Raw genomic sequence first — 103,715 nt, 5'->3', positions numbered from 1 at the left:
GCAAAACAGTATTCAACAAACTAAAAAGTTGTCTCTGGAAAGGTTGATAAACAGATTTCTAGCAAGACTGATCAAGAAAAAATAGGATAATACTGTGCACATTGTTCCAATAAGTTACATAAAATGGGTCAATTCCCTGAAAGAAGCATATTACAAAAGCTTACTCAGAAGAAAGATATAGCCTGAACTTTAGTGCTATTAAAGAAATTGTGTTTGTAATTAAAACATTCTAATGAAGAACATCCAGGCTCAGGTGCTTTTGTTGGAGAATTAAAATCTTTAAGGAATAAAGAATACAAATTCTATTCAGTCTTCTAGAAACAGAAAAGGAGAGACCATTTTACAGCTAAATTTGTGAGGCAAACGTTGTATTGAAACCAAAACCAGATGAAGCTATTTTTTAAAGAATACTGGAAATGAATATCCCTCATGATCACAGACACAAAAATCTTAAGCAAAATATTATTAAGTAGAACTTAGCAAATTTACAATTTTACTTTAAAAAATATATGCTGACCAAGTAGAGTTTATCTTCAGAATGTAAAGCACATTCAAAATTAAAAAGTCAATAATTTAATTCACCATATTGTAAGATTTAAGAAGAAAAAATCCCATAGAATTATCTCAATAGAGACAGAAAAAGTCTTTGACAAAATTTATCATTCATTCGTGATAGTAATCCTAGAAATAGGAGGGGATTTCTTGAACCTGATGAAGAGCATCTTAAAAATGGCATCTTTAAAAATCTAAAGTAATGTATTTAATGGTGAAAGACCAAATGCTTTACCTCTAAGACTAGAAACAGACAACGATGTCATCTATCATCGTTTCTATCCAACATACTGGAAATCCTAGGCTGTGCAATAAGGCAAGAGAAAGGAAGTCGTATAATTGGAAAGCAAAAGTAAAACTGTCTCTTTTGGCAGATAATGTGATTGTCCATGTAGAAAATCCCAAGGAAACTGTAAACAGCAGATCTTGAGACAATTATTAAAATGCTGACACTTGATCTAGTAGGTACAAACCTTTCTCAGGATGGGGAGGAGAAAAGGAAGAAAGGCAAGGAAAAATGTGAAGAATTGTAGTGTGTGATCCATTAATGTACTGGTTGTTGCTTCACAACAAGCTGCAAAGAGAAATAGTAAGTCATTCCACTTATAAGTGAGTTTGGCACAGAGAATTTATTTAGAGGGTTTGCAAGGGGAAACTGCACCGCAGAGTGATCCACAGGAGGGAGAAAGGAGAGGGAACTTTTCTGTCCAGAGTCCTCCTATCTTCTGTTTTCCATTGAAATTTCACCCGCATGATGCTCTCTTCCTCAAACTATAGAGCATGTTGTTTGGCCCCTCAGCACTTGAAGTTAGATTCTATGTCTGATTCTCGACATTTCATCCAAGTCTGTAAGTTGAACTTAAAATAGTTTGACTGAACTCAGAATAGTTTGGCTTAGTACAAAGCCTTTCAGAAAGTTGAGGGAAGTCTACGGCCATACCACCCTGAACGCGCCCGATCTCGTCTGATCTCGGAAGCTAAGAAGGGTCGGGCCTGGTTAGTACTTGGATGGGAGAAAGTTGAGGGAAGAGCTTCCAGGCAGGAGGAAAGCAAAGGCAAAAGCTCTGAGATGACAGAATTTTGTGAATTTGAGAACTGAAAGAAAGCCAAGATGGCAGATGTTTTGGAAATCAAAGAAAGCAAGTGACACTGGTTGAGGTTGCCGATTACATCTAGGAGCAAGACCAGAGAAGCATCTAGGCTGTTTTTCATTTTTCTAATTTTAATAGCACATTTTTGAAATGATTTAAGCAGGAAAGTGATCAGGTTTAACTTAAACATTAAGAGAAATGTTCTGGTGAGGGTAAGAAATGGATTGGAAAGAGATAAGAGAAGCAGGGGTGTCCATAGAGCAGAGAGAATGAATCATAAAAGTAGTGTTCATGCAAAAGTTAAGGAACCTAATGGGCTTAATCCCTGGTCCTGGAAGATTCCAGGGCAACGCCGCCCATGGACCACAACTACTGAGCCTGTACTCTAGGCCTGTTCTCCACGACAAGAGGAGCCCCCACAATGAGAAGCCTGCGCTCCACAACAAAGAATAGCCACCACTCGCTGCAACTAGAGAAAGCCTGTGCATGCAGTGAAGACCCAGCACAGCCAAAAATAAATAAACAAAGCTTTAAAAGAAAAGGGAGAGAGACAATGAGATCTACTGCATAGTATTATTTATCTATATAACCATTTGTTGTTGTTGTTTAGTTACTAAGTTGTGTCTGATTCTTTTGAGACCCTATGGATTGTAGCCCACCAGGCTCATTTGTCCATGGGATTCTCCAGGCAAGAATACTGGAGTGGGTTGCCATTTCCTTCTCCAGGGGATCTTTCCGACCCAGGGATCAAACCCACGTCTCCTGTGTTGTCAGGCTGATTCTTTACCATTGAGCCACCAGGGAAGCCCAGTGTATAAACATACAGACATACAACATACAGACGTATAAAACATGTGTTCTTTGAGGATGTATGCATCCTTGAATGTGGGGGAAGAGGAAGGGAGTAGAAATTGGAGGTAATGAAAGACAGTAAAGCCAGAGAGATGCTTTCTGAGGACTGGTGGGGATAATATTCATAAACCAAGGCATATGATTTACTCAACTGTGCACCCACAGAAACAAAAATCAAAACAACCGCAGCCACCCACTTCCCGACCCACTCGCCTCGTAGTGACCCATGTCTAGGAGGGGAAAGAGCAGAGATGGGGCCTCACTTTGCTTCGGAGGGTAATGATAACTTGCTGTTCTGAGGGCTTCCGGGATCAGGTTCTCCGAGAGACCTTTGAAATAACCCAAATTTTTACTCACTAAGTGGGCTGAATGTGACTGCAGAGATCTTCCCTAGTAATTAATTCAGCATCTAAGTCAGGGAACCTGAAGCCTAGAGGAAGCAGAACCTCCCTGGAGCCTCATTAGTTAGGAAACAGTTGGGAGTATCAAGGCAGTCTCATAACTGATTCTGCTGGGATGCGCTATCAAGGCAGTCTCATAACTGATTTTGCTGGGATGCGCCCGATTCAACGTTTCAGCCTAATTTCTCATTTCCCTGGGGAGCTTCATGGAGCCAGGTCCTGTCTCTGGGCTCTGAGAGCATCCAGGCTGAGAGTTCTCGCTATTTCTCCTTTGCATAAGTTCATGCCTTGATCCCAGGAAAGCTAGATACCAAACTTTTACCATGTCCGATACAGCTCTGTGCCCTCTGCTCCCAGGGCAGGGGTGAACACTTATTAGGTATCAATAAATGTCTATGGACTAACAGTGATTAACAGTGATTGACAGCAAGAACCTTGAGACTGTCCTTAATATTTTTTTGAATTGCTCAGAGAAGCATGTGTCATATTCTGCAAATGCACTTGAACAATTAATGTTCATAGAGTTTGGTGAGGTGACTCTTGTTTCTCTGTCTAGCCTCTAGAGGCTTTTAAAGTCCTGGTGGTCAGAAAGTATGTTTCAGGATCTGTGTATGTCAAATTTATCCAAAGGTATAATGCTCTGAGGAGCTCCAGTGCCACCTTCTCAGACACCGTTAAGGAAACTCCAAAATCCTAAATTTACTCACTGAGCAAGCTGTTGGGGCCATTGTTGTTGGTTTTGTTATTGCTCATTTGTCCAGTGATGTCTGACTCTTTGCTACCCCATGAACTGCAGCACGCCAGTCATATCTTTTTGGCCGTTTATACAGTTCATGAGGCTTGCCATTCCTTCCTCCCGTGGATCACCCGGGAGGTGATCCGCCCGTCCATCTTGGGTGACCCTACACAGCATGGCTCATAGCTTCATTGAGTTACACACGCCCCTTCACCAAGACAAGGCAGAGATCCATGAAGGGGTTTTGGGGCCATCGTAGTTTCTTAATGATTAACATCTGAGCTGAGGAGCATGGAGGAAGCCAAATCTTGAAAAGTGAAAGTGTTAGTCGCTCAGTTATGTCTGCCTCTTTGTGACCCTGTGGACTATTGCTCTTCAGGCTCCTCTGTCCCTGGAATTCTCCAGGCAAGAATATTCAGGGAATCTTCTGACTCAGGGATCAAACTTGTATCTTCTGCCTTTCAGCAGATTCTTTACCGTCAGAGCCATCAGGGAAGCCAAACCTTACTGGAGCCTTAAATAAATAATCTTCTAATTGTTGTTACTGTTTATTTGCTAAGTCATGTCCAACTCTTTGCAACCCCATGGACTGTAGCACACCAGACTTTCCTGTCCTTCATTATCTCCTGGAGTTTGCTCAAATTCATTTTGAGTCGGTGATGCCATCTAACCACTTCATCCTCTGTTGTCCCCTTTTCCTCCTGCCTTTAATCTTTCCCAGCATCAGGGTCTTTTCCAATGAGTCAGCTTTTCACATGAGGTGGCCAAAGGGTTGGAGCTTTAGTTTCAGCATCAGCCTTTCCAATGAGTATTCAGGGTTAATTTCCTTTAGGACTGACTCATTTGATCTCCTTGCAGCCCAAGGGACTCTCAAGAATCTCCTAGTAAGCAAACATTGCTAATGTCTTCGAGGCATGTCTAGATGTGCTAAAGTCTTGGACTGGGCCCTGGGGACATTGAGAGGAGTGTGTGGTGCTAACCAGGTGGAGCTCTAGAATCTCAGTCCAGTGGGAAACAGGGAAACAGACAAAAATCACCTTCAATCCCTGTCACCCATAGACACTTGCATGCAACATATTGGTATATTTACATCTAATATTTTTCTGTTTTCCCTCTTGTTGTCATTATAAGAAATTTCCCATGCCATAAGCACAATGTAAGCACAACAACATAAGCAAATAAAAGCCAATAAACAAAAACATAAGCACAATATTCCACCTGTTATAGGTACTATCATATTTCCTAATTGATAGGCATTTAGGCTCTTTGGATTTCATTAATATTTTTTAAATTAAAAAATTTTGTGATAAAAAACCACATGGCATAAAATTTACACTCTTGATCATTTATGTTTTGTTTTAATTATTTTTTTTATTGAAGGATATATTGTTCATGTATAATGTTTTGTAAGTTACAAGTGTATGACATAGTGATTCACAATTTTTAAAGGTTATAGTCCATTTATAGTTACTATAAAATATTGGCTATATCCCCTAGGTTGTATAGGCTCCTTTTATTTAAAAAAATTATAAATAATATCATGACAAGTATTTTTTTAATAAAGCTGATTCCATTTTGGATGGTTTATTAGGATGTAAATCTTTAGAAGTGGAATTATAGGATCAAATTATATGAACAATAAGATTGTTTAATCTTATTTTTAATTAGTTATTTTTAGTTTTGACTGCCTTGGGTCTTCGTTGTGGTGCGTTGGTTTTCTCTAGTTGTGGTGAGCTACTCTTCATTACCGTGCTTGGGTTTCTCATTGCAGTGGCTTCTCTTGATGCCAAGCATAGGATCTAGGACGTGTGGGCTCAGTAGTCATGGAGCATGGGCTTAGTCACCTCAAGGCATGTGGAATCTTCCCAGACTAGGGATCAAACCCATGCCCCCTGCATTAACAGGTGAATTCTTAACCACTGGACCACCAGCGAAGTCCTAATATCTTATTTTTAAAATAATACTTATAAAATTAATAATGTATTGAATAAAATTAAGGCCTGATGATAATGATTTGATACATACACCTACAGGATTCTCTGATACTATACAAACCTCTTGCATTTGGCAGAGCATCAAAGACAAGGAGGGAAGTGGTAAAACTTAATAGTGAAAAAAAAGGGGGATAGTTTTAGGTGTGCCCTGGACTGGAGGTTGGTGGCAGAGGAGAGATGGGAGTAAGCTTATTTTTTTCCTGTTTCCATATAGTGCTATCCAGAATCTCCCAATATTATGTTCAACAGTGGTGGTGTGAGTAAGCATTTTCTCAGTCCTGTTCTCAGAGAGGAGAAGATGACAGAGAGGACTTCATATTCCCATCTTAAATCCACAAAAATGTCCTTCCTGTTGTGACGGCAAATGGCCCTGGTTTTCCTCCCTCTTCTCTGGCCACTCTGCATTTCCTCTGCCGATAGATTCTTCCTCTTACACTGGACTGCCATCTTGGTACTTCTGGCCTTCCTTTGGCCTTGATCATCGTTCCTTCCTCTCTCCCTATTCTATAGGTGATCTCCTCTGTCTCCACAGCTCTAGATATTTTATATGTGCTGATGTCTTCCAAAGTTAAACCACCATCCACTACCGTTTATATATCCACATACCCTCTTGTCATTCAACTCCCCTGCTCATCTCTCAGGAGTTCAGACTCTCCCCCATATTAATCCATTATGCACCCTTCCCCAGTTCCCCAAGTCAGAAATGGAGGGTCATCCTTGATTTTATTCTTTCTTGTATTTCCAGGATCCAGTCCATCATGGAGGCTTCATGACTTCACCACCAAAAGTAGCTAGATCATTTCTTTTCCTATGTTTCCTGGTTTCATCCTAGCTCGGGTCATGTTCCCCACATGCCTGGGCCACTACTTCATTTGCTTCTGCTTCTGTCTGTCTTCAACCCATTGTCCTCATGGCAACCAGAGTGATCCATTCAACCTAAATTAAATCATCCCACTCCACTTGCATAAAATACTCAAATGACTTCTCATTGAACTTATAATTTTAAGAAAAAGCAGAGGAAGCCAGACTTACTGGCTTCATCTGCACATACGTAGCTCCTAGCCTCAACTTGTGTCCCTCACAGCGTAACACCAGCACTGACTCTCTGTCAGTCCTTGAATATACACTTTTGTGCCTTTGAAGATGCTGTGTCTTCTCTCTGGAAAGCTCTTTTATCAACTCCCTGAGTAGCTGAAACCCTCTCAGCCATCTGGTCTCAGCTTACATGTCTTTCAGAGAGACCCTGTGACCAACCAAACTAAGTGTTGGATTGGCCGAAAAGTTCACTCAAGTTTTTTTGTAAGACGGCGTGAAAAAGCCCAAGTGAATTTTTTTTTTCTTTTGGCAAATCCAGTAGTTGCCTGCTCATCCTTCATTATTCTCTATTTCAGATTATAGCTTCCTTGGGGCATGTGTCAGTTTGTGATTATTTTCCTTATCTCTTTGCTGATCTCCAGGCTCCATGAAAGGAGGCAATCGTGTCCATTTTGTTTATGGTGGTTTCCCAGCATCTAGCTCAATGCCTGCATCAATAAATAATACAACATAAATCAAGAAGAGAAGTAAGGAAGATAGATTCCCAAGCACAAAAAGCATAAATGAGGTTGGTTTTTGTTGAGAGGCTTTGGGAGCTTGCGCTGTTCCCAGAAAGGGGTTCGGGTTATAATGACCAAATGACCTCAGGTTGTAAGGACCTCAGCAGCAGGACAAATGCCAACTATACAAACTGACTCCATGGGATGGCTGGGTGGTGGCGCTAAAACAACTGTGACCACCTCATAATTTGGCAAGTGGAAGGTTTGTTATTGTTAGATTTGAAAAGTAGGAGGTGGTAGGAGGGGGGTAGTTAGAGCAATTCAGTAAATCAATCATGGCCTGTCTAGTAGTGGAACATGCCTGAAATCATTCATATTCTCCTCCAACAGTGTGTCTTTGGCATAGCTCTACTCTAAATGATGACTCCAAACTGAGATGCTGTTTTGTAACTACTAGCTGTGGTGCAGTCGTAAAGAAATGCCTGCTGATGCAGGAGATGCTGGAGACGCGGGTTCTATCCCTGGGTTGGGACAATCCCCTGGAGGAAAAAATGGCAACCCATTCCAATATTGTTGCCTCGAAAATTCCATGAATAGAGGAGGGAGCCTGGCAGGTTGCAGAATATGAGGTCACAAAGAGTCAGACACAACTATGCACATGTACGTTTTAGACTGGAGACCTTTTACTTGAAATCTGTTTGAAGATAGCTCCCTGTCAAAGTGGAGATGCAAAGACAGGACAAGGTATTGTCTGGACAGAGATGTTAAAAATCCAGTTCCTCTATGGAGAGGGTATAGAGGCAATAACTAGGCTTGTTTGAATCTAAAAACCCTTTCTGTTCTGAGTCAGTGGTGCTGAGTTTGGTCAGATAAGAGATAGGCTGAGGGATCTACAGTTTGTGAGATCCAAACTCATCTTATCACCTAAAATAGGGAGAATGAAGGAGGAAGGAAGAATATATGGGGAGGAGACAAAGTGAGATACGAGAGAGAAAAAGTCTAGCTTATTCCTTGTAAAGAAGGCTCATTTCCCAAGACCCTGGCTCATTGGGAAAACTACTCATGCTCATCTGAAGAAATTGTTTTGGGATTGCTTCCTTGGAGGCTCCCCCAAACTGACAATAGACCTGACATAACCTGACTTAGGCCCTTCCTTCCTAATGCTCAGGCATCAGCCCTCAGTTTCCCCAGCCTCATCAGAGCACCTACAGCCTTATATTCTGTCTCCTGTATTAGAGGACCAAAGTTCCAGGTACGAGTTCCCTTGCTTTTCACTTTACCCTGTTCCAGCCTGGAGTACTACAATTTTACTTAAGATCCTTTATGTCCTGACTGTGAGTTTTCATAGAAGAAAAGTATAGGCAGCAGAACCGGTGAACTCTGAGACCAGCACAGAGCCAGGGATAAGGATGTCCCCCCTCTTTCTCTCACTCTCTCCCTATTTCTCTCCTGTTTTAAAATCTTTTTTCTTCTCCATTTTCTGTCTCTTACAAGCATAGATACTTTGGAAAGTCTTCATATACTCTAATCCATTCATGTTTGTTGATAGCTTAGTCACTAAGTCATGTCCAAATCTTTTGTGACACTATGGACTGTAGCCTGTCAGGCTCCTCTGTCCAGGAGATTTCCCAGGCAAGAATACTGGCGTGAGTTGCCATTTCTTTCTCCAGGGGATCTTCCTGCCCCAGGGATCAAACATGTGTCTTCTGCATTAGCAGGCAGATTCTTTACCACTGGGCCACCTGGGAAGCCTTTAATCCCTTCATATTTAAAAGTAATTAAAATCCTTCTGATCTAATGCTCCGTAGTTTTCAACATTCTGTCTCATGCTTTGTTGCATGTCATTCTTCAATCTGCAAGAAAGGGTTTATGAGTGATATGAAAAGGCTCCGAGAGGTTGTGTGCTCTCCTCTAGGTTACTAGCTGGGGAACAACACAAGAGGTACTAATGGCCAGGTTTTCAAATCATGCCCTTTTGGATCTCTTTTCCAAATCACACCTACATTCTTTCTGCTGAGTCACACTGCAGAGGGATTTGTATGTTTAAGGCCATCTCAGTTCTGTTCAGTTCAGTCGCTCAGTTGTGTTCAACTCTTTGTGACCCCATGGATTGCAGCACGCCAGGCTTTACAGTCCATCACCAACTCCTGGAGCTTGCTCAAACTCATGTCCATTGAGTCAGTGATGCCATCCAACCATCTTACCCTCTGTCGTCCCTTTCTCCTCCCACCTTTAATCTTTCCCAGCATCAGGGTCTTACCCAATGAGTCAGTTCTTCTCATCAGGTGGCCACAGTATTGAAGCTTCAGCTTCAACATCAGCACTTCCAATGAATATTCAGGACTGATTTCCTTTAGGATGGACTGATTTGATCTCCTTGCAGTCCAAGGGGCTCTCAAGCATCTTCTCCAACACCACAGTTCAAAAGCATCAATTCTTTGGCACTCAGTTTTCTTTATGGTCCAACTCTCACATCCATACATGACTACTGGAAAAATCATATTTTTTACTATACAGATCTTTGTTGGTAAAGTCATGTCTCTCCTTTTTAGTATGCTGTCTAGCTTGGTCATAGCTTTTCTTTCAAGGAGCAAGTGTATTTTAATTTCACGGCTGCAGTCACCATCTGCAGTGATTTTGGAGCCCAAGAAAATAAAGTCTGTCATGTTTCCGTTGTCTCCCCATCTATTTACCATGAAATGATGGGACCGGCTGCTGTGATCTTAGTTTTTTGAATTTTGAGTTTTAAGCCAACTTTTTCACTCTTCCTCTTTCACTTTCATCAAGAGGCTCTTCAGTTCCTCTTCGCTTCCATCTGGCCACTGACTTTTACAGACTCAAAGTGGTTTTTTCCAAAATGCAGAATCAAAATCACAGGGTGATTGCTAAAAAGAACTTGGTTCTCAGAACAGACCTACTGAATCATCTCAAGAAAGGGCATGTGAACTTCCTTTGTAATTTATGTTTTAAAATTTTTGATCACACTGTGGAGGCCTGTGGGATCTTAGTTCCCCAACCAGGGATGGAACCGACGCCCCCTCTATTAGAAGCACGAAGTCTTTAACCCCTGGACTGCCAGGGAAGTCCTTGAACTTCTTTTGTTGTTTTTTTAAATGAGTATTGCAGGTGATTCTGATGCATGTCAAACTGAGGGGGACACTTGCCTTGAGGACAAGAAAGTAGATGAGCCAGTGTCCTGGAGTGTCCTCTGGCTTTTCCCGGCCCATTACCTATCTCCCACCCATTCTTCTGTCAGGGAAGCTCTGAAAGCCAGGACCCAGCTGGTTAGGGAAGGGCTTCAGCCAGTGCTGAGCACTTGATTTATTTCCTTGTCTCTCTTCCTCATAACAGCAACACTGAGCAGGTATCGCTAGTGTCAGGTAGAGGTAAACTGAACACACGATAAAATTTTCTATTTTATTGTGTAAGAGTAAACTGAAATTTTATCAGTTGTTACAAATTTCCCATATATAAATGAAAAAATTTAAACATCATTACTGATGATAGATTCAGAGTTTTCCACTGATTTAATGGATTATATACTTTTAAAAATAACTTTATTGAGATATAAACCAGTACCCCTAAAATTCACCCATTTATTTACCATATGTAAAATAGACAGCAAGTGGGAATTTGCTATGTGACACAGAGAACTCAGCCTAGTGCTCTGTGACAACCTAGAGGGGTGAGATGGGGTGGGAGATGGGAGGGGAGTTCAAGTGGCCGGGGGGACATATGTATGCCTGTGGCTGATCAATGTTGATGATGTATTTTTAAATTTTTTTTTTATTGTGGTAAAACTCACGTAGTATAAAACATACTATATGAATCATATTTAACTGTACAGTTCAGTGGCATTAAGTACATTGACATTGCTGTGCAACATAACCCGAATTTTTCACCTTCCTAACCTGAAACACTGTCCCCTGTAAGCATTCACTTCCCGTTCCCAATCTCCACCTCCCCATCCCCCCAGCCCCTGGCATCTACCAGTGCACTTTCTGACACTATGAATTTGACTTTTCTAAGTGTCTTATGTAAGTAGAATCAAACAGTATTTGTCTGCACTTAATGTATGTTGGAAAGCATAAAATTCACCCATTTAAAGCACACAATTGAATGGTTTTAATATATTTAAAGAATTGTACAACTGTCATCATAATCTAAGTTTAGAACATTTTCATCACTCCCCATACCCATTCAGTCACTCCTGTTTCTCCCTTTTTGGAAACCACAAGTCTCTTTCTGTTCCTTTGTTCTTAGTCCGTTAGTCGTGTCCTATTCTTTGTGACCCCATGGACTGTAGACCACCAGGCTCCTCTGTTCATGAAATTTTCCAGGCAAGAATACTGGAGTGGGTTGCCATTTCCTAGGTATTCTGTAATTTTTAAGGAAAATCTCTAATATTGAATGTTTATGTTGTTTCTACATTTTTACTCTTGTTAACAAGGCTCCGATGAACATCTAAGATAATACAGTTTTTTACATTTTGTCTGATTATATTCTTAAGATGAATTTCTAGAACTAGAATTTTCTTAATAAAAAGCATGTCCTTTCTGTTTATTTCCAGAGTTATAAAATGACAGAGTTGAGCATGTATTTTTCTCTTGTTTGGTATGCATGAAAAAATAGTTATATGGAGAAAATATTTTTCAAGAACAACAGTGTGTGTGTGAATACAGATTTTTATAGCCTATGTCTATGATCTTCAAGAAGTACAAAATTAAATTTATAAAAAACTGGAAGACCAAGTACAAGCAGTCTGACATTTGCTTCAACGTTCAGCACTATTATAATAATTTCTAGCATAAAAATAAGTTCTTGGATCTCAAGTATCTTCAATAACTGTCAGTATAATTTATGACTATTATCCTTGCTTCCCTGAGATCTCTCTTGACTGTTTCTAAAGTTCTGTCTAGCTCCACTGATCTGTTCACTCCAGCACCAGTACCACACTGCTTTTGTGTTTGACAGAAAAAATGTTCCCTTTCTAGCGCTCTTCTCGACATTGTCCAAATTTATTTTTAAAATATTTTTATTTATTTCTTTGGCTGCGCTGGGACTTAGTTGTGTCATGTGGGATCTAGTTTCCTGAACAGGGATCCAACTGCACTGGGAGCTCAGAGTCTTAGGTTCAGCTTGGAGCTGGACCACCAGGGAAGTCCTTCATGTTTATTTTTGGATGAAACTTCAAATAGTCATTGTTTCCAGGAAGTCCTGTTATGATTTTGACTTGGATAGGTTAAATAATCTTAGATTAATTCAGGAGAATACACATATGTGCAATATTTCATCTTTATATCTAGAAATTAGTGAATTTATCCATTTATTATTTAAATATAGAAATGGAGAATTGGAAAGTGAAAGTCGTGTTTGACTCTTTTTGACCCCATGGACTGCCTATAGAACTCTCCAGGCAAGAATGCTGGAGTGGGTTGCCATTCCCTTCTTCAGGGGGAGAACTGGAAGGTCTTGCTCAATTCTTATTAATATTTTAAAGCTTAGATTAATTTGCTGACAATGTCATTGTTCACATTGTATTTTCACCAGATAATTGTTTACCTATATATAATATTTATAACAGTAATAGGCAATATTTATTGTCTGTCCACTACATGCTAATACTTTGTTCAACACTTTATTCCTTAATTTTACACTTACCACAACTCATTGTTTACAGGGGAAATGCTGGTGTTAAAGAGCTCAGGTTAAGTGCCCTGAGGTTTCATAGTGAGTGACAGAGCTCAGATAATGAGTTCCAGCTTCTGAAATTCTTAATATTAATTTAAATAATCTGAAATTCTTTTTTTTTCCTTTCTTTTTTTTTTCCATTTATTTTTATTAGTTGGAGGCTAATTACTTTACAGTATTGTAGTGGTTTTTGTCATACATTGACATGAATCAACCATGGATTTACATGTATTCCCTATCCCGATCTCCCCTCCCACCTCCTTCTCCACCCGATTCCTCTGGGTCTTCCCAGTGCACCAGGCCCGAGTACTTGTCTCATGCATCCTCTGGGCTGGTGATCTGTTTCACCCTAGATAATATACATGTTTCAATGCTGTTCTCTCGAAACATCCCACCCTCGCCTTCTCCCACAGAGTCCAAAATTCTGTTCTGTACATCTGTGTCTCTTTTTCTGTTTTGCATATAGGGTTATCATTACCATTTTTCTAAATTCCATATATATGCATTAGTATACTATATTGGTCGTTATCTTTCTGGCTTACTTCACTCTGTATGATGGGGTCCAGTTTCATCCATCTCATTAGAACTGATTCAAATGAATTCTTTTTAGTGGCTGAGTAATATTCCATGGTGTATATGTACCACAGCTTCCTTATCAATTCATTGGCTGATGGGCATCTAGGTTGCTTCCATGTCCTGGCTATTATAAACAGTGCTGCGATGAACATTGGGGTGCACGTGTCTCTTTCAGATCTGGTTTCCTCGGTGTGTATGCCCAGAAGTGGGATTGCTAGGTCATATGGCAGTTCTAATTTCAGTTTTTTAAGAAATCTCCACACTGTTCTCCATAGCGGTTGTACTAGTTTGCATTCCTACCAACAGTGTAAGAGGGTTCCCTTTTCTCCACACCCTCTCCAGCATTTACAATACCATTCACCATTGCAACAAAAAGAGTAAAATACTTAGGAGTATATCTACCTAAAGAAACAAAAGACCTGTAAATAAAAAACTATAAAACACTGATGAAAGAAATCAAAGAGGACACAACAGATGGAGAAATATAGTGTGCGCATGGATTGGAATAATCAATATTGTCAAAATGGATATACCACCCAAAACAATCTATAGATTCAATGCAATCCCTATCAAGCTACCAACGGTATTTTTCACAGATCTAGAACAAATAATTTCACAATTTGTATGGAAATACAAAAAACCTCAAATAGCCAAAGTAATCTTGAGAAAGAAGAATGGAACTGGAGGAATCAACCTGCCTGACTTCAGACTCTACTACAAAGCCACAGTCATCAAGACAGTATGGTACTGGCACAAAGACAGAAATATAGATCAATGGAACAGAATAGAAAGCCCAGAGATAAATCCACGAACCTATGGACAACTTATCTTCGACAAAGGAGGCAAGAATATACGATGGAAGAAAGACAACCTCTTTAACAAGTGGTGCTGGGAAAACTGGTCAACCACTTGTAAAAGAATGAAACTAGAACACTTTCTAACACCATACACAAAAATAAACTCAAAATGAAATTCTTAATTCTTAATCACTGCACTGTAGGTGGACTTACTGGACCAACTGTTAGTTTTGAGGTCTATTCATTCATTGTATGATTGGCCACTTTACTGACGCTGATTTTTATTTCCAATGGCATTTCAGTTGATCGTCTTAGATTTCCCCAATAAATCGTCCTATCAATGAAAATGATAATTTTCCCTTCTCCTTTCCAATATTTTTACTCTCTCCCTTTGTCCAGTTGTATAATAATCATTTCTTATAGTGCATAAGAAAGAAAGAAAGTGAAGTCACTCAGTCGTGTTTGACTCTTTGCAAACCCATGAACTGTAGCCTACCAGGTTCCTCTGTCCATGGGATTTTCCAGGCAAGAATACTGGAGTGGGTTGCCATTTCCTTCTCCAGGGGATCTTCCCAACCCAGGGATTGAACCCAGGTCTCCCGCATTGCAGGCAGAGGCTTTACTGTCTGAGCCACCAAGGAAGCCCTTTTTATAGTACATAACCTATTTTAACTATTATTTAAAAATCTGTTTGTCTTTGCACAGTGGCAGTATCATTGCCAATGAGGTTTATTTGAGGCGCAATTATTGCTAACTAAACATCTACTCAATATCATGATGGTACTAATCTGTAAGCACTTCAACAATATGGTAAGATGGTAGAATTTAAAATAAGACATAGATTTTATTTCTGTAATATTGAGTATGGCAGATAAGAAGTATAGCAGACCGTTCACTTCAGTTCAGTCACTTAGTTGTGTCTGACTCTTTGCGACCCCATGAATCGCAGCATGCCAGGCCTCCCTGTCCATCACCAGTTTGAGTAAACTCATGCCCATCGAGTCGGTGATGCCATCCAGCCATCTCATCCTCTGCTGTCCCCTTCTCCTCTTGCCCCCAATCCCTTGCAGCATCACGGTCTTCTCCAATAAGTCAACTCTTCACATGAGGTCGCCAAAGTACTGGAGTTTCAGCTTCAGCATCAATCCTTCCAATGAACACCCAGGACTGATCTTCTTTAGGATGGACTGGTTGGATCTCCTTGCAGTCCAAGGGACTCTCAGGAGTCTTCTCCAACACCACAGTTCATAATCATCAATTTTTCGGCGCTCAGCTTTCTTCACAGTCCAACTCTCACATTCATACATGACCACTGGAAAATCCATAGCCCTGACCAGACGGACCTTTGTTGGCAAAGTAATGTCTCTGCTTTTTATTATGCTATCTAGGTTGGTCATAACTTTCCTTCCAAGGAGTAAGCATCTTTTAATTTCATGGCTGCAGTCACCATCTGCAGTGATTTTGGAGCCCCCCAAAATAAAGTCTGACACTGTTTCCACCGTCTCCCCATCTATTTCCCATGAGGTGATGGGACCAGATGCCATGATCTTAGTTTTCTGAATGTTTTAAGCCAACTTTTTCACTCTCCTCTTTCACTCTCATCAAGAGGCTTTTTAGTTCCTCATCACTCTCTACCATAAGGGTGGTGTCATCTGCATATCTGAGGTTATTGATATTTCTCCCGGCAATCTTGATTCCAGCTTGTGCTTCCTCCAGCCCTGCGTTTCTCATGATGTACTCTGCATAGAAGTTAAATAAGCAGGGTGACAATATACAGCCTTGACATATTCCTTTTCCTATTTGGAACAGTCTGTTGTTCCATGTCCAGTTCTAACTGTTGCTTCCTGACCTGCATATAGGTTTCTCAAGAGGCAGGTCAGGTGGTCTGGTATTCCCATGTCTTTCAGAATTTTCCACAGTTTATTGTGATCCACCCAGTTGAAGGCTTTGATGTAGTCAATAAAGCAGAAATAGATGTTTTTCTGGAACTCTCTTGCTTTTTCGATGATCCAGCGGATATTGGCAATTTGATCTCTGGTTCCTCTGCCTTTTCTAAAACCAGCTTGAACATCTGGAAGTTCATGGTTCACGTATTGCTGAAGCCTGGGCAGATCATACGACCCAGCAATCCTACTGCTGGGCCTATACCCCAAGGAAAGCAGAATTGAATGAGACGTGTGTACCTCAATGTTCATCGCAGCACTGTTTACAATAGCCAGGACATGGAAGCAACCTAGATGCCCATTGACAGATGAATGGATAAGAAAGCTGTGGTACATATACACAATGGATTATTACTCAGCTATTAAAAAGAATGCATTTGAATCAGTTCTGATGAAGTGGATGAAACTGGAGCCTATTATACAGAATGAAGTAAGTCAGAAAGAAAAACACCAATTCAGTATATTAATGCATATATATGGAATTTAGGAAGATGGTAATGATGACTCTGTATGTGAAATAGCAAAAGAGACACAGAGATAAAGAACAGACTCTCGGACTCTGTGGGAGAAGATGAGGATGGGATGATTTGAGAGAATAGCATTGAAACATGTATATTACCATTTATGAAATAGTTCGCCACTCCAGGTTCGATGCATGAGACAGAGCATCCCAGTGTACTGGGACGACCCTGAGGGATGAAATGGGGAGGGACGTGGGAGGGGGATTCAGGATGCGGAACACATGTACACCCATGGCTGATTTATGTCAATGTATGGCAGAAACCGCTCCAATATTTTAAGTAATTAGCCTCCAATTAAAGTAAATAAATAAATTAAAAAAAAAGAAGTATGGCAGGGAAGAAGTCAATCCTAAAGGAAATCAGTCCTGAATATTCACTGGAAGGACTGATGCTGAAGCTGAAGCTCCAATACGTTGGCCACCTCATTTGAAGAACTGACTCATTGGAAAAGACCCTGATGCTGGGAAAGATTGAAGGTGGGAGGAGAAGGGGACAACAGAGGATGAGATGGTTGGATGGCATCACCAACTCGATGGACATGGGTCTGAGTAAGCTCCGGGAGTTGGTGATGGACAGGGAAGCCTGGCGTGCTGCAGTCCATGGGGTTGCAAGGAGTCGGACATGACTGAGTGACTGAACTGAACTGAACTGAGAAGAAGTTGCTGGAATGACTAGAAGTTGCACATTGTCCATGTTATATGTTTATGCCTGTTTTTATTTTGTTGATAATCTGTATTAAAGTATTATAAAATTTGTCCAAGATATTTTAATGCCAAGAAAACAGTTGATTTTGTGTATATGAATGTCCTTGTTTAATAGAAGTAACTTAGTAAGCAAATGTTTGTTGGTGATGCTGTTGCAGACAGTTGGAGAAATGCATGGAGGCAACCAGAGTGGACTCTCAGAGTTCTTCCTCCTGGAGATCTCAGAGAGTCCTGAGCAGCAGCGGGTCCTGTTTCAGATGTTCTTGTCCGTGTACCTAGTCACAGTGGTAGGAAATGTGCTCATCATTCTGGCCATTGGCTCTGACTCCTTCCTGCACACTCCCGTGTACTTCTTCCTGGCCAACCTCTCCTTCACAGACCTCTTCTGTGAAGAGGGTTATGTTGTCACCAACACAATCCCCAAGATGCTGGTAAACCTTCAGTTTCAGAACAAAGCCATCTCATATGCGGGGTTTCTGACTCAGCTCTACTTCTTGGTCTCCTTCGTGACTCTGGACAACCTCATCCTGGCCATGATGGCATATGACGACTATGTGGCCATCTGCTGTCCCCTCTATTACAACACGGCCATGAGCCCTTGGCTCTGCATTTCACTCCTCACCTTGTGTTGGGCACTCTTTGTCCTCTCTGTCCTCATCCACACGCTCCTCATGACCAAGGTGACTTTCTTTGGGCCCCGGAAGATCCGCTACGTCGTCTGTGAGATGTACATCCTACTAAGGCTCACCTGTTCCGACATTCACATCAGTCACACAGTGTTGATTGTCATAGGCTGCTTCATCTTCTTCACCCCTTTGGGTTCGTGATCACCTCCTATGTCTGGATTGTCAGAGCCATCCTTCAAATACCTTCAGTGTCTGGGAAACACAAAGTTTTCTCCACCCATGCCTCCCACTTGGCTCTGGTCTCCCTCCTCTGTGGGACACTTGGTATGGTGTATCTATAGCCCCTCAAAACTTACTCCATGAAGGACTCAGTAGCCACAGTGATGTATGCTGTGGTGACCCCCATGGTGAACCCTTTCACCTACAGCCTGAGAACAAGGCCGTACATGGGGCTCTGGGAAGACGCCTCTTAGGGAAAGCCTTTCAGAGGTTGACATGAGGTAATCTGGGCATTGAAGTGGAGATTGCTTTAATTCATGTACAAGGCATTATCCTATGGAGGATACAGGAGTGATGAGGACACACTTGTTTAGTCATTAAGTCATGTCTGACCCTTTTACGACCCCATGGACTGTAGCCTACCAGGCTCCTCTGTCCATGGGATTTGCCAGGCAAGAATACTGGAGCAGGTTGCTGTTTCCTTCTCCAGGAAATCTTCCCGACCCAGGGACTGAACCGGAGTCTCCTGCACTGGCAGGTGGATTCTTTATCACTGAGCCACCTGGGAAGCCCTATGAGAGCATAGATCCAGCTCAAAATGAGCTCATACCTCTGTGATTAAGAAAATACACCTATGTGTAACCAGTGTCCCCAGACCTCATCAACCTTGACAATAAATAAGGTAATGCTAACACTAATACTAAAATTTTGCAGGATCAAAGTCTTCAACTTATCTGACCATAGGACCACAGCACCGCCATCCCAGTCTTTCATAATATACCCAGCTGTGGCCTGGTGAGGGGGCTCTCTAGCACATTCTTGGCCTTGAGCTCTGAGATGCTCTAGGGGACCTGCTGCCTGTGAGCCATTTGCAGACACCTGCATTACTCCCACTGCGGGTGCCCTGGGTGAGGCTACCCATTCCCTGGGCTCTGCGTTTCACTCCTCATCTTGTGTTGGGCGCTCTCTGTTCTCTATGGCCTCATCCACACCCTCCTCATCCACGTGAGTGTTGCTCTTTCAGACCTCAAAGCAATACTGACTGTGGCTTTCTCCTGTTTTCCTTTTCCTTGTGGAAAGACCTCATCCCTGAGCAGCCCACCCTATCTTGGGTTATGCTAGCTCCTCACTCCATGGTCCCACCTCTCCTGCTTGCAAACACTCTACCCTGCACTCAAAGCAAAATGTTCAAGCATAATCAACACATGCTTATGGACAGGAGCAGTGGTGGAAGCAGAACTGGAGGAAGTAATTGTGAGAACCTATCCCTACTTAGGTTCCACCAGCCTAGTGTCAAGTGCAACGGATAAAAAAGGAGAGGTTACTGATGAGAAGATGAGTCCCTGGGCTCCAGCAGTGTGAAAGAGGGAGCAGTCCTTTACAGATGAATCAGCAGAGCCAGCACTGACCTAGACTTTGAGAGACAGGGAGAGTTGAATTGATCTGAAGTTCAGTTCGTTCCACTGATAATGACTGAGTGCCTGTTAGTGGCTTAGACTGTTTTACAAGCATGAATCAGGAACTCATAAAGGACCAAGGAGGGAGGCTATCTTAATTCTGTGTTTGAAGGCAGTGCTTATGCTCTGGGCATGAGGGTTGGGGAGACAGAGGAGGAAGACTCGCCTGGCTTGTTAGTGATGGGGAATTCAGGGAGAGCTTCCTTGAGATGGTAAAAGCTGAGCTAAGAATTAAGGCACGTGGATGAAATTACTAGGAAAAGTGAGTAGAGCAAGGCAAGGTAAGATCACGGGGTGAGTGATATGGGGGGAGTATTTGTGTTTGCAGCAGACAGCCAAGCTCTCACACCCTGTGACTGTAGCAGAGCCAGTCTGGAGGAAGAAAGACTCCTCTTCTTTCCTGGCAAGGACTCATCCAAAGAAAATCCAGAGGTCCTTTGTTGACCACGGCCCTCTTAACTTCCCTTTTCCCTCTATGAAAGCTGCGAGGTCTTTGCTTTAGTTGCAGCGAGTGAGAACTACTCTCCGTCTCAGTGCCCGGGCTTCTCATTGAGGTGGCTTCTCTTGTCGGGCGCAGGCTCTAGGGCGTGTGGACTTCAGCAGTTGGGGCTCGTGGGCTCGGTAGCGGCAGTTCCCAGGTTCTAGAGCAGATGCCCAATAGTTGTGGCGCACGGACTTAGTTGCTCCGTGGCATATGGGATCTTCCTGAACCAAGGATTGAACCAGTGTTTCCTGCACTGGCAGGCAGGTGGGTTACCACTGAGCCGCTGGGAAGACCCCTCCTTGGCCGTGAGCTCCACCAAGTTTCCAGTCTCCTACCTGGATCCCAAATCCCCACAAAGTCACTGTTGTCTGCATGTGTGTGTGTGCGCTCAGTCGATGGAGTCCAGCTGTTTGTAGCCCCATGGACCGTAGCCCACCAGGCTCCTCTGTCCATGGAATTCTCCAGGCAAGAATACTACAGTGGGTTGCCATCTCCTCCTCCAGGGGATCTTCCTGACCCAGGGACTGAACCCACATCTCTTGTGTCTCTTTCACTGGCAGGTGGATTCTTTACCACCTGGGAAGCCCACTTTTGTCTGCATGAAGTGAAGTGAAAGTTGCTCAGTTTTGTCCAGGTCTTTGTGACCCCATGGACTATATAGTCCATGGAATTCTCTAAGCCAGAATACTGGAGTGGGTGGCCTTTCCCATCTCCAGGTCTTCCCAACCCAGGGATCGAACCCAGGTCTCCTGCATTGCAGGTGGATTCTTTACCAGCTGAGCCACAAGGGAAGCCCAAGAATGCTACTGTGGGTAACCTATCCCTTTTCCAGTGGATCTTCCTGACCCAGGAATTGAACTGGGGTTTCCTGCATTGCAGGCGGATTCTTTACTAACTAAGCTATCAGGGAAGCAGTACATTTGTCTGCATATGGCTGCTAAATGGTTGTTGCTGTGGGCACACAAGCAGAGGACCTCCTATTTGTTTTCTTTCTCAGTCTTTCTATATGGTTCTTTTCTCGCTTTGAGGAAGGAAGACACCATAATTTAAGAGGCCCTAGGGTCAAGAAACTGAAGGCAGCCTCCAACCTCAGGCCAGTGAGGTCCTGAGGCCCTCAGCCCCCTCACCTGCAAGGAACTGAGTCCTACCAGTGACCATGTGAATGAATGTGAAAGCTTTCCCTTCCTCAGTCAGGCCTGGAGACAGTTATACCACTGGCTGATGGCTTGATCGTAGCCTTGCGAGAGGACTCAGGTCAAGTATTTTTGATGAAATTTAGCATCCATATTGAGAAGTTCTGTAAGTTTAAAATATACATGATTCTAAGGACAGTATGAAAAATAAGAATGTAGAATATCTCATTTATAATTTCATAGTATTGATTATATGTTGAGATAGTAATGTTTTAGATATATGAATAAGAGAAAATATATCATTTAAATTAATTTCACTTGCTTATTTTTGCTTTAAAATGGTCCCTGCTACAGACTCAGAAACAGTCTTGTCCCCATGAGGCTTCTAGAAAGTTTAAAATTATGTATATGGCTCAGATTAAGTTTCTGTTGCATGGTTCTGGATGATATCCTCTTCCTCCAAAAATTATTTATTTTTGCATCTATTAGGCACTAAGATTAGATCACTTTTGTTCAGTCTGGACCTGACCTGACCTAGGATCTGAACCCACATCCCTTGTGTCTCTTGCACTGGCAGGTGGATTCTTTACCACCTGGGAAGCCCACTTTTGTCTGCATGAAGTAAAGTGAAAGTTGCTCAGTTGTGTCCAGCTCTTTGCGACCCCCTGGACTATATAGTCCATGGAATTCTGTAAGCAAGAATACTGAAAGTGGGTGGCCTTTCTCATCTCCAGATCTTCCCAACCCAGGGATCCCAACCCTGAAACTCAAAGTTGAGTTTCACTGTTTGTGAAGGTTGGCCAGTTATGATTTCCTAACAAACAATCCAGTGGAAAAGAGGGCAAAAGCTGTCAAAATGCACTTCTAAAAGAAGAAATACAACTGGTCACTTACTATGTGAGAAGATACCCAACTGCAGTTTTAACTGGAATTAAAGTTCCAAATAAAAATACTGCCGTTTCTCAAACTTTAGTTTGTAAAACCTAAAGATATTTATTTATAACAACCCTTTATGAAAGGGAAGTGGTAAACAGACACTGTCATAACTTAGTGGATGTACAAATTAGTGCTAAGTGTTCATGGGGTAGATAGAGTGGTGGAAGTGGTCGTGGTAAAGCTCTCAAAATGTTTTCTGAGTTCATCCTCAGAAAAAGTTCACCTAGAAAGTTATATCAAAGGCCATTTAATGTGAAGAACCCTGGAGAGATGATCTCATTCCAGTTCTTCATGGTATAGCTAGAAACAAGTCCAGCCATAGTGACACACTTTCTAAGGTCACAGAGCAGTGATTACAGCCCACACTCATGGTTGTCATTCTCAAGAATTTTTCCCTTTTGAGAGAAGCTCATTCTCTTTAATGCCAAAGTGTCTGGAGACCCAAGAGTATCAGGAAAGAGACCAATTTCATCTGTGTTCTTTAGACTGTCACCAGGTGCTGCACCCAGAGGCTGGGAGGCTGTTGATTTTGATGGCCCAGTCGGGTTATGGAGGATGAAGTCTCAGCACACACAACTTTCCTCGCTCTTCTCCATCTGTCAGTCCTACCCTCTGTCCTTCTAGGATCATCTCCTAGGCAGAGGAAGCAGAAGAGGAATACCTAAACTGCCTTGTATCATTTCACCTTCATCAAAACTTAAACTTTTGTTTTCCTGGTTGAATGGGTGGGGCCCAACAGTAACATCAAAGGTGCTAGTATTCCATGGCCAGATGCTAATAGGAAGTGATTCTATGGATGAATTTTATTCTTATCTCCCCTCCTATTCATTCTTTATTTTCTCTACACCCATCCTTGACCTCATCAGCATTCCTTAGGCATCTAGTTTGAAACGCTTAATCCTCTCATCTTTTCTCACCTCCCATCCTCTCATGTCCTTTTCCTAATTTTCATTTTTCCTGCTTATTTCTTTTGCTCACCATCCTGTCCCATCCCTCCACATATCCTCATTTTCACCTTCAGTCCTCTACTCCCAAGTCTTTCCTACTTCTCACTCTCATACCTTTTCTTCCTATCTTTATCTAAACCTATCCTTCCAGTTTCTCGACTCCAAGAAGAGATTACAAAGAAGACAAGCTCCAGGTGTAGCCATGGACAGTTTTGGGAATGACAGAGTAGAGAAACTATTTTTCCAGGTTACCGCCCTCATGGGAAATTTCCTCCAACCCAGAAAAGGCAGGAAAAGAGGGACCCTATCACCCCTCATGTCAGTGACCGCTTCCCTACAAGTACCTGCCACAGGGCACCCTGAACGTCAGAGTTTCTAAGGCTATAGATAAGTGGGTTCAACATGGGATTGACAATTGTGTTGAAAACTCCAACTCCCTTATCCTTGTCTGAAGCCTCCTCTGAACCTAGGCGCATGTAGTTGAACATACCAGTCCCATAGAAGAGGCAGACCACAGTGAGGTGGGAGCCACACGTGGAGAGGGCTTTCTTCCTGCCCTCCACTGAGCGGATTTGTAGAACTGCAGCTGCCACGTGGATGTAGGAGATGATGATGAGAACAATAGTTGTACCTGCCATTATGAAACTCATGCCAAAGAGTAGCAGCTCATTGAGCTGAGTGCTGGAGCAGGAGAGCTGGAAGAGCTGTGGAAGGTCACAGTAGAAGTGATTGACCTCGTTGGGACCACAGAAGTTAAGGGTGGTTAGGGCAACAGTGTGGGTCAGTGCATTGGTGATGGCACACGCCCAGGACACAGCCACCAGTATCCTCTGGACTGTCTCGCTCATGCGGGTGCTGTAGGTGAGGGGTCGGCAGATGGCCAGGAATCGATCATAGGCCATGGCTGTCAACAGGAAGCAGTCCATCCCAGCCAGAAGGTGGAAGAAGAAGAGCTGGGAGAGGCAGGCTGCATAGGGAACTGTGCGCTTGTGGGACAGGAGATGATCCAACATGGTAGGAACAGTGACGTTGATGCACCCAATGTCCAGCACTGATAGGTTCCCCAGGAGGAAGTACATGGGGGTGTGGAGTTTGGGTTCCACCAAGATGGCTGCCAGGATGCTGAGGTTGCCCCCAACAGTGACCAAGTAGGCAAAGAGGAAGAGTATGAAGACCATAGGCTGTAGATTTTCTGTTTCCACTAAGCCCAGTAAAATGAATTCAGTTACAGCTGTCCTGTTGGTTCTAGCTTCTGACTGCATGAGTCTCTATAAAGAAATGTCACATGAGTGGAAGTTTCAGTCTACTTAATGTAGTTATTCAACATGAATATTTTAAACCCTATATGTTCAAAGCCCCATGGTAAGTTCCTAGCTGTCCGGGTGATGGTTTTCCCACTCCCTATGGTCATATACGCTTCCCTGGTGGCTCAGATGGTAAAGCATCTGCCTACAATGCAGGAGACCCGGGTTCAATTCCTGGGTTGGAAAGATCTCCTGGAGAAGGAAATGGCAACCCACTCCAGTATTTTTGCCTGGAAAAGCCCATGGATGGAGGAACCTTGTAGGCCACAGTCCATGGAGTCACAAAGAGTTGGACATGACTGAGCAACTTCACAGGGTCACTTACACCTCACTCACTGACTTCCTTCATCCCTCCATGTCTTTACCCTACTCTTGACTGAGATGCCCCAAACCACCAGAATTTTGTCCCTCCCATCTTTTCCCAGCTGAAAAATGTTAGAATACTTGAGAAAATAATTCAGATAAAAGCAATTTTCCTCTTTGTATACAGTGAGACTAAAATGGAATTTCCCTAATTTACTCTTGAGGGATCAGTCCAAACCAAAAAACAAATTTCTTTTTTTTTTCAGTCTACAAAGTTTATTTTTGGGGGCTCTTATGGTCAGCACCCTCAGATTTCATTGAGGATTAAGTTAATCCTGTATTATCCATAAGTAAAAATCAGATTAATCTAGGAAATTTCATAAATGCTGGATCATAATCTTCTTGCAAAATTTTATAATAAAAAAACAGATTTCAAAGTAGAAATATTAATGGTATTTGCAGAGAAATATCTAGAAAGCATTTGAAAACACAGCCTAGGTTCTAAAACTTCTAGAAATAATGATGATCAAGCCAAGGTATGGCAAGAGTCAGAAAGAAGATACCCATGATTGTGGCTATCAGGTACTCCAGGCCTTTCTCCAAGGTGGGGGGCATAGTCCGAAGAATAAAATTAAAAATCTTTATGTCGTTAAATTGCTAGTATTATTTGCTAGTATTGTTGGTAATTAAGCCCTTACATGAGACTCTGAATAATGGCTTATTTTAAAATAATTTATTCTTTTCATAGTATCTACTACTTGCCTCTGGAATCAAAATTTTAAGCATGACCTGTGGATTGGTTGCTACTAGATGCAGTTAGTTTTCTGCATAGCAAAACCACCCATCGTCCACTTGCCCTTCTTTTAGGCGTGGTAGACTGACCAGTAGCTCTAATGCCATGTGTGCATGCTCTGTACTGTCCGACTCTTTGTGACCTCTTGGATTGTAGCCCGCCAGGGTCCTCTGTCCATGGGATTCACCAAGCAAGAATACTATACCTATTATGCAGGTGCATAATAGAGAACCAGATTGAGCTAAGTCTTTCAGATGTTATAATAAACTCTTGATAAAAAAAAAATCCATGTCTCGCTATTGCCCATTGAATAAGCAGAGCCAGGGCTTCCCTAGGAGTAACATTGTCTGCCTGCATAAAATGCACTGGACCAGAGGCTGCCAAGTAAGAACAGAAGGGAAAGGGTGATGAGAGCCTGAGCTCGGGTGAAAATTGGATACGGTGATCTCTAAGATATCCTTAAAATTCTGAGATCACAAGATCAGTGAGGTATGGGTATGTATCATCTTCAGGCCTGATCATCACTGATGAAATTGATAATTGATAAATACAGATAGGTAAATCACTGAATGGAGGGTAGTTCTTTTCATATTTTATATTAAGGAGCAATGACCTGCAATGAAAACCGGCTGTTTTCACTTTGGAGTCCATTTTGGCCCAAGCATTGATTGTAACCCTGTGGTTTTCTAACCTCCTTTCACATGCTGTTTTCTGTACCGGTGATGACTTCCTTCCAACTCCACATGCCCAGGTATTTCAAGAGTTGACTGCAATGTTGACTTCTGAATGAATCCTTGGAAACTTCTCCATCTCAAAAGGAGCTCTGTCTCTTCTAAACGTCCACTACACATTATTTTATTGAACTTATTACAGTTTCCCTTCTAGCTAAGTCATTTTTCTGTAGAGTATGTCTCCCCTACTTCTCTGTAAGCTACTTGAGGACAAATGTATTAATACATGTTTGACTCAGTTTTGCAGTAACAGTACTTAACACAGTACTTCCTTTATGGTAGATACTCAATATTTTTAAATAAATAACAGGACGAGTGAAGTGTCCATAGGATTTCAGAGAAAGAAAAGATCAGTTTGAGCTAGAGTTGTCATGGAAGAGTCTCTGGTCATATTAAAATCTGGGCTAGAATTGTATGTGTGTGTGTGCTTAGTCACTCAGATGTGTCCGACTCATTGCGACCTCATGGATTGCAGCCCGCCAGGCTCCCCTGTCCATGGGATTCTCCAGGCAAGAATTTTATGGACTAGTCTAGTATCATTTAAGGAAGTTCCAGGGCCAGGTGCATGTGCAAGGACTACTGATTTCTTTGGTTTTGATGGGACAAGCAGATAGAAATCTATCTTGACAGGTTCCTTGTCATGTAAACCACTCAACTAGGCACTTAGGAGTGGTGTACCTTACAGACAAGCAAGTTATGGCCAGGGGTAGACGAGCACCAGAACAGCTGCTGCCCACCCTCAGTTGGCTGGAGATGCAGCTTGTTTGAAATCAGTGGGATTCTGGGATGAACTCAGATCTTCCAGAGACATCTAGAGTGCCTGATGGGTATCTTGCCCATCACTGAGGATTACCATTCTCAAGGCTTCATAATGAGCCTCAGTTTCTCCCTACTGAGCCATGACAACCTCCTACTCTGGAATTCCACCCAACTCCTCCAAGATTCCAGTGATGAAACAGTTTAGCAAGGCCTCTGACTGGGATCAAGTTTCTAGTTACCTGATGAAGTGGGTCCTAGGCAGCAAACTGGACTCAGTGAATCCACTTAATACTTACTCCTAAGAGTTGCAGGGGCTTCCATGGTAGCTCAGCTGGTAAACAATCTGCCTGCAATGCAGGAGACCCCAGTTGGATTCCTGGGTTGGGAAGATCCCCTAGAGAAGGGATAGGCTACCTGTTCCAGTATTCTTGGGCTTGCCTGGTGGCTCAGATGGTAAAGAATCTGGGTTTGATCCCTGGGTTGGGAAGATCACCTGGAGGAGGGAATGGCAACCCACTCCAGTATTCTTGCCTGGAGAGTCCCCATGGACAGAGGAGCCTGGCGGACTATGATCTATGGGGTCACAAAGAGAGGGACACCACTGAGTGACTAAGCACAGCACAGCACAAGTGTTGCAGAGAGCGGGCTTCATCCAAGTGAAGGAGACGCGGACAAAAGGGCCCAGAAAAGGAGCCAGGATCTTTGGGTTACAGTCTCAGATCTGCTAAAAAGGCTCCCCGCTTCAGGGGCATCAGTTGCACCAAATGTAAAGTCAGGTTTGAGCTGATGGCAGCAGAAGCCCCATTTCTGTTTTGTAAGAACTGAGGAAGGACCTATGAGTACTCACCTGGCAGAGGCACAGACACCAGAGAGTGTTTTCAGGAGACAATGAGGCACTCTGCAGATCTAATTATCCACCCCAAGTCCAGGAAGGGGCTTTGTATAAGGAAATGAGGGAAATCGTAGGACTGTCTTCTCTATGGTATCATCCCCTGGTGGCCTCAGAAATTAGCCCTCTCAAGAAAGCAGAGACAAATGGGGGAGAGAGACAAGTTGTTTTATAAACAACTCAAGCTCTTCATAAATATAGCAGCAATGCCTCATACCTTCTCATATTTAAACTTTCCTTAAAAAAAAGGTTTATCTCTAGCCTTGGCTTTATGGCAGGTCATTAAGTCAGGTGGTATTTAGTCCACTAATGGTGGGGTTGCTGAGGTCTGCAGGACTTGTCCATATTCTCCAAGTCACCCAGGAAGTTAGAGGTGTAATTGGGACTAGATATGGGTGTCCTGAGGGAGCAGTTTTCTTTCTCAGATGTCAGCCCCAGGCAGGGCCTATGAGCAGAGAGCAGCTAATTTCCAGACTTGCTTTGGACCTGGGGATGTGGAGGAATCCCCAGCAGAGAGTAAGAGGCAGAAGCTTTCTTCACATCCAGGTTCCTAATGAGTCCTCAAGAATGTGGGACTTCCTCCCTTAGAGCCTCATTAGTGGGGCCTCCGGACTGTGTCTTGGGGATCCGGTAATGATATTGGAAGTGCTGGTACAAGAGGTATGTCGAGGGACTTCCCTGGTAGTTCACAGGTGAAGAATCCGCTTGCCAATTCAGGGGGCATGGGTTCAGTCCCTGGTTGGGGAGGACCCCGCATGCCGAAGAGCAGCTGAGCCCCTGTGCCACAGCTATTGAGTCTGTGCTTAGAGTCCAGGAGCAGCAACTCCTGAACCCACGCGTTCCAGCTACTGAAGCCTGCACGCCCTGGAGCCCATGATCCACAAGAGAAGCCAGAGCAAGGAGAAGCCCGCTTACTGCTGCCAGAGAGGAGCTCCCATTCACCGCAACTAGAGAAAGCCTGTGCATAGTAACGAGAACTAGCACAGTCAAAAGTATATAAAGAAATGTAGTTTTTTAAAATTTGACTTACTTAAAAAAGAAAAAAGATGTATGTTGAGCTTGAAGTACTGCTGGTTAGGTCTCAGCATACTCTGAGAAAGGAAGTATCATTTATGTCCAAAAAGAAATAACTTACTCATTAACAATAGTTCCCATACCTGGCTGTGGTAGGGCCCCAAAGATATGCAGGTATTAATCCCTGAAATCAACTTTAAATCATATAAAAAGGACTTTGTAGGTGTGATTGTTAGGGGTCTTCATCTGGGGAGATTATCCTGGACTATCCAAGTGGGCCCTATGTGATGTGTAATCATACAGTCCTTTTAAGAGAACTGTGGAGAGAGATTTGACTACAGAAATGAAAAAGGCAATGTGGGGACTTCCCTGGCAGTCCAGTGGTTAAGATGCCGAGCTTCCATTGCAGGGAGTGCAGTTTCGAATCCTGCACCGAAAAAAGATAAAAGAAAAAGACAATGTGATGATGGACATGGAGACTGGAGTGATGTGGCCACAAGCCAAGGAATGCCAGAAGCCACCTGAAACTGGAGAAGACATGGAATAGATTTCCCCTGGAGCCTCCCAAGAGAACTCTTCCTGCTGACATCTTGAAGTTAGTCCTGTAGGACTCATTTTTGACTTTTGGTCTCCAGGACGCTGAGAAGATACATTTCTGTCATTTTCAGTCCCTAGATTTGTGGAATTTTGTTACAGCAGCAACAGGAAATGAATATACTGGCCAATATATCCTGGCAGGAACTGGAATTTCCTCCAGTTTATAGAGGAGCAGTGTGGGAGTGGATCATGAAAAGTGGGGTAGAACATAAGGCTGAGCAGGGAGAGTTCATTGACATGGGCTCCTCACCTGTCATGTTTTGGGATTTAACATCCAGGCAAGGGTGCCTGGGGCTGGTTGTAATAGACTGCCGAGGTATTGGTTATAGGGCCTCTTCAAGATCTGGCAGACGGGGACTTCCCTGGTGGTCCAGTGGTTAAGGCTCCAGGGATACAGCGCAGGGGGGCTGGGTTTGATCCCTGGTCAGGGAACTAGATCTCACATGCTGCCATTAAGAGTCCGCATGCCATGACTAAAGATCCTGAATGCCACACCTAAGACCTGGGGCAGTCAACTAACTAACTAACTAACTAAATAAGCAAAAATAATTATTTTTTTAAAGATCCATCAGACCCAGTTTGACTGGCCTACATGTGGGAAGGTGTCTTCCTCCAGGTCCCTGGGTTGGCAGAAGTGTTCCCAGTCTATGGCTTCAAGGAGCAGACGCTGGGTTATGGAGTCACTTCAAGATCTGCAGTCAGACAGAAGTCAGTGGGCCTGTCTCTCAGGGCACAGAAGACTGTGTTTTCTGACGGGTCCCTGGACAAGCAGGTGTGTTCTTGACCTATGCCTACAAGGTGCTGGAGCCAAGTTACAGGACTGTGTTGTCTGCAGTCGGACGAAGATTGGACAGTGTGTCTTAGGGGTGTGGGTGGGCATCACCTGCCATGTGCCTGGGTGGGCAGGGCTGGCAGCTGAGAGGGGCTAGGAGTGGGCCATGGGCCACTTCAGCATCCACAGCCTAGGGCACAAGTGTGCCTGACGAATGCCGGGTTTCTTGACGGATGTTTTTGGTGACAGAATCGAGGCCAAGAGGGGCTGTAGCTGTATACACAGCTGAATACACAGTTTCCAGGCCTGTATCCAGAACTCCTGTGTGCAAGTCTGCCAGCTGGGCACAGTCTTGTCTTCTCAAAATAGCCCTCTTTGGACTTGACTCCACAGGGGTCTCATAATCTCTTACCTAGATCCCAAAGCTCCCACAAAGGCAATTTTTGCCCAAATTGTTGTTTATAAGGGAGGAATATGAGTGAAGGAAACTCTTCTTTTCTGCTATTATATATGTTATATCAGGCTTCCCTGGTGGCATAGTGGAAAAGAATCCACCTGCCAATGCAAGAGATGTGAGTTCAATCCTTGGGTCAGTAAGATCCCCGGGAAAAGGAAATGGCAACCCACTCCAGTATTCTTGCCTGGGAAATCCCATGAACAGAGGAGCCTGGCACGTGGGATCTTCCAAAACCAGGGATCGAACCTGTGTCTCCTGCAATGGCAGGTGGATTCTTTACTTCTGAGACACCAGGGAAGCCCTATTCCTTTTAAAGAATAGGGTTGTTGTGGGAATGATGTAAACGAGTGATAATGACATTCTATATTGTTTAAACCTTTACAACATGATATATTACATCATTTGGGTTGGTCTAAATGTTCATTTGAGTTTTTCCTTAACAGCATATGGAAGCAAACAAACTTATTGGCCAACCAGTGTGATACATTTTTAAGTAGCAAAGATGACCAGTTTGGAATAAGAAAGAAGAGACAAGTTCCAAAGGAAAGGAAATCTCCCAATTGTTAAAGAAACCTTATGTTCGTAAATGCTGGGAACATGTGTCTTTGGTCATCCTTTATGATGCTGAACCAGCTGATGCATTCCACCCACGGATGACGTCACACAGAATTATCCCTTGATGTGACTTGAGATGAGTGTTCAGATGGGAAAAAGTCCAGAGGCACAGGAATTCCGGGGAGTAAACAACTAGCTCTGTTTTGCAACTAGCTCTGTTACTTGCTATAGGTAGAAGAAGTGATGGTGGAATTTGTTGTGTTTCTTCAGGGTTAACAGTGAGACAGTCTTTCTGTTCATTCCAAATCAGAGAACATTAGAGGTGAAAGAATATTGACCATTATCTTGGGCCTCTGTCAAGTTCAGACCCAGGGGAAGTAAAGGACCCAATCAAGGTCAGGAACACTGCAGATGAGAGGAGCCTGTTGGGCTCCAGTCCATGGAGTCACAAAGAGTCGAACACGATACATGCAATATCTCCATCTTGCCTTCTCAAATCCTTTTGCTTGCAATTATGTTTCTCCCTGTTCCTCATTTTTCATCTTCATTTCCCACAAACTCTCTGCCTCCATCTAATCTTGTTTTGCTTCCTTCCCTCCTGTCCTTTCAGTCCCTTCATCCCCATAAAGCATCATGAGAAGCCAATCCTGCAGGTGTAGGTCAAAGGGAAGTTTTAGGGAAATTAGTCAGAAAACAGCAGTGGCACAGTAGAGATGCCAGGAATGGGCAATTCATCTGTAAGAGACCCTAGCGGACTTCTTTGGGGGTCCAGTGGTTAAGGCTCCAGACTTCAAATGCAGGGGGTGGGGGTTCCTTCCCTGGTCAGGGAATTAAGATCCCACATGCCACATGGTATGGCCAAAACATGAAAGGGGCTCTAGAAGGAAAATATAGCTAGATAATGACAGGACTAAAGACTAGTAGCACATATCACCATGTGACTTGTATGTACAGAAACAGGTTGTCTTAGCTAGGAGGTTTGGGGAATGAGAGTGAGTATTCAGAGGGGAATTTCATGTTGATTATTCTGTTTTTTTAATATTTAAATAATATTTAGGGCATAGTCCTTTCAAAAGTTTTGAAACATATATGGATATGTGAGGAAATTTCATCCTTGTATTTTGAGAATGATCATATTTGTTAAAGTTTTGAAACTAAAAAAAAATCTTTAAGTTGTTAAAAACTTCACAGAGGTGTCATGCTTTCCCGAGTTACTCAAGAATACATGATCATACAGTTTCCCATCTGTTCCCTCTATATCCTGTGGTATAGATATCTTGTGTGATAGGAGAGGAATGAGCTGCTTTTTTCGGCTTGTAGAAGCCTGATGGGAGAAATAGAGTCATCCTGATCTCTAGGCCTATGTTTTGTAAAAGATTAACCATTCCTGAACTTGAAGAAGTCATATGACCACCTGGGAAGTTACTGGGATAGTCTTGCTATAAGCAACGGAAGGGTTATTCCTTATGAGATATGCACCTGAAGGCGTTCAAGGCTTCCTGGGTTTCACTTCCACCCAGAAAAAGAGCGTACAGTGACTTAAGTTGTAATTTGTCAAGGAGACTGACCTGGCAGAACCTACCTGTCCATTGCCTATATTGGGTAGGGCTCCTATGGATATTATCCCCTACCAAAAAAAAAAAAACACACATAAAAACATCCCAAAGCTCAGGGAGATAGAGAAGGTTCTGAACCATTTGTCCGAATTACTGGCCCCAGAGAATTATTCCTTTAGTCCAAAAAGAGAAAGGGAGAAATTGACACAAGACCTCATCACGCCAGTGACCACCTCCCCTTGATCACCCGCCAGAGGGCACCCTGAACGTCAGGGTTCCTGAGACTGTAGATGATTGGATTCAGCATGGGATTGGCTACAGTGTTAAAAATCCCAACAGCTTTATCCTTATCTGAAAGCTTGGCTGAACCTAGTGGCATGTAGTTAAAGATCCCTGAACCATAGAATATGGCAACCACAGTGAGATGGGAGCCACATGTGGAGAAGGCTTTCTTCCTGCCCTCCACTGAGCGAATTCGTAGAACCGCAACATCCACATGGATGTAGGAGGCGACAACAAGAGCCAGGGGGGTACCTGCCATTATGAAACCCACGCCAAAGAGCAGCAGCTCGTTGAGCTGGGTGCTGGAGCAGGAGAGCTGGAAGAGCTGCGGGAGGTCACAGTAGAAGTGGTTGATGACATTGGGACCACAGAAGTTGAGTGTGGATATGGCTACAGTGTGGGTCAGTGCATTTGAGAAGGCACAAGCCCAGGACACAGCCACCAGTATCCTCTGGACCGTCTGGCTCATGCGGGTGCTGTAAGTGAGGGGTCGGCAGATGGCCAGGAATCGGTCATAGGCCATGGCTGTCAACAAGAAGCAGTCCACCCCAACCAGCAGGTGGAAGAAGAAGAGCTGGGAGAGGCAGGCTGCATAGGGAACTGTGTGCTTGTGGGACAAGAGACGACCCAACATCGAGGGAACGGTGACGGTGATGCACCCAATGTCCAGCACTGACAGGTTCCCCAGGAAGAAGTACATGGGGGTGTGGAGTTTGGGTTCCACCAAGATGGCTGCCAGGATGCTGAGGTTTCCCCCGACAGTGACAAGGTAGGCAAAGAGGAAGAGTACAAAGACAACGGGTCGTAGCCCTGGCGTCTCCACCAAACCCAGCAGGATGAACTCAGTAACAGCTGTTCCATTGGCCCCAGGTTGTGTCCGCATTAGTTCCTGCAAGGAAATATCCAAGGAGATAAGGAATAATTCCTCTCCATAAATTAAAAAAGGATAGACTTCTTTCTATATCCTGAGCCCTCTACTAAGTTCTCCCTTTCCAAGTAAGACTTTCCCACCATCCAGTCCACACCACACTTGTTAACTCACTACATTTGCTACAACATTCTCAGCCACATGGGAATCTTTCACCATGTAAACATATATCAAATGATCATGTTATACTTTGACAGTTTTACTTGTTAATTACACCTGTATTAGGCTAGAAAAGTAACATTTTATAGGTTTAAAAAAACTGAAAAGTCAAGGAATAGACCAAAACTAATATAGGAATTTAGTATATAATTCAAGCAGCATCTTAAAGGAATGGGAAAAAGTATTATTCAGTAAGTGCTTATGAGGGCAATAATACAACTATGTTGGAAAACTGTAAGTCATACACATACCTCCTATATTTTGCGAAAATAAATTCTGAATGGATCAAAGTTTTAAATGAAATATTAAACCACAAAGTTATTGGGGAAATGGAGAATTTAAAAGTAGTAGTACAAGGATAACTCAAAATATAGAAAAAATTTTAATAATCAAAAGTAATGTTTTAATTATTTTAAAACTGGCCAACGACCTAAATGGAACCACTTCTTCCCAAACCCCATTCTCTGCAGGCTTCCAGATTAGGGTTGGCCACAAGGGGAATTTGCATAATATCTGTAAGGCAGAAGTGAAAAGGAGAAAGGAAAATTTGGCAACATCTTTCAAATTATAAATGTATTTTTCTTTTTATCTGACAATTCCATGTCTGGAAATTTATCCAACAGATGTATGGTCACAGAAATGATGGACACACCAAAATGATGTCTGTGTGAGCTTATTTGTTGCAGTATTGTTCGTAATAGCAAATAATTAGAGATCATCTATCTGTTCATTATTAAAGGGCTTACTAAGTTAATTATGGAGTATTTTTCCAAAGGAATATTATGCAGCTGTAGGAAATAGCTCTATCTGTGCTGATTTGAAAGATATCAAAGCAGTATTATTAAATGTAAGGTACAGCTTGTATAATACATATACCATATACTATGCTTTGCTTTTTGTATGGCAGAAACCAACACAACATTGTAAAGGGATTATCCTTCAACTAAAAATAAAAATTTAGAAAACCCCACAACTCTGTGAATATGAATTGAATTTATGCTTTAGCTGGGTGAAGTGTGTGCTCAGTCACTCAGTTGTGCCCAACTCTTTGTGACCCCATGGACTGTAGCCCACCAGGGTCCTCAGTTCATGAAATTTTCCAGGCAAGAATACTGGAGTAGTTTGCTATTTCCTTCTGCAGGGGATCTTCCTGACCCAGGGACTGAACTGATAGAATTCTCTTTGAGCATCCCCTGCTAATAATTACAGGGAGACTTACCCTGGGCTACAACAGTGCATAGTTTTAAGTCCTTTGTGGTTAACTCATTTATTCCTCGCAAACATCCAAGAAACAGATACCACTTTAATCTGCATTTTACAGAAAGAACATGAGTCACATATAGCAAGTGACTGAAGGCAAGGTCTTAACTAGGATATTCTGTCTTTTAACCTGTTCTTAACATTACACGTATCATCAGGACACCTCAAGGATCATAAAGCCATGTCCTTCTCCTGTAACTCGCTCTCAATGTCTTTCTTTTCTTCTTTCTCTCAATGTATTTCTGACCCATTCTTATGACTCAAAGACGTACTCTCATACTCATGATAGCTGTGCCCTTGTAAATCCCAGTCTTGCCTTGTAGGCTGCAGTAGCTCAAGTCCAAATCAGTGCCTTGGATGGATCATGGCCATGGTCAGCAGTTGCCCCTTGATTTCCCTTTTTATTTTAACCCATGTCTTAAGATTGCAAACTGTGAGTTCCTAGATTCCCACCTTTGCTTATGCTATTTTCTCTGTATTGAGTGTCTTTCTTCCAATGTCACATATCACATGTTAAAATCTTCATGATTTAGCTCTGATGCTGTCTTCCTCCAGAAACTGCCCTGATCTGTGCCCACTCTAAAGTGATATTTTCACCTTTGACATTCCCATGACACTTTAGTTGTAGTCTATGTGGCACTAAGCACTATGCCTTCAGCACAGTCATTGATTTATTGATTATTGATTAGTCATTTAGTCATTTAGGGATGAGATTCATGGCTGACTCAACCTTAGGAACTATATGCATAAACTCATTGTAATTGTGCATCATCTTGTAAATAAATGAATAGCCACACTGGTTGACAAAGAGGTTTTCTGGCAGAAAGGGCCTCATTGTGGGCGAAGGTGGTGAGGAAAGGATTTGTGGACGAGTGGGAATTGTGCTCGACTTTGAAGGATTGACATGATCTGGAGGAAGACGAGTCGAGTGAAAGGCACAGTGTGACTGCTGTAGGGATAGAGTTGATTCCTCCATTTGTCTCGATAGCCATGCAGTGGTTGGCACATCCATGCATTGACATATAGCTCTTTGTATGAACTTCCCACATATTTTCTACAATCAGAAAAGGGACTCTTCAAAAACAAGTAAGTCATGAGCCAGATATACTATGCTCGCCTAGTAGCTTCTGTCCAGCCCTCAATTAACAAGTAATGAAACTTACATATGTCTCCTAAATTCTGGTTGTTCACCAGATTAGCCATCCAGGGCTTCATTGGCTGATGAAATCACAGGTGTAATCCATTAATGAGGTGACCCTTCTAGATCACCATTCTTGGGGATCCAGATGAGTCCTGGGCTTCCTCATTATGCTATGACCACTCCCTGCTCTGAAATCCCAATAAGTCCTTCTTGCTGTAGGGTTGGTCTCAGGAATCTGGTCAAGTTGCCCAGTAAGGACTGAGTTCTGGGCAAGTACATTGAACACTGAATAAAATCAGAAAACAAGCTTTATCTTAAAAAGAAGGAAAAATTGGTAAAGGTGCCTGGAAGTGAAACCTCAAGCTTTGGATCATAGTCCCAGCTTTTGCACTCACCTGATATGTCATCCTGTGCAAGTCTCTTATTTTTGCTTTTGAGATCTTGGTTGCTGCATGTGTAAAACCAGGAAGCTTGACTTAGTGACCCCTGAAGTCCCTTCTCTGTTACATGGGAGCAGACAGAGGGTCCTGAAAGAAGTTACTTTGCTATGGCACAGAGGCCAGCGAGGTTTCATGGAAAGGGTTGTAAAAGGGGGATGAGAATCTGTAAAACTCAGTCCCCTACTCTGGGCGAAAGAAAGGGGCCATATATACAGAAATGAGGTAAAGAGAGGCTGAGGCCGTCTCTGTCATGGGACTTCTCCACCACGGTGTTGTCCCCTTGGGACCTCGAAATTAGCCCAGGAAGGGGGAGGAGGCCATGGGGAGAGCTAAGGACAGGTACACAATACAAGCCCTAATAAATACTGCAGTGGCAAATCAATGGTGCCTCATGACTCTGTTGACTTAGAATTTTTTTAAACATCTTCTTCGCCATCCCTCATATTAATTTATGGAGCTGGTTAGGGCAGCTGTCCTAATAACTCTGTTTAACAGATGCGTACGTAGGCAGCAAACGGTTTTCCCAAAGTCATGAGGTAACTAGAGGCAGAGGCAGGACAGAATCTGAGGTCTCAGGTTGGAGGTTTTGCTTTCCCAGATGTCTGGTCCAAACAGAACCATAGACCAGCTGACTCCTGAACCCCGGGATGAGGAAGAAACCCAAGAAAGGAGGCAAAGGCTCTTTTTCCAACTTCAAATTTGTGACAAAACTTCAGAAAGAAAATCCATTGCCACCTGGGGCTTATTAGCAAGGGCCACACACTCCTGGGGATCCTATGATGATCCTGAAGGTGGTAGAAGATGAGGATTCCCCCTGGGAAGTTGCCCCCCACCATAATTTTCTGGACCAAGTCTTTAGAAAGTGAGAGTCTACTGTTAGAGATGTCAGAGATTGAAAATTGGAGAGGCTGTGTATTGCAACCCCTGGATTCTCATGTCCTCAATTCATTACACCAGGGCCGATATGACAGCACACAGTCTGTGGGAGCCTGCTGGACTTTCTAACGGAACAGATCTGCTCATTCAGTTATGAACAACTACTGAACCCCATTGAACCCCAGTTTCCCTATTTGGAAAATGGGTAATATCCTCTCTCAAGGTTGCTGGGAGGATTAAATAAAGCAACACACATGAAGTTCCTATTAGGAAACCACCGATGATGTTAGCAGCATAATCATAACATTTATCACAGTGTGTACATGACACTACACCATGAGTTTTATGTACATGGAACCTTACCCAACCCTTATAACAATCCTATGAGGTCAAAATTGCAAAATTTTTTGTTCTGATTCTGTGAAAAGTGCCATTGGTAATTTGATAGGGATTGCATTGAATCTGTAGACTGCCTTGTGTAGTACAGTCACTTTTATAATATTGATTCTTCCAATCCAAGAACAGCAAGTGCACCTTATGCCAGTGCCTCAGCTTCTCTCCCACTCCGAGTGTCAGCCCACCAGACCTGGTGCCAAGAGGGATCCCCTCAGCTACAGCTTCCCCCCACGGGCAAAATGGAACAGGAGGATACATGCAGCATTTGCACCCAGGACCCTGATAGGCTACTATGGTCACCTACAAGGCTCCCACAGTTTTGACTACCAAAGACCCCCACGGTTTTTGCCAACGTTGACTTCAGTAGGAAAAGCCACACCAACCAATGTGCTTTTGCACAGCAAAGGAAGTAATCAATCAAAGCAACCTACAGAATGGGAGAAAATATTTGCAAACCCATATTTGGTGGCTTCCCAGATGGCTCAGTTGATAAATAATCCATTTGCAATGCAGGAGACACAGGAGACGTGGGCTCGCTTCTTGGGTCAGGAAGATTCCCTGGAGATGGAAATGGCAACCCACTCCAGTATTATTGCCTGGAGAATTCCACGGACAGAGGAGCTTGGTTGGCTATAGTCCGTGGGGTCACAAAGAGTCAGACACGACTGAGCAATTAAGCACACGTATCTGATAAAAGGTTAATACCCCACAACTATAAAAATCGCATACAACACAATACCAAATAAAACCGAAAAGTCTTAATTTTAAAAGTGGGTAACAGACCTGAATAGAAATATTTTTCCAGAGAAGACATCCAAATGATCAACAAGTACATGAAAAGGTGTTCAACATCACTAGTCATCAGGGAACTGCAATTCAAAACCACAGGGGTATCACCTCATACCTGTTGGTATGATTGCTGTCAAAAAGACAAGAAATAACAAATGTTGGTGAGGATGTGGAGAGAAGGGAGCCCTCACACTGTTGTTGAGAATATAAATTGGTATAGCCATATGGAAAACAGTATGGAGTTTCCCCAAAAAATTGAAAATAGAACTGCCATATGGTCTAGATCCTCTGTCCATGGGATTCTCCTGGCAAGAATACTGGAGTGGGTTGCCATCTCCTTCTTCAAGGGCTCTTCCCCAGCCAGGAATTTAACCTGAGTCTCTTATGTCTCCTGCATTGGCAGGCAGGTTCTTTACTACTAATGCCACCTGGGAAGCCCAGTTGCATATCCAAAGGAAATGAAATCATTAGTAAAGAGATATCTATGCTCCCATGTTCACTGCAGCATTATTCATAACAGTCAAGATATGGAAACAACCTAAATGTTCTTCAGCAGATAATTGGATAAAGAACATGTACACAGAGGAGTATCATTCCACCGTGGAAAGGAAGAAATGCCTGTCACTTGTAACAAAATGGATGGAATTTGAGGGCAAACTCGTCTGTCCATGGACTTCTCCAGGCAAGAATACAGGAGTGGGTCGCCATTCCCATCTCCAGGGGATCTTCCCAACCCAGAGATCAAACCTGCATCTCCTGCATTGGCAGGCGGATTCTTTGCTACTAACGCTACCTGGGAAGCCCTAATTAATCTCATTTAACCTTAATTACTTTCTAAAGACCTTATACAAGATACAGTCACATTGGGAGTTTTAGGGCTTCAACAGAGGAATTTTGGTGAGACATAATTCAGTCCATATCATGGATATTAACCATTTGAAAATATATTCAATTTAATGTGAACATAGAAGAGATGAATACTGAAACACTCATTGGTAATTTTCAGCCTTTATATTGTGAAAAATGAGAAGCATTTATTTAGAGCAGTTGACAAAGTTATGAGGATGAAGTGATTTCACTCCGTATGGAATAACAGAATAGTGCAAATATTTTGTAGAATAAGAGCGAAATACATATCAAAAATCTAAATTTTTATTTTACTCAACTCAGGAATTTTGTTAATTAGAACTTATGGAAATGTTTGCAGGATAGTAGAAACTCATCTCTAAAGAATAGTTTTTACATCATTGGTTATAATTGCAGCAAATCTAGAAACAATCTAAACTCCATCAAAAGGAATATGGTTAAGCAAATTATGATTAGCTCATAAATTAACACTAGGCAGTCATTAAAATGGATTAAGTAAGTTTTCAGATATTTAGCATGTAGAAAAGTGTACTGTGTAATGTGTAAGCATAAAACATGACATATATGCCTCTATTGATATGAACATACACAAATATGTTTATGTTGATATAAAAATACATAAATATATTTATGAATTTGTAAAAAAAACTAAAAGGGTAAGTACCAAATTCTTAATAGTAGTTTCTTCTGGAAAATTGCATTATGAAGAGGGAGGACAGACAGGATGAAGGTTTTGATTTTACACTTGTAAAATTTTGTTTTCATTTCTATAAACATGATTTCTAAGAAAAATTTTAAATCAATGGATATTTCTATTTCAGAAAAATAGAAAGAAATGCCAAAGGAAATATAAATTCTCCACTGTTTAAACCCCTAGAATCTTGAAGTATAAGCAGGGTACTGGAAATCAGGGTCTCAAATTATACTGTACTAGGTCTAGATCCTTGTGTAGGATCCTCGTGTAGAAGCAGGTTGGGAATGCTGCTTTCAGAGCAAGCCTGACAGGAGGATGTGCTAACACTTGGCACCAGGCTGTGACTTTCCATATTCCAGTCTAGACAGAATCTCTGCTGCTGTGTACTTTGGGGAACCCCAGCAGGAAAAAACTAAAGGTTGTTCCTATAGGGTCATGAGCCTGCCAGAATATAGAACTACCTGGGTTCCATCTCCATCTGGAATGTGAGGGGTAGCTAGGACCAAATGGCAACTAGTCAAGGGTTCTGGTCTACAGAACCTACACATCTATTATCAGCTCAAACCTCCTTGAGGAGTAAGAAGTCTCACTTCCTAACAAAAGTCAGCTTGCTCAAGATCTAGGAAGGACAGGGACACTTGCTACGGTTTCACCCTCTTGAGACATCCCTCATGCAAAGGCTTGCTTCCCCATGAGCACCCTCCTTAGGGCGCCCTGCACATCAGGGTTCCGGAGGCTATAGATGAGTGGGTTCAGCATGGGACTGATGACGGTGTTGAGGATGCCAATCCCTTTGTCCTTGTCTGAAGCCTCCACTGAGCCCAGCCGCATGTAGCTGAAGACACCTGTGTCATAGAAGATGCCCACCACAGTGAGGTGGGAGCCACACGTGGAGAAGGCCTTCTTCCTGTCCTCCACTGAGCGAATCCGCAGGACTGCAGCGGCCACATGGATGTAGGAGGTGACAATGAGAATCAGAGGTGCACCTGCCATGAGGACACCCAGACCAAAGAGCAGCAGCTCGTTGAGCTGGGTGCTGGAGCAGGAGAGCTGGAAGAGCTGCGGGAGGTCACAGTAGAAGTGGTTGATGACATTGGGACCACAGAAGTTGAGTGTGGATATGGCTACAGTGTAGGTCAGTGCATTTGAGAAGGCACAAGCCCAGGACACAGCCACCAGTATCCTCTGGACCGTCTGGCTCATGCGGGTGCTGTAAGTGAGGGGTCAGCAGATGGCCAGGAATCGGTCATAGGCCATGGCTGTCAACAAGAAGCAGTCCACCCCAACCAGCAGGTGGAAGAAGAAGAGCTGGGAGAGGCAGGCTGCATAGGGAACTGTGTGCTTGTGGGACAAGAGACGACCCAACATCGGGGGAACGGTAACGGTGATGCACCCAATGTCCAGCACTGACAGGTTCCCCAGGAAGAAGTACATGGGGGTGTGGAGTTTGGGTTCCACCAAGATGGCTGCCAGGATGCTGAGGTTTCCCCCGACAGTGACAAGGTAGGCAAAGAGGAAGAGTACAAAGACAACTGGTCGTAGCCCTGGCGTCTCCACCAAACCCAGCAGGATGAACTCAGTAACAGCTGTTCCATTGGCCCCAGATTCTGGCTCCATGGGTCCCTATAAGAAGATATCCCATAGGGGAAGGGATCAGTCTTTCCAAATTACCCATCAGTAGAAATATACTGACTCGCTTTCAGATGTCAAGCCTCAGGGTAGATTCCCAAGTGTCCTAGTGGGTATTGTCTCTTTCAGGCCACACTTCACTCATTAACCTGCTCTGTCTTCATCTCAGAGTCCTTACCCAGCGTCCAGGTGAGTTTCCTGCTGCCACAACTACATTGGACTTCCCGACTTCCTCATGAAAGATAAAAATCCCTTTCTTCCTTTGATCTCTAGAACCAAGGAAGGAGGCCCTTCCACTCCCAACAACCCATATGAGAAGATTTGGGGAAAACATAATGCTGACATAAAATTGAACAGATGGTAAAATAGAAAGGAACAGAACTGATCATGTTGTTGTTGTTTAGTTGCTAAGTCACATCCGACTCTTTGCAACCCATGGACTGTGGCCTGCCAGCCTTCTCTGCTTATGGGATTTCCGAGGCAAGAATACTGGAATGTTGACATTTCCTTCTCTAGAGGATCTTCCCAACCCAGGGACTGAAGCCTCGTCTCCTGCACTGGCAAGCAGATCCTTTACCGCTGAATCACCAGGGAAGCCAGAATTGACCATATTTATAAGGACTTCATAATTCATAATTGTCCTTATAAATATATTACAAAAAATAAATATCTGGCCAACATCTAAGCAAGAAAAATATAAAGGGACACAAAATTAGGAATTGAAAGGGACACAAATAAATAAAATAGTAATGGAACACTATTTGTTCCTGAGTTTGAACAATCAATTCAAGAGTAGTCCCTAAACCAAATAAACCAACTGAAAAATGGAAGAAGTGATTGATAATATACTTCCATTTTAGGCTCCAGGCTCATATGCTTCTTTGACCAATTATTTTTTTTTATATAATTATAATGTAATATAAACTCTTCTTAACTTACAAAATATGAAAGCCTTCCAATATGTATATTTAAAGTTAGCAAATCCTGATATTAAAATGTAACAGTGGAAGCAAAAAAGGAATTATTCTACACTATCCTCGTTTGATATTATGTATGTAAAAATCTTAAGTACAATACAGGAATCCACCATTATCTAGTAGATTTTATAGGAGAGGATGGTTTAATATTGGTAAATCTATTCATATATTGTAGCATATTCGTTGGCTTAAAAAGAGGAAAATTTTATAGAGGCAATTCTTAAGCATTTGCACATATACTGGATATAGAAAGAAAAGAAAAAAGAGAAAAACACACTTGTAGTTACTTGAAATGGAAATATATCACTTTATGTTACAGAGCATATCCATTGCAAATCTGAATCATTCATAATGGCAGAGTAGTAGTGATATTTGTATTAAAATCAGGAACAAGGAAAGCTATGGCCTTTGCTACTTCAAATATTTCTCATTCTAAAAGTTTTGGGCAAAGGAAAATAAAATGCTTAAGGAAGAAAAATAGGAAAGAAAAGAGTAAGTTAAGAACAATAGCATTGCCTAAATAGAAGAAAGAAAAAACTTGGAAAGTTGTGGAATTACTAAGATACTAGCAAGTTAAATAAAAAGCAATTATACAGAAGTCAATAGATTCCTTACACGCCAACAAAAGTCAGTCATTGTTGGTTGCTCAGTCATGTCTGCTCTTTGTGACCCCTTGGGCTGCATGCAGCCTGCCTGGTTCCTCTGTCCATGGAATTCTCCTGGCAAGAATACTGGGTTGGGTTGCCATTCCCTTCTTCAGGGGATCTTCCTGACCCCAGGGATCGAACCTGGGTCTCCTGCATTGCAGCAAGATTCTTTACCATCTGAGCCACCAGAGAAGCCCATATGCCAACAATGGTCAGCTCTAAAACTCAGAAGTTCAATTGTAGGGTGAGATCTTAGAAAACGAATTGGATTACTTTCATAATAATATATCTTTCAATGTTCTATTTTCTCTAAATTCCAGAGATCTTTAAAGGCCAGCAGTAGTAGCTCAGTAGTTCCTCGTATCATATTTCCACCAGGTTCAAGGTGTTCAAGTCTCTTATAGAAAATGGCTTAGCACAGTCAGCCCTCTGTATCCATGGGTTCTGCATCCATGGACACTGAAAGCCAACTGTTTAAAACTTTTTAAACTGTACCAGGGTCATCATCTTACTAGGAGCAAATTTTAGTTTAACGGGCCAGCTTCTCTTTGTCAAAGGAAAATATATAGCTATAATGTAACAGAAGCAGAAGGAATTAAGAAGAGGTTGCAAGAATACACAGAAGAACTATACAAAAGAGATCTTCATGACCCAGATAACCATGATGATGTGATCACTCACCTAGAGCCAGACATCCTGGAATGCGACATCAAGTGGGCCTTAGGAAGCATCATTGCAAACAAAGCTAGTGGAGGTGATGGAATACCAGTTGAGCTATTTCAAATCCTAGAAATTTAGAAAAGGCAGAGGAACCAGAGATCAAATTGCCAATATCCGCTGGATCATCAAAGGAGCAAGAGAGTTCCAGAAAAACATCTACTTCTGCTTTATTGACTATGCCAAAGCCTTTGACTGTGTGAATCACAACAAACTGTGGAAAACTCTTCAAGAGAAGGGGATACCAGACCTACCTGATCTGCCTTCTGAGAAATCTGTATGCAGGTCAAGAAGCAACAGTTAGAACTGGACATGGAACAACAGACTGTTCCAAATTGGGAAAGTAGTACGTCAAGGCTGTGTATTGTCACCCTGCTTATTTAACTTATATGCAGAGTACATCATGCAAAATGCCTGGCTGCATGAAGCACAGCTGGAATCAAGATTGCCAGGAGAAATATCAATAACCTCCGAAATGCAGGTGACACCACCCTTATGGCAAAAAGCAAAGAACTAAAGAGCTAAAGAACTAAAGAGCTGTACTTAGGTTCCACCAGCCTAGTGTCAAGTGCAATGGATAAGAAAGGAGAGGTAACTGATGAGAAGATGAGTCCCTGGGCTCCGGCAGTGTGAAAGAGGGAGCAGTTCTTTACAGATGAATCAGCAGAGCCAGCACTGACCTAGACTTTGAGACACAGGGAGTGTTGAATTGATCTGAAGTTCAGTTCATTCCACTGATAATGACTGAGTGCCTGTTAGTGGCTTAGACTGTTTTACAAGCATGAATCAGGAACTCATAAAGGACCAAGGAGGGAGGCTATCTTAATTCTGTGTTTGAAGGCAGTGGTTATGCTCTGGGCATGAGGGTTGGGGAGACAGAGGAGGCAGACTCGCCTGGCTTGTTAGTGATGGGGAATTCAGGGAGAGCTTCCTTGAGATGGTAAAAGCTGAGCTAAGAATTAAGGCACATGGATGAATTACTAGGAAAAGTGAGTAGAGCAAGGCAAGGTAAGATCACGGGGTGAGTGGTATGGGGGGAGTATTTGTGTTTGCAGCAGACAGCCAAGCTCTCACACCCTGTGACTGTAGCAGAGCCAGTCTGGAGGAAGAAAGACTCCTCTTCTTTCCTGGCAAGGACTCATCCAAAGAAAATCCAGAGGTCCTTTGTTGACCACGGCCCTCTTAACTTCCCTTTTCCCTCTATGAAAGCTGCGAGGTCTTTGCTCTAGTTGCAGCGAGTGAGAGCTACTCTCCGCCTCAGTGCCCGGGCCTCTCATTGTGGTGGCTTCTCTTGTGGGGCGCAGGCTCTAGGGTGTGTGGACTTCAGCAGTTGGGGCTCGTGGGCTCGGTAGCGGCAGTTCCCAGGTTCTAGAGCAGATGCCCAATAGTTGTGGCGCACGGACTTAGTTGCTCCGTGGCATATGGGATCTTCCTGAACCAAGGATTGAACCAGTGTATCCTGCACTGGCAGGCAGGTGCATTACCAGTGAGCCGCCGGGAAGCCCCCTCCTTGGTCGTGAGCTCCACCAAGTTTCCAGTCTCCTACCTGGATCCCAAATCCCCACAAAGTCACTGTTGTCTGCATGTGTGTGTGTGCGCTCACTCGATCGAGTCCAGCTGTTTGTAGCCCCATGGATTGTAGCCCACCAGGCTCCTCTGTCCATGAAATTCTTCAGGCAAGAATACTACAGTGGGTTGCCATCTCCTCCTCCAGGGGATCTTCCTGACCCAGGGACTGAACCCACATCTCTTGTGTCTCTTGCATAGGCAGGTGGATTCTTTACCACCTGGGAAACCCACTTTTTCTGCATGAAGTGAGGTGAAAGTTGCTCAGTTTTGTCTAGGTCTTTGTGACCCCATGGACTATATAGTCCATGGAATTCTCTAAGCCAGAATACTGGAGTGGGTGGCCTTTCCCATCTCCAGATCTTCCCAACCCAGGAATCGAACCCAGGTCTCCCGCATTGCAGGTGGATTCTTTACCAGCTGAGCCACAAGGGAAGCCCAAGAATACTGCAGTGGGTAGCCTATCCATTTTCTAGTGGATCTTCCTGTCTCAGGAATTGAACTGGGGTTTCCTGCATTGCAGGCAGATTCTTTGCCAACTGAGGTATCAGGGAAGCAGTACATTTGTCTGCACATGGGTGCTAAATGGTTGTTGCTGGGGGCACACAAGCAGAGGATCTCCTATTTGTTTTCTTTCTCAATCTTTCTATATGGTTCTTTTCTCGCTTTGAGGAATGAAGGCACCACATTTTAAGAGGCCCTAGGGTCAAGGAACTGAAGGCAGCCTCCAACCTCAGGCCAGTGAGGTCCTGAGGCCCTCAGCCCCCTCACCTGCAAGGAACTGACTCCTACCAGTGACCATGTGAATGAATGTGAAAACTTTCCCTTCCTAAGTCAGGCCTGGAGTCAGTTATTCCACTGGTTGATGGCTTGATCGTAGCCTTGCGAGAGGACTCAGGTCAAGTATTTTTGATGAAATTTAGCATCCATATTGAGAAGTTCTATAAGTTTAAAATATACATGATTCTAAGGACAGTATGAAAAATAAGAATGTAGAATATCTCATTTATAATTTCATAGTATTGATTATATGTTGAGATAGTAATGTTTTAGATATATGAATAAGAGAAAATATAGCATTTAAATTAATTTCACTTGCTTATTTTTGCTTTAAAATGGTCCCTGCTACAGACTCAGAAACAGTCTTGTCCCCATGAGGCTTCTAGAAAATTTAAAATTATGTATATGGCTCAGATTAAGTTTCTGTTGCATGGTTCTGGATGATATCCTCTTCCTCCAAAAATTATTTATTTTTGCATCTATTAGGCACTAAGACTAGATCACTTTTGTTCAGTCTGGACCTGACCTGACCTAGGAACTGAACCCACATCCCTTGTGTCTCTTGCACTGGCAGGTGGATTCTTTACCACCTGGGAAGCCCACTTTTGTCTGCATGAAATGAAGTGAAAGTTGCTCAGTTGTGTCCAGCTCTTTGCGACCCCCTGGACTATATAGTCCATGGAATTCTCTAAGCCAGAATACTGAGAGTGGGTGGCCTTTGCCATCTCCAGATCTTCCCAACCCAGGGATCCCAACCGTGAAACTCAAAGTTGAGTTTCACTGTTTGTGAAGGTTGGCCAGTTATGATTTCCTAACAAACAATCCAGTGGAAAAGAGGGCAAAAGCTGTCAAAATGCAGTTCTAAAAGAAGAAATGCAACTGGCCACTTAATATGTGAGAAGATATCCAACTGCAGTTTTAACTGGAATTAAAGATCCAAATAAAAATACTGCCATTTCTCAAACTTTAGTTTGTAAAACTTAAAAGATATTTATTTATAACAACCCTTTATGAAAGGGAAGTGGTAAACAGACACTGTCATAACTTAGTGGATGTACAAATTAGTGCAAAGTGTTCATGGGGTAGATAGAGTGGTGGAAGTGGTCGTGGTAAAGCTCTCAAAATGTTTTCTGAGTTCATCCTCAGAAAAAGTTCACCTAGAAAGTTATATCAAAGGCCATTTAATGTGAAGAACCCTGGAGAGATGATCTCATTCCAGTTCTTCATGGTGTAGCTAGAAACAAGTCCAGCCATAGTGACACACTTTCTAAGGTCACAGAGCAGTGATTACAGCCCACACTCATGGTTGTCATTCTCAAGAATCTTTCCCTTTTGAGAGAAGCTCATTCTCTTTAATGCCAAAGTGTCTGGAGACCCAAGAGTATCAGGAAAGAGACCAATTTCATCTGTGTTCTTTAGACTGTCACCAGGTGCTGTACCCAGAGGCTGGAGGCTGTTGATTTTGATGGTCCAGTCGGGTTATGGAGGATGAAGTCTCAGCACACACAACTTTCCTCGCTCTTCTCCGTCTGTCAGTCCTACCCTCTGTCCTTTTAGGATCATCTCCTAGGCAGAGGAAGCAGAAGAGGAATACCTAAACTGCCTTGTATCATTTCACCTTCATCAAAACTTAAACTTTTGTTTTCCTGGTTGAATGGGTGGGGCCCAACAGTAACATCAAAGGTGCTAGTATTCCATGGCCATATGCTAATAGGAAGTGATTCTGTAGATGAATTTTATTCTTATCTCCCCTCCTATTCATTCTTTATATTCTCTACACCCATCCTTGACCTCATCAGCATTCCTTAGGCATCTAGTTTGAAACGCTTAATCCTCTCATCTTTTCTCACCACCCATCCTCTCATGTCCTTTTCTTAATTTTCATTTTTCCTGCTTATTTCTTTTGCTCACCATCCTGTCCCATCCCTCCACATATCCTCATTTTCACCTTCAGTCCTCCACTCCCAAGTCTACCCTACTTCTCACTCTCATACCTTTTCTTCCTATCTGTATCTAAACCTATTCTTCCAGTTTCTTGACTCCAAGAAGAGATTACAAAGAAGACAAACTCTAGGTGTAGCCATGGACAGTTTTGGGAATGACAGAGTAGAGAAACTATTTTTCCAGGTTACCGCCCTCATGGGAAATTTCCTCCAACCCAGAAAAGTCAGGAAAGGAGGGACCCTATCACCCCTCATGTCAGTGACTGCCTCCCTACAAGTACCTGCCACAGGGCACCCTGAACGTCAGAGTTTCTAAGGCTGTAGATAAGTGGGTTCAACATGGGGTTGATAATTGTGTTGAAAACTCCAACTCCCTTATCCTTGTCTGAAGCCTTCTCTGAACCCAGGCGCATGTAGTTGAACATACCAGTCCCATAGAAGAGGCAGACCACAGTGAGGTGGGAGCCACACGTGGAGAGGGCTTTCTTCCTGCCCTCCACTGAGCGGATTTGTAGAACTGCAGCTGCCACGTGGATGTAAGAGATGATGATGAGAACAATAGGTGTACCTGCCATTATGAAACTCATGCCAAAGAGTAGCAGCTCATTGAGCTGAGTGCTAGAGCAGGAGAGCGGGAAGAGCTGTGGGAGGTCACAGTAGAAGTGATTGACCTCGTTGGGACCACAGAAGTTAAGGGTGGTTAGGGCAATCGTGTGGGTTAGTGCATTGGTGATGGCACACGCCCAGGACACAGCCACCAGTATCCTCTGGACCGTCTGGCTCATGCGGGTGCTGTAGGTGAGGGGTCGGCAGATGGCCAGGAATCGATCATAGGCCATGGCTGTCAACAGGAAGCAGTCCATCCCAGCCAGAAGGTGGAAGAAGAAGAGCTGGGAGAGGCAGGCTGCATAGGGAACTGTGCGCTTGTGGGACAGGAGATGATCCAACATGGTAGGAACAGTGACGTTGATGCACCCAATGTCCAGCACTGATAGGTTCCCCAGGAAGAAGTACATGGGAGTGTGGAGTTTGGGTTCCACCAAGATGACTGCCAGGATGCTGAGGTTGCCCCCAACAGTGACCAAGTAGGCAAAGAGGAAGAGTATGAAGACCATAGGCTGTAGATTTTCTTTTTCCACTAAGCCCAGTAAAATGAATTCAGTTACAGCTGTCCTGTTGGTTCTAGCTTCTGGCTGCATGAGTCTCTATAAAGAAATGTCACAGGAGTAGAAGTTTCAGTCTAATTAATGTACTTATTCAACATGAGTATCTTAAACCCTATATGTTCAAAGCCCCATGGTAAGTTCCTAGCTGCCCGGGTGATGGTTTTCCCACTTCCCAGGGTCACTTACGCTTCCCTGGTGGCTCATACGGTAAAGCATCTGCCTACAATGCGGGAGACCCGGGTTCATTCCCTGGGTTGGGAAGATCTCCTGGAGAAGGAAATGGCAACCCACTCCAGTATTTTTGCCTGGAAAAGCCCATGGATGGAGGAACCTTGTAGGCTCCAGTCTGTGGGGTCACAAAGAGCTGTACATGACTGAGCAACGTCACAGTGTCACTTACACCTCACTCACTGACTTCCTTCATCCCTCCATGTCTTTACCCTACTCTTGACTGAGATGCCCCAAACCACCAGAACTTTGTCCCCCCATCTTTTCCCAGCTGAAAAATGTTAGAATATTTGGAAAAATAAATTCAGATAAAAGCAAACTTCCTCTTTGAATGCAGTGAGACTAAAATGGAATTTCCCCACTTTACTCTTGAGGGATCAGCCCAAACCAATAAACAGATTTCAAAGTAGAAAAATTAATGGTATTTGCAAAGAAATATCTAGAAAGCATTTGAAAGCACAGCCTAGGTTCTAAAGCTTCTAGAAATAATGACGATAAAGCCAAGGTATGGCATGAGTCAGAAAGAAGATACCCGTGATTGTGGCTATCAGGTACTCCAGGCCTTTCTCCAAGGTGGAGGGCATAGTCCGAAGAATAAAATTAAAAATCTTTATGTCACTAAATTGCTAGTATTATTTGCTAGTATTGTTGCTAATTTAGCCCTTACATGAGACTCTGAATAATGGCTTATTTTAAAATAATTTATTCTTTTCATAATATCTGCTACTTGCCTCTGGAATCAAAATTTTAAGCATGAACTGTGGATTGGTTGCTACTAGATGCAGTTAGTTTTCTGCATAGCAAAACCATCCATCGTCCACTTGCCCTTGTTTTAGGCATGGTAGACTGACCAGTAGCTCTAATGCCATGTGTGCATGCTCTGTACTGTCCGACTCTTTGTGACCTCTTGAACTGTAGCCCGCCAGGCTCCTCTGTCCGTGGGATTCCCCAAGCAAGAATACTATAACTATTATGCAGGTGCATAATAGAGAAGCAGATTGAGCTAAGAGTTTCAGATCTTATAATAAACTCTTGATTAAAAAAAATCCATGTCTCTCTATTACCCATGGAATAAGCAGAGTCAGGGCTTCCCTAAGAAAAACATTGTCACCCTGCGTTGAATGCATTGGACCAGAGGCTGCAAAGTAAGAGCAGAAGGGAAAGGGTGATGAGAGCCTGAGCTTGGGTGAAAATTGGAAACAGTGATCTCTAAGATATGCTTAAAATTCTGAGATCACACGATCAGTGAGGTATAGGGATCATCTTCAGGGCTGATCATCATTGAAAAATGGATAATTGATAAATGCAGATAGGTAAATGACTGAATGGAGAGGAGTTCTTTTCATATTTTATATTAAGGAGCAATGACCTGCTCTCTGTTTTCTCTTTGGAGTCCATTTTGACCCAAGCATTGATTGTAACTCTGTGGTTTTCTAACCTCCTTTCACATGCTGTTTTCTGTACCAGTGATGACTTCCTTCGATCTCCACATGCCCAGGTATTTCAAGAGTTGACTGCAATGCTGACTTCTGAATGAATCCTTGGAAACTTCTCCATCTCAAAAGGAGCTCTGTCTCTTCTAAACGTCCACTACACATTATTTTTTGAACTTATTACAGTTTCCCTTCTAGCTAAGTCATTTTTCTGTAGAGTATGTCTCCCCTACTTCTCTGTAAGCTACTTGAGGCCAAAAATATGAATACATGTTAGACTCAGTTTTGCAGTAACAGTACTTAACACAGTACTTCCTTTATGGTAGATACTCAATATTTTTAAATAAATAAATGGATGAGTCAAGTGTCCATAGGATTTCAGAGAAAGAAAAGAACAGTTTGAGCTAGAGTTGTCATGGAAGAGTCTCTGGGTGTATTGGAATCTGAGCTAGAATTGTGTGTGTGTGTGTGTGTGTGCTTAGTTGCTCAGTTGTGTCTGACTCAATGCGACCCCATGGACTGCAGCCCACCAGGCTCCTCTGTCCATGGGATTCTCCAGGCCAGAATTTTATGGACTACTCTAGTATAGTTTAAGGAAGTTCCAGGGCCACTTGAGTGTGCAAGGACTACTGATTTCTTTGGTTTTGATGGAACAAGCATATAGAAATCTATCTTGACATGGTCCTTGTCATGTAAACCACTCAACTAGGCACTTAGGAGCAGTGTACCTTAGAGAATCTAGTTATGGCCAGGGGTAGAAGAGCACCAGAACAGCTGCTGCCCACCCTCAGTTGGCTGGAGATGCAGCTTGTTTGAAATCAGTGGGATTCTGGGATGAACTCAGATCTTCCAGAGACATCTAGAGTGCCTGATGGGTATCATGCCCATCACTGAGGATTACCACTCTCAGGGCTTCATAATGAGCCTCAGTTTCTCCGTACTGAGCCATAACAACCTCCTATTCTGGAATTCCACCCAACTCCTCCAAGATTCCAGTGATGAAACAGTTCAGCAAGGCCTCTGACTGGAGTCAAGTTTCTAGCTACCCAATGAAGTGGGTCCTGGGCAGCAAACTGGACTCAGTGAATCCCCTTAATATTTACTCCTAAGAGTTGCAGGGGCTTCCATGGTAGCTCAGCTGGTAAAGAATCTGCCTGCAATGCAGGAGACCCCAGTTGGATTCCTGGGTTGGGAAGATCCCCTAGAGAAGGGATAGGCTACCTATTCCAGTATTCTTGGGTTGCCTGGTGGCTCAGATGGTAAAGAATCTGCCTGCAATGCGGGAGACCCCAGTTGGATACCTGGGTTGGGAAGATCTCCTAGAGAAGGGATAGGCTACCTGTTCAGTATTCTTGGGCTTGCCTGGTGGCTCAGATGGTAAAGAATCTGCCTGCAATGCGGGAGACCTGGGTTTGATCCCTGGGTTGGGAAGATCACCTGGAGGAGGGAATGGCAACCCACTCCAGTATTCTTGCCTGGAGAATTCCCATGGACAAAAGAGCCTGGCGGACTACAATCTTTGGGGTCACAAAGAGAGGGACACCATTGAGTGACTAAGCACAGCAAAGCACAAGTGTTGCAGAGAGCGGGCTTCATCCAAGAGAAGGAGACACGGACAAAAGGGCCCAGAAAAGGAGCCAGGATCTTTGGGTTACAGTCTCAGATCTTCTAAAATGGCTCCCCACTTCAGGGGCATCAGTTGCACCAAATGTAAAGTCAGGTTTGAGCTGATGGCAGCAGAAGCCCCATTTCTGTTTTGTCAGAGCTGAGGAGAGACCTATGAGTACTCACCTGGCACAGGCACAGACACCAGAGAGTGTTTTCAGGAGACGATGAGGCGCTCTGCACCCCAAGTCCAGGAAGGGGCTTTGTATAAGGAAATGAGGGAAATCGTAGGACTGTCTTCTCTATGGTATCATCCCCTGGTGGCCTCAGAAATTAGCCCTCTCAAGAAAGCAGAGACAAATGGGGGAGAGAGACAAGTTGTTTTATAAACAACTCAAGCTCTTCATAAATATAGCAGCAATGCCTCATACCTTCTCATATTTAAACTTTCCTTTAAAAAAAAGGGTTATCTCTAGCCTTGGCTTTATGGCAGGTCATTAAGTCAGGTGGTATTTAGTCCACTAATGGTGGGGTTGCTGAGGTCTGCAGGACTTGTCCATATTCTCCAAGTCACCCAGGAAGTTAGAGGTGTAATTGGGACTAGATCTGGGTGTCCTGAGGCAGCAGTTTTCTTTCTCAGATGTCAGCCCCTGGCAGGGCCTATGAGCAGAGAGCAGCTAATTTCCAGACTTGCTTTGGACCTGGGGATGTGGAGGAATCCCCAGCAGAGAGGAAGAGGCAGAAGCTTCCTTCAAATCCAGGTTCCTAATGAGTCCTCAAGAATGTGGGCTTCCTCCCTTAGAGCCTCATTAGTGGGGCCTCTGGGACTGTGTCTTGGGGATCCTGTAATGATTTTCGAAGTGCTGGTAAAAGAAGTATGTCGAGGGACTTCCCTGGTAGTTCACAGGTGAAGAATCCGCTTGCCAATGCAGGGGGCATGGGTTCAGTCCCTGGTTGGGTAAGACCCCGCATGCCGAGGAGCAGCTGAGCCCCTGTGCCACAGCTATTGGGCCTGTGCTTAGAGTCCGGGAGCCACAACTCCTGAGTGCACGCGTTGCAGCTACTGAAGCCTGCAGGCCCTGGAGCCCATGATCCACAAGAGAAGCCAGAGCAAGGAGAAGCCCGCTTACTGCTGCCAGAGAGGAGCTCCCATTCACCGCAACTAGAGAAAGCCTGTGCATAGTAACGAGAACTAGCACAGTCAAAAGTAAATAAAGAAAGTTATTTTTTTTTAGTTTGACCTACTTAAAAAAAAAAAAAGATGTATGTTGAGCTTGAAGGACTGCTGGTTAGGTCTCAGCATACTCTGAGAAAGGAAGTACCATTTATGTCCAAAAAGAAATAACTTACTCATTAACAATAGTTCCCATACCTGGCTGTGGTAGGGCCCCAAAGATATGCAGGTATTAATCTCTGAAACCAACTTTAAATCATATAAAAAGGACTTTGTAGGTGTGATTGTTATGGGTCTTCATCTGGGGAGATTATCCTGGATTATCCAAGTGGGCTCTATGTGATGTGTAATCATACAGTCCTTTTAAGAGAACGGTGGAGAGAGATTTGACTACAGAAATGAAAAAGGCAATGTGGGGACTTCCCTGGCAGTCCAGTGGTTAAGATGCCGAGCTTCCATTGCAGGGAGTGCAGTTTCGAATCCTGCACCGAAAAAAGATAAAAGAAAAAGACAATGTGATGATGGACATGGAGACTGGAGTGATGTGGCCACAAGCCAAGGAATGCCAGAAGCCACAGTTTCCAGGCGTGTATCCAGAACGCCTGTGTGCAAGTCTGCCAGCTGGGCACAGTCTTGTCTTCTCAAAATAGCCCTCTTTGGACTTGATTCCACTGGGGTCTCATAATCTCTTACGTAGATCCCAGAGCTCCCACAGAGGCAGTTTTTGCCCCAATTATTGTTAGTAAGGGAGGAATATGAGTGAGGGAAACTTTTCTTTTCTGCTATTATATATGTTATATCAGGCTTCCCTGGTGGCATAGTAGAAAAGAATCCACCTGTCAATGCAGGAGATGTGAGTTCAATCCTTGGGTCAGTAAGATCCCCTGGAAAAAGAAATGGCAACCCACTCCAGCATTCTTGCCTGGGAAATCCCATGAACAGAGGAGCCTGGCACGTGGGATCTTCCAAACCCAGGGATCGAACCTGTGTCTCCTGCAATGGCAGGTGGATTCTTTACTTCTGAGACACCAGGGAAGCCCTATTCCTTTTAAAGAGTAGGGTTGTTGTGGGAATGATGTAAACGAGTGATAATGACATTCTGTATTTAAACCTTTACAACATGATATATTACATCCTTTGGGTTGGTCAAAATGTTCATTTGAGTTTTTCCTTAAGAGCATATGGAAGCAAACAAACTTATTGGCCAATCAGTGTGATACATTTTTAAGTAGCAAAGATGACCAGTTTGGAATAAAAAAGAAGAGACAAGTTCCAAAGGAAAGGAAATCTCCCAATTGTTAAAGAAACCTTATGTTCGTAAATGCTGGGAACATGTGCTTTGGTCATCCTCTGTGATGCTGAACCAGCTGATGCATTCCACCCAGGCATAACGTCACACAGAATTATCCCTCAGAATTATCCCTTGATGTGACTTGAGATGAGTGTTCAGATGGGAAAAAGGCCAGAGGCACAGGAATTCCGGGGAGTAAACAACTAGCTCTGTTTTGCAACTAGCTCTGTTACTTGCTATAGGTAGAAGAAGTGATGGTGGAATTTGTTGTGTTTCTTCAGGGTTGACAGTGAGACAGTCTCTCTGTTCATTCCAAATCAGAGAACATTAGAGGTGAAAGAATATTGACCATTATCTTGGGCCTCTGTCAAGTTCAGACCCAGGGGAAGTAAAGGACCCAATCAAGGTCAGGAACACTGCAAATGAGAGGAGCCTGTTGGACTCCAGTCCATGGGGTCACAAAGAGTCGAACACGATACATGCAATATCTCCATCTTGCCTTCTCAAATCCTTTTGCTTGCAATTATGTTTCTCCCTGTTCCTCATTTTTCATCTTCATTTCCACAAACTCTCTGCCTCCATCCAATCTTGTTTTGCTTCCTTCCTTCCTGTCCTTTCAGTCCCTTCATCCCCATAAAGTATCATGAGAAGCCAATCCTGCAGGTTTAGGTCAAAGGGAAGTTTTAGGGCAATTAGTCAGAAAATAGCAGTGGCACAGTAGAGATGCCAGGAATGGGCAATTCATCTAAAAGAGACCCTAGCAGATTTGTTTGGTGGTCCAGTGGTTAAGGCTCCAGACTTCAAATGCAGGGAGTGTGGATTCCATCCCTGGTCAGGGAATTAAGATCCCACATGCCACATGGTGTGGCCAAAACATGAAAGGGGCTCTAGAAGGAAAATATAGCTAGATAACGACAGGACTAAAGACTAGTAGCACATATCGCCATGTGACTTGTATTTACAGAAACAGATTGTCTTAGCTAGGAGGTTTGCGGACTGAGAGTGAGAATTCAGAGGGGAATTTCATGTTGATTATTCTGTTTTTTTTTAATATTTAAATAATATTTAGGGCATAGTCCTTTCAAAAGATTTGAAACATATATGGATACGTGAGGAAATTTCATCCTTGTATTTTGAGAATGATCATATTTATTAAAGTTTTGAAACTAAAAAAAAATCTTTAAGTTGTTAAAAACTTCACAGAGGTGTCATGCTTTCCCGAGTTACTCAAGAATACATGATCATACAGTTTCCCATCGGTTCCCTCTATATCCTGTGGTATTGATATCTTATGTGATAGGAGAGGAATGAGCTACTTTTTTCGGCTTGTAGAAGCCTGATGGGAGAAATAGAGTCATCCTGATCTCTAGGCCTATGTTTTGTAAAAGATTAACCATTCCTGAACTTGAAGAAGTCATATGACCACCTGGGAAGTTACTGGGATAGTCTTGCTATAAGCAACAGAAGAGTTATTCCTTATGAGATATGCACCTGAAGGCGTTCAAGGCTTCCTGGGTTTCACTTCCACCCAGAAAAGGCGCGTACAGTGACTTACGTTACAGTTTGTCAAGGAGACTGACCTGGCAGAACCTACCTGTCCATTGCCTATATTGGGCAGGGCTCCTATGGATATTTTCCCCTACCAAATAAAAAATAAAATCCAATAGCTCAGGGAGATATAGAAGGTTCTGGACCATATGTCCCAATTAGTGGCCCCAGAGAATTATTCCTTTAGTCCAAAAAGAGAAAGGGAGAAATTGACACAAGATCTCATCATGTCAGTGACCACCTCCCCTTGATCACCCGCCAGAGGGCATCCTGAACGTCAGGGTTCCTGAGACTGTAGATGATTGGATTCAGCATGGGATTGGCTACAGTGTTAAAACTTCCAACAGCTTTATCCTTATCTGAAAGCTTGTCTGAACCTAGTGGCATGTAGTTAAAGATCCCTGAACCATAGAACTATGGCAACCACAGTGAGATGGGAGCCACATGTGGAGAAGGCTTTCTTCCTGCCCTCCACTGAGCGAATTCGTAGAACCGCAACAGCCACATGGATGTAGGAGGTTACAACAAGAGCCGGGGGGTACCTGCCATTATGAAACCCACGCCAAAGAGCAGCAGCTCGTTGAGCTGGGTGCTGGAGCAGGAGAGCTGGAAGAGCTGCGGGAGGTCACAGTAGAAGTGGTTGATGACATTGGGACCACAGAAGTTGAGTGTGGATATGGCTACAGTGTAGGTCAGTGCATTTGAGAAGGCACAAGCCCAGGACACAGCCACCAGTATCCTCTGGACCGTCTGGCTCATGCGGGTGCTGTAAGTGAGGGGTCGGCAGATGGCCAGGAATCGGTCATAGGCCATGGCTGTCAACAAGAAGCAGTCCACCCCAACCAGCAGGTGGAAGAAGAAGAGCTGGGAGAGGCAGGCTGCATAGGGAACTGTGTGCTTGTGGGACAAGAGACGACCCAACATCGAGGGAACGGTGACGGTGATGCACCCAATGTCCAGCACTGATAGGTTCCCCAGGAAGAAGTACATGGGGGTGTGGAGTTTGGGTTCCACCAAGATGGCTGCCGGGATGCTGAGGTTTCCCCCGACAGTGACAAGGTAGGCAAAGAGGAAGAGTACAAAGACAACTGGTCGTAGCCCTGGCGTCTCCACCAAACCCAGCAGGATGAACTCAGTAACAGCTGTTCCATTGGCCCCAGGTTGTGTCCGCATTAGTTCCTGCAAGGAAATATCCAAGGAGATAAGGAATAATTCCTCTCAATAAATTAAAAAAGAAGGGATCGACTTCTTTCTATGTCCTGAGCCCTCTACTAAGTTCTCCCTTTCCAAGTAAGACTTTCCCACCATCCAGTCCACACCACACTTGTTAACTCACTACATTTGCTACAACGTTCTCAGCCACATGGGAATCTTTCACCATGTAAACATATATCAAATGATCATGTTATACTTTGACAGTTTTACTTGTTAATTACACCTGTATTAGGCTAGAAAAGTAACATTTTATAGGCTTAAAAAAACTGAAAAGTCAAGGAATAGACCAAAACTAATATAGGAATTTAGTATATAATTCAAGCAGCATCTTAAAGGAATGGGAAAAAGTATTATTCAGTAAGTGCTTATGAGGGCAATAATACAACTATGTTGGAAAACTGTAAGTCATACACATACCTCCTATATTTTGCAAAAATAAATTCTAAATGGATCAAAGTTTTAAATGAAATATTAAACCACAAAGTTATTGGGGAAATGGAGAATACTAGTAGTAGTACAAGGATAACTCAAAATATAGAAAAAATTTTAATAATCAAAAGTAATGTTTTAATTATTTTAAAACTGGCCAACTACCTAAATGGAACCACTTCTTCCCAAACCCCATTCTATGCAGGCTTCCAGATTAGGGTTGGCCACAAGTGGAACTTGCATAATATCTGTAAGGCAGAAGTGAAAAGGAGAAAGGATAATTTGGCAACATCTTTCAAATTATAAATGTATTTTTCTTTTTATCTGACAATTCCATGTCTGGAAATTTATCCAACAATGTATGGTCACAGAAATGATGGACACACCGAAATGATGTCTGTGTGAGCTTATTTGTTGCAGTATTGTTCGTAATAGCAAATAATTAGAGATAATCTTTCTGATCATTATTAAAGGGCTTACTAAGTTAATTATGGAGTATTTTTCCAAAGGAATATTATGCAGCTGTAGGAAATAACTCTATCTGTGCTGATTTGAAAGATATCAAAGCAGTATTATTAAATGTAAGGTACAGCTTGTATAATACATATACCATATACTATGCTTTGCTTTTTGTATGGCAGAAACCAACACAACATTGTAAAGGGATTATCCTTCAACCAAAAATAAAAATTTAGAAAACACCACAACTCTGTGAATATGAATTGAATTTATGCTTTAGCTGGGTGAAGTGTGTGCTCAGTCACTCAGTTGTGCCCAACTCTTTGTGACCCCATGGACTGTAGCCCACCAGGGTCCTCAGTTCATGAAATTTTCCAGGCAAGAATACTGGAGTAGTTTGCTATTTCCTTCTGCAGGGGATCTTCCTGACCCAGGGAGTGAACTGACAAAATTCTCTTGGGAGCATCCCCTGCTAATAATTACAGGGAGACTTACCCTGGACTACAACAGTGCATAGTTTTAAGTCCTTTGTGGTTAACTCATTTATTCGTCACAAACTCCCTATGAAACAGATACCACTTTAATCTGCATTTTACAGAAAGAACATGAGTCACATATAGCAATTGGCTGAAGTCAAGGTCTTAACTAGGATATTCTGTCTTTTAACCTGTTCTTAACATTACACGTATCATCAGGACACCTCAAGGATCATAAAGACATGTCCTTCTCCTGCAACTCGCTCTCAATGTCTTTCTTTTCTTTTTTCTCTCAATGTACTTCTCACCCATTCTTATGACTCAAAGACGTACTCTCATACTCATGATAGCTGTGCCCTTGTAAATCCCAGTCTTGCCTTGTAGGCTGCAGTAGCTCAAGTCCAAATCAGTGCCTTGGATGGATCATGGCCATGGTCAGCAGTTGCCCCTTGATTTCCCTTTTTATTTTAACCCATGTCTTAAGATTGCAAACTGTGAGTTCCTAGATTCCCATCTTTGCTTATGCTATTTTCTCTGTATTGAGTGTCTTTCTTCCAATGTCACATGTCACATGTTAAAATCTTCATGATTTAGCTCAGATGCTGTCTTCCTCCAGAAACTCTGCCCTGATATGTGCCCACTCTAAAGTGATATTTTCACCTTTGACATTCCCATGACACTTTAGTTGTATTCTATGTGGCCCTAAGCACTATGCCTTCAGCACAGTCATTGATTTATTGATTATTGATTAGTCATTTAGTCATTTAGGGATGAGATTCATGGCTGACTCAACCTTAGGAACTATATGCATAAACTCATTGTAATTGTGCATCATCTTGTAAATAAATGAATAGCCGCACTGGTTGACAAAGAGGTTTTCTGGCAGAAAGGGCCTCATTGTTGGCGAAGGTGGTGAGGAAAGGACTTGTGGACGAGTGGGAATTGTGCTCGAATTTGAAGGATTGACATGATCTGGAGGAAGTCGAGACGAGTGAAAGGCACAGTGTGACTGCTGTAGGGATAGGGTTGATTCCTCCACTTGTCTCGATAGGCATGCAGTGGTTGAAGCATCCATGCATTGACATATAGCTCTTTGTATGAACTTCCCACATATTTTCTACAATCAGAAAAGGGACTCTTCAAAAACAATTAAGTCATGAGCCAGATATACTATGCTCGCCTAGTAGCTTCTGTCCAGCCCTCAATTAACAAGTAATGAAACTTACATACGTCTCCTAAATTCTGGTTGTTCACCAGACTAGCCATCCAGGGCTTCATTGGCTGATGAAATCACAGGTGTAATCCATTAATGAGGTGACCCTTCTAGATCACCATTCTTTGGGATCCATATGAGTCCTGGGCTTCCTCATTATGCTATGACCACTCCCTGCTCTGAAATCCCAATAAGTCCTTGCTGTAGGGTTCGTCTCGGGAATCTGGTCAAGCTGCCCAGTAAGGACTGAGTTCTGGGCAGGTACATTGAACACTGAATAAAATCAGAAAACAAGCTTTATCTTAAAAAGAAGGAAAAATTGGTAAAGGTGCCTGGAAGTGAAACCTCAAGCTTTGGATCATAGTCCCAGTTTTGCACTCACCTGATATGTCATCCTGTGCAAGTCTCTTATTTTTGCTTTTGAGACCTTGGTTGCTGCATCTGTAAAACCAGGAAGCTTGACTTAGTGACCCCTGAAGTCCCTTCTCTCTTACGTGGGAGCAGACGGAGGGTCATGAAAGAAGTTACTTTGCTATGGCACAGAGGCCAGCGAGGTTTCATGGAAAGGGTTGTAAAAGGGGGATGACCATCTGTAAAACTCAGTCTGCTACTCTGGGGGAAAGAAAGGGGCCATATATACAGAAATGAGGTAAAGAGAGGCTGAGGCCGTCTCTGTCATGGGACTTCTCCACCACGGTGTTGTCCCCTTGGGACTTCGAAATTAGCCCAGGAAGGGGGAGGAGGCCATGGGGAGAGCTAAAGACAGGTACACAATACAAGCCCTAATAAATATTGCAGAGGCAAATCAATGGTGCCTCATGACTCTGTTGACTTAGAATTTTTTTAAACATCTTCTTCGCCATCCCTCATATTAATTTATGGAGCTGGTTAGGGCAACTGTCCTAATAACTCTGTTTAACAGATGCGTACGTAGGCAGCAAACGGTTTTCCCAAAGTCATGAGGTAACTAGAGGCAGAGGCAGGACAGAATCTGAGGTCTCAGGTTGGAGGTTTTGCTTTCCCAGATGTCTGGTCCAAACAGAACCATAGACCAGCTGACTCCTGAACCTCGGGATGAGGAAGAAACCCAAGAAAGGAGGCAAAGGCTCTTTTTCCAACTTCAAATTTGTGACACAGCTTCAGAAAGAAAATCCATTGCCACCTGGGGCTTATTAGCAAGGGCCACACACTCTTGGGGATCCTATAATGATCCTGAAGGTGGTAGAAGATGAGGATTCCCCCTGGGAAGTTGCCCCCCACCATAATTTTCTGGGCCAAGTCTTTAGAAAGTGAGAGTCTACTGTTAGAGATGACAGAGATTGAAAATTTTAGAGGCTGTGTAATGCAACCCCTGGATTCTCATGTCCTCAATTCATTACACCAGGGCCCATATGACAGCACACTGTCTGTGGGAGCCTGCTGGACTTTCTAACGGAACAGATCTGCTCATTCAGTTATGAACAACTACTGAACCCCATTGAACCCCAGTTTCCCTATTTGGAAAATGGGTAATATCCTCTCTCAAGGTTGCTGGGAGGATTAAATAAAGCAACACACATGAAGTTCCTATTAGGAAACCACCGATGATGTTATTAGCATAATCATAACATTTATTACAGTGTGTACATGACACTACACCATGAGTTTTATGTACATGGAACTTTACCCAACCCTTATAACAATCCTATGAGGTCAAAATTGCAAAATTTTTTGTTCTGATTCTGTGAAAAGTGCCATTGGTAATTTGATAGGGATTGCATTGAATCTGTAGACTGCCTTGTGTAGTACAGTCACTTTTATAATATTGATTCTTCCAATCCAAGAACAGCAAGTGAACCTTATTCCAGTGCCTCAGCTTCTCTCCCACTCCGAGTGTCAGCCCACCAGACCTGGTGCCAAGAGGGATCCCCTCAGCTACAGCTTCCCCCCCACGGGCAAAATGGAACAGGAGGATACATGCAGCATTTGCACCCAGGACCCTGATAGGCTACTATGGTCACCTACAAGCCTCCCACAGTTTTGACTACCAAAGATCCCCACGGTTTTTGCCCACGTTGACTTCCGTAGGAAAAGCTACACCATCCAATGTGCTTTTGCACAGCAAAGGAAGTAATCAATCAAAGCAACCTACAGAATGGGAGAAAATATTTGCAAACCCATATTTGGTGGCTTCCCAGATGGCTCAGTTGATGAAGAATCCATTTGCAATGCAGGAGACACAGGAGACGTGGGCTCGCTTCTTGGGTCAGGAAGATTCCCTGGAGATGGAAATGGCAACCCACTCCAGTATTATTGCCTGGAGAATTCCACGGACAGAGGAGCTTGGTTGGCTATAGTCCGTGGGGTCACAAAGAGTCAGACACGACTGAGCAATTAAGCACATGTATCTGATAAAAGGTTAATACCCCACAACTATAAAAATCGCATACAACACAATACCAAATAAAACCGAAAAGTCTTAATTTTAAAAGTGGGTAACAGACCTGAATAGAAATATTTTTCCAGAGAAGACATCCAAATGATCAACAAGTACATGAAAAGGTGTTCAACATCACTAGTCATCAGGGAACTGCAAGTCAAAACCACAGGGGTATCACCTCATACCTGTTCGTATGCTTGCTGTCAAAAAGACAAGAAATAACAAATGTTGGTGAGGATGTGGAGAGAAGGGAGCCCTCACACTGTTGTTGAGAATATAAATTGGTATAGCCATATGGAAAACAGTATGGAGTTTCCTCAAAAAATTGGAAATAGAACTGCCATATGGTCTAGATCCTCTGTCCATGGGATTCTCCTGACAAGAATACTGGAGTGGGTTGCCATCTCCTTCTTCAAGGGTTCTTCCCCAGCCAGGAATCGAACCTGAGTCTCTTATGTCTCCTGCATTGGCAGGCAGGTTCTTTACCACTAATGCCACCTGGGAAGCCCAGTTGCATATCCAAAGGAAATGAAATCATTAGTAAAGAGATATCTATGCTCCCATGTTCACTGCAGCATTATTCATAATAGTGAAGATATGGAGACAACCTAAATGTTCTTGAGCAGATAATTGGATAAAAACATGTACACAGAGGAGTATCATTCCACCGTGGAAAGGAAGAAATGCCTGTCACTTGTAACAAAATGGATGGAATTTGAGGGCAAACTCGTCTGTCCATGGACTTCTCCAGGCAAGAATACAGGAGTGGGTCGCCATTCCCTTCTCCAGGGGATCTTCCCAACCCAGAGATCAAACCTGCATCTCCTGCATTGGCAGGCAGATTCTTTGCCACTAGCGCTACCTGGGAAGCCCTAATTAATCTCATTTAACCTTAATTACTTTCTAAAGACCTTATACCAGATACAGTCACATTGGGAGTTTTAGGGCTTCAACAGAGGAATTTTGGTGAGACATAATTCAGTCCATATCATGGATATTAACCATTTGAAAATATATTGAATTTAATGTGAACATAGAAGAGATGAATATTGAAAGACTCATTGGTAATTTTCAGCCTTTATATTGTGAAAAATGAGAAGCATTTATTTAGAGCAGTTGACAAAGTTATGAGGATGAAGTGATTTCACTCCCTATGGAATAACAGAATAGTGCAAATATTTTGTAGAATAAGAGCGAAATACATATCAAAAATCTAAATTTTTATTTTACTCAACTCAGGAATTTTGTTAATTAGAACTTATGGAAATGTTTGCAGGATAGTAGAAACTCATCTCTAAAGAATAGTTTTTACATCATTGGTTATAATTGCAGCAAATCTAGAAACAATCTAAACTCCATCAAAAGGAATATGGTTAAGCAAATTATGATTAGCTCATAGATTAACACTAGGCAGTCATTAAAATGGATTAAGTAAGTTTTCAGATATTTAGCATGTAGAAAAGTGTACTGTGTAATGTGTAAGCATAAAACATGACATATATGCCTCTATTGATATGAACATACACAAATATGTTTATGTTGATATAAAAATACATAAATATATTTATGAATTTGTAAAAAAAACTAAAAGGGTAAGTACCAAATTCTTAATAGTAGTTTCTTCTGGAAAATTGCATTATGAAGAGGGAGGACAGACAGGATGAAGGTTTTGATTTTACACTCGTAAAATTTTGTTTTCATTTCTATAAACATGATTTCTAAGAAAAATTTTAAATCAATGGATATTTCTATTTCAGAAAAATAGAAAGAAATGCCAAAGGAAATATAAATTCTCCACTGTTAAAAACCCTAGAATCTTGAAGTATAAGCAGGGTACTGGAAATCAGGGTCTCAAATTATACTGTACTAGGTCTAGATCCTTGTGTAGGATCCTCGTGTAGAAGCAGGTTGGGAATGCTGCTTTCAGAGCAAGCCTGACAGGAGGATGTGCTAACACTTGGCACCAGGCTGTGACTTTCCATATTCCAGTCTAGACAGAATCTCTGCTGCTGTGTACTTTGGGGAACCCCAGCAGGAAAAAACTAAAGGTTGTTCCTATAGGGTCATGAGCCTGCCAGAATATAGAACTACCTGGGTTCCATCTCCATCTGGAATGTGAGGGGTAGCTAGGACCAAATGGCAACTAGTCAAGGGTTCTGGTCTACAGAACCTACACATCTATTATCAGCTCAAACCTCCTTGAGGAGTAAGAAGTCTCACTTCCTAACAAAAGTCAGCTTGCTCAAGATCTAGGAAGGACAGGGACACTTGCTACGGTTTCACCCTCTTGAGACATCCCTCATGCAAAGGCTTGCTTCCCCATGAGCACCCTCCTTAGGGCGCCCTGCACATCAGGGTTCCGGAGGCTATAGATGAGTGGGTTCAGCATGGGACTGATGACGGTGTTGAGGATGCCAATCCCTTTGTCCTTGTCTGAAGCCTCCACTGAGCCCAGCCGCATGTAGCTGAAGACACCTGTGTCATAGAAGATGCCCACCACAGTGAGGTGGGAGCCACACGTGGAGAAGGCCTTCTTCCTGCCCTCCACTGAGCGAATCCGCAGGACTGCAGCGGCCACATGGATGTAGGAGGCGACAATGAGAATCAGAGGTGCACCTGCCATGAGGACACCCAGACCAAAGAGCAGCAGCTCGTTGAGCTGGGTGCTGGAGCAGGAGAGCTGGAAGAGCTGCGGGAGGTCACAGTAGAAGTGGTTGATGACATTGGGACCACAGAAGTTGAGTGTGGATATGGCTACAGTGTAGGTCAGTGCATTTGAGAAGGCACAAGCCCAGGACACAGCCACCAGTATCCTCTGGACCGTCTGGCTCATGCGGGTGCTGTAAGTGAGGGGTCGGCAGATGGCCAGGAATCGGTCATAGGCCATGGCTGTCAACAAGAAGCAGTCCACCCCAACCAGCAGGTGGAAGAAGAGCTGGGAGAGGCAGGCTGCATAGGGAACTGTGTGCTTGTGGGACAAGAGACGACCCAACATCGGGGGAACGGTAACGGTGATGCACCCAATGTCCAGCACTGACAGGTTCCCCAGGAAGAAGTACATGGGGGTGTGGAGTTTGGGTTCCACCAAGATGGCTGCCAGGATGCTGAGGTTTCCCCCGACAGTGACAAGGTAGGCAAAGAGGAAGAGTACAAAGACAACTGGTCGTAGCCCTGGCGTCTCCACCAAACCCAGCAGGATGAACTCAGTAACAGCTGTTCCATTGGCCCCAGATTCTGGCTCCATGGGTCCCTATAAGAAGATATCCCATAGGGGAAGGGATCAGTCTTTCCAAATTACCCATCAGTAGAAATATACTGACTCGCTTTCAGATGTCAAGCCTCAGGGTAGATTCCCAAGTGTCCTAGTGGGTATTGTCTCTTTCAGGCCACACTTCACTCATTAACCTGCTCTGTCTTCTTGTCAGAGTCCTTACCCAGCGTCCAGGTGAGTTTCCTGCTGCCACAACTACATTGGACTTCCCGACTTCCTCATGAAAGATAAAAATCCCTTTCTTCCTTTGATCTCTAGAACCAAGGAAGGAGGCCCTTCCACTCCCAACAACCCATATGAGAAGATTTGGGGAAAACATAATGCTGACATAAAATTGAACAGATGGTAAAATAGAAAGGAACAGAACTGATCATGTTGTTGTTGTTTAGTTGCTAAGTCATATCTGACTCTTTGCAACCCCATGAACTGTGGCCTGCCAGCCTTCTCTGTTTATGGGATTTCCCAGGCAAGAATACTGGAATGTTAGCATTTCCTTCTCTAGAGGATCTTCCCAACCCAGGGACTGAAGCCTCGTCTCCTGAACTGGCAAGCAGAACCTTTACCGCTGAATCACCAGGGAAGCCAGAATTGACCATATTTATAAGGACTTCATAATTCATAATTGTCCTTATAAATATATTACAAAGAAATAAATATCTGGCCAACATCTAAGCAAGAAAAATATAAAGGGACACAAAATTAGGAATTGAAAGGGACACAAATAAATAAAATAGTAATGGAACACTATTTGTTCCTGAGTTTGAACAATCAATTCAAGAGTAGTCCCTTAACCAAATAAACCAACTGAAAAATGGAAGAATTGATTGATAATATACTTCCATTTTAGGCTCCAGGCTCATATACTTCTTTGACCAATTATTTTTTTTATATAATTATAATGTAATATAAACTCTTCTTAACTTACAAAATATGAAAGCCTTCCAATATATATATTTAAAGTTAGCAAATCCTGATATTAAAATGCAACAGTGGCAGCAAAAAAGGAATTATTCTACACTATCCTCGTTTGATATTATGTATGTAAAATCTTAAGTACAATACAGGTATCCACCATTATCTAGTAGATTTTGTAGGAGAGGATGGTTTAATATTGGTAAATCTATTCATATATTATAGCATATTCGTTGGCTTAAAAAGAGGAAAATTTTATAGAGGCAATTCTTAAGCATTTGCACATATACTGGATATAGAAAGAAAAGAAAAAAGAGAAAAACACACTTGTAGTTACTTGAAATGGAAATATATCACTTTATGTTACAGAGCATATCCATTGCAAATCTGAATCATTCATAATGGCAGAGTAGTAGTGATATTTGTATTAAAATCAGGAACAAGGAAAGCTATGGCCTTTGCTACTTCAAATATTTCTCATTCTAAAAGTTTTGGGCAAAGGAAAATAAAATGCTTAAGGAAGAAAAATAGGAAAGAAAAGAGTAAGTTAAGAACAATAGCATTGCCTAAATAGAAGAAAGAAAAAACTTGGAAAGTTGTGGAATTACTAAGATACTAGCAAGTTAAATAAAAAGCAATTATACAGAAGTCAATAGATTCCTTACACGCCAACAAAAGTCAGTCATTGTTGGTTGCTCAGTCATGTCTGCTCTTTGTGACCCCTTGGGCTGCATGCAGCCTGCCTGGTTCCTCTGTCCATGGAATTCTCCTGGCAAGAATACTGGGTTGGGTTGCCATTCCCTTCTTCAGGGGATCTTCCTGACCCCAGGGATCGAACCTGGGTCTCCTGCATTGCAGGAAGATTCTTTACCATCTGAGCCACCAGAGAAGCCCATATGCCAACAATGGTCAGCTCTAAAACTCAGAAGTTCAATTGTAGGGTGAGATCTTAGAAAACGAATTGGATTACTTTCATAATAATATATCTTTCAATGTTCTATTTTCTCTAAATTCCAGAGATCTTTAAAGGCCAGCAGTAGTAGCTCAGTAGTTCCTCGTATCATATTTCCACCAGGTTCAAGGTGTTCAAGTCCCTTATAGAAAATGGCTTAGCACAGTCAGCCCTCTGTATCCATGGGTTCTGCATCCATGGACACTGAAAGCCAACTGTTTAAAACTTTTTAAACTGTACCAGGGTCATCATCTTACTAGGAGCAAATTTTAGTTTAACGGGCCAGCTTCTCTTTGTCAAAGGAAAATATATAGCTATAATGTAACAGAAGCAGAAGGAATTAAGAAGAGGTTGCAAGAATACACAGAAGAACTATACAAAAGAGATCTTCATGACCCAGATAACCATGATGATGTGATCACTCACCTAGAGCCAGACATCCTGGAATGCGACATCAAGTGGGCCTTAGGAAGCATCATTGCAAACAAAGCTAGTGGAGGTGATGGAATACCAGTTGAGCTATTTCAAATCCTAGAAATTTAGAAAAGGCAGAGGAACCAGAGATCAAATTGCCAATATCCGCTGGATCATCAAAGGAGCAAGAGAGTTCCAGAAAAACATCTACTTCTGCTTTATTGACTATGCCAAAGCCTTTGACTGTGTGAATCACAACAAACTGTGGAAAACTCTTCAAGAGAAGGGGATACCAGACCTACCTGATCTGCCTTCTGAGAAATCTGTATGCAGGTCAAGAAGCAACAGTTAGAACTGGACATGGAACAACAGACTGTTCCAAATTGGGAAAGTAGTACGTCAAGGCTGTGTATTGTCACCCTGCTTATTTAACTTATATGCAGAGTACATCATGCAAAATGCCTGGCTGCATGAAGCACAGCTGGAATCAAGATTGCCAGGAGAAATATCAATAACCTCCGAAATGCAGGTGACACCACCCTTATGGCAAAAAGCAAAGAACTAAAGAGCTAAAGAACTAAAGAGCTGTACTTAGGTTCCACCAGCCTAGTGTCAAGTGCAATGGATAAGAAAGGAGAGGTAACTGATGAGAAGATGAGTCCCTGGGCTCCGGCAGTGTGAAAGAGGGAGCAGTTCTTTACAGATGAATCAGCAGAGCCAGCACTGACCTAGACTTTGAGACACAGGGAGTGTTGAATTGATCTGAAGTTCAGTTCATTCCACTGATAATGACTGAGTGCCTGTTAGTGGCTTAGACTGTTTTACAAGCATGAATCAGGAACTCATAAAGGACCAAGGAGGGAGGCTATCTTAATTCTGTGTTTGAAGGCAGTGGTTATGCTCTGGGCATGAGGGTTGGGGAGACAGAGGAGGCAGACTCTCCTGGCTTGTTAGTGATGGGGAATTCAGGGAGAGCTTCCTTGAGATGGTAAAAGCTGAGCTAAGAATTAAGGCACGTGGATGAATTTACTAGGAAAAGTGAGTAGAGCAAGGCAAGGTAAGATCACGGGGTGAGTGATATGGGGGGAGTATTTGTGTTTGCAGCAGACAGCCAAGCTCTCACACCCTGTGACTGTAGCAGAGCCAGTCTGGAGGAAGAAAGACTCCTCTTCTTTCCTGGCAAGGACTCATCCAAAGAAAATCCATAGGTCCTTTGTTGACCACGGCCCTCTTAACTTCCCTTTTCCCTCTATGAAAGCTGCGAGGTCTTTGCTCTAGTTGCAGCGAGTGAGAGCTACTCTCCGCCTCAGTGCCCGGGCCTCTCATTGTGGTGGCTTCTCTTGTGGGGCGCAGGCTCTAGGGCGTGTGGACTTCAGCAGTTGGGGCTCATGGGCTCGGTAGCGGCAGTTCCCAGGTTCTAGAGCAGATGCCCAATAGTTGTGGCGCACGGACTTAGTTGCTCCGTGGCATATGGGATCTTCCTGAACCAAGGATTGAACCAGTGTTTCCTGCACTGGCAGGCAGGTGGGTTACCACTGAGCCGCCGGGGAAGCCCCCCTCCTTGGTTGTGAGTTCCACCAGGTTTCCAGTCTCCTACCTGGATCCCAAATCCCCACAAAGTCACTGTTGTCTGCATGTGTGTGTGTGCGCTCAGTCGATCGAGTCCAGCTGTTTGTAGCCCCATGGACCGTAGCCCACCAGGCTCCTCTGTCCATGGAATTCTCCAGGCAAGAATACTACAGTGGGTTGCCATCTCCTCCTCCAGGGGATCTTCCTGACCCAGGGACTGAACCCACATCTCTTGTGTCTCTTTCACTGGCAAGTGGATTCTTTACCACCTGGGAAGCCCACTTTTGTCTGCATGAAGTGAAGTGAAAGTTGCTCAGTTGTGTCCAGCTCTTTGTGACCCCATGGACTATATAGTCCATGGAATTCTCTAAGCCAGAATACTGGAGTGGGTGGCCTTTCCCATCTCTAGGTCTTCCCAACCCAGGGATCGAACCCAGGTCTCCTACATTGCAGGTGGATTCTTTACCAGCTGAGCCACAAGGGAAGCCCAAGAATGCTACTGTGGGTAACCTATCCCTTTTCCAGTGGATCTTCCTGACCCAGGAATTGAACTGGGGTTTCCTGCATTGCAGGCGGATTCTTTACTAACTAAGCTATCAGGGAAGCAGTACATTTGTCTGCATATGGCTGCTAAATGGTTGTTGCTGTGGGCACACAAGCAGAGGACCTCCTATTTGTTTTCTTTCTCAGTCTTTCTATATGGTTCTTTTCTCGCTTTGAGGAAGGAAGGCACCGCATTTTAAGAGGCCCTAGGGACAAGGAACTGAAGGCAGCCTCCAACCTCAGGCCAGTGAGGTCCTGAGGCCCTCAGCCCCCTCACCTGCAAGGAACTGACTCCTACCAGTGACCATGTGAATGAATGTGAAAACTTTCACTTCCTCAGTCAGGCCTGGAGACAGTTATACCACTGACTGATGGCTTGATCGTAGCCTTGCGAGAGGACTCAGGTCAAGTATTTTTGATGAAATTTAGCATCCATATTGAGAAATTCTGTAAGTTTAAAATATACATGATTCTAAGGACAGTATGAAAAATAAGAATGTAGAATATCTCATTTATAATTTCATAGTATTGATTATATGTTGAGATAGTAATGTTTTAGATATATGAATAAGAGAAAATATATCATTTAAATTAATTTCACTTGCTTATTTTTGCTTTAAAATGGTCCCTGCTACAGACTCAGAAACAGTCTTGTCCCCATGAGGCTTCTAGAAAGTTTAAAATTATGTATATGGCTCAGATTAAGTTTCTGTTGCATGGTTCTGGATGATATCCTCTTCCTCCAAAAATTATTTATTTTTGCATCTATTAGGCACTAAGATTAGATCACTTTTGTTCAGTCTGGACCTGACCTGCTTCAAAGCTGAGTTTCATTGTTTGTGAAAGTTGGCCAGTTATGATTTCCTAACAAACAATCCAGTGGAAAAGAGGGCAAAAGCTGTCAAAATGCACTTCTAAAAAAAGAAATGCAACTGGCCACTTAATATGTGAGAAGATATCCAACTGCAGTTTTAACTGGAATTAAAGATCCAAATAAAAACACTACCATTTCTCAACCTTCAGTTTGTAAAACTTTTATAAAGATGTTTATTTATAACCACCCTTTACGAAAGGGAAGTGGTAAACAGACACTGTCATAACTTAGTGGATGTACAAATTAGTGCTAAGTGCTCATGGGGTAGATAGAGTGGTGGAAGTGGTGGTGGTAAAGTTCTGAAAATGTTTTCTGGGTTCATCCTCAGGAAAAAGTTCACCTAGAAAGTTATATCAAAGGTCATTTAATGTGAAGAACCCTGGAGAGATGATCTTATTCCAGTGCTTTATGGTATAGCTAGAAACAAGTCCAGCCACAGTGACACACTTTCTAAGGTCACAGAGCAGTGGTTACAGCCCACACTCATGGTTGTCATTCTCAAAAATTGTTCCATTTGAGAGAAGTCGTTCTCTTTAATCCCAAAGTGTCTGGATACTCAAGAGTATCAGGAAAGAGACTGATTTCATCTGTGTTCTTTAGACTATCACCAGGAGCTGCACCCAAAAGCAGGGAGGCTGATGACTTTGATGGCCCAGTGGGGTTATGGAGGATGAAGTCTCAGCACACACATCGTCCCTCCATCTTCTCCATCTGTCATTCCTACCCTCTGTCCTTCTAGGATCATCTCCTAGCCAGAGGAAGCAGAAGAGGAATACCTAAACTGCCTTGTATCATTTCACCTTCATCAAAACTTAAACTTTTGTTTTCCTGGTTGAATGGGTGGGGCCCAACAGTAACATCAAAGGTGCTAGTTATTCCATGGCCATATGCTAATAGGAAGTGATTCTGTAGATGCATTTTATTCTCATCTCCCCTCCTATTCAATCTTCATTTTCTCTATACCTGTCCTTGACCTCATCAGCATTCCTTAGGCATCTAGTTTGAAACCCTTAATTCTGTCATCCTTTCTCATCTCACATCCTCTCATGTCCTTTTCCTAATTTCCATTTTTCCTTCTTACTTCTTTTGCTAGCCATCCTGTCCCATCCATCCACATATCCTCATTTTCCTCTTCAGTCCTCCATTCCCAAGTCTTTATTACTTCTCACTCTCATGCCTTTTCTTCCCATCTTTTTCTCAGCCTGTCCTTTCAGTTTCTTGACTCCAAAAGAGATTACAAAGAAGACAAGCTCCAGGTGTAGCCATGGACAGTTTTGGAAGTGATAGAGTCAATAAACATCAGAATTACCAGGACAGGGAAAGCAGCCTTTCCAAGGGAGGATGAAAAAAGGTTACAAATCAATCAATAATGGATGAACTGAATACCACATGAACATCAAGATGAGGAAATTCTCTAGGTTAGAGCTGTACTGATGTATTAAGAAAAAGTTAGAGGTGTCACTCCTAGGGACTACATTTATGGATATTTTTTGAGCTAGGAGGTTTGGGAGAGAAAAGTAAGACTTTTGAGAAGGTTATTTTGGATATTCTACATGGAAAATTCTAAGGAAATCAGAGTGAAAATGCCTCTTTCAAAGACTTTATCATTTATATGAGGAAGAAGACATTATATAAGCAAGATAGTAGAGGATGGAGATAGAAATGTTCCTTTTTTGATCTTAAGATATATCACGGATGCTTTAATATAGTTTTTATTTAGTGGGCTCGTGTTTTTTGTTCTAGACCCAACCTGTGCTCTACATATACTCTGGGATTCCTGTGTGGTTGTGAAAATAAGGAAGTGATTTTCTGAGAGGCAAAAGGCAAATAATAAAGTAGAATAATCCTTGGCACTGAGTCCACAATTTAGGACACCATTCTGCACCCTGATCTAGAGGGAATCTCACATCCCCACCAGAAGAAAACTTGATATTATTGGTTACTTAGGCTGTGGTTAACCAAATAACCCTTCCCTGTAGGACATTTCTACCCAAGACCTACCAGACTGCCAAGTCCTCAACTCTACATGGAAAGTGAACAGAGCCAAAAGTAAGGTAGCAGCTTGCCCTGGAAACTTTCACTAACTTCATATCCCCCTGTTGTGTTTGTTTTTTCTCTACTGCACATATCACTATGTGATCTACCATGTAGGATGCTTGTTTATACTTGATGAATGCTGTCTCCCTTCATTAGAGTGTGAGTTGCTTGAGTGCTCAGACTTCTACTCTGTTCATCAGTGCCCTAGAAGAGTGTCTAGGTCACAGAAGAATTCAATAAATACCTGTTGTATAAATGAATGAATCCTGTAGGGTTTCTTTGCAGAACAAGCACACAACACAAATCATCAGGCAGCACAGCTAGAAAAATGGTTATGAAACATTTTTCCAGGTTAGTGCCTTCATGGGAAATTTCCCCCAACCCAGAAAAGTCAGGAAAGGAGGGATCCTACCACCCCTCATGTCAGTGACCGCCTCCCTACAAGAACCCGCCACAGGGCACCCTGAACATCAGGGTTTCTAAGGCTGTAGATAAGTGGGTTCAGCATGGGATTGATAACTGTGTTGAAAACTCCAACTCCCTTATCCTTGTCTGAAGCCTCCTCTGAACCCAGGCGCATGTAGTTGAAGATACCGGTCCCATAGAAGAGGCAGACCACAGTAAGGTGGGAGCCACACGTGGAGAAGGCTTTCTTCCTGCCCTCCACTGAGCGGATGTGTAGAACTGCAGCTGCCACGTGGATGTAGGAGATGATGATGAGAACCACAGGTGTACCTGCCATTATGAAACCCACACCAAAGAGCAGCAGCTCATTGAGCTGAGTGCTGGAGCAGGAGAGCTGGAAGAGCTGTGGGAGGTCACAGTAGAAGTGATTGACCTCGTTGGGACCACAGAAGTTAAGGGTGGTTAGGGCAATAGTGTGGGTCAGTGCATTGGTGATGGCACAAGCCCAGGACACAGCCACCAGTATCCTCTGGACCGTCTGGCTCATGCGGGTGCTGTAGGTGAGGGGTCGGCAGATGGCCAGGAATCGATCATAGGCCATGGCTGTCAACAGGAAGCAGTCCATCCCAGCCAGAAGGTGGAAGAAGAAGAGCTGGGAGAGGCAGGCTGCATAGGGAATTGTGCGCTTGTGGGACAGGAGACGACCCAACATGGCAGGAACGGTGACGGTGATGCACCCAATGTCCAGCACTGACAGGTTCCCCAGGAGGAAGTACATGGGGGTGTGGAGTTTGGGTTCCACCAAGATGGCTGTCAGGATGCTGAGGTTGCCCCCAACAGTGACCAAGTAGGCAAAGAGGAAGAGTATGAAGACCATAGGTTGTAGATTTTCTGTTTCCACTAAGCCCAGTAAAATGAATTCAGTTACAGCTGTCCTGTTGGTTCTAGCTTCTGGCTGCATGACTCTCTGTAAAGAAATGTCACAGGAGTCGAAGTTTCAGTCTACTTAATGTACTTATTCAACATGAATATTTTAAACCATATATGTTCAAAGCCCCATGGTAAGTTCCTAGCTGCCCGGGTGATGGTTTTCCCACTCCCCAGGGTCACTTACACCTCACTCACTGACGTCCTTCATCCCTCCATGTCTTACCCTGCTCTTGGCTGATATGCCCCAAACCAGCAGAACTTTCTCCCTCCCATCTTCTCCCAGCTGAAAAATGTTAGAATACTTGGGAAAATAAATTCAAATAAAAGCAAACTTCCTCTTTGAATACAGTGAGACTAAACTGGAATTTCCCCAGTTTACCCTGAGGGATCAGCCCAAACCAATAAACAGATTTCAAAATAGAAAAATTAATGGTATTTGCAGAGAAATATCTAGAAAGCATTTGCAAACACAGCCTCGGTTCCAAGACTTCTAGAAATAATGACAATCAAGCCAAGGTATGGCAAGAGTCAGAAAGCAGATACCTATGACTGTGGCTATCAGGTACTCCAGCCCCTTCTTCAAGGTGGGGACATAGTCTAAAGAGTAAAATTAAAAATCATTATGTCAATAAATTGCTAGTATTATTGTTGACAACTAAGCCGTTACATGAGACTGAATAATGGCTTATTTTAAAATAATTTATTCTTTTCATAGTATCTGCTACTTGCCTCTGGAACCAAAATTTTAAGCATGACCTGTGAATTGGTTGCTACTATATGAGCTCAATAAAGGACAGAAATGGTAGGGACTAACAGAAGCAGAAGATATTAAGAATAGGTGGCAAGAATACACAGAAGAATTGTACACAAAAGATCTTCATGACCCGGATAATCACAATGGTGTGATCACTCACCGAGAGCCAGACATCCTGGAATGTGAAGTCAAGTGGGCCTTAGGAAGCATCAGTACGAACAAAGCTATTGGAGGTGATGAAACTCCTCTTGAGCTATTTCAAATTCTGAAAGATGATGCTCTGAAAGTGCTGCTCTCAATATACCAGCAAATTTGGAAAACTCAGCAGTGGCCACAGGACTGGAAAAGTTCAGTTTTCATTCCAATCCCAAAGAAAGACAATGCCAAAGAATGCTCAAACTACTGCACAATTGCACTCATCTCACACGCTAGTAAAGTAATGCTCAAAATTCTCCAAGCCAGGCTTCAGCAATATGTGAACCCTGAACTTCCAGATGTTCAAGAGGCTTTAGAAAAGGCAGAGGAACCAGAGATCAAATTGCCAACATCCGCTGGATCATCGAAAAAGCAAGAGAGTTCCAGAAAAACATCTATTTCTGCTTTATTGACTACACCAAAGCCTTTGACTGTGTGGATCACAATAAACTGTGGAAAATTCTGAAAGACATGGGAATACCAGACCACCTGACCTGCCTCTTGAGAAACCTGTATGCAGGTCAGGAAGCAACAGTTAGAACTGGACATGGAACAACAGACTGGTTCCAAATAGGAAAAGGAGTATGTCAAGGCTGTATATTGTCACCCTGCTTATTTAACTTCTATGCAAAGTACAGCATGAGAAATGCTAGGCTAGAGGAAGCACAAGCTGGAATCAAGATTGCCGGGAGAAATATCAATAACCTCAGATATGCAGATGACACCACCCTTATGGCAGAAAGTGACGAAGAACTAAAGAGCCTCTTGATGAAAGTGAAAGAGGACAGTGAAAAAGTTGGCTTAAAGCTCAACATTCAGAAAACTAAGATCATGGCATCTGGTCCCATCACTTCATGGGAAATAGATGGGGAAACAGTGGAAACAATGACTGACTTTATCTTTCTGGACTCCAAAATCATTGCAGATGGTGATTGAAGCCATGAAATTAAAAGATGCTTACTCTTTGGAAGGAAAGTTATGACCAACCTAGACAGCATATTAAAAAGCAGACATTACTTTGCCAACAAAGGTCTGTCTAGTCAAGGCTATGGTTTTTCCAGTAGTCATGTATGGATGTGAGAGTTGGACTATAAAGAAAGCTGAGTACAGAAGACTTGATGGTTTTGAACTGTGGTGTTGGAGAAGACTGTTTGAGAGTCCCTTGGACTGCAAGGAGATCCAACCAGTCCATCCTAAAGAAGATCAGTCCTGGGTGTTCATTGGAAAGACTGATGCTGAAGCTGAAACTCCAATACTTTGGCCACCTGATGTGAAGAGTTGACTCATTGGAAAAGACCCTGATGCTGGGAGGGATTGGGGGCAGGAGGAGAAGGGGACAACAGAGGATGTGATGGCTGGATGGCATCACCGACTCGATGGACATGGGTTTGGATAGACTCTTGGAGTTTGTGATGGACAGGGAGGCCTGGCGTGCTGCAGTTCATGGGGTCACAAAGAGTTGGCCACGACTGAGTGACTGAACTGAACTGAACTGAGATGCAATTAGTTTTCTGCACAGCAAAACCACCCATCATCCACTTGCCCTTGTTTCAGGCATGATAGACTGACCAAACTCTAATGGCATGTGTGCATGTTCTTCAGCGTCCGACTCCTTGTGACCTCTTGGATTATAGCCTGCCAGGCTCCTCTGTCCATGGGATTCCCCAAGGAAGAATCCTGTACCTATTATGCAGGTGCATAATAGAGAACCAGATTGAGATAAGTCTTTCAGATGTTATAATAAACTCTTGATTTAAAAAAATCCATGTCTCTCTATTGCCCATTGAATAAGCAGAGCCAGGGCTTCACTAATAGTAACATTTTTTCCCTGCATAGAATGTACATGATCAGAGGCTGGGAAGTAAGAGCAGAAAAGAAAGGGTGATGAGAGCCTGAGCTCGAGTGAAAATTGGATACGGTGATCTCTAAGATATCCTTAAAATTCTGAGATCACATGATCGGTGAGATATGGGGATCATCTTCAGGCCTGATCATCATTGGTGAAATTGATAATTGATAAATACAGAAAGACAAATCACTGAATGGAGAGGAGTTCTTTTCCTGTATTATATTAAGGAGCAATGACCTGCTCTCTGTTTTCGCTTTGGAGTCCATTTCGACCCAAGCATTGATTGTAACCCTGTGGTTTTCTAACCTCTTTCTCATCCTGTTTTCTGTACCAGTGATGAGTTCCTTCCAACTCCACATGCCCAGGTATTTCAAGAGTTGACTGCAATGCTGACTTCTGAATGAATCCTTGGAAACTTCTCCATCTCAAAAGGAGCTCTGTCTCTTCTAAACGTCCACTACACATTATTTTATTGAACTTATTATAGTTTCCCTTCTAGTTAAGTCATTTTTCTGTAGAGTATGTCTCCCCTACTTCTCTGTAAGCTACTTGAGGACAAAAATATGAATACATATTTGACTCAGTTTTGCAGTAACAGTACTTATCACAGTACTTCTTTTATGGTAGATACTCAATATTTTTAAATAAATAAAAGGACGAGTGAAGTGTCCATAGGATTTCAGAGAAAGAAAAGATCAGTTTGAGCTAGAGTTGTCATGGAAGAGTCTCTGGTCATATTGGAATCTGGGCTAGAATTGTGTGTGTGTGTGTGTGTGTGTGTGTGTGTGTGTGTGTGTGTGTGTGTGCTTAGTTGCTCAGTTGTGTCCGACTCATTGCAACCCCATGGACTGCAGCCCACCAGGCTTCTCTGTCCATGGGATTCTCCAGGCCAGAGTTTTATGGACTAGTCTAGTGTAGTTTAAGGAAGTTCCAGGGCCAGGTGCATGTGCAAGGACTACTGATTTCTTTGGTTTTGATGGGACAAGCAGATAGAAATCTATCTTGACATGTTCCTTGTCGTGTAAACCACTCAGCTTAGGCACTTAGGAACGCTGTACCTTACAGACAAGCAAGTTATGGCCAGGGGTAGAAGAGCACCAGAACAGCTGCTGCCAACTCTCAGTTGGCTGGAGATGCAGCTTGTTTCAACTCTGTGGGATTCTGGGATGAAGTCAGATCTTCCAAAGACATCTAGAGTGCCTGATGGGTGTCATGCCCATCACTGAGAATTACCACTCTCAGGGCTTCATAATGAGCCTCAGTTTCTCACTACTGAACCATGACAACCTCCTAATCTGGAGTTCCACCCAACTACTCCAAGATTCCAGTGATGAAACAGTTCAGCAAGGCCTCTGACTGGGGTCACGTTTCTAGCTACCCGATGAAGTGGGTCCTGGGCAGCAAACTGGACTCAGTGAATCCCCTTAATACTTACTCCTAAGAGTTGCAGGGGCTTGCGTGGTAGCTCAGCTGGTAAAGAATCTGCCTGCAATGCAGGAGACCCCAGTTGGATTCCTGGGTTGGGAAGATCCCCTAGAGAAGGAATAGGCTACCTGTTCCAGTATTCTTGGGCTTGCCTGGTGGCTCAGATGGTAAAGAATCTGCCTGCAATGCGGGAGACCTGGGTTTGATCCCTGGGTTGGGAAGATCACCTGGAGGAGGGAATGGCAACCCACTCCACTATTCTTGCCTGGAGAATCCCCATGGACAGAGGAGCCTGGCAGACTATAATCTTTGGGGTCACAAAGAGAGGGACAGAGAGTGACTAAGCACAGCACAGCACAGGTGTTGCAGAGAGCGGGCTTCATCCAAGAGAAGGAGACACGGACAAAAGGGCCCAGAAAAGGAGCCAGGATCTTTGGGTTACAGTCTCAGATCTTCTAAAAAGGCTCCCCGCTTCAGGGGCATCAGTTGCACCAAATGTAAAGTCAGGTTTGAGCTGATGGCAGCAGAAGCCCCACTTCTGTTTTGTAAGAGCTGAGGAGGGACCTATGAGTACTCACGTGGCAGAGGCACAGACACCAGAGAGTGTTTTCAGGAGACGATGAGGCGCTCTGCAGACCTAGTTATCCACCCCAAGTCCAGGAAGGGGCTTTGTGTAAGGAAATGAGGGAAATCATAGAACTGTCTTCTCTATGGTATCATCCCCTGGTGGCCTCAGAAATTAGCCCTCTCAGGAAAGCAGAGACAAATGGGAGAGAGAGACAAGTTGTTTTATAAACAACTCAAGCTCTTCATAAATATAGCAGCAATGCCTCATACCTTCTCATATTTAAACTTTCCTTAAAAAAAAAAATAGGTTATCTCTAGCCTTGGCTTTATGGCAGGTCATTAGTCAGGTGATATTTAGTCCACAAATGGTGGGGTTGCTGAGGTCTGCAGGTCTTGTCCATATTCTCCAAGTCACCCAGGGAGTTAGAGGTGTAATTGGGACTAGATCTGGGTTTCCTGAGGGAGCAATTTTCTTTCTCAGATGTCAGCCCCAGGCAGGGCCTATGAGCAGAGAGCAGCTAATTTCCAGACTTCTTTTGGACCTGGGGATGTGGAGGAAGCCCCAGCAGAGAGGAAGAGGGAGAAGCTTCCTTCAAATCCAGGTTCCTCATGAGTCCTCAAGAATGTGGGTCTTCCTCCCTTAGAGCCTCATTAGTGGGGCCTCTGGGACTGTGTCTTGGGGATCCTGTAATGATTTTGGAAGTGCTGGTAAAAGAGGTATGTTGAGGGACTTCCCCGGTAGTTGCCAGGTAAAGAATCTGCTTGCCAATGCAGGGGGCATGGGTTCAGTCCCTGGTTGGGGAAGACCCCGCATGCCGAGGAGCAACTGAGCCCCTGTGCCACAGCTATTGGGCCTGTGCTTAGAGTCCGGAGCCACAACTCCTGAGCCCACGCGTTGCAGCTACTGAAGCCTGCAGGCCCTGGAGCCCATGCTACACAAGAGAAGCCAGAGCAAGGAGAAGCCCGCTTACTGCTGCCAGAGAGGAGCTCCCATTCACCGCAACTAGAGAAAGCCTGTGCATAGTAACGAAGAACCGGCACAGTCAACAGTAAATAAATAAAATTATTATCTTTTAAATTTGACCTACTTAAAAAATAACCAGATGTATGTTGAGCTTGAAGGGCTGCTGGTTAGGTCTCAGCATACTCTGAGAAAGGAAGTACCATTTATGTCCAAGAAGAAATAACTTACTCATTAACAATAGTTCCCATACCTGGCTGTGGTAGGGCCCCAAAGATATGCAGGTATTAATCCCTGAAATCAACTTCAAATCACGTAAAAAGGACTTTGTAGGTGTGATTGTTAGGGGTCTTCATCTGGGGAGATTGTCCTGGACCATCCAAGTGGGCCCTATGTGATGTGTAATCATACAGTCCTTTTAAGAGAATGGTGGAGAGATATTTGACTACAGAAATGAAAAAGGCAATGTGGGGACTTCCCAGGCAGTCCAGTGGTTAAGATGCGGAGCTTCCATTGCAGGGGGTGCAGTTTCGAATCCTGCACCGAAAAAAGAAAAAAGAAAAAGACAATGTGATGATGGACATGGAGACTGGAGTGATGTGGCCACAAACCAAGGAATGCCAGAAGCCACCTGAAACTGGAGAAGACATGGAATAGATTTCCCCTGGAGCCTCCCAAGAGAACTCTTCCTGCTGACATCCTGAAGTTAGCCCTGTAGGACTCATTTTTGACTTTTGGTCTCCAGGACCCTGAGAAGATACATTTCTGTTATTTTCAGTCCCTGGATTTGTGGTACTTTATTACATCAGCAACAGGAAATGAGTATACTGGCCAATATATCCTAGCAGGAACTGGAATTTCCTCCAGTTTATAGAGGAGCAGTTTGGGAGTGGATCATGAGGGCCCAACAAGTGGTTTAGAACATAAGGCTGAACAGGGAGAGTTCATTGACACAGGCTCCTCACCAGTCATGATTCAGGATTTAACATCCAGTTGAGGGTGCCTGGGGCTGGTTGTAATAGATTGCCGAGTTATTGGTTATAGGGCCTCTTCAAGATCTGGCAGACGGGGACTTCCCTGGTGGTCCAGTGGTTAAGGTTCCATGCACCCAGTGCAGGGGGGCTGGGTTTGATCCCTGGTCAGGGAACTAGATCTCACATGCTGCAATTAAGAGTCCGCATGCCATGACTAAAGATCCCGAATGCCACAACTATGACCTGAGGCAGCCAGCTAACTAAATAAATAAATAAGCAAAAATAAAATTTTTTTTTTTTTAAGATCCATCAGATTCAGTTGGCTGGTCTGCATGTGGGAAGGTGTCTTCCTCCAGGTCCCTGGGTTGGCAGAAGTGTTCCCCATCCATGGCTTCAAGGAGCAGACGCTGGGTTATGGAGTCACTTCAAGATCTGCAGTCAGACAGAAGTCAGTGGGCCTGTCTCTCAGGGCACAGAAGACTGTGTTTTCTGACGGGTCCCTGGACAAGCAGGTGTGTTCTTGACCTATGCCTACAAGGTGCTGGAGCCAAGTTACAGGACTGTGTTGTCTGCAGTCGGACGAAGATTGGACAGTGTGTCTTAGGGGTGTGGGTGGGCATCACCTGCCATGTGCCTGGGTGGGCAGTGCTGGCAGCTGAGAGGGGCTAGGAGTGGGCCATGGGCCACTTCAGCATCCACTGCCTAGGGCACAAGTGTGCCTGACTAATGCCAGGTTTCTTCACGGATGTTGTTGGTGACAGAATAAAGGCCAAGAGGGGCTGTAGCTGAATACACAGCTGAATACACAGTTTCCAGGCCTGTATCCAGAACTCCTGTGTACAAGTCTGCCAGCTGGGCACAGTCTTGTCGTCTCAAAATAGCCCTCTTTGGACTTGACTCCACTGGGGTCTCATAATCTCTTACCTAGATCCTAGAGCTCCCACAAAGGCAGTTTTTGCCCAAATTGTTGTTTATAAGGGAGGAATATGAGTGAGGGAAACTCTTCTTTTCTGCTATTATATTTCTGTAATATCTGGCTCCCCTGGTGCATAGTGGAAAAGAATTCACCTGCCAGTGCAGGAGATGTGAGTTCAATCCTAGGTTCAGTAAGATCCCCTGGAAAAACAAATGGCAACCCACTCCAGTATTCTTGCCTGGGAAATCCCATGAACAGAGGAGCCTGGCATGTGTGATCTTCCAAAACCAGGGATCGAACCTGTGTCTCCTGCAATGGCAGATAGATTCTTTACTTCTGAGACACCAGGGAAGCCCTATTCCTTTTAAAGAATAGGGTTGTTGTGGGAATGATGTAAAAGAGTGATAATGACATTCTGTATTGTTTAAACCTTTACAACTTGATATATTACATCCTTTGGGTTGGTCAAAATGTTCATTTGAGTTTTTCCTTAACAGCATATTGAAACAAACAAACTTATTGGCCAACCAGTGTGATACATTTTTAAGTAGCAAAGATGACCAGTTTGGAATAAGAAAGAAGAGACAAGTTCCAAAGAAAAGGAAATCTCCCATTTGTTAAAGAAACCTTATGTTCGTAAATGCTGGGAACATGTGTCTTTGGTCATCCTCTGTGATGCTGAACCAGCTGATGCATTCCACCCAGGCATAACGTCACACAGAATTATCCCTCAGAATTATCCCTTGATGTGACTTGAGATGCGTGTTCAGATGGGAAAAAGGCCAGAGGCACAGGAATTCCGGGGAGTGAACAACTAGCTCTGTTTTGCAACTAGCTCTGTTACTTGCTATAGGTAGAAGAAGTGATGGTGGAATTTGTTGTGTTTCTTCAGGGTTAACAGTGAGACAGTCTTTCTGTTCATTCCAAATCAGAGAACATTAGAGGTGAAAGAATATTGACCTTTATCTTGGGCCTCTGTCAAGGTCAGACCCAGGGGAAGTAAAGGACCCAATCAAGGTCAGGAACACTGCAGATGAGAGGAGCCTGTTGGGCTACAGTCCATGGAGTCACAAAGAGTTGAACATGATTGAGCATACATGCAATATCTCCCTCTTGCCTTCTCAAATCCTTTTGCTTGCAATTATGTTTCTCCCTTTTCCTCATTTTTCATCTTCATTTCCCACAAACTCTCTGCCTCCATCTAATCTTGTTTTGCTTCCTTCCCTCCTGTCCTTTCAGTCCCTTCATCCCCATAAAGTATGATGAGAAGTCAATCCTGCAGGTGTAGGTCAAAGGGCAGTTTTAGGGAAATTAGTCAGAAAATAGCAGTGGCACAGTAGAGATGCCAGGAATGGGCAATTAATCTAAAAGAGACCTTAGTGGACTTCTTTGGTGATCCAGTGGTTAAGGCTCCAGACTTCAAATGCAGGGGGTGTGGGTTCCATCCCTGGTCAGGGAATTAAGATCTCATATGCCACATGATGTGGCCAAAAAATAAAAGGGGTTCTAGAAGGAAAATATAGCTAGATAATGACAGGACTAAAGACTAGTAGCACATATCGCCATGTGACTTGTGTTTACAGAAAGAGATTGTTTTAGCTAGGAGGTTTGGGGACTGAAGTGAGAATTCAGAGGGGAATTTCATGTTGATTATTGTTTTTTTTAAGATTTAATTATATTTAGGGCATAATCTTTTCAAAAGTTTTGAAACATATATGGATACGTGAGGAAATTTCATCCTTGTATTTTGAGAATGATCATATTTGTTAAAGTTTTGAAACTAAAAGAAAATCTTTAAGTTGTAAAAAACTTTACAGAGGTGTCATGCTTTCCCGAGTTACTCAAGAATACATGATCATACAGTTTCCCATCTGTTCCCCCTATATCCTGTGGTATTGATATCTTATGTGATAGGAGAGGAATGAGCTGCTTTTTTTGGGCTTGTAGAAGCCTGATGGGAGAAATAGAGTCATCCTGATCTCTAGGCCTATGTTTTGTAAAAGATTAACCATTCCTGAACTTGAAGAAGTCATATGACCACCTGGGAAGTTACTGGGATAGTCTTGCTATAAGCAACGGAAGGGTTATTCCTTATGAGATATGCACCTGAAGGCGTTCAAGGCTTCCTGGGTTTCACTTCCACCCAGAAAAGGAGCGTACAGTGATTTAAGTTATAATTTGTCAAGGAGACTGACCTGGCAGAACCTACCTGTCCATTGCCTATATTGGGTAGGTCTCCTATGGATATTATCCCCTACCAAAAGAAAAAAAAAATCCAAAAGCTCAGGGAGATAAAGAAGGTTCTGGACCATTTGTCCCAATTACTGGCCCCAGAGAATTATTCTTTAGTCCAAAAAGAGAATGGGAGAAATTGACACAAGACCTCATCATGTCAGTGACCACCTCCCCTTGATCACCCGCCAGAGGGCACCCTGAACGTCAGGGTTCCTGAGACTGTAGATGATTGGATTCAGCATGGGATTGGCTACAGTGTTAAAAACTCCAACAACTTTATCCTTATCTGAAAGCTTGGCTGAACCTAGTCGCATGTAGTTAAAGATCCCTGAACCATAGAATATGGCAACCACAGTGAGATGGGAGCCACATGTGGAGAAGGCTTTCTTCCTGCCCTCCACTGAGCGAATTCGTAGAACCGCAACAGCCACATGGATGTAGGAAGTGACAACAAGAGCCAGGGGGGTACCTGCCATTATGAAACCCACGCCAAAGAGCAGCAGCTCGTTGAGCTGGGTGCTGGAGCAGGAGAGCTGGAAGAGCTGCGGGAGGTCACAGTAGAAGTGGTTGATGACATTGGGACCACAGAAGTTGAGTGTGGATATGGCTACAGTGTGGGTCAGTGCATTTGAGAAGGCACAAGCCCAGGACACAGCCACCAGTATCCTCTGGACCGTCTGGCTCATGCGGGTGCTGTAAGTGAGGGGTCGGCAGATGGCCAGGAATCGGTCATAGGCCATGGCTGTCAACAAGAAGCAGTCCACCCCAACCAGCAGGTGGAAGAAGAAGAGCTGGGAGAGGCAGGCTGCATAGGGAACTGTGTGCTTGTGGGACAAGAGACGACCCAGCATTGAGGGAACGGTGACGGTGATGCACCCAATGTCCAGCACTGACAGGTTCCCCAGGAAGAAGTACATGGGGGTGTGGAGTTTGGGCTCCACCAAGATGGCTGCCGGGATGCTGAGGTTTCCCCCGACAGTGACAAGGTAGGCAAAGAGGAAGAGTACAAAGACAACTGGTCGTAGCCCTGGCGTCTCCACCAAACCCAGCAGGATGAACTCAGTAACAGCTGTTCCATTGGCCCCAGGTTGTGTCCGCATTAGTTCCTGCAAGGAAATATCCAAGGAGATAAGGAATAATTCCTCTCAATAAATTAAAAAAGAAGAGATGGACTTCTTTCTATATCCTGAGCCCTCTACTAAGTTCTCCCTTTCCAAGTAAGGACTTTCGCACCATCCAGTCCACACCACACTTGTTAACTCACTACATTTGCTACAACATTCTCAGCCACATGGGAATCTTTCACCATGTAAACATATATCAAATGATCATGTTATACTTTGACAGTTTTACTTGTTAATTACACCTGTATTAGGCTAGAAAAGTAATATTTTATAGGCTTAAAAAAACTGAGAAGTTAAGGAATAGACGGAAACTAATATAGGAATTTAGTATATAATTCAAGCAGCATCTTAAAGGAATGGGAAAAAGCATTATTCAGTAAGTGCTTATGAGGGCAATAATACAGCTATGTTGGAAATCTGTAAGTCATATACATACCTCATAATTTTGCAAAAATAAATTCTAAATGGATCAAAGTTTTAAATGAAGTATTAAACCACAAAGTTATTGGGGAAATGGAGAATTTAAAAGTAGTAGTACAAGGATAACTCAAAGCATAGAAAAAATTTTAATAATCAAAAGTAATGTTTTAATTATTTTAAAATTCTGGCCAACTACCTAAATGGAACCACTTCTTCCCAAACCCCATTCACTGCAGGTTTCCAGATTAGGGTTGGCCACAAGGGGAACTTGCATAATATCTGTAAGGCAGAAGTGAAAAGGAGAAAGGACAATTTGGCAACATCTTTCAAATTATAAATGTATTTTTCTTTTTACCTGACAATTCCATGTCTGGAAATTTATCCAACAGATGTATGGTCACAGAAATGATGGTCACACAGAAATGATGTCTGTGTGAGCTTATTTGTTGCAGCATTGTTCGTAATAGCAAATAATTAGAGATAATCTTTCTGATCATTATTAAAGGGCTTACTAAGTTAATTATGGAATATTTTTCCAAAGGAATATTATGCAGCTGTAGGAAATAGCTCTATCTGTGGTGATTTGAAAGATATCAAGCAGTATTATTAAATGTAAGGTACAGCTTGTATAATAAATATACCATATACTATGCTTTGCTTTTTGTATGGCAGAAACCAACACAACATTGTAAAGCGATTATCCTTCAACTAAAAATAAAAATTTAGAAAACACCACAACTCTGTGAATATGAATTGAATTTATGCTTTAGCTGGGTGAAGTGTGTGCTCAGTCACTCAGTTGTGCCCAACTCTTTGCGACCCCATGGACTGTAGCCCACCAGCGTCCTCAGTTCATGGAATTTTCCAGGCAAGAATACTGGAGTAGGTTGCTATTTCCTTCTGCAGGGGATCTTCCTGACCCAGGGATTGAACTGACAAAATTCTCTTGGGAGCATCCCCTGCTAATAATTACAGGGAGACTTACCCTGGGCTACAACAGTGCATAGTTTTAAGTCCTTTTTGGTTAACTCATTTATTCCCCACAACCTCCCTATGAAACAGATACCACTTTAATCTGCATTTTACAGAAAGAACATGAGTCACATATAGCAAGTGGCTGAAGTCAAGGTCTTATCTAGGATATTCTGACTTTTAACCTGTTCTTAACATTTACACATACCATCAGGACACCTCAAGGATCATAAAGCCATGTCCTTCTCCTGCAACTCTCTCTCAATGCCTTTCTTTTCTTCTTTCTCTCAATGTATTTCTGACCCATTCTTAAGACTCAAAGATGTACTGTCATACTCATGATAGCTGTGCCCTTGTAAATCCCAGTCTTGCCTTGTAGCCTGCAGCAGCTCAAGTCCAAGTCAGTGCCTTGGATGGATCATGGCCATGGTCAGCAGCTGCCCCCTGATTTCCCTTTTTATTTTAACCCATGTCTTAAGATTGCAAACTCTGTGAGTTCCTAGATTCCCATCTTTCCTTTGCTATTTTCTCTGTATTGAATGTCTTTCTTCCAATGTCACATGTTCAAAATCTTCATAATTCAGCTCAAATGCTGTCTTCCTCTAGAAACTCTGCCCTGATCTGTGCCCACTTTAAAGTGATATTTTCACCTTCGACATTCCCATGACACTTTAGTTGTATTCTACGGGGCACTAAGTACTGTGCCTACAGCACAGTCATTGATTTATTGATTATTGATTAGTCATTTAGTCATTTAGGGATGAGATTCATGGCTGACTCAACCTTAGGAACTATATGCATAAACTCTTTGTAATTGTGCATCATCATGTAAATAAATGAATAGCCGCACTGGTTGACAAATGTTTTCTGGCAGAAAGGGCCTCATTGTGGGCGAAGGTGGTGAGGAAAGGATTTGTGGACGAGTGGGAATTGTGCTCGACTTTGAAGGATTGACATGATCTGGAGGAAGTCAAGTCGAGTGAAAGGCACAGTGTGACTGCTGTAGGGATAGGGTTGATTCCTCCATTTGTCTCGATAGGCATGCAGTGTTGGAGCATCCATGCATTGACATATAGCTCTTTGTATGAACTTCCCACATATTTTCTACAATCAGAAGAGGGACTCTTCAAAAACAAGTAAGTCATGAGCCAGATATACTATGCTCACCTAGTAGCTTCTGTCCAGCCCTCAATTAACACGGAAAGAAACTTACATACTTCTCCTAAATTCTGGTTGTTCACCAGACTAGCCATCCAGGGCTTCATTGGCTGATGAAATCACAGGTGTAATCCATTAATGAGGTGACCCTTCTAGATCACCATTCTTGGGGATCCATATGAGTCCTGAGCTTCCACATTATGCTGTGACCACTCCCTGCTCTGAAATCCCAATGAGTCCTTCTTGCTATAGGGTTGGTCTCGGGAATCTGGTCAAGTTGCCCAGTAAGGACTGAGTTCTGGGCAGGTACATTGAACACTGAATAAAATCAGAAAACACGCTTTACCTTAAAAAGAAGGAAGAATTGATAAAGGTGCCTGGAAGTGAAACCTCAAGCTTTGGATCATAGTCCCAACTTTTCCACTCACCTGGTATGTCATCCTGTGCAAGTCTCTTATTTTTGCTTTTGAGACCTTGGTTGCTGCATCTGTAAAACCAGGAAGCTTGACTTAGTGACCCCTGAAGTCCCTTCTCTGTTACATGGGAGCAGACAGAGGGTCCTGAAAGAAGTTACTTTGCTATGGCACAGAGGCCAGCGAGGTTTCATGGAAAGGGTTGTAAAAGGGGGATGACCATCTGTAAAACTCAGTCCGCTACTCTGGGGGAAAGAAAGGGGCCATATATACAGAAATGAGGTAAAGAGAGGCTGAGGCCGTCTCTGTCATGGGACTTCTCCACCACGGTGTTGTCCCCTTGGGACCTTGAAATTAGCCCAGGAAGGGGAAGGAGGCCATGGGGAGAGCTAAGGACAGGTACACAATCCAAGCCCTAATAAATACTGCAGTGGCAAATCAATGGTGCCTCATGACTCTGTTGACTTAGAATTTTTTTAAACATCTTCTTCGCCATCCCTCATATTAATTTATGGAGCTGGTTAGGGCAACTGTCCTAATAACTCTGTTTAACAGATGGGGACGTAGGCAGCAAATGGTTTTCCCAAAGTTATGAGATAACTAGAGGCAGAGGCAGGACAGAATCTGGGGTCTCTGGTTGGAGGTTTTGCTTTCCCAGATGTCTGGTCCAAACAGAACCATAGAACAGCTGACTCCTGAACCCCGGGATGAGGAAGAAACCCAAGAAAGGAGGCAAAGGCTCCTTTTCCAACTTCAACTTTGTAACAAATCTTCAGAAAGAAAATCCATTGCCACTTGGGGCTTATTAGCAAGGGCCACACACGCTTGGGGATCCTATAATGATCCTGAGGGTGGCAGAAGATGAGGATTCCCCCTGGGAAGTTGCTCCCACCATAATTTTCTGGGTCACATCTTTAGAAAGTGAGAGTCTACTGTTAGAGATGACAGAGATTGAAAATTGGAGAGGCTGTGTAACGCAATCCCTGGATTCTCATGTCCTCAATTCATTACACCCGGGCCGATATGACAGCACACTGTCTGTGGGAGCCTACTGGATTTTCTAAAGGAACAGACCTGCTCATCCAGTTATGAACTACTACTGAACCCCATTGAACCTCAATTTCCCTATTTGGAAAATGGGTAATATTCTTTCTCAAGGTTGCTGGGAGGATTAAATAAGGTAACACACATAAAGTTCCTATTAGGAGACCACTGATGATGTTAGTAGCATAATAATAATATTTATTACACTGTGTACATGACACTACACCATGAGCTTTATATCCATGGAATCTCAGCCAACCCTTACAACAATCCTATGAGGTCAAAATTGCAAAGTTTTTTGTTCTGATTCTGTGAAAAGTGCCATTGGTAATTTGATAGGGATTGCATTGAATCTGTAGACTGCCTTGGGTAGTACAGTCACTTTTATAATATTGATTCTTCCAATCCAAGAACAGCAAGTGCACCTTATCCCAGGGCCCCAGCTTCTCTCCCACTCCGAGTGTCATTCCGCCAGACCTGGCACCAAGACGGATCCCCTCAGCTACAGCTTCCCCCCACAGGCAAAACGGAACAGGAGGATACATGCAGCATTTGCACCCAGGACCCTGATAGGCTACTATGGTCACCTACAGGGATCCCACCATTTTGGCTACCAAAGACCCCCACGGTTTTTGCCAACATTGACTTCAGTAGGAAAAGCTATACCAGTTAACATGCTTCTGCACAGCAAAAGAAGTAATCAATCGATTGAAAAGGCAACCTACAGAATGGGAGAAAATATTTGCAAACCCATATTTGGTGACTTCCCAGATGGCTCAGTTGGTAAAGAATCCGTCTGCAATGCAGGAGACACGAGATGAGGGCTCACTTCTTGGGTCAGGAAGATCCCCTGGAGATGGAAATGGCAACCCACTCCAGTATTATTGCCTGGAGAATTCCACGGACAGAGGAGCTTGGTGGCTATAGTCCATGGGGTCACAAAGAGTCAGACATGACCGAGCAACTAAGCACATGTATCTGATAAAAGGTTGATACCCCAAATCTATAAAGATCACATACAACACAATACCAAATAAAACCAAAAAGTCTTAATTTTAAAAGTGGGTAACAGACCTGAATGGAAACATTTTTCCAGAGAAGACATCCAAATGATCAACAAGTACATGAAAAGGTGTTCAACATCACTAGTCATCAGGGAACTGCAAGTCAAAACTACAATGGTATCAACCTCATACCTGTTAGTATGACTGCTGTCAAAAAGACAAGAAATAACAAATGTTGGTGAGGATGTGGAGAGAAGGGAGCCCTCACACTGTTGTTGAGAATATAAATTGGTATAGCCATATGGAAAACAGTATGGAGTTTCCTCAAAAAATTAAAAATAGAACTGCCATATGGTCTAGATCCTCTGTCCATGGGATTCTCCTGGCAAGAATACTGGAGTGGGTTGCCATCTCCTTCTTCAAGGGTTCTTCCCCAGCCAGGAATAGAACCTGAGTCTCTTATGTCTCCTGCATTGGCAGGCAGGTTCTTTACCACTAACGCCACCTGGGAAACCCAGTTGCATATCCAAAGGAAATGAAATCATTAGTAAAGAGATATCTATGCTCCCATGTTCACTGCAGCATTATTCATAATAGTCAAGATAAGGAAACAACCTAAATGTTCTTCAGCAGATAATTGGATAAAGAAAATATACACAGAGGAGTATCATTCCACCGTGGAAAGGAAGGAATGCCTGTCACTTGTAACAAAATGGATGGAATTTGAGGGCAAGCTCGTCTGTCCATGAACTTCTCCAGGCAAGAATACAGGAGTGGGTCGCCATTCCCTTCTCCAGGGGATCTTCCCAACCCAGGGATCAAACCTGCATCTCCTGCATTGGCAGGCAGATTCTTTGCCACTAGCGCTGCCTGGGAAGCCCTAATTAATCTCATTTAACCTTAATTACTTTCTAAAGACCTTATCACCAGGTATAGTCACATTGGGAGTTTTAGGGCTTCAACAGAGAAATTTTGGTGAGACGTAATTCAGTTCACATCATGGATATTAACCATTTGAAAATATATTCAATTTAATGTGAACATAGAAGAGATGAATATTGAAAGACTCATTGGTAATTTTCAGCCTTTATATTGTGAAAAATGAGAAGCATTTATTTAGAGCAGTTGACAAAGTTATGAGGATGAAGTGATTTCACTCCCTATGGAATAACAGAATAGTGCAAATATTTTGTAGAATAAGAGCGAAATACATATCAAAAATCTAAATTTTTATTTTACTCAACTCAGGAATTTTGTTAATTAGAACTTATGGAAATGTTTGCAGGATAGTAGAAACTCATCTCTAAAGAATAGTTTTTACATCATTGGTTGTAATTGCAGTAAATCTAGAAACAATCTAAACTCCATCAGAAGGAATATGGTTAAGCAAATTATGATTAGCTCATAGATTAACACTAGGCAGTCATTAAAATGGATTAAGTAAGTTTTCAGATATTTAGCATGTAGAAAAGTGTACTGTGTAATGTGTAAGCATAAAACATGACATATATGCCTCTATTGATATGAATATACACAAATATGTTTATGTTGATATAAAAATACATAAATATATTTATGAATTTGTAAAAAAAACTAAAAGGGTAAGTACCAAATTCTTAACAGTAGTTTCTTCTGGAAAATTGCATTATGAAGAGGGAGGACAGACAGGATGAAGGTTTTGATTTTACACTCGTAAAATTTTGTTTTCATTTCTATAAACATGATTTCTAAGAAAAATTTTAAATCAATGGATATTTCTATTTCAGAAAAATAGAAAGAAATGCCAAAGGAAATATAAATTCTCCACTGTTAAAAACCCTAGAATCTTGAAGTATAAGCAGGGTACTGGAAATCAGGGTCTCAAATTATACTGTACTAGGTCTAGATCCTTGTGTAGGATCCTCATGTAAAAGCACGTTGGGAATGCTGCTTTCAGAGCAAGCCTGACAGGAGGATGTGCTAACACTTGGCACCAGGCTGTGACTTTCCATATTCCAGTCTAGATAGAATCTCTGCTGGTGTGTACTTTGGGGAACCCCAGCAGGAAAAAACTAAAGTTTCTTCCTATAGGGTCATGAGCCTTCCAGAATATAGAACTACCTGGGTTCCATCTCCATCTGGAGTGTGAGGGGTAGCTAGGGCCAAATGGCAACTAGTCAAGGGTTCTGGTCTACAGAACCTACACATCTATTATCAGCTCAAACCTCCTTGAGGAATAAGAACTCTCACTTCCTAACAAAAGTCAGCTTGCTCAAGATCTAGGAAAGACCCGGACATTTGCTACGGTTTCACCCTCTTGAGACATCCCTCATGCAAAGGCTTGCTTCCCCATGAGCACCCTCCTTAGGGCGCCCTGCACATCAGGGTTCCGCAGGCTATAGATGAGTGGGTTCAGCATGGGACTGATGATGGTGTTGAGAATGCCAATCCCCTTGTCCTTGTCTGAAGCCTCCACTGAGCCCAGCCGCATGTAGCTGAAGACACCTGTGCCATAGAAGATGCCCACCACGGTGAGGTGGGAGCCACACGTGGAGAAGGCTTTCTTCCTGCCCTCCGCTGAGCGGATCCGCAGGACTGCAGCTGCCACGTGGATGTAGGAGGTGACAATGAGAATCACAGGTGCACCTGCCATGAGGACACCCAGACCAAAGAGCAGCAGCTCGTTGAGCTGGGTGCTGGAGCAGGAGAGCTGGAAGAGCTGCGGGAGGTCACAGTAGAAGTGGTTGATGACATTGGGACCACAGAAGTTGAGTATCGATATGGTTACAGTGTGGGTCAGTGCATTTGAGAAGGCACAAGCCCAGGACACAGCCACCAGTATCCTCTGGACCGTCTGGCTCATGCGGGTGCTGTAAGTGAGGGGTCGGCAGATGGCCAGGAATCGGTCATAGGCCATGGCTGTCAACAAGAAGCAGTTCACACCAGCCAGCTAATGGAAGAAGAAGAGCTGTGAGAGGCAGGCTGCATAGGGAACTGTGTGCTTGTGGGACAAGAGACGACCCAACATCGAGGGCACGGTAACGGTGATGCACCCAATGTCCAGCACTGACAGGTTCCCCAGGAAGAAGTACATGGGGGTGTGGAGTTTGGGTTCCACCAAGATGGCTGCCAGGATGCTGAGGTTTCCCCCGACAGTGACAAGGTAGGCAAAGAGGAAGAGTACAAAGACAACTGGTCGTAGCCCTGGCGTCTCCACCAAACCCAGCAGGATGAACTCAGTAACAGCTGTTCCATTGGCCCCAGATTCTGGCTCCATGGGTCCCTATAAGAAGATATCCCATAGGGGAAGGGATCAGTCTTTCCAAATTAGCTGATCAGTAGACTGACTCGATTTCAGATGTAAAGCCTCAGGGTAAATTCCCATGTCCTAGTGGGTATTGTCTCTTTCAGGCCACACTTCACTCATTAACCTGCTCTGTCTTCATCTCAGAGTCCTTACTCAGCGTCCAGGTGAGTTACCTGCTGCCACAACTGCATTGGACTTCCCCACTTCCTCATGAAAGATAAAAATTCCTTTCTTCCTTTGATCTCTAGAACCAAGGAAGGAGGCCCTTCCACTCCCAACAACCCATATGAGAAGATTTGGGGAAAACATAGTGCTGACATAAAATTGAACAGATGGTAAAATAGAAAGGAACAGAACTGATCATGTTGTTGTTGTTTAGTTGCTAAGTCACATCCAACTCTTTGCAACCCATGGACTGTGGCCTGCCAGCCTTCTCTGTCTATGGGATTTCCCAGGCAAGAATACTGGAATGTTGGCATTTCCTTCTCTAGAGGATCTTCCCAACCCAGGGACTGAACCCTCGTCTCCTGCACTGGCAGGCAGAAACTTTACCACTGAGTCACCAGGGAAACCAGAATTGACCATATTTATAAGGACTTCATAATTCATAATTGTCCTTATAAATATATTACAAAGAAATAAATATCGGGCCAACATCTAAGCAAGAAAAATATAAAGGGACACAAAATTAGGAATTGAAAGGGCCACAAATAAATAAAATAGTAATGGAACACTATTTGTTCCTGAGTTTGAACAATCAATTCAAGAGTAGTCCCTAAACCAAATAAACCAACTGAAAAATGGAAGAAGTGATTGATAATATACTTCCATTTTAGGCTCCAGGCTCATATGCTTCTTTTTCCAATTTTTTTAATATAAATATAATGTAATATAAACTCTTCTTAACTTACAAAATATGAAAGCCTTCCAATATATATATTTAAAGTTAGCAAATCCTGATATTAAAATATAACAATGGCAGCGAAAAAGGAATTATTCTACACTACCCTCATTTGATACTATGTATGTAAAAATCTTAAGTACAATACATGAATCCACCATTATCTAGTAGATTTTATAGGAGAGGATGGTTTAATATTGGTAAATCTATTAATATATGTAGCATATTAGTTGGTTTAAAAAGAGAAAAATTTTATAGAGGCAATTAAACATCTGCACATATACTGGATATAGAGAAAAGAGAAAAACACACTTGTAGTTACTTGAAATGGAAACGTATCACTTTATGTTACAGAGCATATCCATTGCAAATCTGAATCATTCATAATGGCACAGTAGTAGTGATATTTGTATTAAAATCAGGAGCAAGGAAAGTTATGGCCTTTGCTACTTCAAATATTTCTCATTCTAAAAGTTTTGGGCAAAGGAAAATAAAATGCTTAAGTAATAAAAAGAAAAAAGAGCAAGTTAAGAACAGTAGCATTGCCTAAATAGAAGAAAGAAAAAGCTTGGAAAGTTGTGGAATTATTAAGATATTAGCAAGTTAAATAAAAAAAAGTTATACAGAAGTCAATAGATTCCTTACACACCAACAAAAGTCAGTGTTAGTTGCTCAGTCGTGTCTGACTCTTTGTGACCCCATGAGCTGCAGCCTGCCTGGCTCCTCTGTCCATGGAATTCTCCTGGCAAGAATACTGGGTTGGGTTGCCATTCCCTTTTCCAGGGGATCTTCCTGACCCCAGGGATCGAACCTGGGTCTCCTGCATTGCAGCAAGATTCTTTACCATCTGAGCCACCAGAGAAGCCCATATGCCAACAATGGTCAGCTATAAAACTCAGAAGTTCAATTGTAGGGTGAGATCTTACAAAATGAATCAAATTACTTTCATAATAACTTATCTTTCAATGTTCTATTTTCTCTAAATTCCAGAGATCTTTAAAGGCCAGCAGTAGTAGCTCAGTACTTCCTCCTGTCATATTTCCACCAGGTTCAAGGTGCTCAAGTCCCTTATATAAAATGGCTTTGCACAGTCAGCCCTCTATATCCATGGATTTGGCATCCATGGATACTGAGAGTCAACTGTTTAAAACTTTTTAAACTGTACCAAGGTCATCATCTTACCAGGAGCAAATTTTTAGCTGAAAGGGCCAGCTTCTCTTTGTCAAAGGAAAATATATAGCTATAATGTAACAGAAGCAGAAGATATTAAGAAGAGGTGGCAAGAATACACAGAAGAACTATACAAAAAAAGATCTTCATGACCCACATAACCATGATGGTGTGATCACTCACCTAGAGCCAGACATCCTGGAATGCGACATCAAGTGGGCCTTAGAAGTATCATTGCAAACAAAGCTAGTGGAGGTGATGAAATTCCAGCCGAGCTATTTCAAATCGTAAAATGTGATGCTGTGAAAGTGCTACACTCAATATGCCAGAAAATTTGGAAAACTCAGCAGTGGCCACAGGACTGGAAGAGGTCAGTTTTAATTCCAATCCCAAAGTAAGGCAATGCCAAAGAATGTTCAAACTACCGCACAATTACACTCATCTCACATGCTAGCAAAGTAATGCTCAAAATTCTCCAAGCCAGGCTTCAATAGTACATGAGCCGTGAACTTCCAGATGTTCAAGCTGGATTTAGAAAAGGCAGAGGAACCAGAGATCAAATTGCCAACATCTGCTGGATCATCCAAAAAGCAAGAGAGTTCCAGAAAAACATCTATTTCTGCTTTATTGACTATGCCAAAGCCTTTGACTGTGTGGATTACAACAAACTGTGGAAAACTCTTCAAGAGATGGAAATACCAGACCTACCTGATCTGCCTCCTGAGAAATCTGTATACAGGTCGAGAAGCAACAGTTAGAACTGGACATGGAACAACAGACTGGTTCAAAGTTGGGAAAAGAGTATGTCAAGACTGTATATTGTCACTGTTTATTTAACTTATATGCAAAGTATGTCATGCAAAATGCCTGGCTGGATGAAGCACAAGCTGGAATCAAGATTGCTGGGAAAAATATCAATAACCTCAGAAATGCAGATGACACCACCCTTATGGAAGAAAGCAAAGAAGAACTAAAAAACCTCTTGAAGAAAGTGAAATAGGAGAGTGAAAAGTTGACTTAAAGCTCAGTATTCAGAAAACTAAGATCATGGCATCTGGTCCCATCACTTCATGGCAAATAGATGGGGAAACAATGGAAACAGTAAGAGACTTTATTTTCTTGGACTCCAAAATCACTGCAGATGGTGACTTCAGCCATGAGATTAAAAGATGCTTGCTCCTTGGAAGAAAAGCTATAATCAACCTAGACAGCATATTAAAAAGCAGAGACATTACTTTGCCAACAAAAGTCCATCTAGTCAAAGCTATGGTTTTTCCACATGGATATGAGAGTTGGACTATGAAGAAAGTTGAGTGCCAAAAAATTGATGCTTTTGAACTGTTGGAGAAGACTCTTGAAAGTCCCTTGGACTGCAAGTAGATCCAACCACTCCATCCTAAAGGAAATCAGTCCTGAATATTCACTGAAAGGACTGATACTGAAGCTGAAACTCCAATACTTTGGCCACCTGATGCAAAGAACTGACTCATTGGGAAAGACCCTGATGCTGGGAACGATTAAAGGCAGGAGGATAAGGGGACGACAGAGAATGAGATGGTTGGATGGCATCACCAACTCAATAGACAGGAGTTTGAGTAAGCTCTGGGAGTTGATGATGGACAGGGAAGTCTGGCGTGCTGCAGTCCTTGGGGTCACAAAGAGTGGGACACGACTGAACGACTGAACTGAACTGAACTGAGCTGATTATGTACTTCAATTTTGGCTTCCCTGGTAACTCAGTGGTAAAGAATCGGCCTGCCAATCTGGGAGATGCAGGTTTGATCCCTGGGTTGGGAAGATCTCCTGGAGAAGGAAATGGCAACCCACTCCAGTATTCTTGCCTGGAAAATTCCATGGACAGATGAGCCTGGCGAGCTACAGTCCTTGAGATCGGAAAAGAGTTGGACATGACTTAATGACTGAGCATACATGTTAAAAGCACTTATCTCTGTTAATCTCCTGCATGGTCATTTCTCTACAGAGCATTCCACTGTTCTATTCACTATAAATGGCTTCAGGACAGATTTACGCCTGACTCAGCTTTACATTCTCAGTGCCTATCATCACACTTGCATACAGTAGGTGCTTAATATTTCTGAAATAAGTAAATAAATGAATTTGGCAACCAACACCAAGGAGTTGGGAAAGGATTTCTGAATGAGCTGGAATTATCGCAAGACAATGAAAGGTTGATATGATTTAAAGGAGATATGGGTTTCAGTGAAAGGCAGAGCAGTATTGCTGTGGGAATCACCGATTCTTTAGCTAGATTAGACATCAGGAACCACCAAGCAATAGTTAACACAATCCTGGTCACTGCACATGTCTTTTCTTGAAATAGCCCCCAAATCAGGAGAGACAGACCCTGTGAATAAGTAAGTCTAGGCAAGAAGAGTGTTTCCCAGGTGGCGCTACTGGTAAAGAACCTGCCTGCCACTGCAGGAGGTGTAAGATATGCAGGTTCGATCCCTGGGTTGAGAAGATCCCCTGGAGGAGGAGTAGAGTATACCTCACAGAGATGCCATGGAATCCTCACTCTATGTGGTGAAGCTTACTTTCTGCTACCAAGATTCTAGGATGATCACTGGGCTGTTCATCTAAGAATTCCACCTTAAACAAGATCACCATGATGACCTTAACTGAAGAGGTTCTCCTAGATTATGACTCTAGATTATCACTCTAGAGTGTCCAGAGTGAGCCCCAGGCTGTCCATGCTGAGTGTTTACGGCTCCCTGCTACGGCGTTCCAACTAAACCCTTTATGCGTCTGATCAGGAAGGCTCAATCAGGCCCTCTGATGGAGGGGTCTGGTCCACGGTTGCCTGAGGAATGGGTCCAGCAGGAAAACTGGATTTGATGAATGCCCTCCTGCTCACTCCAATAAAAACAGAAAGTGGGCTTTATCCAAGAATGACAAGCTTTGGCAAAGGGACCTGGAATGGGTTTGTCAGCTCTTCCCCTCACTTGATGTGTTACCCTGAGTTAAGACACTTTCTGTACTGAATCCTCTGTGAAAGAGATCTGACTTGCTTGATAATAACTCAAGTGCCTTCTCCATTACTAGGGAGCAGAGGGGAACCCAGGAGAATACAGACCTTGTTACAGGTACAGAAGCCAGGGAGGTTCCTGGTGAAGAGAGTGCAGCGCTTTGTGGACCCTGGCGCTGGAGAGCAAGGAAGGGGCCATATATAAGAAAACGGGTGAAGGAGAGATGAGATCACCTGTGTTGTGAGGTGTTACCCACTGCAGTGTTACCCCTGGGGCCCTCAGAAATTATCCCTCCCAGGAGGGGTTGGGGTTTGGGGAGCCACAGACCAATAAGCACCCCAAGTCTCTGCTGAGCCCAGTAATGATGCTTCACAACTTTGTGATGCTTCTTATTTCCTCAAAATGATCTCCCATCTGACTCCTTACTCCATCTCTGATGTTAGTTCCATGGGGTGACTGGGGGATATTATTAATCCTATTTATCACTCAAGGGCAGTGAAGTCCAAAGAGGTTTCCAAAGTCACCCATGGAGCTAATGGTAGAGCTGGGATGAAATCAGAATCCAGACTGAGAGCTTTGCTCTCCCAGAAGGAGGGTTTTGAGCAGAGTGCAGCCGACTCCCCAGGCTTGCCTTGACTTGGGGATGAGAAGAAACATAAGAAAAGAGGCAAAAGGGAGAAGCCTTCTGCAAACTCAGTTTCCTAAGGAGTCCTCAGGAATGCAGTGCCTTCTCCCTCAAGACTTGTTAGTGGAGGCCACTGGGATTGCATCTTTGAGGGTCCCATAATGATTCTGGAAGTAGCAATAGAAAAACTGAGTTGCATTATGCCCACCCTTGACTCAGATGGTGAAGAATCTCCCTGCAATGTGGGAGACCCAGGCTTGATCCCTGGGCTGGGAAGATCCACTGGAGAAGGGAAATCCCATGGACAGAGGAGCCTGGTGGGCTACAGTCTGTGGGGTTACAAAGAGTCAGACATGACTGGGCAACTAACACTTTCACTTTTTTTCTTCATGCCCACCATAATGGAGAACTTGCATTGGTTTAACTGTAGAACCCCTGGCCCTCATACTTTCCCAGGGCAACCTGATGCAGCATGAAAAGCATGGATGTGGTCTATGGACTCGCTTCTCCAGTTCTTAATGGTATGACTTAGGACTAGCTGCTGAAGAACTCTGAAGTTTCCTTATCTGTAAAATGAGAACAATATCTTGACCACTGAGGGAGGGCTGGCCTGAGAATTAAATGAAATTAACATACTTAAAGTCCCTGGGGAATCTGGGGATCAACAAGTAATAATAATAATAATAGCAATCACTAATATTTTCTACATTTTAATGTGTTATCTCCCTTAATCCTCCCAATAACTCTGATGTAACTTTGTTATTTGCCTCACAATGCAGAGGAGAAAATGAGGATCAATGAGGTTTAGTAATTTGCTTGATGCTGCACAACTAGGATGTAACAGAGCTGGATCTCAAATCCCAAAATATGGTTTTAACAACTTTCTAGAAAACATTCCATCCTTACTGGAGTAGGCTGCCATTTCCTTCTCCAGGGGATCTTCCTGATCCAGGGATCGAACCCATGTCTCTGCATTGCCTGCATTGGCAGGCAGGTTCTTTACCAGCTGAGTTACCAGGGAAGCTCTCTCTTCTTTCAACTTCTTCATAAAGCACCTACTGCCATGTCATATTGCCATGTTGACTCTGTCTCTGCTGCCGGGATGGACTCTTACGTTGGTGCCAACTTTTTTCAGTTCCTTCATGGTCAACTGTACATGATGCCTTTGCTTACAGGATATTAGCCATTTGCAAAAGTGTTCGTGGGCCTATTTCATTTTCCGATGCTTGCTGTCCATCTCACAACTGCCTGGTACCTGTCTTGCCGTGGATGAGCTTGAGGCTTTCTGTCCAAACTGTGCTCCTTCTGTCCAAGCCCAGTTCTCAACTCTGGCCTCTAATTCTAGCTAAAAGCTGCTGCCAGCCACAGTATGGAAAGTGGAAGGAAAGTTATGACCAACCTAGACAGCATTTTAAAAGCAGAGACATTACTTTGCAAACAAAGGTCCGTCTAGTCAAGGCTATGGTTTTTCTAATGGTCATGTATGGATGTGAGAGTTGGACTATAAAGACAGTTGAGCACTGAAGAAGTGAGGCTTTTGAACTGTGGTGTTGGGGAAGATTCTTGAGAGTCCCTTGAACTGCAAGGAGACCCAGCCAGTCCATCCTAAAGGAGATCAGTCCTGGGTGTTCATTGGAGGGACTGATGCTGAAGCTGAAACTCTGGCCATCTGATGCGGAGAACTGACTCATTTGAAAAGATCCTGATGCTGGGAAAGATTGAGGGCAGGAGGAGAAGGGGACGACAGAGGATGAGATGGTTGGATGGCATCACTGACACAATGGACATGGGTTTGGGTGGACTCCAGGAGTTGGTGATGGATAGGGAGGCCTGGTGTGCTGTGGTTCATGGGGTCACAAAGAATCGGACACGACTGAGCAACTGAGTTGACTGACTGAGCCGTGGTATGACTCTCTTACTGTGGCACTAAACTGCTCCTGCCTGCCCTACAAGGCATCACAACATGTTTTTTAAGGTATAGTAATTAAGATTGTGCTGTATCTGAGCAAAACAAACAAACAAACAAAAAAAACAGGATTCCCTGATGGCTCAGTAGGTAAAGAAGCCGCCTACAAGGCAAGAGACAAACACAGATTCAATCCTTGGGTCGGGAAGATCTCCTGGAGAAGGAAATGGTAACCCACTCCAGTATTCTTGTTTGGGAAATTCCATGGACAGAGGAACCTAGCGGGCTATGGTCCAAAGAATCACAAAAGAGTCAAACATGACTGAGCCGACTGAACACATCAGAGAAATGAAGCAAAAGAACAAATTAGAGGGTCTGAAAATAATACATGGGAATTTGGTATGTGACGTGGGCAGCCAGCAGAGCAGTAGGAAGAGGACATGCCTTTCAATAAATGATGCTGGGGTAATCAGATAGCCATAGGAAAAATGACATTACTGTCTTTCTCTATGCACAAAAATCAGTTTCAGGAGGATGAGATACTTATATTGAAGATTAAAGATGTTCAAACTGTAAAGATAGTCTATGGAATACCTTCATGATCTTCTGGGAGTTCCGTCATTCTTAAAGAAGTTCAAAAAGGGACTTCCATGGCAGTCTAGTGGCTAAGACTCCATGCTTCCAGTGCAGGGGATGCAGGATCAATCCCTGGTCTGGGAACTAAGATCCCAAATACTGCATGGCGTGGCCAAAAGATAATTTTTAAAAAGATTAAAAAAAAGAAGAAGTCCAAAAAGCTTTAGTCATTTTTAAAAGACTGAGAGATTTGCCTGCATTAAAATGTAAAAATCCCTACACATCACAGGATAACTTTTTTAAAGTGAAAATGCAGTTATAAATTAAAAGGGATGTGGACTTCCTTGGTGGTCCAGAGATTAAGAATCCGCCTGCCAATTCAGGGGGCATGGGTTCAGTCCCTGGTCTGGGAAGATTCCACGTGCCTCGGGGCAACTAAGCCCATGTACACCAACTACTAAAGCCCAGGTGCCCTAGAGCCCATGCTCTGCAACAAGAGAAGCCACCACAATGAGAAGCTACTGACAGTAGCTTATGGTGTACCCAGCTAGGTCCAACCAAAGAAAAGCCCGCACAGCAACGAAGACCCAGCATGGCCAAAAATACATACATACATACATACATTTAAATGTTTTAAAAAGTAAAAGAGACTTGCAATATGTATGTAGATCTCC

General features: G+C 43.1%; 6 protein-coding genes and 4 pseudogenes across 6 annotated transcripts; 1 reads left to right on the top strand and 9 right to left on the bottom strand.

Moving 5' to 3' along the window:
- Positions 1-17,563: 17,563 nt before the first annotated feature.
- Positions 17,564-18,518, top strand: LOC136149914 (olfactory receptor 1D2-like; annotated as a pseudogene).
- A 4,991-nt stretch (positions 18,519-23,509) lies between these two features.
- LOC136149959 (olfactory receptor 3A2-like) lies at positions 23,510-24,469 on the bottom strand. The gene has a single exon (XM_065910662.1). It carries the CDS (start codon positions 24,455-24,457, stop codon positions 23,510-23,512), a length of 948 nt encoding a protein of 315 aa, XP_065766734.1. The 5' UTR covers positions 24,458-24,469.
- An 8,673-nt stretch (positions 24,470-33,142) lies between these two features.
- Positions 33,143-34,102, bottom strand: LOC136149949 (olfactory receptor 3A1). The gene has a single exon (XM_065910649.1). It carries the CDS (start codon positions 34,088-34,090, stop codon positions 33,143-33,145), a length of 948 nt encoding a protein of 315 aa, XP_065766721.1. The 5' UTR covers positions 34,091-34,102.
- A 7,324-nt stretch (positions 34,103-41,426) lies between these two features.
- Positions 41,427-42,374, bottom strand: LOC136149913 (olfactory receptor 3A2-like; annotated as a pseudogene).
- A 6,893-nt stretch (positions 42,375-49,267) lies between these two features.
- LOC136149565 (olfactory receptor 3A2-like) lies at positions 49,268-50,227 on the bottom strand. Its single transcript, XM_065909929.1, has one exon. It carries the CDS (start codon positions 50,213-50,215, stop codon positions 49,268-49,270), a length of 948 nt encoding a protein of 315 aa, XP_065766001.1. The 5' UTR covers positions 50,216-50,227.
- A 7,459-nt stretch (positions 50,228-57,686) lies between these two features.
- On the bottom strand, positions 57,687-58,646 carry LOC136149907 (olfactory receptor 3A1-like; annotated as a pseudogene).
- Positions 58,647-65,971: 7,325 nt separating this feature from the next.
- On the bottom strand, positions 65,972-66,916 carry LOC136149564 (olfactory receptor 3A1-like). The gene has a single exon (XM_065909927.1). It carries the CDS (start codon positions 66,914-66,916, stop codon positions 65,972-65,974), a length of 945 nt encoding a protein of 314 aa, XP_065765999.1.
- Positions 66,917-74,662: 7,746 nt separating this feature from the next.
- Positions 74,663-75,610, bottom strand: LOC136149908 (olfactory receptor 3A2). Its single transcript, XM_065910560.1, has one exon. It carries the CDS (start codon positions 75,608-75,610, stop codon positions 74,663-74,665), a length of 948 nt encoding a protein of 315 aa, XP_065766632.1.
- Positions 75,611-85,607: 9,997 nt separating this feature from the next.
- LOC136149909 (olfactory receptor 3A1-like) lies at positions 85,608-86,567 on the bottom strand. Its single transcript, XM_065910561.1, has one exon. It carries the CDS (start codon positions 86,553-86,555, stop codon positions 85,608-85,610), a length of 948 nt encoding a protein of 315 aa, XP_065766633.1. The 5' UTR covers positions 86,556-86,567.
- A 7,331-nt stretch (positions 86,568-93,898) lies between these two features.
- Positions 93,899-94,846, bottom strand: LOC136149893 (olfactory receptor 3A2-like; annotated as a pseudogene).
- Positions 94,847-103,715: the final 8,869 nt, after the last annotated feature.

The sequence above is a fragment of the Muntiacus reevesi genome, chromosome 18 (assembly GCF_963930625.1).
Source record: "Muntiacus reevesi chromosome 18, mMunRee1.1, whole genome shotgun sequence".
NCBI classification, from domain to species: Eukaryota; Metazoa; Chordata; class Mammalia; order Artiodactyla; family Cervidae; genus Muntiacus; species Muntiacus reevesi.
This window is presented reverse-complemented; position numbering and strand designations above follow the sequence as displayed.

Excerpts from the sequence above, each read along its gene's own strand:
- LOC136149949 (XM_065910649.1), bottom strand. The coding sequence starts at position 34,090 with ATGCGGACACAACCTGGGGCCAATGGAACAGCTGTTACTGAGTTCATC.
- LOC136149909 (XM_065910561.1), bottom strand. The coding sequence starts at position 86,555 with ATGCGGACACAACCTGGGGCCAATGGAACAGCTGTTACTGAGTTCATC.
- LOC136149564 (XM_065909927.1), bottom strand. The coding sequence starts at position 66,916 with ATGGAGCCAGAATCTGGGGCCAATGGAACAGCTGTTACTGAGTTCATC.
- LOC136149959 (XM_065910662.1), bottom strand. The coding sequence starts at position 24,457 with ATGCAGTCAGAAGCTAGAACCAACAGGACAGCTGTAACTGAATTCATT.
- LOC136149565 (XM_065909929.1), bottom strand. The coding sequence starts at position 50,215 with ATGCAGCCAGAAGCTAGAACCAACAGGACAGCTGTAACTGAATTCATT.
- LOC136149908 (XM_065910560.1), bottom strand. The coding sequence starts at position 75,610 with ATGCAGCCAGAAGCTAGAACCAACAGGACAGCTGTAACTGAATTCATT.